This window comes from Rhinichthys klamathensis, unplaced genomic scaffold, assembly GCF_029890125.1.
Source record: "Rhinichthys klamathensis goyatoka isolate OS25496 unplaced genomic scaffold, OSU_Roscu_1.1 h1tg000011l_1, whole genome shotgun sequence".
NCBI classification, from domain to species: Eukaryota; Metazoa; Chordata; class Actinopteri; order Cypriniformes; family Leuciscidae; genus Rhinichthys; species Rhinichthys klamathensis.
Genome location: NW_026606564.1, coordinates 2,721,640 through 2,851,601, shown reverse-complemented (window position 1 = coordinate 2,851,601; position 129,962 = coordinate 2,721,640). Strand labels below are relative to the sequence as shown.

At 38.5% G+C, this 129,962-nt stretch overlaps 7 protein-coding genes across 7 annotated transcripts; 2 read left to right on the top strand and 5 right to left on the bottom strand.

The window, feature by feature from the left end:
- Positions 1–21,042: 21,042 nt before the first annotated feature.
- On the bottom strand, positions 21,043–23,556 carry LOC130097245 (serine/threonine-protein kinase pim-1-like). Its single transcript, XM_056264045.1, has 6 exons — positions 23,223–23,556; positions 22,806–23,024; positions 22,308–22,453; positions 21,776–22,154; positions 21,401–21,577; positions 21,043–21,282 (listed from the first exon to the last, which is right to left on the bottom strand). Exons 1-6 carry the CDS (start codon positions 23,554–23,556, stop codon positions 21,110–21,112), a joined length of 1,428 nt encoding a protein of 475 aa, XP_056120020.1. The 3' UTR covers positions 21,043–21,109.
- An 8,894-nt stretch (positions 23,557–32,450) lies between these two features.
- On the bottom strand, positions 32,451–34,924 carry LOC130097236 (serine/threonine-protein kinase pim-1-like). Its single transcript, XM_056264032.1, has 6 exons — positions 34,558–34,924; positions 34,141–34,359; positions 33,716–33,861; positions 33,184–33,562; positions 32,809–32,985; positions 32,451–32,690 (listed from the first exon to the last, which is right to left on the bottom strand). Exons 1-6 carry the CDS (start codon positions 34,922–34,924, stop codon positions 32,518–32,520), a joined length of 1,461 nt encoding a protein of 486 aa, XP_056120007.1. The 3' UTR covers positions 32,451–32,517.
- A 1,217-nt stretch (positions 34,925–36,141) lies between these two features.
- Positions 36,142–52,907, top strand: ccdc39 (coiled-coil domain containing 39). Its single transcript, XM_056264019.1, has 20 exons — positions 36,142–36,303; positions 36,406–36,525; positions 36,633–36,779; positions 37,805–37,963; positions 40,150–40,242; positions 40,367–40,495; positions 40,654–40,845; positions 41,736–41,839; positions 41,947–42,079; positions 43,091–43,285; positions 43,372–43,536; positions 44,891–45,028; positions 45,334–45,542; positions 45,727–45,850; positions 46,703–46,862; positions 47,192–47,298; positions 50,505–50,645; positions 51,727–51,906; positions 52,427–52,515; positions 52,687–52,907. Exons 1-20 carry the CDS (start codon positions 36,211–36,213, stop codon positions 52,850–52,852), a joined length of 2,844 nt encoding a protein of 947 aa, XP_056119994.1. The 5' UTR covers positions 36,142–36,210; the 3' UTR covers positions 52,853–52,907.
- Positions 52,908–58,728: 5,821 nt separating this feature from the next.
- Positions 58,729–63,668, bottom strand: wu:fc46h12 (uncharacterized protein LOC568958 homolog). Its single transcript, XM_056266748.1, has 5 exons — positions 63,509–63,668; positions 60,801–60,909; positions 60,450–60,566; positions 59,096–59,174; positions 58,729–59,009 (listed from the first exon to the last, which is right to left on the bottom strand). The coding sequence occupies exons 1-5, from the start codon at positions 63,604–63,606 to the stop codon at positions 58,918–58,920; spliced, it is 495 nt and encodes a 164-aa protein (XP_056122723.1). The 5' UTR covers positions 63,607–63,668; the 3' UTR covers positions 58,729–58,917.
- A 4,080-nt stretch (positions 63,669–67,748) lies between these two features.
- LOC130097224 (Y+L amino acid transporter 2) lies at positions 67,749–85,663 on the bottom strand. The gene is made up of 10 exons (XM_056264010.1): positions 85,283–85,663; positions 83,986–84,494; positions 78,565–78,690; positions 78,001–78,145; positions 72,608–72,731; positions 72,395–72,498; positions 72,213–72,309; positions 71,320–71,469; positions 71,027–71,210; positions 67,749–68,394 (listed from the first exon to the last, which is right to left on the bottom strand). The coding sequence occupies exons 2-10, from the start codon at positions 84,491–84,493 to the stop codon at positions 68,300–68,302; spliced, it is 1,533 nt and encodes a 510-aa protein (XP_056119985.1). The 5' UTR covers position 84,494; positions 85,283–85,663; the 3' UTR covers positions 67,749–68,299.
- A 5,343-nt stretch (positions 85,664–91,006) lies between these two features.
- ripk2 (receptor-interacting serine-threonine kinase 2) lies at positions 91,007–121,305 on the bottom strand. The gene is made up of 11 exons (XM_056263998.1): positions 120,684–121,305; positions 113,866–114,019; positions 113,555–113,710; positions 112,378–112,535; positions 105,499–105,548; positions 102,672–102,833; positions 99,306–99,391; positions 99,060–99,152; positions 97,199–97,292; positions 93,063–93,287; positions 91,007–91,513 (listed from the first exon to the last, which is right to left on the bottom strand). The coding sequence occupies exons 1-11, from the start codon at positions 120,872–120,874 to the stop codon at positions 91,137–91,139; spliced, it is 1,746 nt and encodes a 581-aa protein (XP_056119973.1). The 5' UTR covers positions 120,875–121,305; the 3' UTR covers positions 91,007–91,136.
- Positions 121,306–125,951: 4,646 nt separating this feature from the next.
- LOC130101146 (sorting nexin-16-like) lies at positions 125,952–129,502 on the top strand. Its single transcript, XM_056266737.1, has 7 exons — positions 125,952–126,115; positions 126,738–126,824; positions 126,943–127,088; positions 127,638–127,707; positions 127,821–127,957; positions 129,027–129,128; positions 129,290–129,502. The coding sequence occupies exons 1-7, from the start codon at positions 125,963–125,965 to the stop codon at positions 129,393–129,395; spliced, it is 801 nt and encodes a 266-aa protein (XP_056122712.1). The 5' UTR covers positions 125,952–125,962; the 3' UTR covers positions 129,396–129,502.
- Positions 129,503–129,962: the final 460 nt, after the last annotated feature.

Here is a 129,962-nt window from a genome sequence, read left to right as displayed (position 1 = left end):
GCTGCTTGGCAATTTCCCCGTAGCCCTTTCCAGCCTTGTGGAGGTGTACAATTTTGTCTCTAGTGTCTTTGGACAGCTCTTTGGTCTTGGCCATGTTAGTAGTTGGATTCTTACTGATTGTATGGGGTGGACAGGTGTCTTTATGCAGCTAACGACCTCAAACAGGCGCATCTAATTTAGAATAATAAATGGAGTGGAGGTGGACATTTTAAAGGCAGACTAACAGGTCTTTGAGGGTCAGAATTAGCTGATAGACAGGTGTTCAAATACTTATTTGCAGCTGTATCATACAAATAAATAGTTAAAAAATCATATTGTGATTTCTGGATATTTTTTTTTTAGATTATGTCTCTCACAGTGGACATGCACCTATGATGACAATTTCAGACCCCTCCATGATTTCTAAGTGGGAGAACTTGCAAAATAGGGTGTTAAAATACTTATTTTCCTCACTGTATATAAAAAAAATTAACTGTTAATCATACTTTTTTCAGTAAGAAAGCATGTTTCATTTTTGTGATCTACTACAAATGCAAACACTGTAGCACATCTGTTTGATCTTGACTTTATACATTCACTGGTTAAAAGTAATTGCAAGAATGGCTCAGACCTAGTTCTGAAAGAGCTCTAGTGTCATTTGTTTGCAGATGCCACTTGGTTGAATAATTTATCCAGTGAAATGACATACATTTTAAGTGTGGGCAAAGAGTATAGAAGAACAAGAGGCGAAACTCTGATGCTTTTTTGGTAACAGCCACTAGGTGGCGCTTCGGTAGCGCGACCGCCATTTTGGGGTGAAAATTCCAACTGGAGTTACTGGACAACAGCACAGATAACAGTTTTTTGAGGTAGTTTTTTCTTGCATTAGTGAGTATTTCCATTTTATGCAACTTTACACCTTTACTACTATTATTAGTTACCAACTCCACTAGGCCTGAATATATATTTTGTACGTTTTAATCCCCTGGATCATGCTACAAACATGATGATCTTATAGAACATGATGCATTGCTGTGTCCGTTATCCTATAACTTGAATTGCCACTTTGGACAGTGGCTGTGTTTTTTTGTTTACATAGCCTTGCTTTAATGGTCATTAATATAAGATAGTACTGCAAAAAAAACAGTTTACTGTAAAGCTATGCTGTTATATATTTATTGTCCAACATTTACATTTTAGTACAATTAGCTACATTTATTTGCTGAATTCGTTTATTTCATTGATAACTTATTTTTGTATGTAACGTTATGTGTACCTCCTGGAAACGGTCTAATGTTATTATAACTTTATGAACTGATATCACTTTATTCTTACCTGTCACACTTAATGTGGAGAGTAATATTAATTAAATCCTTGAACTTCCCTGTCTCAAGTTATGTGGGGGGGAAAGCCTGGTTAAATAGTAACTTCTTTTTAACTGCTATAACGTTGTCGTTAACTGTTGTGAGTTAAAATAATCACCTAATTATGTCAACCTAAAAATGACCTCTGCACTGGACTAAATATATGTATAATATATGACTGCCGAGCCGCTTTCACCCCAAATTGGCGGACGTGTAGCCAAGGGGGTAATCCATCGACCGGAAGTTGAAGTCGGCCGGGTGCCGCCATCTTGTAGCAGAACTTCACTTGCGTTAGCATTTCCATTGACTCCCATTCATTTTGGCGTCACTTTGACAGCGAATAACTTTACATCTGAGGCGTTTAAAGACTCCATTTGTCCATTATTTATTTCTAAAGAAACACGACAATGTATAAAAGGCTCCATTACCTTCTATGTTACGTTATGGCCCCGTAGAAACAGATTTAGTAAAAATAGGCTAACGATTGCGTCATAACCACTCGACTCTCTGTCGCGCTGTACAGAAATTACCGTATAGACAGAAGTAGAAACTCGCGCGCAATCGGGGGGACGTCGAGGCATAAAGTCAAGGGAGAAGCCCATAGAGAGTTGTAAAGCTGCTCCTGCTGCGAGCTCATGGACAGCTAATACTCACGATCTCCGGCTCTGCAAGTTTCGGAAGGGAATGATTCAGATTCCTCTTGGCACAGCTACTAGAAGATTAACGTCTGTCAGACAGGTTGGTCACGTCATCAAGCTTAGTTTGAGTCGGTTTGAGTCTGCGCGTCAGGAACGGAAGTGCTCAAAAATCGCTAAAAATGGGCTTCAACTGTCTCAACTGAGTTCCAATGAGATCGCTCTGTCCATTTCTTTTACTGTCTATGCGTGTAGCGCTGCTGCTGGGCGCTGGTGTTGCAAACGTTCTATTGGCTTTCACTTCTTGTCAATACGTTCTTTGGTGTGGGTGAACTGTCCAAATACTTTTTAAGGGCCACACAGGACAAGTCGCCTCTTATATGAATGTATTCCAGAATGTATTTATCCAACAGCTAGTCCTATTACAAAAATATGATATTTGGGATTTCAGTTTTCAGTTTGGGATTTTGACAACTGCACAAATATGAATTGGACTCTATGGGCTAATTCAGATTTAATGTTTCTAATCTTCAGATGTGATCATATTTCAGGTTTGAATTTCCCTATTGCTCATTCTCTTCCTTTTTTGACTCATTGAAACTTTGGTCACCAGTCATTTGATGATTTTTTCATTCACCTGAAGTGGGAAGTAGTTGTGCTTTTTCTCACTCACATGAGGGTGGCAGACATCACTTTCATCATGAGAATCAGTGTGCGTCCTAATACAGCCTAAACGGTTCAGAAATCATATAGGCTACTTTACAGAATAGATTTGTTCTTTGGACCAACACTGGAAAAAATCAGAGCCATCATGAGTGCTGTGCAACTGGTGCGTCTGCACCGCCCGGGCGCCGGACTTAATGTATTCTTTTTGCCTTTGCATCTGAAAAGTTCTGTTTAAAATGATTATTGATAGGCCTACAAATATTTATTGTGACTTTTTTTTAATTATTATTATAATGTATAGAGAATGCAGTCTTTAGCGTCATTTTTAGAGTTCTCGCATGCCGGCGATCGAGCTTCGAGAATAACTCAGAGCAGGGCAGTTAGGATTGGAGGGTGAGTTTTGGAGGCGGAGCAATGAAGAGAGGGGTGTATTTGTTTGGGTTGATTTCAAATATCAACAATGTCCAACAGCGTTTTTGAAATATCGCTTACCCCACCAGGTATTTTGAGATCATAGGGAGACTGACTTGATTACATCATTCATAGTGCTTCATGGGAGTGAGCAGAGCTAAAGAGCTCTTTTGGCGTATTTTGCTTGTCGCGGCTCTCTGATTGGTGGAATTTTCTGAACAGAAATCACCCTGAAATTATGGGTAAAGTAGTTTTTCCAACACAAAATCCGCTGTTAAACACGATTATTTTAGAAATAATTATTTTAGATACCGGTTGCAATATTGCAGGATGATGGCTTCAACAGAAGCAATTACCATCGATTAACAATGTTGTTGCTCACAGTAGGGCTGTTTTTAAAGATTTCGCTAAAGTTCGTAATAGTTTAAGTTATCGCCAAAAATCAATTTCCCTATGGACAGTTTTTACTTCCAGAACCTGACTGTTGCACTCTATTGCAAAGACTCTGGAGATCACTCAAATGAACAATTGATAAAGTTTGGCTTGCTGAATATTAGATCCCTTTCTACTAAAGCACTTATTAATTGTTAATGATATGATCACAGATCACAACCTAGATGTGCTCAGTTTGACAGCTGATGTGTACCGTACCCGAGTGCTGCCTAATTTACTGCTCCACCCATATATGTATCTCTCTGCACCTCCTGCTACCTTACACTAGCAGGCGCCCTACTGTCCTCACTCGAGGCACGCAGGCGTAGACACCCATTAATGTAGACATGCCAATTACTATATGTAGACAGTCACAGACCCTGACCCATCAACATTGTACATACCAGAATGAGTTTTATGCGTATGGGACGCCCTTATGACACAGCAGTTTTGACTCTCCAGACCTTTATACTTCCTCATGAAGGTCCATCTACTTCAACATGCCCATTTTATTCTTCCTCTTAATCAAAAGATTCCTCAAGGAAATGAATTATAAAGAAACAAGCAACCACTGTATTCCTAAGGCATATTGTTATTCTTTATTATACAGCGAGTATTTGTTGTAAATAAGTTGTGTAAAGATGGTAGCTTGAAGGTTGGAGACAGGCTACTTCTGTCGTTTAGAGATTTTTCTATTGTATGTGTAATAAATTCAGACTCAGATTATGTAAAAAATACATTTTATTTGAAATTACAGCAAAATATTAACCCAAATGAGTTGTGTAAAACTGGAATTAGCAAATTGAAAAAAATGGTCTAAAAAATGGTCGAAAGGCTGATAAAGAGGTTAACAAGACTTTGTTCTGACTTAATTCATTTTTCATTTTCACAAGATCAATTTTACATAAAGGCAACAGAGTTAAAATAATATTTTTATTAAAACTCCATTAAAAACAAAGATCCCCTCTGGACCAAATATTTAACTGTTAATTATACCTTTTTTTTTCAGCAAGAAAGCATGTTTCATTTTTGTGATCTACTTCAAATGCAAACACTGTAGCACATCTGTTTGATCTTGACTTTATACATTCACTGGTTAAAAGTAATTGCAAGAATGGCTCAGACCTAGTTCTGAAAGAGCTCTAGTGTCATTTGTTTGCAGATGCCACTTGGTTGAATAATTTATCCAGTGAAATACATTTTAAGTGTGGGCAAAGAGTATAGAAGAACAAGAGGCGAAACTCTGATGCTTTTTTGGTAACAGCCACTAGGTGGCGCTTCGGTAGCGCGACCGCCATTTTGGGGTGAAAATTCCAACTGGAGTTACTGGACAACTGAGCACAGATAACAGTTTTTTGAGGTAGTTTTTTTCTTGCATTAGTGAGTATTTCAATTTTATGCACCTTTACACCGTTACTACTATTATACTCCACTAGGCCTGAAATATATTTTGTACGTTTTAATACCCTGGATGGATCATGCTACAAACATGATGATCTTACATGATGCATTGCTGTGTCCGTTATCCTAGAACTTTAATTGCCACTTTGGACAGTGGCTGTGTTTTTTTGTTTACATACTCTTGCTTTAACGGTCATTAATATAAGATAGTACTGCAAAAAAAACAGTTTACTGTAAAGCTATTCTATTGCTGTTATTTATTGTCCAACATTTACATTTTAGTACAATTTATTTGCTGAATTCATTTATTTAATTGATAACTTATTTTTGTATGTAACTTTATGTGTAGCCTACCTCCTGGGAAACGGTCTAACGTTATTATAACTTTATGAAGATCACTTTATTCTTACCTGTCACACTTAATATGGAGAGTAATATAACGTTAATTAATTAAATCCTTGAACTTCCCTGTCTCAAGTTATGTGGGGGAAAAAGCCTGGTTAAGATTTCCATTACACGAGAGTAGATGTTAAAACTTCATGCTGATTTGTACTCGGCTTTCGCCAAGATAAGCAAAACTAAGACGTAGCTTTACAGTAAACTATGCTTCTCCATCCATTTATGCTTCTTTCCATAAGGTGGTGTGACTCCCCTTCTGTCCGGCGTTAACGGCTGCAGTGTACTTGGCGCGTCAGCGCACGCGACGGCTGCAACTACAGGACCAGCACGACAACCGTCTGGATTGAACCGAGTAGGGGACATCTCTAGGGTCTTCAAGTGGGCACCTTCCGTCCTCAGTGTTTCGTCGACTAGCCCATACGACACCTCAAGAGGGCTCGACAGTGACTCTGGCGTCCCAGAGTCACCCCCCTCCGTCCCCCACTCAACACAGCCCAGCTTACTGACCTCTACATCCCTCCTGCTGCTGAGACCTAACCACAATCTCACAATCTCTCCGCGACCCAACCATACGCGCCAACCCGTTTGACTAAGGCTGTCGAGCCCCACTGGTCCGTTAATATGCAGTTTCAGTGGACAACGGTTCCGTATGGCATACCACCTACCGCAAAACACAATATCTGCCCAACCACCCGTCATTCACGCAATATCCACAGGAACGTATACAAATAAACCAACAGACTCTTCAAGTTTTCAAGAATTCTACGAAACCGTAGCGTGGCGGCCTGTACACAGCCAGCTAGAATCTTTCCGTCTCAACCACAGCCAGTTGCTGCTCCCTTCTGCTGCTTCAGATAAGTTATTTTACTGTGCGACGCAACTCTTGGCCACTGAATCCGATGTCTCTGAGGAACCGGGTTGTAGAGTGTGCCACAAAACCTCGACAACCCACTTCCACTGGATAAACCTGGACTCTCCATCCTCGCTGTTCTGCTTCAGTGGCCAGATGAGCATACCGCAGTTTCTTCCTCTCATATGCCTCATCTACCGCATCCTCCCATGGCACTGTTAACTCTATCAGTTGAACAATGCGTGCTGATCTAGACCACTAAACAATATCTGAGGTTAGTGGTGGCAATCTCAGGTGGAAAAATAAGCCGTTGATCAAGATCAGCCAGCATCTTCCAGTCCCTAGCAGCTTCCAGTTGTCCTGGGCGAGAATTGGTGTTAACACCTTTTCTTGGTGGTTGCTCGCCTGGGCGGAGGAATATTGTCTTCTGCGTGTAATGTTTTGCTAGAACAGGTGGCAACTTACTGGTCATGTTACGCTTGCCTTCTAATGCTAAAGCCAAACATCGCAGTACTTGGTCATGGCGCCAAGTAAACCGACCTTGGCTAAGAGCCACCTTACATCCTGTCAAAATGTGCCTTAATGTGGCAGGTGATGAACACAAAGGACAAGAGGGATCCTCTCTTACCCAGAGGTTTAGGTTCTGCGGTGATGGGAGAACATCATATGTTGACCTAATAAGGAAACTGATCCTACTCTCTTCCATTGACCAAAGGTCTTGCCAGCCCATCTTACGTTGTTCCACACTCTCCCATCTCATCCACTCTCCCAGCTTGGCCTGGGAAATGGCCTTTATACACCTCATCCTCTCCTCCTGCTTTCGCACCTCGTTGACTACCAGCTTCCTCCTTTGAGCTGGGCCTGCCTTGTGCCATTTAGGAGGAGCTAAACTGAGCCCAAAACCCCTCTTCCATGCTGTACCTGTCCCACGATATCCCTAATTTGAAGGGCAGCCTTTGCCTCTACTACAGATTTCTTTGCTGACGACTTTCTACCGTCCCACGATATCCCTAATTTGAAGGGCAGCCTTTGCCTCTACTACAGATTTCTTTGCTGACCACTTTCTACCAGTTTTTAACACAGGGGCTGCCTCCCTTACACATTTGTCGCGTGACTCTACTAAGGTCATTTCCAGTCTGACCTTGGCACACTTGAACTCCTCGGTTAAAGCAGAGACTGGCAGCTGCAATATTCCTTTACTATAAAGTCCCACTCTGCTGAGGCAGCGTGGAACTCCCAACCATTTCCTGATGTATGAACTTATCAACGCTTCCAGCTTATCCACTGTTGTCAAAGAAACGTCGTACACGGTCAGTTAAATAGCAACTACTTTTTAAAGGGGTCATATAATGGTACATGCACTTTTACAAGTTGATTGTACTGAAATGTGTGTTGGCAGTGCCTGTACACAAACATCATATAATGATAAAAATCCATCCAGTGGTTTTGTTTTAATCTCCTTATATGTTTTCCCCTGCCTCAAATCGAGCCGTTCGTTTTTGTGACGTCAATAAAACGGACGCCCCTCCCACGATTGTTGATTGACGGGAGCGTTTCAACACAGACCCGCCCTCGCACATGAGGTAGCTGTCAATCATAGTCTGCGCGGCGCGGACCGGACCGGCGCGGTCATTGTTGATGTGCCGGAGCACTGTCTATGAGAGGAATGGCGTCTAAGCGATTGTGGTGTTCTGTTCTTGGGTGTAATAACGAACACAGTCATTTTAATGTTCCTGAATCCGAACCGCTGAAGACGCAGTGGCTGAGTTTTGTTTTCGAAGGGAATATTCCACACGAGCAACGTCAATGCTTTCATGTTTGCGCGAATCATTTCACACACCAGACTGCTTTATAAACGAGCGTCAGTATAAAGCTGGATTTGCTAAGAAGCTTTGCTAAAAAGGATCGGTACCAGATATTCGTGTTCCTGCTGAACCTCCAGAAGAACGGAAGTGAGTGAAACGTTTTATTAAACTTTATATTAATATATTAATGTTTGCAAATCGCTAGCTGCACGCTTCACAATGAGTGCGTCTAAGGTTTACACTCAGTCAGGGTACATTACGGCATGTTTTCTATGTATGACGTTCTCAATATAATTCATAATTCCACGTTTATACTGAACAATGCGTTATGGTTATTGTGTTACAAACGGTGTATGCACAGAACAGAGGGGCGGAGTGAGCGCAGCTCATGATCATTTAAAGGCATATGCACTGAAACGGCGTGCTGAAAACAGAGCTGTTTTTGACCAGGTAAAATAAGTGTTTTCTTACAATACTAATGAGAATTTTTAATTAAAGTATATTACAAACTTTAAATTTAGACCCTAAAGAATCATATTAGCTTTTTTTAAAGCCTTTTTAGTTTTTAAGAAGAGTAAGGAGCAGGATGACTTAGATAATTATAAGAAGCTAAGAAATATAGTGCAAAAGATGATTAAAACGTGTAAAAGGAATTTTTTTCAGGACAATTTAACTGAGCATAAAAGTAACCCAAAGAAACTCTGGCAGTCATTGAAACAAATTGGGTACAGTAATAGACTTAAGACAAAGACAAATAATATTTGCCTTAACATCAATGGGGAGGTATCTTCTGATAAATTAAAGGTTGCAGATACGTTTAATTCCTTTTTTACTTCCATAGCAGGGCAGTTAGTTGAAAAACTGCCTAGAAAACCTGGGTTATATGATGGTGAGGTCATGTTTCAGTATTACTCTAAGCTTGGAGTGGTAGCAGACTCTTTTGGCCTTTCTATTGTTTCACAGGATAAGGTACTAAAGTTATTAAATGAACTTAAGTGTTCGAAGGCAATTGGTCTAGATGAAATACCTGCCAGATTTTTAAAAGATGCTGCAGAACATATTTCTCCTTATCTCACTCATATTTTTAATCTTTCAATTTCGTCAGGTAGAGTTCCAAAAAGATCTGAAACTTGCTAGGGTTGTTCCGTTATATAAAAAAGGGAGTAAATTAGAAGAGGGCAATTATAGACCAGTTTCGATTTTGGGAGTTGTATCAAAAATATTGGAGAGAATAATACAAGAGCAAATAAATGATTATATTATTAAGTATAATTTGCTTTATGAATTGCAATCTGGCTTCAGAACATCTTATTCTACGGATACGTGTTTATTGTATTTGACAGACTGTTTAAGAAGAGAGATCGACTTGGGTAAACTCTGTGGCATGGTATTGTTAGACCTCCAGAAAGCATTTGACACCGTTGACCACCGGATTTTGCTGATTAAACTAAAAGCTCTAGGGTTTAACAGTATGGCATGTGAATGGATTGGATCATACTTGACTGAGAGGTATCAAAGAGTTGATATTAACAGCACTCTGTCTGAGGCTAGAGAAATAACATGTGGGGTGCCACAGGGTAGTGTCCTGGGTCCATTGTTGTTTCTTTTGTATATAAATGATATGAAATCTGTCTGTAATTGTAATCTCTTTCTCTATGCGGATGATTCAGCCTTGGTGTTCTCTCATAAGGATATAAAAGTTATTGAGAACCATTTAAGTGATGAGTTAAATAATATAAGTGAATGGCTGATTGAGAATAAACTGTCTTTGCATTTAGGGAAAACTGAATCTATCTTATTTGGTTCAAAAATAAGGTTGAGTAGGACTCCTGAGCTTAGCATTTCTGTGGGTGGTACCCAGATTGAAGTTAAAAATTGTGTTAAATATTTAGGATGTGACTTAGATAGTTCCTTGAGTGGCGAAAGTATGGGTCAAAGAGTTATTATAAAAGTAAACCAAAGAATTAAATTTCTGACACGTAAGGCTCATTTTTTAAATAAAGAAACTTTACTAATGTTAGCAAATGCTCTAATTCAGCCACTCTTCGATTATGCCTGTACTACATGGTACAGTAGTACCCCCAAGAGGATAAAAGTACAACTCCAAACAGCACAAAATAAATTAGTTAGGTTGATTTTAAACATTAATAATAGGAAACATGTTGGTTCTTTTGAACTTAAGAATTTAAAGTGGTTGTCAGTCGAAAATAGGGTGAGACAGCTGAAACTGAGATTAACAAGAAAGATTTTGCATAGGAATGAGCCAAGGTATTTTAAAGATTATTTTAAGTTTATTAGGAACTCTCATAGCTACTCAACTAGAAGCAGTGCCACAGACATAGTACCTTGTAGATTTAAGAGTTTTTCTGGGCAAAACACCTTTTTGTACATGGCAGCAATTGAATGGAACAAACTCCCAGTTGAGATTAAGTTAAGCCAGTCAGATCGCTGCTTTAAGCAAGCATGTGGTGAATGGTTGCAAAAAGCTAATCAGATTTAGTTTTTATGTAGTCTTAAGGAATATTTATTACTGATGTGTATGTATTTGTGTGTTTGAGTGTACAAGGTGCTCTATTGTTATCTGTGGCTTGCTTGCCATCTTTATCGGACTACAACGAGGACCACAATGGAAATAAGTTTTGTAACTTTCTTGTGCTATCCTTGACAGCTCTGATAAATGTGTAGTGTCATTGTAATGGCATCTTGTTATGCATTTATTGTAATTTTTTTACTGTCGAATAAATCAAATCAAAAAAATCAAAAAAGCTTGTACAAAAATGGCATTATATGACCCCTTTAAGGCGAGACACTACAGGTGAATAGGGTAATTTTTTTAACTAGCAGATATCACCATGAAACTTTCCCAGTTGATTACCTACATTAAGATGAGAAAAAAATGTATTACAAGTTTTCTGTAATTTAATGTTTAAATATGCAAATTAGGCATTATCTAATTAAATATGCGCTAATTTGCATATATTTAAAAATAAATTAAATCTGAGTATTGGATAAAGCCAGGTTCAAAATTATTTTTTCATTGTGTTCACATATTAGATGGGAACAAAATTATAGAGGGATTTATGGATATCTACTTTTGTTATCCTATAAATCAGAATCAATAGCCTTAAAAAAAAATATTTTTGCAATGTTTTTTGGAATAAAATGTTATATAAATCGGGCTAGGAATAATATATTTACAAATCCCTCTGTAAATGTCTTCATAATATAACTAGGTACAAGACTGTAAAGTTTGGTGTATATGCTACCGAAGTGGAGATTTCGGACTTTGAGTATGAGAGAAAAGTAATTTTGAGAAAACTGGCTTTAAAGATTTAGCATCAGCCAATGAGATTGCGCATTTGCGCCCTTTTACTTTCACGATTGGTTGCTGATAAAAAGGAAATGACCATATTTGGATCCAACAACATTGTACAAGAGAGAGAGAGAGCTTCAGCTTTCTAACGGTGTGTGTGATGACCAAGGGGGTAATCCATCGACCGGAAGTTGAAGCCGGCCGGGTGCCGCCATCTTGTAGCAGAACTTCACTTGCGTTAGCATTTCCATTGACTCCCATTCATTTTGGCGTCACTTTGACAGCGAATAACTTTACATCTGAGGCGTTTAAAGACTCCATTTGTCCATTATTTATTTCTAAAGAAACACGACAATGTATAAATGGCTCCATTACCTTCTATGTTACATTATGGCCCCGTAGAAACAGTTTTAGTAAAAATAGGCTAACGATTGCGTCATAACCACTCGACTCTCTGTCGCGCTGTACAGAAATTACCGTACAGACAGCAGGAGAAGCTCGCAGGCAATCGGGGGGACGTCCCATCAAGAGAGAAGCCCATAGATAATGAGTCCATAAAAGCAACGGAATACTTACTCCTGCTCACTCACGATAAAGACCTCTTTGCTCAAGTTCCCCGTCTCTGCAAGATTAACGTTGGCAATTTTCACGCACAGCTATAGAAGATTAACGTCTGTCAGACAGGTTGCTCACGTCATCAAGCTTAGTTTGAGTCGGTCTGAGTCTGCGCGTCAGGAACGGAAGTTCTCAAAAATCGCTAAAAGTGGGCTTCAACTGTCTCAACTGAGTTCCAATGAGATCGCTCTGTCCATTTCTTTTACTGTCTATGGTGATGACAGGGTGCAGATGCAGATCGCGATCGCGGAGCAACGGATGATTTACAACGCCAAGTTTTGATGAATTTATGAGAAATCTACAGACGCAAACAGACAAAGTGTAGTAAAATAAAGACCTAAATGTGTATTTCGGACTTTTTTTCACCACAAGTCTGAAAGAAGACATGTTTTTGAAGACAAATATCCCGAAATCTCAAAATTGACCAGTGAAAAAAAAAACTTATGTTTTTGCCTGCCGTGTCTCGCCTTAACTGCTATAACGTTAGCTGTTGTGAGTTAAAATAATCACCTAATTTTTTCAACCTAAAAATGACCTCTGCACTGGACTAAATATATGTATAATATATGACTGCCGAGCCGCTGCCGAGTCGCTTTCACCCCAAAATGGCGGACGTGTAGCGCTGCTGCTGGGCGCTGGTGTTGCAATGGAACGTTCTATTGGCTTTCACTTCTTGTCAATACGTTCTTTGGTGTGGGTGAACTGTCCAAATACTTTTTAAGGGACACACAGGACAAGTCGACTCTTATGAATGTATTCCAGAATGTATTTATCCAACAGCTAGTCCTATTACAAAAATATGATATTTGGGATTTCAGTTTTCAGTTTGGGATTTTGACAACTGCACAAATATGAATACAACTAGGCCTATACTCATTTGGACTATATGGGCTAATTCAGATTTAATGTTTCTAATCTTCAGATGCACTCTAAAAACTCCTGGGTTATTTCTTCAACCCATTTTCTGGGTTATTTGTGTTGGGTTAAAATTATGGGTTATTTTTTCAGAGAGTACCCATTTTCTGGGTTATAGGGCTAATATTTTGACCCAATTCCTGGGTTGTTTGAGTTTCTGGGTTATTTTTCAAAGAGTAACCCATGTTCTGGGTCCCCCCTCCCCCCTGCAGTTGTTCTGGAATTTTCTCACAACAGTCATTTGAAATAACCGACACTTCGCGCTCGATCCGTTTTGGCCTGTGCTTCCTCGGTGCAACTTCGTCGTGTATTCAAGGTAAGCGAGTATTTTCAGTGTTGGTATAATGTAATATTTTCTGTGTCCATGTCCCCGTTGCTAGTTTAGCACCATTTGCTGAAAAAGTTACCATGGCTTATAGTTGCTACGTTGAGACTAGTGTTAGCTGTGGCAATTGTGGTTGTCATGTACGTTAGCTACACTATCGCGAAAACATCTAACTTGTAAAGTCAAAATAAATATGTGTTTTGAGTTTGTCAGACTAAAGAAGAAAGTGTTATTAACCACCCAGACAGTTTGAAATGATTAAAAATAACGATAGGTTCATGAAATTAGGTGTCAAAATGGTTGAAATGCTTTTTACACATTGTTGAGAAATACATTATGACCTATTTAATGTGTTTAGAAGAAAATGACTGAATTCACTTTACACGGTCTTTAAATTCTATTTTTCATAACATGTGCTGTACTTATCTCATTGTTATAATAACGGCAATAATACGGTAACGTAGCTACAGTGCAGCTAACTTAGTGGCGACGTCGTGCCGCTTTAGCCGCGGCTGGAGCGACAACACAATCGTTGAGTTATTTTTACCAGCTGCGCCATGCTTATCATATTATACAGTGCTCTACTGGCTGAAGTAGTGAGAGTTAAAACCTGTTAAACTTTGCAAGTGTGCCGGCGCACTGAAGCGTTTTTTGGTTAAATAGTTCAAAGTTACTATCAGATTTAATGTTATACCGTGACAAACTATACATAATATGACTCAAGTTTCAGTATTTGACCACTATTGTATTCTGATAAACTTATATTGACAGTTATGTCTTAATTTGTGTCAGAAGTTATGAAAGATATAGTCGATAACTTTAATATGAATTATGATCGTCAGCCGCTCTCATTGAAAAAAAAAAATCCTGTGCTGTCGTCATGACAGCGCTTGACAAAACAACGTGCCTCAGGGCTTTTAGCTAAACAATTTGCAGATTTGGAGAAATATTGATAGATTCTCATAGGTTTACATCAGAGTTCTATAGACAGGAATAATATTTATTGAATTTATACCCAAATGTGTCGATGTAATAATTATGAGCACTGGATACTCTGATGCTGTGTTTTCAATCCATAAGAGCAGCCTGAGGGCGCCCTATGCACATGTAGTCCATATATGTTACACACAAAGAAGTCATGTGACATTCCAGGACGTCCCTGACATTAACAAAGCTAACAGAGATCGCTGTAACATGCATATAAAGATGTTGCGAAGACAATAAACAATTGCAATGATATTTGATTGACCTGTGTTCTTCGAGCCATGCCAGGTATTTTCATAATAATAGATTATATTTATAATGTAATGCTAATGGATATAGACTTTATCATCGTGCAGAATACTATAAAATAATATATTGTTTGTCTGATTTTTTTATCTGAAGCCAAATCAGATCACAGAAGGTTATTTAAAACAGCCAGTCGTTAGTAATTATAATGCAGACAAAAGAAAAGCATATTTTATGCTTTTAGTACAAAGGGTTCATGAACTGTGTCTGTTTCAGTTTGGGTATGCCATTTCTGGGGATTTTTCAAAAGTGGGGTTTGCAGCCTAACAGATTAAAGAAGCGGGTCAAGTCTTCGAATTGTTGCTAACCTCTATATTACTATGTTTTCTCCAGGTCATTTTAAATGGACAGCTTTGTCGCTGATATGCTAACTGAGTGGCGGCTGTCTGAGCTGATAGAGAATTTTAGAGGTGAGCATTTTACTCTTACTGCCCTTATATCATCTCTCTATATCTAAAAAAATGACTTTAATTGGGCTTAAATGTGTCGGTGCAAGATTCTGTGAAAGTCACAACTTCTTTGACAGTGGAGTATGCATATCTATATAACCCTTATAGTTTAAAAAAAATACTTGTGCCTTGTCTTTAAGCTGTTATGCATAAGAATAGGCCAGATATTCACCATTAAAGTCATTACACTTGTTAATGAAAGAAAAGATGGACAGTAGTATAGACTGTCATTCACACTAAATGGGTAATGCTGCAAAATAACCACATTAGTTAACTAGGAAATTGGGCCACGTTAAAAAACAACAACACAACATTCCCTTAAAAGTGATTATTTTTTAGCTTTATAATCAAAGAGTGTCTGGTGAGTGGTTCACAATTGTCTCGACTTATTAATAATAATACTCATGTTGTCTTGTTTTCTGTCTTTCAGATGAAGACATCTCCATAGATGAGGAGGCATTTCTTCTCTTAGATGAGGACACTATTAAAAATCGTGTCCCCAAAGTTTGTCCCAGGCTTAAATTCCTGAAGCTCTCCAGAGACACAACCAATGTTTGAAGACTTTAAAGGAGAATTACGGCGAAAAATTAACCTAGAGGTAATTAACACATGGTTACCGAGTCGACCATTCTTTGGGATTTGTTTTCATGATAATCGAATGTAAAGAGTATTATCTCTAAAAACTGATTAGCTTATAACGCTAGTATATGGGGCATTGAATACAAGTAAAAAGAAATCGTTAGTTAATACCACTAACAAGGCTCAAAATAGCCTCACACTAACATGGTAGCATAATGAGGGTCCCTACATGCAAACCGAAGCATTGAGAACTGTGTAAGTGTACAGACAGTTTAAAAAGAAGATACTTTATAAAGACAGTACATTACGCGTACAGGCAGGAGCCATCTTTGGAAAACAGTCTTGACCAGTCGAGCCAAGAACGCCGTGCTAAGACAGCTGAACTGTGACTTAAACCTATAGACCAGCTCACGTAGCACGGCGTTCGTGGCTCGACTGGTCAAGACTGTTTTCCAAAGATGGCTCCTGCCTGTACGCGTAATGTACTGTCTTTATAAAGTATCTTCTTTTTAAACTGTCTGTACACTTACACAGTTCTCAATGCTTCGGTTTGCATGTAGGGACCCTCATTATGCTACCATGTTAGTGTGGGGCTATTTTTGCTACATGTATGTCCTGTGTTTCCCCCTGTTTAGTATTTTTGGTTCAGTCCAGTGTCCCAGTTTTCCCGCTCCTCGTTTGTGTTCAGTTCATTCACCTGTTTCTAGTTAATTTGCCCCAGCTGTGTCTTGTTCCCATGATCCGTTCTCTGTGTATGTAAACCCTGTGTTCTCCCTCACTCCTTGTCGGTTCTCGTTTGTATATGGTGCGTTTATGTAAAGTGTGTGTTTATGCTCCTGAGATTTAGTTCATTAAATCCTATTTTCCTGGTATCCTCGTCTCCTCGTGCTTCCAGCCATACATTACCTGTAACAATTTTGAGCCTTGTTAGTGGTATTAACTAACGATTTCTTTTTACTTGTATTCGATGCCCCATATACTAGCGTTATAAGCTAATCAGTTTTTAGAGATAAAACTCTTTACATTCGATTATCATGAAAACAAATCCCAGAGAACGGTCGACTCGGTAACCATGTGTTATTAACCCCTAGGTTAATTTTTTCGCCGGAATTGTCCTTTAAAGGACAAGTTCGGTATTTTACACTTAAAGCCCTGTTTTCAGATCTTTTCTGATGAAATAGAACGGTTAAGATTGAAATTTGGACACATGCTGCTGTCCCGAGAATTTTTGGTTTCTGTGGTAGCACCCCCCCACCTCCACAATGGCTGCATAGGTGCACTGGAACAGTCCTACGATTAACTACGATAAAACCTGTTGGAAAGCATCTTTTGCAGCGATTTTTGTGTGCGCATATCAGTGAACACCCCGGACCACTCGGTGAGTTTCACGTCTTTGTAAACGAAAGTTTAATGTGTTTTAGGAAGGATTGTTCCAGTGCACCTATGCAGCCATTGTGGAGGTGGGGGGGGAGCTACCACAGAAACCGGAAATTCTCGGGCCAGCAGCATGTGTCCAACTTTCAATCTTAACCGTTTTATTTCATCAGAAACTCTGACAACAGGGCTTTAAGTGTAAAATACCGAACTTGTCCTTTAAGCCTTAGGTTCAATCAAGTTATTGAATGTTGTCAAATGTTTTGAGAGTTGTTTATTTTTCTATTTTTTCTTTCTAATATTGTTATTCCAGTCTGACCTAAAATAAATAGGAAAATAAAGATGTCCAAGTGTGTGTGTGTTTTTATTTATATATATATATAGTTTAATTTAATGCAATAAAAATGTAAAAGTGCTTGAAGTGTGTAATATAATTTAAAACAAAGTTTTATTTTCTGAAATAAGGCATACTGGCATAGTAACCCAAGTTAGGTTATTTCTGACCCAACTCCTGGGTTAAAAAGGGACCAACTAATTTCTGGGTTATTTAAACCCAGATATTGGGGTTGTTCTTTTGACCCAGAAGTTGGGTTATATTAACTACAGTGTTGGGTTTTTTTAACCCAAAATTTTGGGTCAGGTATTTAACCCAGAAGTTGGGTCAAAAAGAATAACCCAATTTTCTGGGTTGAAATAACCCAGAAATTAGTTGGTCCCTTTTTAACCCAGGAGTTGGGTCAAAAATAACCCATTATGGGTTATTTTTGACCCAGGAGTTTTTAGTGTGTGTGATCATATTTCAGGTTTGAATTTCCCTATTGCTCATTCTCTTCCTTTTTTGACTCATTGAAACTTTGGTCACCAGTCCAAGATGATTTTTTCATTCACCTGAAGTGGGAAGTAGTTGTGCTTTTTCTCACACTCACATGAGGGTGGCAGACATCGCTTTCATCATGAGAATCAGTGTGCGTCCTAATACAGCCTAAACGTTTCAGAAATCATATAGGCTACTTTACAGAATAGATTTGTTCTTTGGACCAACACTGGAAAAAATCAGAGCCATCATGAGTGCTGTGCAACTGGTGCGTCTGCACCGCCCGGGCGCCGGACTTAATGTATTCTTTTTGCCTTTCTTTGCATCTGAAAAGTTCTGTTTAAAATGATTATTGATAGGCCTACAAATATTTATTGTGACTTTTTTTTAATTATTATTATAATGTATAGAGAATGCAGTCTTTAGCGTCATTTTTAGAGTTCTCGCATGCCGGCGATCGAGCTTCGAGAATAACTCAGAGCAGGGCAGTTAGGATTGGAGGGTGAGTTTTGGAGGCGGAGCAATGAAGAGAGGGGTGTATTTGTTTGGGTTGATTTCAAATATCAACAATGTCCAACAGCGTTTTTGAAATATCGCTTACCCCACCAGGTATTTTGAGATCATAGGGAGACTGACTTGATTGCATCATTCACAGTGCCTCATGGGAGTGAGCAGAGCTAAAGAGCTCTTTTGGCGTATTTTGCTTGTCGCGGCTCTCTGATTGGTGGAATTTTCTGAACAGAAATCCCCCTGAAATTATGGGTAAAGTAGTTTTTCCACCACAAAATCCGCTGTTAAACACGATTATTTTAGAAATAATTATTTTAGATACCGGTTGCAAAATTGCAGGATGATGGCTTCAACAGAAGCAATTACCATCGATTAACAATGTTGTTGCTCACAGTAGGGCTGTTTTTAAAGATTTCGCTAAAGTTCGTAATAGTTTAAGTTATCGCCAAAAATCAATTTCCCTATGGACAGTTTTTACTTCCAGAACCTGACTGTTGCACTCTATTGCAAAGACTCTGGAGATCACTCAAATGAACAATTGATAAAGTTTGGCTTGCTGAATATTAAAACCCTTTCTACTAAAGCACTTATTAATTGTTAATGATATGATCAAAGATCACAACCTAGATGTGCTCAGTTTGACAGCTGATGTGCACCGTACCCGAGTGCTGCCTAATTTACTGCTCCACCCATATATGTATCTCTCTGCACCTCCTGCTACCTTACACTAGCAGGCGCCCTACTGTCCTCACTCGAGGCACGCAGGCGTAGACACCCATTAATGTAGACATGCCAATTACTATATGTAGACAGTCGCAGACCCTGACCCATCAACATTGTACATACCGGAATGAGTTTTATGCGTATGGGACGCCCTTATGACACAGCAGTTTTGACTCTCCAGACCTTTATACTTCCTCATGAAGGTCCATCTACTTCAACATGCCCATTTTATTCTTCCTCTTAATCAAAAGATTCCTCAAGGAAATGAATTATAAAGAAACAAGCAACCACTGTATTCCTAAGGCATATTGTTATGCTCTATTATACAGCGAGTATTTGTTGTAAATAAGTTGTGTAAAGATGGTAGCTTGAAGGTTGGAGACAGGCTACTTCTGTCGTTTAGAGATTTTTCTATTGTATGTGTAATAAATTCAGACTCAGATTATGTAAAAAATAAATTTTATTTGAAATTACAGCAAAATATTAACCCAAATGAGTTGTGTAAAAGTGGAATTAGCAAATTGAAAAAAATGGTCTAAAAAAATGGTCGAAAGGCTGATAAAGAGGTTAACAAGACTTTGTTCTGACTTAATTCATTCTTCATTTTCAGAAGATCAATTTTACATAAAGGCAACAGAGTTAAAATAATATTTTTATATATATAGTTTCCTATAAAGGTATCTGCCACGATCAGGTAACCCAGCTTTATTTCCTCCCCAAAGTCAAATTTGGCGTTTGGACCTTGTCTGGAGGTGAATCACATGCAGATACTTTGGGCTTCAAATATTAAATGGAGGGCCTTATAGTGTAACTCTACTTTGAGAAGTCACTTACCTCCCAGCTAACAATTTTATGTTCTGGGAACGTTCTGGGAACGTTAGTTTTTGGTTCCCAGAACGTTCTGGGAACGTTCCCAGAATGTTCCCTATTGGTTCTCCAGGAAAGTTTTCTTAACGTAAATAGAACGTCCCCTTAAGGTTAGGGGAACGTTCCGGGAACCTATTCGGAAAATGAAACCTAAAAAAACCTACAGGGAACGTTCTAGGAACGTTCCCTTTAGGTTATAAAATAGAACCTAAAAAGAACCTACAGGGAACGTTCCTAGAACGTTCTCGTTTGGTTCCCAAAAAATAACCAAATGGGAACCATACGGGAACGTTAGGGGAACGTTCTGTGTTTGCTGGGCTGGTATTACTTACCTGGTGAAACTGGTAAAATGAGAGGCTTAATGTCTAGAACTGAAGCATAAAAGCATTAATGTTTCCAAATGATCAAGTTTCCCTGATAAAACAACACATTGTGTTTATTTTCAGAAACATTTTTTTTTTAATGTGGCACACAGGTGTATATATAAATTGGCTGGAACTTCTTTGGCAACTGTGGCATGAACCTCTGCACCATAAGGAGGAAACTTTGTAGTCATGTCAGGAACCTCTGGGAAGCTTAGCAACCTGAACTTCTTGGACACGGAGCTCTAGAACCGTAGCAGGGACTGGAGTTGCAGCAGAATGAACCTTCACAGTGATTCTGTGGAGCCTCAGCAGGTTTTGGAGCAGCAGTGACAGGAAACTTTATGGCTGTCTTCACTGGGAATTCTGGAGCATCCCTGACAGGATCTCTGGGCCCAAGGCAGCTGAGAAAGAGAGCTATGTGAAACCCCCTCTCTGGGACCCGGATGCCAGTGGCAGAAACTTCTAGGGCGTCAGTGCGAGGAACTTGTGGGACGGGCTGGTGACTCCATTGTTAAAAATATGATTGGATGGTGCAGTACTTAACTACAACTAAGTGAACTATTTACAATATACATCCCTAGGCAAGTAGTTCCGCAAGACGCTAAAACTACCGCCTCAAGCCAAGGCGCCAGACGCAACCGAGGCCTTCCAGCCCCGCAAGACGCTGAGGCTGGAGAGATGGAGGGGCTAACTTAACTAAGTAAAACTAAACTAACTATTTACAATATGCACACATCCCTAGGCAAGTAGTTCCGCAAGACGCTAAAACTACTGCCTCAAGCCAAGGCGCCAGACGCAACCGAGGCCTGCCAGCCCCGCAAGACGCTGAGGCTGGAGAGATGGAGGGGTCTTCTGTGTCAGCCCGCCAGACGCAAGGCTAAACCCTCTCCATGACCTGAAACACAATTAGAAAGCATTTTTCATAAGGTATAAAAAATACATCTGTGCCATGTATAGGATTGAGTATATGACAGTTAGAGCAGGTACTGAATGGGAATGTAAAGAAGCTGATGTCCATATTCAGATAATCAAGCCAAATTAACAAAAAGCCCCAAAATAGGCAAATATAAATATATCTTCAAAATCATTTTAGCTTGTCTTAGACTCTGTACCTTGAACCAGTCATGGGAGAGCATCTCATCCAGATGGAGTCTCCGCTTTGGGTCGCTCTTCAGGCAACCTCGAATAAACCGACAGCATTCTGTGCAGAAAGATTGAGAGTTGTCTAATTATTTCCTTCAACTTTACACTTGCTCTCTAAGCTGTAAAAATGGGAAAGATTCCTGCATTATCCATAAGAACATCTTTTTTGTTCTAACCATCTGAGAAGCCCGGCTGGAACCAGACATCAGGGTCCATCAAAGCTATATCTCTGCTGTCTGGGAAACGGCAGCCGATCATGGCAAACAGCAGCACCCCCAGCGACCACACCGTTGCCTGCTTCCCATAGTACTCGCCCTTCTCAAAGTACTCAGGAGGGCAATACCTTGCTGTGCCTGGAGATAAGAGTTTGTCACAAGTGTAAGCAGGCTTTTTTAATTTTAGTCAACAAAAATAATATTAATATTGACTATTCTTTGAGAGTTTTGTTAGTGTATTGTTAATATCTCACTGTGTGATGTCTGATTAAGACATGGTGTAACTGGTCACTAGAGTTTAAATCCTAAAATATATGTTTTAAAGATAACACATACCAGAGTAGTTTTTGTAGGATGAGCTTTTCATGAGGTCCCCGCAGCCGAAATCGATCAATTTGACCTCCAGGGTCTCTGTGTTGACCAGGAGGTTCGGCATTTTGATGTCTCGATGTAGAACACCCCTAGAACAGCACAGGGCAGCAGCCTCGATCACCTGCCACATGAAGTGACGGGCCAATCTCTCACTGAAGCGGCCTCTGGAATGCTGCCAAAAGCTGTGCATGTCCATGCAGGGTGAGGGCCGTTCTAAGACCATGATGTACTGGTCGAGATGGTCCTGCCAGTCCAGCACCTTTATAATATGGCGACAGCGTGGGCCTTGATTGGCCATTACTGTCAGGGCCACCTCAAGTGGAACTGGTCTGGGATGGTCAGGCTAGAAGAATGACAGTTTTTATTATTGTTAGATGTAGGATTGGTTTCTAAAATAAGGATTTAGCCCAGTCTGTCTATCTATTGAAATATTTTCACTCTGTGATTTACATTAAAATGTTATAAATTGCAAACATAGAGAGTACAGTCTACGTACAAGGTTGATGTATGGCTCGTTCTCTGTCTTCACTGTGAATTTCACAGCTACCATGAGGCCGTCCTTGCAACGGGTCCCCTCAAAGACAGAGCCAAATGCTCCTTCCCCCAATTTCTTGCCAATGGCATATTTCCAGCAAATGTGATCTATTAAAACAGAATTATTTTTATTTGTTTACTGTTTAATAAAGCAGTGTCCCACAGTGAGGCCATACTTTTTGATGAAATGTTAATCGGGAAATATATTTGTAATATTTGTACTTTTAAAAATTCATTAGTCGCATGACTATTTAAGTGAAATGCAAAAAAAAAAAAAAAGCCAAATGGTGATTTAAAATTATGGAGGAAAAAAAACCTAAAAGAAACCTACAACGGAAACGGTGGCATTATTTAAAACATATGCTTTCCTTTATACATATTCACTTTCAGAAAGAGTATGTGTGTGTGTGTGTGTGTGTGTCATATTTTATGTCAGACCGTAAACTGGCAGTAAACTCACCCTCGACCCTCACGATCTTGTCACAGTCCAGCTGTCTCAGCAGATGTGATCCAGTGTCACCTGATGATGATCTGGCTGGACTGTCCCGATCTTGAGGCTTGACGTCCTCCACTTGCTGGTTTTCGGCAGTGGGGGGGACTTCAGGACTACTGGAAGGAGGAGGTTCCTGATGATCATTATCCTCTACAGTAAAGATGATGTCCTGTAAAGAAGTCTGATCTAAAGAGAGGAATATCAACCACAAGCTTGTTTTAAATCATATCATCCGTCACATCTTCAAACTATATTTCATCTATATTCAAACATTCATCACATCGTGGAATAAAGTCATTTATCTGCCTTTTCATAATGTGTGATGTGGGTTTTTTATATTGTGTGTAAATGATTAAGAGAGTTTGTGTTGTTCAGAGCTCATACCATCAGTACACCTCCTGGATGGGGCTTCATCAGTGTCCTGGTCCACCTCACACTGCTCCACCTGCTCATCCTGAGCTTTGGTGGATTTGGGGCGAGATGAACAAAAGAAAATAGAGGCAAAGCTCCGAAATGTCCTCTTTTTCTGCCTCTTATTATTTGTTTTCTCTTTCCCTCTCTGCTTTCTCTCCTGCCCGCCTCCCTCAACGATGCCCACAGGCCGAGGATGGAGCTCCACCCTGTGGTCGGTGGGTGTCAGTGTTGTTCGGGGATTTATCCCGTGCACACACTCACCTCCTCCCTCAACTCCCACTCTACGAAACTGTCGCTGTCCCATAATCAACTCGATAAAACGCTATCAACAACTGCAAACACACCGCAAAAACTGCAAAAACACTGTTGATATCTGAACTCCTTACTCGCTACAAAGTGAGAAAGTGAGTTTCAAGCTTTATATTGTCCCGCCATCAACGTTCTATTTCCTCTATGATGTTATAAGGGCTCATACAGGCTGAGAGCAGCAGATTCTCGCGAACATTAAAGTAATGTCTAGTGGTGCCATTGATATGTGCATGGGTTTGTAAAGTATTTAGGTATTAAGATCGCATAAAAACACATATATATATATATATAACACATAGGCCTACAGCAGTGGTCAGTGATGACAGGCCTAGTAAAATGTAGGGTCATTAAAAACAAAGATCCCCTCTGGACCAAATATTTAACTGTTAATTATACCTTTTTTTCAGCAAGAAATGTTTCATTTTTGTGATCTACTACAAATGCAAACACTGTAGCACATCTGTTTGATCTTGACTTTATACATTCACTGGTTAAAAGTAATTGCAAGAATGGCTCAGACCTAGTTCTGAAAGAGCTCTAGTGTCATTTGTTTGCAGATGCCACTTGGTTGAATAATTTATCCAGTGAAATACATTTTAAGTGTGGGCAAAGAGTATAGAAGAACAAGAGGCGAAACTCTGATGCTTTTTTGGTAACAGCCACTAGGTGGCGCTTCGGTAGCGCGACCGCCATTTTGGGGTGAACATTCCAACTGGAGTTACTGGACAACAGCACAGATAACAGTTTTTTGAGGTAGTTTTTTCTTGCATTAGTGAGTATTTCAATTTTATGCACCTTTACACCGTTACTACTATTATACTCCACTAGGCCTGAAATATATTTTGTACGTTTTAATACCCTGGATCCAGTGTTGTGTGTAACGTAACTACTTTTTCGGGTAAAAAGTAGTGTAACGCGCTACTACTGAAAATTTGGTAACGAAACGTAGTTCCTTTTTCAATTCGGCGCAACGTAACTTTCCCCAGCCTGGGATTTGACAGCGATCTCCGTCATTTGATAGATTTGACAGCGATCGCCATCTCCGTAGTGAACGCCCCAGAGAGAGATGCACATAATGGATTACATAATCAGAGAGTATTTCTTTTTGTTTTGAATTGTTTCGTTTAAAGACATTTCAAGCTTAAATTCTATAAGTTGAGTTTCGGTTAATTTATGATGAGATGCTCCAGTTCACGTGCAATGCAAGTGACCACGCCGGCGCTTGATTATAATGTCTCCTATATTTGCTTCTTACTTGCAGGCATTTGGTTGATAAAAAAATTGATTAAAATAAAGATACAATTTATACAAAACGAAATTCGCTTTAAAGAAAGGCTTTCTTCAAAACTTAATGAAGTGGTCAAAATCATGTCTGATTGACTCAATGTCTCCTGATATATTGCGCATCCATCTTACTCGCGCTGTTCACTTTTCATAATCAGCATAGATGGAAAAAAATAACATTATAATATCTTAACAAATATGAAACTAATGCGCTTATTTAATGGCTACAACACGTAGGCTATAGTAGGCCTACAGACTCTCGTATATTGCTGCACATTCATTTAATTCTGAATTTTGCACACATAAGTTGAAAGGCATTTGTTTACGTGCATAGTAAAACATATCTGCAATTATCAAGTTCACGGATAATTGTGCGTGCATTTATTAATCATTATGATACTAAAATCATAATAAAGTAGGCTATACTATGTACAAAAAAATCAGATGAGCCCAGAATATGAACGCAACGTGTTCAATTACACGTTAAGCATTTTCCTCCCATAGAAAACCATTATAAGAACGCTTAATTTGGCTTAATGCAGATTAGAATGTCCCCTTATTATGTCTAAATATCAAGATAAGTTTTCTTTTTTTTTCTTCACCATGCGGTTCAGGACTTCCATAGAATACAGCCTGAATATAATTACTTCCAGAAATGATTTTTGGGGGTGCTAACGGGGTGCTTTGGTCTTTCTTGGGGGCTTTCTTTCTAGCCCCTCCCTAGCGCCGCCCATGCATATGCCTATCCATTAACCGGCATTTCTTCATAAATATTAAAATTTTTGATAAATGCATTATGCATTTATGGCATTATATATGGCATTATGCATAGTAGAACTTTATGTAGGCCTACACATTTAGGAACAGATATTGGGTTCTGCCCAAAGTCAAGCAACATAAAAGTAACGTAAAAGTAACGAGTAACGGAAAAAGTTACTTTCTATATGGGGTAACTAAGTAAAGTAACGGATTACTTTTTTAAAGAAGTAACGAGTAACGAGTTACACTACTTTTTAAAAGTAACTTCCCCAACACTGCCTGGATCATGCTACAAACATGATGATCTTACATGATGCATTGCTGTGTCCGTTATCCTAGAACTTTAATTGTCACTTTGGACAGTGGCTGTGTTTTTTTGTTTACATACTCTTGCTTTAACGGTCATTAATATAAGATAGTACTGCAAAAAAACAGTTTACTGTAAAGCTATTCTATTGCTGTTATTTATTGTCCAACATTTACATTTTAGTACAATTTATTTGCTGAATTCATTTATTTAATTGATAACTTATTTTTGTATGTAACTTTATGTGTAGCCTACCTCCTGGGAAACGGTCTAACGTTATTATAACTTTATGAAGATCACTTTATTCTTACCTGTCACACTTAATATGGAGAGTAATATAACGTTAATTAATTAAATCCTTGAACTTCCCTGTCTTAAGTTATGTGGGGGAAAAAGCCTGGTTAAGATTTCCATTACACGAGAGTAGATGTTAAAACTTCATGCTGATTTGTACTCGGCTTTCGCCAAGATAAGCAAAACTAAGACGTAGCTTTACAGTAAACTATGCTTCTCCATCCATTTATGCTTCTTTCCATAAGGTGGTGTGACTCCCCTTCTGTCCGGCGTTAACGGCTGCAGTGTACTTGGCGCGTCAGCGCACGCGACGGCTGCAACTACAGGACCAGCACGACAACCGTCTGGATTGAACCGAGTAGGGGACATCTCTAGGGTCTTCAAGTGGGCACCTTCCGTCCTCAGTGTTTCGTCGACTAGCCCACGGCACCTCAAGAGGGCTCGACAGTGACTCTGGCGTCCCAGAGTCACCCCCCTCCGTCCCCCACTCAACTCAGCCCAGCTTACTGACCTCTACATCCCTCCTGCTGCTGAGACCTAACCACAATCTCACAATCTCTCCGCAACCCGACCATACGCGCCAACCCGTTTGACTAAGGCTGTCGAGCCCCACTGGTGCGTTAATATGCAGTTTCAGTGGACAACGGTTCAGTATGGCATACCACCTACCGCAAAACACAATATCTGCCCAACCACCCGTCATTCACGCAATATCCACAGGAACGTATACAAATAAACCAACAGACTCTTTAAGTTTTCAAGAATTCTACGAAACCGTAGCGTGGCGGCCTGTACACAGCCAGCTAGAATCTTTCCGTCTCAACCACAGCCAGTTGCTGCTCCCTTCTGCTGCTTCAGATAAGCTCTTTACTGTGCGACGCAACTCTTGGCCGCTGAATCCGATGTCTCTGAGGAACCGGGTTGTAGAGTGTGCCACAAAACCTCGACAACCCACTTCCACTGGATAAACCTGGACTCTCCATCCTCGCTGTTCTGCTTCAGTGGCCAGATGAGCATACCGCAGTTTCTTCCTCTCATATGCCTCATCTACCGCATCCTCCCATGGCACTGTTAACTCTATCAGTTGAACAATGCGTGCTGATCCAGACCACAAAACAATATCTGGTCGTAGGTTAGTGGTGGCAATCTCAGGTGGAAAAATGAGCAGTTGATCAAGATCAGCCAGCATCTTCCAGTCCCTAGCAGCTTCCAGTTGTCCTGGGCGAGAATTGGTGTTAACACCTTTTCTTGGTGGTTGCTCGCCTGGGCGGAGGAATAATGTCTTCTGCGTGTAATGTTTTGCTAGAACAGGTGGCAACTTACTGGTCATGTTACGCTTGCCTTCTAATGCTAAAGCCAAACATCGCAGTACTTGGTCATGGCGCCAAGTAAACCGACCTTGGCTAAGAGCCACCTTACATCCTGTCAAAATGTGCCTTAATGTGGCAGGTGATGAACACAAAGGACAAGAGGGATCCTCTCCTACCCAGAGGTGTAGGTTCTGCGGTGATGGGAGAACATCATATGTTGACCTAATAAGGAAACTGATCCTACTCTCTTCCATTGACCAAAGGTCTTGCCAGCCCATCTTACGTTGTTCCACACTCTCCCATCTCATCCACTCTCCCAGCTTGGCCTGGGAAATGGCCTTTATACACCTCATCCTCTCCTCCTGCTTTCTCACCTCGTTGACTACCAGCTTCCTCCTTTGAGCTGGGCCTGCCTTGTGCCATTTAGGAGGAGCTAAACTGAGCCCAAAACCCCCTCTTCCATGCTGTACCTGTCCCACGATATCCCTAATTTGAAGGGCAGCCTTTGCCTCTACTACAGATTTCTTTGCTGACCAATTTCTACCAGTTTTTAACACAGGGGCTGCCTCCCTTACACATTTGTCGCGTGACTCTACTAAGGTCATTTCCAGTCTGACCTTGGCACACTTGAACTCCTCGGTTAAAGCAGAGACTGGCAGCTGCAATATTCCTTTACTATAAAGTCCTACTCTGCTGAGGCAGCGTGGAACTCCCAACCATTTCCTGATGTATGAACTTATCAACGCTTCCAGCTTATCCACTGTTGTCAAAGAAACGTCGTACACGGTCAGTTAAATAGCAACTTCTTTTTAAGGCGAGACACTACAGGTGAATAGGGTAATTTTTTTAACTAGCAGATATCACCATGAAACTTTCCCAGTTGATTACCTACATTAAGATGAGAAAAAAATGTATTACAAGTTTCCTGTAATTGAATGTTTAAATATGCAAATTAGGCATTATCTAATTAAATATGTGCTAATTTGCAAATATTTAAAAAAATTAAATCTGAGTATTGGATAAAGCCAGGTTCAAAATTATTTTTTCATTGTGTTCACATATTAGATGGGAACAAAATGATAGAGGGATTTATGGATATCTACTTTTGTTATCCTATAAATCAGAATCAATAGCCTTAAAAAAATTATTTTTGCCATGTTTTTTGGAATAAAATGTTATATAAATCGGGCTAGGAATAATATATTTACAAATCACTCTGTAAATGTCTTCATAATATAAGTACAAGACTGTAAAGTTTGGTGTATGCTACCAAAGTGGAGATTTCGGACTTTGAGTATGAGAGAAAAGTCATTTTGAGAAAACGGGCTTTAAAGATTTAGCATCAGCCAATGAGATTGCGCATTTGCGCCCTTTTACTTTCACGATTGGTTGCTGATAAAAACGAAATGACCATATTTGGATCCAACAACATTGTACAAGAGAGAGAGAGAGAGCGTCAGCTTTCTAACGGTGTGTGTGATGACAGGGTGCAGATGCAGATTGCAATGGTGTCGCTGGTGTTGCAAACGTTCTATTGGCTTTCACTTCTTGTCAATACGTTCTTTGGTGTGGGTGAACTGTCCAAATACTTTTTAAGGGACACACAGGACAAGTCGACTCTTATATGAATGTATTCCAGAATGTATTTATCCAACGTTAGTCCTATTACAAAAATATGATATTTGGGATTTCAGTTTTCAGTTTGGGATTTTGACAACTGCACAAATATGAATACAACTAGGCCTATACTCATTTGGACTATATGGGCTAATTCAGATTTAATGTTTCTAATCTTCAGATGTGATCATATTTCAGGTTTGAATTTCCCTATTGCTCATTCTCTTCCTTTTTTGACTCATTGAAACTTTGGTCACCAGTCCAATTAGATGATTTTTTCATTCACCTGAAGTGGGAAGTAGTTGTGCTTTTTCTCACACTCACATGAGGGTGGCAGACATCGCTTTCATCATGAGAATCAGTGTGCGTCCTAATACAGCCTAAACGGTTCAGAAATCATATAGGCTACTTTACAGAATAGATTTGTTCTTTGGACCAACACTGAAAAAAATCAGAGCCATCATGAGTGCTGTGCAACTGGTGCGTCTGCACCGCCCGGGCACCGGACAGCCCACAGTGCCAATTTAATGTATTCTTTTTGCCTTTCTTTGCATCTGAAAAGTTCTGTTTAAAATGATTATTGATAGGCCTACAAATATTTATTGTGACTTTTTAAAATTATTATTATAATGTGTAGAGAATGCAGTCTTTAGCGTAATTTTTAGAGTTCTCGCATGCCAGCGATCGAGCTTCGAGAATAACTCAGAGCAGGGCAGTTAGGATTGGAGGGTGAGTTTTGGAGGCGGAGCAATGAAGAGAGGGGTGTATTTGTTTGGGTTGATTTCAAATATCACCAATGTCCAACAGCGTTTTTGAATCGCTTACCCCACCAGGTATTTTGAGATCATAGGGAGACTGACTTGATTGCATCATTCACAGTGCCTCATGGGAGTGAGCAGAGCTAAAGAGCTCTTTTGGCGTATTTTGCTTGTCGCGGCTCTCTGATTGGTGGAATTTTCTGAACAGAAATCCCCCTGAAATTATGGGTAAAGTAGTTTTTCCACCACAAAATCCGCTGTTAAACACGATTATTTTAGAAATAATTATTTTAGATACCGGTTGCAATATTGCAGGATGATGGCTTCAACAGAAGCAATTACCATCGATTAACAATGTTGTTGCTCACAGTAGGGCTGTTTTCTAAAGATTTCGCCAAAGTTCGTAATAGTTTAAGTTATCGCCAAAAATCAATTTCCCTATGGACAGTTTTTACTTCCAGAACCTGACTTTTGCACTCTATTGCAAGGACTCTGGAGATCACTCAAATGAACAATTGATAAAGTTTGGCTTGCTGAATATTAGATCCCTTTCTACTAAAGCACTTATTAATTGTTAATGATATGATCACAGATCACAACCTAGATGTGCTCAGTTTGACAGCTGATGTGCACCGTACCCGAGTGCTGCCTAATTTACTGCTCCACCCATATATGTATCTCTCTGCACCTCCTGCTACCTTACACTAGCAGGCGCCCTACTGTCCTCACTCGAGGCACGCAGGCGTAGACACCCATTAATGTAGACATGCCAATTACTATATGTAGACAGTCGCAGACCCTGACCCATCAACATTGTACATACCAGAATGAGTTTTATGCGTATGGGACGCCCTTATGACACAGCAGTTTTGACTCTCCAGACCTTTATACTTCCTCACGAAGGTCCATCTACTTCAACATGCCCATTTTATTCTTCCTCTTAATCAAAAGATTCCTCAAGGAAATGAATTATAAAGAAACAAGCAACCACTGTATTCCTAAGGCATATTGTTATGCTCTATTATACAGCGAGTATTTGTTGTAAATAAGTTGTGTAAAGATGGTAGCTTGAAGGTTGGAGACAGGCTATTTCTGTCATTTAGACATTTTTCTATTGTATGTGTAATAAATTCAGACTCAGATTATGTAAAAAATAAATTTTATTTGAAATTACAGCAAAATATTAACCCAAATGAGTTGTGTAAAACTGGAACAATTAGCAAATTAAAAAAAATGGTTGAAAAAAATGGTCGAAAGGCTGATAAAGAGGTTAACAAGACTTTGTTCTGACTTAATTCATTCTTCATTTTCACAAGACCAATTTTACATAAAGGCAACAGAGTTAAAATAATATTTTTATATATATAGTTTCCTATAAAGGTATCTGCCACGATCAGGTAACCCAGCTTTATTTCCTCCCCAAAGTCAAATTTGGCGTTTGGACCTTGTCTGCAGGTGAATCACATGCAGATACTTTGGGCTTCAAATATTAAATGGAGGGCCTTATAGTGTAACTCTACTTTGAGAAGTCACTTACCTGGTATTACTTACCTGGTGAAACTGGTAAAACGAGAGGCTTAATGTCTAGAACTGAAGCATAAAAGCATTAATGTTTCCAAATGATCAAGTTTCCCTGATAAAACAACACATTGTGTTTATTTTCAGAAACATTTTGTTTTTAATGTGGCACACAGGTGTATATATAAATTGGCTGGAACTTCTTTGGCAACTGTGGGATGAACCTCTGCACCATAAGGAGGAAAGTTTGTAGTCATGTCAGGAACCTCTGGGAAGCTTAGCAACCTGAGCTTCTTTGACACGGAGCTCTAGAACCGTAGCAGGGACTGGAGTTGCAGCAGAATGAACCTTCACAGTGATTCTGTGGATCCTCAGCAGGTTTTGGAGCAGCAGTGACAGGAAACTTTATGGCTGTCTTCACTGGGAATTCTGGAGCATCCCTGACAGGATCTCTGGGCCCAAGGCAGCTGAGAAAGAGAGCTATGTGAAACCCCCTCTCTGGGACCCGGATGCCAGTGGCAGAAACTTCTAGGGCGTCAGTGCGAGGAACTTGTGGGACGGGCTGAACAGAGAGCTCTGGGTGACTCCATTGTTAAAAATATGATTGGATGGTGCAGTACTTAACTACAACTAAGTGAACTATTTACAATATACATCCCTAGGCAAGTAGTTCCGCAAGACGCTAAAACTACCACCTCAAGCCAAGGCGCCAGACGCAACCGAGGCCTTCCAGCCCCGCAAGACGCTGAGGCTGGAGAGATGGAGGGGCTAACTTAACTAAGTAAAACTAAACTAACTATTTACAATATGCACACATCCCTAGGCAAGTAGTTCCGCAAGACGCTAAAACTACTGCCTCAAGCCAAGGCGCCAGACGCAACCGAGGCCTGCCAGCCCCGCAAGACGCTGAGGCTGGAGAGATGGAGGGGTCTTCTGTGTCAGCCCGCCAGACGCAAGGCTAAACCCTCTCCATGACCTGAAACACAATTAGAAAGCATTTTTCATAAGGTATAAAAAATACATCTGTGCCATGTATAGGATTGAGTATATGACAGTTAGAGCAGGTACTGAATGGGAATGTAAAGAAGCTGATGTCCATATTCAGATAATCAAGCCAAATTAACAAAAAGCCCCAAAATAGGCAAATATAAATATATCTTCAAAATCATTTTAGCTTGTCTTAGACTCTGTACCTTGAACCAGTCATGGGAGAGCATCTCATCCAGATGGAGTCTCCGCTTTGGGTCGCTCTTCAGGCAACCTCGAATAAACCGACAGCATTCTGTGCAGAAAGATTGAGAGTTGTCTAATTATTTCCTTCAACTTTACACTTGCTCTCTAAGCTGTAAAAATGGGAAAGATTCCTGCATTATCCATAAGAACATCTTTTTTGTTCTAACCATCTGAGAAGCCCGGCTGGAACCAGACATCAGGGTCCATCAAAGCTATATCTCTGCTGTCTGGGAAACGGCAGCCGATCATGGCAAACAGCAGCACCCCCAGCGACCACACCGTTGCCTGCTTCCCATAGTACTCGCCCTTCTCAAAGTACTCAGGAGGGCAATACCTTGCTGTGCCTGGAGATAAGAGTTTGTCACAAGTGTAAGCAGGCTTTTTTAATTTTAGCCAACAAAAATAATATTAATATTGACTATTCTTTGAGAGTTTTGTTAGTGTATTGTTAATATCTCACTGTGTGATGTCTGATTAAGACATGGTGTAACTGGTCACTAGAGTTTAAATCCTAAAATATATGTTTTAAAGATAACACATACCAGAGTAGTTTTTGTAGGATGAGCTTTTCATGAGGTCCCCGCAGCCGAAATCGATCAATTTGACCTCCAGGGTCTCTGTGTTGACCAGGAGGTTCGGCATTTTGATGTCTCTATGTAGAACACCCCTAGAACAGCACAGGGCAGCAGCCTCGATCACCTGCCACATGAAGTGACGGGCCAATCTCTCACTGAAGCGGCCTCTGGAATGCTGCCAAAAGCTGTGCATGTCCATGCAGGGTGAGGGCCGTTCTAAGACCATGATGTACAGGTCGAGATGGTCCTGCCAGTCCAGCACCTTTATAATATGGCGACAGCGTGGGCCTTGATTGGCCATTACTGTCAGGGCCACCTCAAGTGGAACTGGTCTGGGATGGTCAGGCTAGAAGAATGACAGTTTTTATTATTGTTAGATATAGGATTGGTTTCTAAAATAAGGATTTAGCCCAGTCTGTCTATCTATTGAAATATTTTCACTCTGTGATTTACATTAAAATGTTATAAATTGCAAACATAGAGAGTACAGTCTACGTACAAGGTTGATGTATGGCTCGTTCTCTGTCTTCACTGTGAATTTCACAGCTACCATGAGGCCGTCCTTGCAACGGGTCCCCTCAAAGACAGAGCCAAATGCTCCTTCCCCCAATTTCTTGCCAATGGCATATTTCCAGCAAATGTGATCTATTAAAACAGAATTCTTTTTATTTGTTTACTGTTTAATAAAGCAGTGTCCCACAGTGAGGCCATACTTTCTAATGAAATGTTAATCGGTAATATTTTTACTTTTAAAAATTCATTAGTCGCATGACTATTTAAGTGAACTGCAAAAAACGCCAAATGGTGATTTAAAATTATGGAGGAAAAAAAACCTAAACGAAACCTTACAGCGGAAACGGCGGCATTAGAGAGAGTGTGTGTGTGTGTGTGTGTGTCATATTTTATGTCAGACAGTAAACTCACCCTCGGCCCTCACGATCTTGTCACAGTCCAGCTGTCTCAGCAGATGTGATCCAGTGTCACCTGATGATGATCTGGCTGGACTGTCCCGATCTTGAGGCTTGACGTCCTCCACTTGCTGGTTTTCGGCAGTGGGGGGGACTTCAGGACTACTGGAAGGAGGAGGTTCCTGATGATCATTATCCTCTACAGTAAAGATGATGTCCTGTAAAGAAGTCTGATCTAAAGAGAGGAATATCAACCACAAGCTTGTTTTAAATCATATCATCCGTCACATCTTCAAACTATATTTCATCTATATTCAAACATTCATCACATCGTGGAATAAAGTCATTTATCTGCCTTTTCATAATGTGTGATGTGGGTTTTTTATATTGTGTGTAAATGATTAAGAGAGTTTGTGTTGTTCAGAGCTCATACCATCAGTACACCTCCTGGATGGGGCTTCATCAGTGTCCTGGTCCACCTCACACTGCTCCACCTGCTCATCCTGAGCTTTGGTGGATTTGGGACGAGACGAACAAAAGAAAAAAGAGGCAAAGCTCCGAAATGTCCTCTTTTTCTGCCTCTTATTCTTTGTTTTCTCTTTCCCTCTCTGCTTTCTCTCCTGCCCTCTCTGCTTTCTCTCCTGCCCGCCTCCCTCACCGATGCCCACAGGCGTCTCGTCAGGCCGAGGATGGAGCTCCGCCTTGTGGTCGGTGGGTGTCAGTGTTGTTCGGGGATTTATCCCGTGCACACACTCACCTCCTCCCTCAACTCCCACTCTACGAAACTGTCGCTGTCCCATAATCAACTCGGTAAAACGCTATCAACAACTGCAAACACACCGCAAAAACACTGTTGATATCTGAACTCCTTACTCGCTACAAAGTGAGAAAGTGAGTTTCAAGCTTTATATTGTCCCGCCATCAACGTTCTATTTCCTCTATGATGTTATAAGGGCTCATACAGGCTGAGAGCAGCAGATTCTCGCGAACATTATGTCTAGTGATGCCATTGATATATTATAAAGGGCTTATAATATATTTTGATTACTTTTTACATTATTCTACTAGATACTCTAGTAAATTTTCATTGTCACTGAATTATTTGCTGACTTGAAATTGAAATTGAATGAAATTATTGATTGTTAAACTGATAACAGAGTGGTTAAAATAATAACAGGTGGACAAGTGGTATAAAGGATGGAATGGATATGATGGTTTCCAATCTTTTGCATACAACCAGTTACAATTTTACCTTATTTTGAACTGGATTTAGATGGGAAACAATATGTAAAACATTGCCAACAAACTTTAAATGCACTACTTGAACTTTAAACAAATTACTTTCACAATCACGTACTCTCTCAGTGTCCACTGTGTTAGCTCTTCAGGTGTAACAGTGAACATTCTGACATAAAATCAGCCACTGCACCATGTCTGAGCAAAAAGAAGCTAATTTCTAATAAAGAAGTGCATGGTCAAACTGTAATTTTAAAAATAGGATTTTTCTACTAACCTTTTCATATTTATATTAAAAGGGTGGACGTACTAAGGTTGACCACATCAAATTTGAAAGATAAAATTGCTTTAAAAAATAGACAGTTAATATAATCAAGGATCTCACTAACTTGCCCAAGTTGTTTTACCTCCAAATAAGTGACTTTCATTTCATTTTTTACAACTTTCATTTAAAGGGAAGGTAGTCAGAAAGTGGATTGGAGTTGTCAATAAATTGAAGGGCAATCTAAAAACCTAAATTATATATCTCTCAATTCTGAGAAAACAAAGTGAGAATTGTGAGATAAAAATGTACAATTATCTTTTCTTTTTTTTATTCCGTGGCGGAAACAAGCTTCCAAAACTTAATAAAAAACAAATTCAGAATTAAAATATTAATTCTGCTGTGTTAGTTCTCGATAGAGGAGCGTTTGGCGTCACCTGTAGGTTGAATGCGGCACATCTTTAGTTAGCGTCGTTGCTATGGAACGACTCTTGTAAACACAACGATAAGCCACGGCGTTCGTAAACGTCTGGTAATCTCATCGAGCCGTTTGTGTTTTGTTACTGAACGTCTCTGAAACAGAGCAAAATGTCTAACGCTCTGTTGTTAGCAGAAGTTGGTTGGGACGCGGGTTTCGCCCTCCCTGTAGCAAATGCAGAGAATAAAGCATTACAGGAGGAGGTGAGTAAGAAGTCTATCTGCTAAATGACATGTCTGAATAACTGATTTTAAGAGGTGTGTGTACCTAGATTTCATTTTCTTAATTTCTTCTTCTCTCTACAGCTTCAAATGAAACAAAAGGAGCAATTAAATCTTGAGAACAAACTGAATAAATACAAAGATGTTATAAATGCTTTGACTGAACATCTCAAAAATCTAAACCAAGAGCTTTCTCACACTCAGGTATGAGATAATGGCAGTAGTGGAAGTTGATTCTTCCTGTATTTTCTGGTTTTGAACAGTAAGGCTAAATGTGTAATGCTTGAACGGGATTGTCCGCATGTGTTCAGGCTTTGTGCAAAGCCAGAGAGAAGGAGACTGAATCTGAGGAGCATTTCAGAGCGCTGGCGGAGAGAGAGACAGGCCGCTTGAAGCAGGAGATCACTGAGCTGGAGAATCAACTGAAAACACTGAATGAGAAGAAGAACGCACAAGAGGTTACAGCCGATCCACACCTCATCCATATTACATGACCTATGCTTACGCATAAACAAAGCAAAACAACCATAAAGTCTCAAAGCAACCATATATAAAGAAACTATCATTCATCGGTGTCTCACAAACTACAAATGTATAAACACGTTTACACACACTGCAGTTCAAAAGTCTGGGGTCATTAAGATTTTTAAAAAAGAGAGTAATACTGATATCCAGCAAGCACCCCTTAAATTCATCAAAAGTGACACATTTATAATCTTACAAAAGATTTCTATTTCAAATAAATTATGTTCTTTTGAGCTTTCTGTTCATCAAAGATCCAGAAAAAAGTATCACTTTTTCCACTAAAATATTAAAGGTAGGGTTGGCAATTTTCAAAGAGGCTAGCAATAGTGAGCTAGCTTTGAAGCTAGCATAAGATCCCACCCTCCCTTCAGAGCGTCTCCAAAAGCCATGCCTCCTTCAAAACGCATGAGGCAGGGAGCAAACAAAAGCGGTGTGAGAGACGGCGGTAAACTACATCATGTCTCAAAGCACATATCATTGCAATAATAATTAACAGAACTTAAAGAGCACTGACCTGTACCACCTGACTGCTGCGGATTCCTTTCGGCGTTGATAGTGTCGGACCGAATGCAATGATTGGAGGAACATTTTATGGCCTTACGCCTTCCACAAACGATATACAGTATATCCAAATAAAAATACATTTAGACCACTTAATTTAGTGATTGCAGTCAGGATGTGACAACACTTTCAACCAGCATAACAAAAAATGTGTCTGGAACAAATCTCCTAACTGTTTTCTAAGCACAACTGTTTTCAACATTGCTGATGATCAGAAATGTTTCCTGAGCAGCTAATCAGCCAATGAAAATGATTTCTGAAGGACAAGGAAGACTGGAGTTATGATGCTGGAAATTCATAAATGCAGCAATCAGAAACTGAACTTTTTAAATACTTGTATTTTATTAGAAAGGAACATAATCCTAATCCTAATATAATTCTGTCAATATTTGCACAGAACAGCATCTTTAAAGCCACTCAGAAGCTTGAGGAACTGAAGAGTCAGCTGAACTGGGACCAGCAGACCCTGGAGGCCTGGCTGCAGGAATCAGCACACAAGGATGAAGACACCATGGCCATCATCAAGTACGCCAAGCAAGATGAGAGCAGGATTCGAGTGAGTTTGTAGTTCCAGCTGTTTGAGTTGGGTCACTTTGAAAGCCAACACTGAGCTGTCAGTCATAAGGAAAATGTAAAAGGTTGGCTTGTACAAAGTGTCACTGCTTTATTCACTTCAAGCAGATACACTCACCTAAAGGATTATTAGGAACACCTGTTCAATTTCTCATTAATGCAATTATCTAATCAACCAGTCACATGGCAGTTGCTTCAATGCATTTAGTGGTGTGGTCCTGGTCAAGACAATCTCCTGAACTCCAAACTGAATGTCAGAATGGGAAAGAAAGGTGATTTAAGCAATTTTGAGCGTGGCATGGTTGTTGGTGCCAGACGGGCCGGTCTGAGTATTTCACAATCTGCTCAGTTACTGGGATTTTCACGCACAACCATTTCTAGGGTTTACAAAGAATGCTGTGAAAAGGGAAAAACATCCAGTATGCGGCAGTCCTGTGAGCGAAAATGCCTTATTGATGCTAGAGGTCAGAGGAGAATGGGCCGACTGATTCAAGCTGATAGAAGAGCAACTTTGACTGAAATAACCACTCGTTACAACCGAGGTATGCAGCAAAGCATTTGTGAAGCCACAACACGCACAACCTTGAGGCGGATGGGCTACAACAGCAGAAGACCCCACCGGGTACCACTCATCTCCACTACAAATAGGAAAAAGAGGCTACAATTTCCAAGAGCTCACCAAAATTGGACAGTTGAAGACTGGAAAAATGTTGCCTGGTCTGATGAGTCTCGATTTCTGTTGAGACATTCAGATGGTAGAGTCAGAATTTGGCGTAAACAGAATGAGAACATGGATCCATCATGCCTTGTTACCACTGTGCAGGCTGGTGGTGGTGGTGTAATGGTGTGGGGGATGTTTTCTTGGCACACTTTAGGCCCCTTAGTGCCAATTGGTCATCGGTTAAATGCCACGGCCTACCTGAGCATTGTCTCTGACCATGTCCATCCCTTTATGGCCACCATGTACCCATCCTCTGATGGCTACTTCCAGCAGGATAATGAACCATGTCACAAAGCTTGAATCATTTCAAATTGGTTTCTTGAACATGACAATGAGTTCACTGTACTAAAATGGCCCCCACAGTCACCAGATCTCAACCCAATAGAGCATCTTTGGGATGTGGTGGAACGGGAGCTTCGTGCCCTGGATGTGCATCCCACAAATCTCCATCAACTGCAAGATGCTATCCTATCAATATGGGCCAACATCTATAAAGAATGCTTTCAGCACCTTGTTGAATCAATGCCACGTAGAATTAAGGCAGTTCTGAAGGCGAAAGGGGGTCAAACACAGTATTAGTATGGTGTTCCTAATAATCCTTTAGGTGAGTGTATATCATAATGCTTTAAAGGGTTGAATGCATATTGCAGCACTCAACTGTTAAACCAAAAGTGTGAGCCAAGTAACACAAAGTACCTGGGTGAATCTCACAAGTCCTGCCAAGAATATGTTTGTATCATATCTCACCCTAAACGAACAAGTGAGCACAGTTGATTGACTATTGCCAAGGACCAGATGATCTTTAATTTGTACATTATGATAATTATAATTTAGGGGACAAATGTGCTTAATTAAAAGGTAATATGGTCACAATAAGCTTTAGTTATAAGATATTTAATATCAAATATTGAATAAAAAATAAATAAAAAAATTGATAACATTAATTGTATACAATGTATAAGCATTATTTTAGTATCATTGATATATTATTATAGCTTTTGATAATATTTTGAATTACATTTTATGTTTATATTTTAGGTTAAAAAAGTTGTGTTGTATTCTGTTGTTTTTTAAATATGTCTATATAGTTTTTATTAAGTTGTATTTTTGAATTTTTGTTCATTTAGTTATATTGGTTATTTTAGTACTTCAACTTAAAATAAATGAAAATGATAAATGTTGCCTTGGCAACTAGCTGAAATAAAATAATTTTTTACAATATATTTATTTTATTTCAGTTCATTTTAATGTTTATAGTTTAAGTTAATGACGCTAATATCATATTTTAATTTAAATACTATCACAATGTGACATTTTTCATGAGATTCACTCACTTGTATGGCAAGTATTTTAGAAATTCTTGAAAAGCAGAATGCTAAGCTATAGTTTGAATTACAAAATAACTGCCAAGTCTGGGCTGATATAATATCTGCTGTCTTTTGAATCAGGAGCTGACACTGACTATTGAGAAGTTGACTCTTGAAGCCAACCAGAAGAGAAAGACCTTGAACAGTGAAATCACTGAGTCGGTTACAGCACAGGTGATGGATATTATTCTGTGCTCCCTCACATTTCTCAGTCGTCAGAGGACATTTTTATGCTTTGAGCATGCCATCATTCTTATAGGCTTTGGTCTTTGCAAATGCATTGTATTTTGGGATCCAGATCGCTTTGGACAAGACAGCCGAGAGCTTTCGCCAGGCTCACGCTGAGAGGCAAGAGATGATCGACCAGTGGGAGAACACCATTGAACAAATGAGGAAAAGAGACCAGGAGATACAGCAGTGTGCCATGGTAACCTGAAGATGGCGCTCTTTTAATACTAAGACATCATTGAATGCACAGTGTTTCTGTAGATGTAAACATATACATTGCAATTTTCTTAATAAAATAACTATATCTACCATTTAATTCTGAAAATGGTTTCAAATGTAAATCACTCGATCTTCTAGTTGCAAGCGGAGGTGAACCAAACGATAAGAGAGAAGAATGATTTGGTCAAGGAGAGGAAGGACTTCATGGAGCGTGAGATAGAGAACAATAAAGAGCTGGAGAGGAATATAGGCACGGCTGAACGTCAGGCGCTTCGACTCAGACAGCATCTCCAGGAAGAGGAGAGGAACGATAGACGTCTGCAGGATGAGGTGAGTCCATGACAGCTTACCAACATTGGGATGCTTCTCGTTTCTTCACTCCTCTGTCTTCAAACCTGTGAGGCCGATCAAAGTCCACCATGATGAAAGGCGCATCAATTGTTAGAATCCACCATGAGGTGGAAAGGATCTAGTACTGTGGATCTCAACATGGGGGCCGGGCCCACTAGAGGGCCTCAGAAAACTTTCAAGGGGGCTTCAATTACTTAAAATGATTTAAAACAAGGAAAAAACAAGCATTAAAATAAGCTCAAACAAGAAGAAAAAAAAGTCAAGATATTTCATAATACTTGGTATTTTTATACCAAAGTTCCCCCCAAAATAAAAATCCATCATTTACTCACCCTCAAGTTGTTCTAAACCTGTATGAGTTTCTTTCTTCTGTTGAACACAAAAGAAGAAAGTTGGTAACCAGACATTTTCTGGTCCCCATTGACTTTCAAACTATGGAAGTCAATGGGGTCCAGCAGCTTTTGGTTACCCATATTCTTCAAAATATCTTCTTTTGTGTACAGAAGAAAGAATCCCATACAGGTTTAGAACAACCTAAGGCTAAGGGTGAGAAATGACGACAGAATTTTCAACTATCATTTTAAAGTCAAAAAGGTTGAGATCCACTGATCTAGTCCCATCATACCAAGGCTGTTTTGGTACCTTACCAAAATATTTATTTTTGTTCTTCAAAAACATTGGGTTCTACGTTTATACCACAGTAGATTAATATGGTTATCATGGACATTATACCATGGTATTATACCATTACTGTACTATGGTACAGCCGCAGTACATCTTTGTAAGGGTAGGGATTTTTTCATGTTAATCAAATGCAAATAAAGATATGAATTTGGTGAAACTAATCAAATGTGGTGTTTTGCTCTCAGGTGGAGGTTCTGAAGGGAACTTTAGAACGAACGGCCACAGATGTGGAGACCACCAGATCTCAGCTAACCAGCATGAAAAAGAACATTCAGAACAAAACAGCAAAGTAATGCTTTTTCTTTTCTCAGACGACTGCTCAGTCTTATAGTTCACAGCAAATTCATAGCAAATATCCAATTCATTGTAGTAATACATATAGTTCTTTTGTTATAGGGTTGAAGAGGTAAAGCTGCATATTGCTGCTCTGAAGGAGAAGCTGCTGGTGGTGATGGAGGCAGTGCTGGATGGTGAAGAGCAAGCAGCACAGATGGAGCAACTGCACAAAGAACAGGAACAGAATATTAAAGTGAGTTTGACTCCTCTGACTCTTTTTGACTTCACAGCAATGCACTGGCAATCTGGGCGTCAGGCATCTTCTGTTTTGCAAATCAGATGGGGCTGGATGCCATTCTCTCTCTCTCTTTCTCTCTCTCTCTCTCTCTCTCTCTCTCTCTCTCTCTCTCTCTCTCTCTCTCTCTCTCTCTCTCTCTCTCTCTCTCTCTCTCTCTCTCTCTCTGTATACATATATATATATATATATATACTCTATTTAGTATTAGTATAATTTCAGAAATGTTCAGAAATGTTAATACATGTATTGACCACTCAGTGTCCAGGAGGAGAATTATCTTATTGGACAGTCCACAGAAGTATTATTTTAGTATTATTTATATACTATTGTAGTTTTATTAATTTTGAGTTAGCTTTCATTTTTAATTTTCATTTTATTTGTAGTTATTTATTTTGTCATTTTTATTATTTTTTAAATATTCATTTTTATGTAGGTTTAATTTATTTTTAGTTCAGTTTTGTTTAGTGAGCGTTTCAGCGCATATTTATATTTTATTTTATTTTACCTTTATTTCAATTAATAAAACTGTTTTTAATAGTTTCATTTGACAATGGTAACCCTGGTCCACAGTTTTGGAAAAATAAGACGAGTTACAGTATTATGGCCAATAACTCATAAATACCACATATTAAAATTCTATGCTATTTTGTCAGTAAGTTAATAAAACACTGAAATGAATTTACAGCATTATAATGCACAGTATGGAAAATGGATATTCATTTAGAGATTTACTAAAGATTACATTTAACCACTAGTGCTAATAAATTATTAGCGTTATTCAAATATCAACAAAGTGAGCGTTAAATGTAAAAATAGGGGAAATGAGAATCACAATTGATTAATGCACAATTCAATTTCCAATATCAACCCATACGATTATTTTGTTAAGCCTGTCTGTGATTGACTTGTTAATGAAAGTTATTATAATGTGCCTGTACTTGGATTAATAAAGCATTAATTGTGTAGGAGATCGATGCTCAGCTGCTCCGGCAGAGGGAGCTCATGTTCAGGAAGAGTCAGGAGTTGCAAGGGCTGCGTGAAAAAGAGAAGAACATCACAGCTGAGATCTGCGCCACCCGGGCCGCTCTCTCCAGCCTGGAGAGCAGACTCAGCAAACTGGACCAGAGCTTTCTCAAACAGCAGATGATCATCTCCAACCAGGCAAGAGAACAAATAGTTATCATCGAATTAAATTGTTTTCTAGAAGCTGACAGATGACTCGAGTGTCGTTCTTTTGTTTGGTCTAGGACTTTCAGATCCAGATGCTGGAGAGGAAGACTTTACACTTGCAGGGGAAGGTGAACACAAAGGAGAAGGAAGCTCTGGAGAAGAGGGCTTCTGATCTGGCTGAAGCTCTAGAGGGGAAGAAGAGGACGGCCGCCACACTCAACACACAGCTGAAGAAACTCCAGGTGAGAGTGTGTGTCTCTGCTGTTATATTGATTTCTCAGAGCTCTCCTCAGCTTTGGAGAACAGCTGTTTTCAATAGGCACACAGGTCCGATTCACAGGTGATAAATGTGTTTATTGATTGATTACTGATTTCTGTTTTTTGGTATTCTGCCCTTGAGTTGTTGCAATTAAAAACAGTGCGCCTTATTTCTCTCAATCTTACATTTCTCTCAATCTTACATTTCCTGCTGTCCTTTATGAAATATAAATATCTGTTTCAGTCATGAAACTCTAGAGAGCGCAGGCTGATGGGTCCTTTGCTTACAATCTGCAAGCAATCACATCATTACCGCATGGCACAAGCTGATTGGCCTCTGCTGATCCTGCAGCCAATGAGATTGCTTGCTCAACATTTAAATAGTCTGGTTCAGTGTTTGCTGTAGGCTAGTCCTGTATTGTGCTGTCAGAGTTCCTCTGAAACCCTCCACCTCCCCCAGCTCCACCTGTCGGGATCTGTTACAGGATTTATGTCCATGTCTGTTCATGCAGCAGCTGCAGCAGATCTTACATTCTCACAGCAGCGTGTCTGTGTATCTATTATCAGTAGCAAGTCCATACTTGCTCTGCAGCAGCAGCAACATAGCAGATCTAGTCTGCCAAGATAAAATATGTTAATATTGCCATATTTAATAGCATGCTAAAACTATTCAGAGTTGTCATGATTGAAATATAAAGTTGCATATAAATAAGCATAGTGAACTAACAGATTTAAAACTATTTGGCAGGTGTTATTTGAGATATTTCGAGACAAAATAAAAAAATAAGAAATTATATATTATTTAAAGCTGATTAAACCTATTTTAGGAACATTAAAACAATTTTTGCATTGCACCTTTATTTAACAATTAAGCACATTTTCTAAATTCTTCACAATTTCTAATATTTTTATTTAAATTATATGAATTAATTCCTTCATAATAATTAATTATTACTGATTATATATATATATATATAAGTTTGGGGTCAGTACGTTTTTTTTTCAGTGACAGTAAAGACATTTATAATGTTACAAAAGATTTATATTTCAAATAAATGCTGTTCCTTTGAACTGTAAGAAATTGCATTTAAAATATATTCAAATAGAAAACAGATATTATACAGACAACAATTTCACAATATTACAGTCTTTACAGCATTTTTCATGAAAGAAAATGCATCCTTGTTGAGACTTATTCCAAAAACATTAAAAAAAATCGTACCAACCCCAAACTTTTGAACGGTAGCATATACTGTATATTCTTTTGATTTGGGGGGTGGAACATGACCTCTTTTTGGACCTGTGTCTGGATGTTTTTAATGGTGCATATCTTCTCAGGATGATATCCGCTGCATTAGGAAAGACGCAGAGAAGAGCGAAGCAGAGAAGAGAGATCTGACCTCCAAGATCCAGGAGCTGGAACTCTTCATCGACATCTCTGAGAAAGACCAGAAAAAACTCAGGCTCAATAAACAGGTCAATAACTTGATTGTCCATCACTGAACACTCAACCATTATGAATTTCTCTACTTCCCAGTTTGCATGCATTAAATATTTCTCATTTAACACATTTAATGGAATTTCCATCCAACAATTTCTCCCCTACCATCAGCACTTGCTATCAGCACAACTTATCAAATTTGAAATACATTATTTTTCTATTGTGGATAACTTAGCCTAATCTATCAAAGCATTTGATAAAATATCAGCAGTAAACCATGTTAGAGAACAAAGCACATTTGCTCTGTTGCACATGTGTGAACGTGTTCTTCTTCCATCAGGACAGTATGGTGGAGAAAGGTCTCCTGAAGATGGAGGTTCAGCGGCTGAGAGACCTGCTGTATGACAGAGCAGATGGAGTGCTGACTCTGGAGAAGAGACGTCTACAGCTGCAAACGGCCATGAAAGAGAGAGAGGAGGAGATCCGTGTGTACCGAGAGATGCTGGTTAAACAGGTCAAGCTCACCGAACAGGAGAGACAAGGGCTCAGGTAAAAACACACTAGCCACTGAAAATGAAAATGATTTTATTATTTAGTGTGGCTTAGAAGATACATTTAAACTACGTTACATATATAAATAAATGAATAACATGAGTTGATCTGCACTGATGTCATATGCAGTATTTGACTCAGCATTTTTCTGCACTCTGTTGCTTGTGACAAATGGCCTCAGTAATGCGGTGAACGAGAGAATGTTCAAAATTGACAAGATGAGGAAGAGGTATGAGATCCTGACTGTTTCCATGGCTGCACCAGAGGGAGAGGAGGATAAATCCCAGGCCTACTTCATCATAAAGGTATCATATACCACTATTTTTAATAACATTGATTATTTCTCCAGTTAGATGCACTGAGCACAAGGTAGAATCGCAGTAAAATAAGTAATATTGTTTCATGCATCAGATTCCTAGAATGAAAAAGCTTAATCAGAAGCATGTGATGGTATGCTTAATGAAGGATATCCCTTTGTTTTGAATAATAAAGAACATTCTTTAATGCTTTATTTAAAAAACAAAAACAAAAAAAAACAGTATACACTACCATTAAAAAGTTAGGGGTCAATAAGATTTTTTAAAGAAATGTATACTTTTATTCAGCAAGGAAGCATTAAATATATCAGAAGTGACAAAAAGACATTTATAATGTTATAAAATATTTCTATTTCAAATAGCCTATATGTTGTTCTTTTGAAATCTCTACTCATCAAAAGAATCCTGAAAGAAAATGTATTGTGGTTTCCACAAAAGTATTAGGCAGAACAACTGTTTTCAACATTGATAATAATAAGATATATTCCTTGAGCACTAAATTATTCATCATATTACAAAGATTTCTGAAGGATCATGTGACACCGAAGACTGGAGTAATGATGCTGAAAATTCAGCCTTACCATCACAGGAATAAATTTTAAAGTATTATACTATTTCACAATATTACTGTGTTTACTGTAGCTTTGGTGAACACAAGATACTTCTTTCAAAAGCATTCAAATTAAATACGGTTTCATCAAAAACAAAGAAGTGCGGCTTGGGTTTTTGCATTCAAAGCATTCCCAACTCCTGACTACTCCATATTTTTCTCTATATCTGATGAACATTACAACTCCATATATGCCACAATATCGAATAAACTCTGGACTTTTTCCGAAGGCAGCTCAAGAGAAAGAAGAACTCCAGCGACAGGGGGATGTTTTGGACGCCCAAATCCGCAAGGCAGAGAAAGAGATCCACGCTTTGGAGAACACCCTGCAAGTTGTCAGCAACTGCAATACAACCTACCGCAAAACCCTGACCAAAGTCACTGAGTCCAGTAAGCATTTCTTTATTAAACTCATAGATTACTCCAAAACATAGTCATACTCAAACACTTTAACTCATTGCCAACTTTTTAAAACATTCTTCACCGCTAATGTCACCATGTGATTCTAATTTTAAAGTGGTCTGTTAAGTTTCTTTGGTTACCTGTAATATGAGGAAAATAACAGCTGTAGCTATGCACGAGCAACACTGATATTAATGTACTTGTTATCAAATAAAATATTTTCAGCTTAAGCCGTACCAACTAGTTATGTAAATTTGCAGTGTACATAATCAAACACAATTTAGTTGTGAGCTGAGCAGTGCACCATCTCGCTGTAGGTCCCACACACCAGGAGAAACTCAAGCTGGAGGAGCAGAGACGAGCAGCCGAGGACAAATACAAATTTAAGAAACGGCAAATCCGAGAACTGCAGGAGGATGTTGAAGTAAATATGTGTTGACGTAAACATTCTTCAAGACAGACAATGCGGACAAAACTAAATTTATATAAATATGTGAAGCATAATCTCTCATGATACAGAAATGTATTTCTTAACAGTAGTTAACTGATCTATTATGTAACTAAACAATTTTTATTTAATAATTATATTTAAAAAGATTTGTTGTTGTTTTGTTTTAATTATAATTGGGTCATTCCTTCAGTTAGTTTGGTGGATTTTGATCTGAGCAGGTTTGTTGTAGAAGTTCAAATTCAATGATCTTTTCAGAAGGAGAAAATGCCTGTTCATCAGAAAACACACTGGTCAAGCTCAGGCTTCAAGCTCAAGTAAAACCTAATAATCCTGACCAAATATTTCACATGTGGTATAGGAAAATTGTCTGCACTGTTACATGACATTTGCAATGCATTGAGTAACAGCCAGGGTGGACATTTTAAGCTAATAAAGCCCATTACTAACTGGGAAAGAACAGCATGCTAGCAGAAGATATATTACATGTCCATTTATAGATAAAGAAACATTTTCATGTTCAGTATAAATGGACACATCAGGGTGACCATGTTGTGTTTGATGCAATTAGATAAATATTCTAAAAATTAGGAAACTAGAAAACTTTATGACTTGCACTTTGTTCTTGAAGTTGCTTTCCCTCCAAGGAAATTATGTCACTTCTAGCAAGTCATGTGATTTAGGGCATATACTGTATGGACTAGGGTTTGAGAGACAAACTAATTTAATGGTTTACACCTTAAAAAAATCGCAATACATATTATATAAATATTTTATGTCAAGGAAAATAAGTAAATGTATATATTAAAGGTATTGTAGGTAGGAATTTTATAAAAAACTTTTTTCCAAATTTGTTTAAACTTTCTGTATATATCAATGCATAATTAAAATGTAAGTACTCGGGAAAAGAAAGTATAAAAATCAAGTGTCTGTAGACCTCTCACGACTGTTTTAAAGACAGCTCATTATTTCCATTCACTCCACCCCCTCCCTTCTGGGCTCCTTCCAAAGCCACGCCCCAAAAACACATGAACGCGCGACTCCGACCGCTGAGCTGAAGACGCATTATTTACCTGAGACGAGCGGAGAGGAAGGAGCGCAGTGCATGTAGTGACATCATGTCAGAATCACATGTAATAAAAAATCTAACTTTATCATTATGAAGATAAACAAATAAGATGTATTTTAGTACTCACTATCAAGCTAGCATATTGATATTGGTAAAGTTTAAAATATATATTGATTCGCTAACGAGCTAGTTATCTATAAGGCAAAGCTAAAAACAGGTTGCATGATACACGTTTTTCCATTGCCATCATTTACACTGTGATGAAGATGAATTTCGTGTAACATTCATAACATACCGTATATGGTGTTCTGCATGTAAGAGTTTCCATGACGAAAGCATTGTTGACTCTGATGATGAGGACTACACAGAGACAAGTGCCGCATCGTCAGCTCGAGGACAGATCCGGGGTCGAGGGCGAAGCAGAGGAGGTCGTCACAAGGCGTCACTTTTCAGCCCCTTGAGGTCTCTCAGTTCTCGCCATCGCTGGAAAGCCACGCCGATATTGACACGCGTTTTATTTCGTTGTTTATCCAAAGACTTTTTGTTCATTACCTTTTCTAATAACGTTACTTTCTTCCTTTTTTTGCCTGGTTAAGGTTTGCCTTCGCGAACTGCATATGTGAATTTTGATTGGTCTTTCTCTGCCATTGTTTTGCTATTCCTAGGTTCCGTGCCTCTTGAATTTCTCAAATCAAACGGGTACGCGCAAGTGGGCAGGTCCTGTGTGGCAAAAGGGTGGTTGCCATGGTTGCGAGAGAGTGACAGTCGCCTAAGCCAATCCTTTGTTTCGTCCCGGAAGGAAATAATGAGCTGTGTTTAGTGCAGATTAAACGGTCTAGAGTCACTCGATTTTTATACTCTTTTTATCAGAGTACTTACATTTTAATTATGCATTGATATATACAGAAAGTTTAAACAAATTTGGAAAAAAGTTTTTTTTATAAAATTCCTACCTACAATACCTTTAATACAAAAAAAATAACTTTTATTTCAAAGTGATATTCCTGGGTACTAATCATGATTTTTGTGTGTGTGTGAACAATTGTTTTTATTAAACAATCAGTTAGTTAATATTAAATACACAAGGAGGCTAATCAACAGAACTAGAGACAGGTGCGCAACATAATCAGTAACCATAGAAACAAACAAGGATCAGGAACAACACCATCAAACAGAATAGAACCAAACCAAAAGACAATATAACTTACATACTTGTGACAGGGGACAGGCAAAACCTATGCAATCATTTCCAATGAATGGATCATCTGATGATTTGTGATTTTTGGGGATAATGTAATTGTCTCCCAAACTTGATCAGAAAAAAATAACTTTTATATCACCAGTGATGTCCTTAGACCAAGTAGTTGCTATGGAAAGTAGTTTGTATGAGTTTTTTTTATGAGAGAGCAGTAAATAAACGAAGCAGAGGTAATAGAGTTTTCAGATGGAAGGATTAGCTTTCGTAAAGGATGCACGGACAATTGTGGATTTCAGGGAACTCCGTATGCGCGAAGAGCAGACCATATGTGGAGATACATGAAAAAGGAAGAGCATGGTAAATTAAAAAGGTCCTAAATATCCTGACATTTTCAGGCCTTTGTCAATTTGTGCCTAAACAATTTACATTACATGTTACCCATTAAAGGGTTAGTCCACCCAAAAATGAAATTCCCTTAAGGACGACCCAGCATACTAGTGACCAGCAATGTTAGATTTTCCAGCTGGGTGGTGTGTCATTATTTACTGAAGCTGTTTATAGTTTCACATTGTTCTTGCTATTAGTATAGTAATTAATTACAGGGATGTGTAATAATATGTGTAACACAAACACTGGAAAAGGTGTTTCTGTGAAGAGTTATCAGAACTGTAAAGTGTTACGAGTTGTTACCAGCATATGGAAATACACAGTATTCAAAGTGTGTACTTTCACTTTAATAGTTATGTTGCTAGGTAACACAAAAGTTGTTTGAAAAACCTCATTCACATTGGGTCTAACAAGTTTCTGTAAACCTGTTCTGTAAAAGTAAAAACATGTTAATTAGCTAGGTCAGCTTGATTCAGTAATGTTAAATAAAATAAAATCATTGTTGATGGCACGTTTTTCACATTTCAGAGCATGTCCAGGACATTGGAGGGTCTTCTTCAAGAGGAAGCCGATCAGAACGAGAGCATTGAGAGGAACCAAGCACATGTTCTCTCTCTCAACAAAGACATCCTCTCTCAGGAGGAGAAACTCAATAGAGCCGCCAAACAGGTCTGACTTACGCCCTCACATACCCTACAATTATCCAGCTGTATCTTTTCAGACTCATACAGAATCTCAAATGACTTTTCTTTAGTAATTAAGTTTATAATAGTCAAGTCACCTTTAGCACTCGCAAACCCGATTGTTTCAAAGCAGCTTCGCAGTAATAAACAGGAAAATAATAAAGAGAATACAATAGGCTATTAAATGGCAGGTTTCATTGTGACAACTTACTCTATACAGTTTGACAACATGCCCTGCTAAGTAAATACAATATCCAATACAAGGTTCTTTCACCGACAATCTCTGCTAGCAATCACAGCGCTCATTTATACATTTTATTTCATTTATATTATCAGCAGCCAATGAGCTCGCTGCTCAACCTTCAAATACTTGGTCAGCATTTGTTATAGCAGTTGCAGCAGTCTTTCAGAAACCCTCCACCTTCCCCAGCTCCACCTGTGTAGATCTGCTATGGATAATTCATGTATGTTATATTGTACAGCAGCAGAATGTCTTGCTCACAGCAGCGTGTTGTGTGTGTATTTGCAGTAGCAAGTCCTGTACTTGCTCTGCAGCAGCAGGAGCATAGCAGATCTATTAACGTGATATGACCAAACATATTTGTCACGGGTGGTGTAGGGCAGAAAGCACGAGGAGACGAGGAATTCCAATAAACAAACTTTACTATAAATCAAAACAACAAACAGGTACAGGCAGACAGAGCGGATGCAAACACCAGTTAACATTGACGAGAACCGACAAAGACAGACTGAACAGAGAGAACTAAATACAGATACAAACGACCACTAACGAGGTGAGGACAGGTGACACAGATGATTAAGACGATGAACAGGTGGATGATTGAGGGAGTGAATTCAAGTGTGGAGACAAGAGGATGCTGGGAAGTGTAGTGAAGATGACGAAGACAGAATGGTGCAGACGATGACTGTGACAATATTAACATTATCATATCCATTACCACGTCAAACACCTTTTTTTTTTTTTTTTTGAGTTGTCATGACTAGAATATATTTATATGTAATATTGCCAGTAATGACTGATTATACCCATATTCGTGTCTCAACAGTGTGCCAAATATACCAGGGAAATTCGGTCTGCTAAGAAGACCAAAGAGAAGACGTTTGAGGAACGCGACATAGAGCTACGAGAACTCAGAGACTTCAATAAAAGCCTAAATAAGATGCTCCTAGAAGCCATAGAGGAGAATTCTGACCTGGCAGCTACAGTGCAGATACGTTTTATGCAGGTACAGCTTGACTGGAAAAATTACCCATCATGATACCTAAGCAACATGTAGTCATTGTAAATGTTCCATCTACACTACTGTTCAAAAGTTTGGGGTTGATTGGTCATTGAACATTTGGGGTTGAACATTGATAATAAAAAGAAATGTTTCTTGAGCAGCAAATCAGCATATTAGAATGATTTCTGAAGGATCATTTGACACTGAAAACTGAAAATTCAGCTTTGACGTAGCAGCAATAAATGACCTTTTACCATACATTAAGAAATAAAACTGTTATTTTGAATTTGAATAATATGTCACAATATTACAGTTTTTTCAGTATTTTTGATCAAATAAATCCAGTGAGCATAAGAGACTTCTTTCAGATCTTACCGACCCGAATCGTTTGAACAGTAGTGCATTTTTACAGTGGGGTCAATTATCAGAAGGAATTCTTCTGAGATTATTTTACTCATTACTTGCTTTGTTGCATCTGAATGAAGCTACTAATGAACTGTAATGGCTGCGTTCCTCATTGCAGGCTGGTCTGACTCTGCCCTCTCCTGCTTCCACTCCATCCAGCCGTCTGAGCTCAAAGATCAACTCAGCGCGCAGTTCTGCTTCACATCGGTAAATCATGCTTTCAACCGCAAACAATTGCGATTTATATTCCACGCGTACAGTACGTCTGCTGCTATGACAGGATATTTATCCAGTCAAGTGTGACCGTTTATACCAGAAAAATATGCATGACGTGGAAAGTCATGATTGTTGTCTTATGTTGCCCCACATGCGTATCAGATCCTCAAATCTATCGGCCTGCAGTAGTGCCAGAAGCCATTCTGTCCCGTCCACCCCAGTGAAGACCGTGGATCTGGGATTGGGCCTCTCCGTCACGTCCCCGCAAGGATCTCTGCCGTCCAGCGCTGCCAGCAGCAGCAGGAGCAGCAAGTGCAAGAGCCCTTAGACAGATCCACTGGGAGGAACACTGTGTGTCTGTCAACCAGGAAGTGATTGTTTTTAATCGTTATTCCAGTTTAACCTCAATGTTTAATTTATTCCACCCAATGTTATCTTTAAAATTACTTAGGCTATTTAAAATTCACTTTTATCTGTGTGTGTGTGTGTTTTAATTTTTTTGAAATGTGTTATTACTTCAGACTTTACTGTTGATTATACACTACCGGTCAAAAGTTTGAAATAATTAAGACTTTTATGTTTTTCAAAGAAGTCTCTTATGCTCACCAAGGATGCATTTATTTGATACTTATTATCAGTTTGATATCAGTAAAAACAGCATTATTGTGAAATATAATTACAATTTTAAAGAGCTGAATTTTCAGCATCTTTACTCCAGTTTTCAGTGTCACATGATCCTTCAGAAGTCATTCTAATATGAGGATTCGCTGCTCTGTTGTTGTTGTTGTTATTATTATTATTATTATTACTTTTGTACAATGATAAATAATCAGCATATTAGAATGATTTCTGAAGGATCATGTGACACTGAAGACTGGAGTAATGATGCTGAAAATTCAGCTTTGATCACAGCAATACATTTCATACAAAACATGTATTTTTTTTAACTGTAAATATATTTCACATTATTACTATTTTTACTGTAATTTTGACCGAATAAATGCAGCCAAGTAAACTTCTTTCTAAAACATTAAAAAGTCTTAATCATTCCAAACTTTTGACCTGTAGTGTAGACTTTTTTGTTCATGGCATGTAGAAAATGCAAGTCTTGTTTCATTTCAGTACTTATGATTGTGTTATGTGGCAGCAACAAAGAAAGAAACAATAAAACCCTACATTCATTAAATGTTTTGGCCCACTATGAATCGAAAGAAAAGAGCGAATAACTTCCTTCTACGAGCCCATTGTGTTTGTGTCGGCAACACTGGGGTGTGTCCAGTCTCTCTATTGATAGAAACCCATGAGACCGACACTTCAATCAACGTCCTCATACAGCCTAAAAACCTGAAGAGTCACTGACCGTATCCATACACGTTCCACCAAAAGGATCATTTGCAGAATCAAGGAGAAAATGTTCCACTTCATCTTGTTTGTTGGATTTCTGTGTTTTTCTGTGGGAGAGTCGAGCACTACTGGTAAGTGACTGATCAAACTTTTACTCTTACTCTTCTCAAAATTACAAAAATAGTGGAGAATTACTCAGACATTCAGGTCATTTTGCTGGCAAAGTCTTTACCCTTTCAAAGGGCTTACTGATTCAGTTCACGAAAGAATGTTTTATGATAAATATGAAATATTGCCCCTTTCATTTATATATTCACTCAAAAAACCTGTTCTGTTTGATTAATGTTGGTAATTGTGTGTTTAATGGAACTCACAGATACTCCTACAACCACGGAATTGACAACAGAAACATCAGAAAGCTGGACAATGACTTCTGCGCCATCAACACAGCAGCCTGGTACAATGCCATATTTTGCTAGCCTTGTTTGTTTAATATAACAAATAATCAGACTACATTGTGTCAGTTGACTCAGCTGTGGATTTCACATAAACTTGTTAATAGTGAACTTTAGTTTAAAGGGATAGTTCAACCAGAAAAAAAAGTGTCATTTACTCACTGTGGGACACTAAAGAAATGATGATAAATGATTAACTGTTTAATAAAAGTCTATGAGGTCCAAAACAACAGTAGACTGACTTTGAAACAAAGTCATACCGATTTGGAAGGACATTAAGGTGATTAAATTATGATAGAACTTTCTTTTTTTTTTGGGTGAAACATTGCTTTATTGCAGTTTGGAGATTAGTTACATTTGTAATATAAGACGTTGTCAATTTTCTCGTTTATAGGCCCTTCAATAATTACTGGTTTGAGGATAGCTGTCAAATCTGTGGTTGATCTGGCCAGTAACCCTTATTCACCTGAGATGGAGCTCCTTGTTCGTCAGGTAATTATTTAGTCTCTTTACCTTTATAAAAGTATATCCTAAAGAATAAAGCAATCCTTTTACCTTTATAAAAGTATATCCTATAGAATAAAGCAAGGGAATAAAGTCCCTTGAAGCCGTGTTTTACAGTGAATTTAGAACAGTTGTTCTAAATTCACTGTAAAACACGGCTTCAAGGGGTTGGTATTGTTTGGTATGCAGTTGGTATTCTTATTTTTGTTTCCACCACACTTTGTTAATTTGCCAAATGGAAACGGATCAAATCCAAAATGGATTTAACAGTTTGAATATTCGATCTCTACATAGGCGGGAATGAAACGCCCCTTTCCGCTGATTGGTCAACAGGGGCGGCTGGCCAATAGAGGGCGCTATAGGGCGCCGCCCCCAGTTGAGCCAGCCCAAAGTTTAAGAGCCATAAGCGATCAATAAAGAATTAAATGCATACATAAATGATGTATACAAATTGGCAATATGTGTGTTTGAGATATTAAATGCACCCAATATATGTGAAAAATATGATATAAATTCCAAATGTCGGCTTTTTCTGCACGTCTCATCAGCTCTGGGGCGCTGGAGAAATGCCCCAGGGAGGCAAGTCTGTGGAGCAGCTTAGCCATTTGCTGAATAAATAAATCAATGTTTGACATAAATATGGAGTTAATATTGTGCCATAATTAAACAAACAAATCCATGTAACCTTGCATGTAACCTTTGAACAAATACCAAATCTAGTGCATACAAATGCATATCTGTCTGTTATGATTGTGAGACACATGGCTTTTTATGCGATCTCTCGGCTCGATTTTCTCACAAATGTGTCCAGGCAGATTTTCTCACAAATGCAGTTGAGCAACTTCCTCTTCTAAAACAGTAGATGGATGGCGCTAAGATAGAGGATTAATAGACCCCTTTTGCGCCGACGTCACAGTTACGTCACGGCGCTAGCTGGAGGCAAAACAAAAGGACAACTGGAGGCGGCCAATACAAACCAGCACAGATTCGGCTACATAATAAGGAGCTTAAATTATTATTATTATTAAATGTCATCTTGTTGTGTTGTTGGGTCCAAGAATCAATGAAAAATGAATATGCTGTATCTGGAATTTTTATTTCTAGAAAATATTCACATCATTAAAATTGCACCGCAATGTCACTCTTTACATTGTCGTCTTCTCGGCGCTGGCTAGGCAGAACTGCGGATCGTACACACAAGTCTTGTACATGACCATTCAGCACATAGTTATAGGCATCTAAAGATTTATATGCCCTCAGTTTCTCTTTACGCTCGGTTTCTCTATCGGATAGGTGTAGAAGTCAGGCCACTCAACCGGAGGTAGTGTTAACGTTAATCCTGTCAGATCGTCCATGCATTGAGTGAGTGTGTAGAGTACAGGTCAGCCAATCTGGTTCCGTCCGTTAAAATTAACTTTTGCAAATAACAATCGCGGTCCTGGACACTGAGTGACCTTGGACATAAGATAAAATCGGATTTTCTCCAGTCATTGTTAAAAAACAAGCCAACAAAACTTGCAAACTAACGTTAGTGAAGCGGCCAGAGGGAATCGTTCTGCCTCCACCTAAGCCCCGCCCACAAAAACGTCACCATGTTTACAAACTGAAAAGGGGTCTATTCAGCGCTAGTCTCCCGGGAGAAGCACTGATTTGAAACGCGTGCTGGCCTTTGACTACAGCTGTGGAAAATGACTGGTGAACAAGTGTGTTTCTCTCTCACTTTATCTATAATGAACCTTTTTGAGGTTTTCTTTTGCAAAAGGTTTATTACATATCTAGTAGAAATCAACATTAGCACTTAGTAGCACTTCACTATCTCTAGAATAGGGGAATCTATAAGCTGAAAGCTCTGCCATCATATGTTGCTTTTTACATTTTCTCTACATCGGACGCATGCGAAATGACTAAATTAGTGAATATGTCTACACCGAATGGGCCTATTTCTTTCGTTTTTAGATTTTAAAGTTTTCCTTTGCAAAGCAGATCGAGTTTGTTTGCAAAATGCTGGATTTGTTTGTTTAATTATGGCATAATATTAACTCCATACCATAAACTGTAGCTAATCAGCGAGCTCAAATCTAGTCTGCTATGGGCGATTCTTTTAGCGGCCCAAGTGCGCGCCCACGCCTATGCACACCAATCTCTATCAGACAGTCACAGCGGGCTAGCGATAAAGGGAACCGAAGCAGTGCGCGCGAGGCTTCTCTCGGAGCTGGTACAGGCCTGGCTAGCTGGATGCGGTCATGCTAATGCCTTATTTTGCTTTCCATTCTTGAGTGAGATTTTAAATAATTACTGACTTTTTCACAGAGCACTGGTATCCTGCAGTTTGTATTGTGTTTGGGTGGTTATTAATAATAATAATAATGATGATGATTTTTATTTATATAGGCCTAGCGCCTTTCCAACCCCCAAGGTCGCTTTACAAAGATAGGTTAAGGCAGTGGTTCTCAAACTGGGGTACGTGAAGAGTAATATTCCATAGAAGAGTAATATTCAGAGAAAAAAAATAGTTTTGAAGAGGTTTTGAATGAGAGAAGGGTGGATGCTTGACGGATATCTTGAGGGAGAGCCACAACGCTAAAAGACCTGATGGCTCCTATGGTTACCAGACTATTAAAACTGACTGAATATGGCACAGCCCCACCTAAGATATTTTTCACCAGCCGCCACTGTTGGTCAACCAAACATCAAACCGTGAAAGAAAGATGGCACATTTTAAAACAAAACATTTCACAAAAAGACATTAATTAGGCACATCTCCTGGGCATTTAGAAGAGAACGGACTTTATAGCCTTCATCAGCTAAAAATCACAAATACACCGGTTATTAATATTTACTTTTGAATGGCTCATTATATTAAATAGAATATTTCTTATTTGTACTGTATAACTTTTCATTGTTTTAAGTGTTTGCACTGATATGAATAGGCTATTACATCAAATTAGGCCTCAATAAAGTTCTAATGCTCTCTATCCTTTCAGATCGAAGGTTTCATTCCTTCTCAACACAGAGCAACGACGTCCATCACAGTGAGAAAAATCCAGAGAGGCTTCTAGAAATCCTATTAATATTGTCAGCTATTCAAATTGTTAGTAAGGTCAAGTTATAACTATGGTTTTGTTCTTTGTGTATATGTCTTTTCAGAGCATTTAATCGTGTGTCATTTTATATACAGTAAGATATGCTGTTGTGAATCAAATGCCATTCAGCCCTGGACAGCAAATAAACAGTTTTGTTCCAGATAACAGATTTGATTTTTGTTTTATTTTATATATTTTTGTTTGTGTATTAGATCTGTCTTATTCTGTCTCATAATTTGGTTTCTATGTATTTCTCAGATCACATTTACATTACATTTACTGAGAAAAGAAACTTGCCACCATGATGCTAAAGTGTTCTTTGTGGTTGCCAGGGTGTTGCTCTGTGGGTTGCTAAGCAAATTTAAGTTGCTAGGGTATTGTGGGTGGTAACTAGGGGGTTGCTAAGTGGTTGTTTACAGGTCACAGGTTTACAGGTCACAGGTTTACAGGTTGCAAGTCCCTTATAAACCTTCCTCCTACTCTGGAAGTATGGTATTGGATATTTTAATGGAGAGACATTTCCTGAACCCGATGCACCTTACGATCATGTTGTAAAATATCAAATAAAATTACTATGACAATGGAGAAATTTGGAACAAAAACAATACTTTAAAAAGGGTGCAATTCAACAACTCTTTTTATTGTTTATTTGCCGTTTTGTGTGCACATCCCACACACCCTAATCGGGCTCAGGTGCAAGACAACAAAAGTAACAATAATAAAAAAAGAAGTGTGATGTCGGCACACTGAATTGACAACTCAAAAAAACAACTTTTATTGAAAGCGCAACGTTTTCGGCCGTCAGGTATCATCACAAATATTTGCCTTTAAAACAATAATGCATTTTGCTGATCCTGTCAAGCATTAGTCACAACAAATAGCTATAGAACTGTATAAGAGAGATTGCAGAAATATTAAAAGCTTCACTTGGAGAATAAAGAGCAATTCATAAATGTTCCGTGGTCTTTGTCAGTGTATTAAATCATCTCAAAGACCGACAGATCTCATCAGTAGATGGTGCAGTTGGCGGTCGAGTACTCCAGACAGATCCATTCATTGGTGTACATCTTATAGCCCTCAGCATCCACCAGCCCGCTGCCTGCAAATGCACACAAAACACTGCATGACTGCACAAGAAAAAGATATGTTCATCAAAGCCATCATAGCATGAAGTCTCAGTCTCACCCTCCACGAGGTTGTAGAGGGTGCAGTAGGTTGTGCCGTTGTCTTCCAGCCTGGCCCACGCTTTTGAGATGGCATATGCCTGTGGCAGTGATAAAAAGGAAGGGAAGCCAAAAGTATGAAAATCCTTGAGAAGGTATAGTTAGCTACTTTGTGCTTCAGCAGTTTTCAAAAGGGAGAAAAGAGCTGACATCAACATAATAATATAGAATATACAGATTCAGTGGCAAGAAACCCAAACTCCATCAGGTGACAGAATTGAGAAAAGAAATTCTTGGGAGAAACCAGGCTCAGTCGGCGGGCCAGTTCTCCTCTGGCCAATGAACGATCACGGTGTCATTGGGATTCAGGCTGCATCCGTTCAGGGATCGGGAGCATTCAAATATTCATTGGAGGTAGCAAAATCTGAGCGGGTTGCAAAATCGTCAGAACATCTGTACGGAGCTGGAGACGGTAATTACGACATACTGCCTAAATCAGGGTTCCTCAAATACGGTCCTGGAGGATTTGAGGAGCCAATTCAGGATCCGGTCAAAACCCTGCCCTCCAGAGTTTAGCTCAAGCCCTGATCAAACTCCTCAACCTGTGATTTTCGAATGATCCCAGAGACCTTGATTAGCTTGTTCACGTGTTTGATCAGGGTTGAAGCTAAACTCTGGAATATTTGAGGGAACTCTGGCCTAAATATAATGATATTTTACAATATTATGGGTTTTATAGTGTTATCAAAGTAACGACTTCGGTACCAAGTCTGTACTGAAAAAAAAAAAAAGTGAAGATACCAGAATTTCCCTCTAACATTTTGAGCACTGTTGAACAGATTCTTAAACACCTCTGATTGGCCATTGTGTTCACGCGCTTAACATGTCTGTGATTGGCCATTGTGTTGAAACGCTCAGACATACTGTATATGTTGAGCGCGTGAACACAATGGCCAACCAGATGTGTTTAAGAATCTGTAGGGGAAATTCTGGTATCGTCACATTTGAAACGTTTCAGTACCGACTTGGTACCGAAGTCTGTACTTTTGACAACACTAGGGTTTTACTGTTTTTTGTTCAAATAAATTCCACATTGAGAATAAGACTTCTTTCAAAAAAGAAAAAGCTAATGATTTTTTACACACACAAAAAAAGTGTTTTTGCTGGCTAAAGTACTTTTAATCTAGCAACAACTGGATAGATGTCTTTGTGCCAAAGAAAATTTGTTCTGGCACAAAATGACATGTCATTGGGAATGTTGAGTTCTTGCGTGACAAGACAAGTCCAGCAATACATATTTCTTGTTATAAACCCCACTATCTCCCATTTGTTCTTGATGTTCTGAAATGAAACATTGGCAGCAATGAGCATTTTACCGTCACTCTACAGACAGACTCTTCGGTTGCCACCAGGTGAAAGGTCAGGTCCTGCTTGCTGGTCCACTGTCTGGAGGTGTGTTTGGCTACGATGTGGAAAGGAGTGGCAGAAACCAGCTGAAGAAGACAACAGTTCACTAGATTTGTATATAGTTCTTGGTAAATATACTGTCAGACTCCTTGTGCTACACAAATCTCACTGGATTATTACAATAAATGGCAAAAAAATCAAAAACAATTGGATGTTTTTGTGAAAACACTTTGCATGCCTAAAACTTTTCCATACTCAACCTGTACATGTCAATACAGGTTTAATACTTAGGGTTAAATATAGCAAACAGATGCTCTTACTTCATACAGGCATCTCTGTCCAACAGTCATACAGCCAGACATGCCCCTCCACTCCTTGATCTGGTTCACCAGACTCACAAAAACGTCCTGGCACGGGATCCCGAAGAGCCTGACGAATAATCAGAGAGCTTTCAATGCAATGTCATGTGGTTCTATGTGGCGTGAAGTTGTAAATTGGATTGTGGATCTGGTGCGTGACTAAAAGGACAGAATTCAGACATACTATACTTGCATCATGCATATTAAATAATCTTTATGGAAGTGTAGTATGTGGAGGGTCAGCCACTGTGAAAAATGTGCATGGATGATAGAGATAAAAGATCAAAGCCTTGTGATGCTAGTCATAAGTTTACGATTTGTCTTGGTTTTTATGCAGCTCAATCATCATAAGATTGTTGATTTGTCTAAGTAAGAGTGTAATTAAACATTTTTTTTAATTCCAAATATCATCAACAATGTAAAATTAACTGAAATCTGCAGAAAAACTATGGTGTAACTTTCTCTGACTTTTACTCAACTTCATTTTAAACAACATCTATTCTTTTATCATTTAACCCCCCCCCCCCCCCCCCCCCCTTTTTCTTGTGAAATATTTTGCTTGAAAAATGTGCTTGTGCATAAAAAAAAGGTATTGTAGATATTTTGTTATATGGTCCAATGACGTTCATTCATTCTGAAGCATAAGTGTCCAAATGCTTTTTTGTGGTCACTGTATAAAATATATACTCTATATATGCTATTGTTAGTCAGTATTTAGCTAAAAACAACATTCTCAGATGAAGTACTTTAGACTCCAAAGTAACATTTTACAATACAGAACAACATGATTGAAATACAACAGTAGTGTAAAATTCGCCTCATAATAACAGCCTCTGTATACTTAACATTGAAGTTTTTTCCCCTACAAAATTCTTACTTCTGCGTCAAACTCACGCCGTAGGCTGTGTGTAGCACCGTACCCTATGGCGTACCCTGACGTGCACCTCTCCAAAATTTCTACACGGACGCAAGCGCTGTGATTGGTCTGCTAGAACCCCGCCCTCGGGTTTGCAATTACTATAATAAGTACATAGTATGCATGGGGAACAGTGCTACCCAGTATAGTCTAACACTTAATAAATGTAACACCATAACTTAATGTACAATACTATCACAATAGGCATATCTATTGTTAACTAAAAATATTTTTGGTTACTGAAATAAAAATAAAATATAAATATTACACTGTAAAAAATATTTTAGCAATTTAGTTATTTCAAATTATTTTTTTGTGTAGAGATAACTAGATTGTCCAGACAACAAGAAATTTTAAGTTTTCTTGTCCTCAACTTATCGAAATAAGTTAGTTAAACTAAAAAAAAACCATGCAAAAAGATAACACAAAATAATGAGTTAAGTTTTTTTACAGTGTAGATGAAAATCAAAGTTTAATATGAAGCACTTAAATGTCTTAAATGTCTTTTTTTTAAATGATAACACTACTTCAGTCCTTCTTACACTTTACATATACTTAGTATAGTAATAACACGAAATTATGCAGAATTACAACTAACCCTAAACCAAAGGACATTCTTAACTCTTTTAGTACACGCTTTTGATTAATATTACTCAATACTTAATTTTATAATTAATTAATATTACTCAGTACTTAATTGTATAATTACACTGTAACAAGGACAAAAAACTAATAAAAATGACAAAAAAATTACTAAAACAAAATAAAATATAAAAATAAAAGCTCATTAAAAAATATTATTCTACATATTATGTAAATAATACTAAAATATCACTGGATATTTTGTCCTTTCTAACTTTAAGTTTTAGGGCTGTGGTTCACATCTTATATCATTTTATGATGTTTTCAGTCAACAGTATAAATTGGGCTTGATACTGATAACCACACATACAAATCTTAAAGCCCGGTCACACCACGGACGATAATGATAAAGATACAGTTCTAAAAATCGTTCTACGTTAAAGAATAGCAGAGTCCACACTACAACTATAACGAAGATAGCACAGAGAAACGATATCGTTGGAATCACTCTCAGAGCGATATTCCCAGACATTGGATCAATAAAACATATTCACCAGACTTGAAAGAGCTCGAGCATTTAAAGTGACAGACGACAAAACTGCTCGCACACTTAGAATAAACAGAACGTTTTGTCTGCAGGTGTGCTAATGCTAATGCTAACATAGATGCTAATATAGACCTTTTTCAGAGCAGCGCCGTGACATGAAAGCGAGGCTGTGAGGGATAGATAGACTTACCGTGTTTTCAATGGCATCAGCTGTAAAAAGCTGTATAAAGCTCCTAGATTACTCATTTTCCACAGCTCATATTATCTCTGAGGGGGGGTTGTCTACTGAAATTCCTATGAAAGATATTTTGTAGTGTTTCGTCAGCAGAACAATTCAACCTCCACATTAAATAACAGTACAACCCACTGAAGATGTCTATCCCTCACATGCAGCCTCGCCTTCATTCCCGGTAAAAATCAAAGATGGCGCTGCTGTGAATAAGGTCTAGTTATTGTTAAAGTCATCACTCTTGGTGTGAACGGGCCTTTACCATGTGACTGACAAGGAATGACCCACTTACTTTTTATTACACCTCTAGACAGCAGCTGAAACAACCTTTCCAATATATGTGCACAAAGACAAATTTCAATAAAATAAAATTCTCCAGTCAAGCGGCATCTTACCATATGATTCTGCACTGAGCGTGCAGCGGTTCTCCAGTTGCCATCAGACTGAACCCCAGGGTCAGGGTGAGAGCCAGAAGCAACGTTCTTGTTTGCATGGTGAAGATTTCTCCGAGGTCTGTGCGTCCTGGCGATGAACAGACAGAGACGTGCTTGAGTTTTATAGTGGGGTCTGATCAGAACTGTCATGTGGGCTCAGATGGGAAGTGGAGCCACAGCATTGATTAGCAACGGCCATGTCACGTGAGCTCCAGAAACTGAAGCGTTTGGCCATTAAATGTGGGTCCTTCTGTCTAATTAGAGATGCCATACATGTGTTAGTCTGTTGTAAGTCAGCTGATCTGTGTTTGACACAGATTTGTGCTCTGATCGAGTGTGTTTAAGGCTGTTTAGTAATATGTGTAACTTCTGAGGGATGATATGCCTTTTATTTATGCTGTACACACACAAAGACAGACACAAACAGCCTTTTATATCTATAACTATTTGAAACAGTAAGATATTCATATAGTAATTTCAAAAAGATTCACAAGCTTGGTGTAGACAGCAACATCAAATGTCTTTGAATACATTTACAGCTCATATTTTATACAGTGTACTGTTCAAAAGTGTGGTCGAAATTAATACTTGTATTCATCAAGGATGCATTAATTTATCTAAAGTGACATTAAAGGCATTTATAATGTTACAAAAGATTTCTATTTTAAGTTAATTCTGTTTTTTTTTTTTTTTTTTTTTACTTTCTGTTCATCAAAGAATCCTGGAAAAAAATTATCATGGTATCCACAAACATCTTAAGTGGCACAATTGATTTCAACATGGATGATAATAATAATAAATGTTTCTTTAGCAGCAAATCATCATATTAGAATGATTTCTGAATGATCATGTGACACTAAAGACTGGAGTAATGATGTTGAAAATTTAATGATTACATTATTCAATATATTAAACTGAAAAGTTTTTTGTAAAATGTTGAAAGAATTAGTTATATATCACAATATTACTGTCAAATGCAGCCTTAGTGAGCATAAGAGACAAACAGTGAACAATCTTACCAACCCCAAACTTTTGAACGGTAGTCTATGAATACAAATGTATAGGCCTATATGCATTTTTTACATGCAGTATCATAAAAGGTGCATATTACAAGGGTACATTGCCGAGAAAGGCAGTAATGTAGCACGAGGCAGCAGACTGCACGCAATGCTGCTTTGATTGGATGTCATGTATTTGACCTTTTACGGCATTACCATTTTCCTGTTTTTACACTAGACTAGAGGATGAATTCTGCCTGTTAGGAATGCATGCTCAGTTTTAATGCTATTTTAAGGTGGAGTAGAAGTAAATGAACAGTAAAACTCAGCATTTTGTTCGTGCACACCCCCAGGGATACAGGTACCCTTACAAGAAAATGTGATTCATCAGACCAGGCAACCTTCTTCTATTGCTCTATGATCCAGTTCTGATGCTCACATGCCCATTGTGGAGGTCAGGGGGCACTGACCAGTCTGTGGCTACACATCCACATATGCAGCAAACTGTGACGTGCTGTGTGTGTTCTGACACCTTTCTATAATGGGCGGCATTACGTTTTTCAGCAATCTGAACTCTTCCGTGTGATCGGACCAGGTGAGCTAACCTTTGCTCCTCATGTGCATCAGTGAGCTCTGGGCGCAAATGACCCTGTTCAACGATGCCGGTCCAATGGTTGTTCTTCCTTGCACCGGCACTAACCACTACATACACTAAAAAATGCTTGGTTGTTTCAACCCATGTTTGGGTCAAACCCCAAACCCAATTGTTGGTTACAATTTTTTTTAGTAGGCTACATTTTTAAACCCAACAGTGGGGTTTGTCCATATCTGACCCAAGTCCCCCAGTCGTCTAGCTCAGTCCTTTCAAGTCCTTGTCCTGGGGATCCACCGCTCTGCACATTTTGTATGTCTCTCTTAAGGCAAGCTCACAACACACGACTTTTGGCTAGATTTTGCTGTTTGAGACAGAAGGTCTGCGACAAAAAACCCAAATTGTGGCCAAATCGGTGCTCGTTGTGGTTGCTGATGCTCGTCAAAAATGTCTCGAACAGTCACAGACACTGCAATATTTTCAAACCGGTTTGCTATCATCGCCACGTGATCTAGTCGAGTGAGCGATTAAACAACATGGTAAACTGCTCTAATGATATCATGCACCTTAATGTACATTAATGACAATTTGATCATACTTGTTAATAGTAATATACTAACAAGAAATATCTTTTTAAAATGTAAATAAGTGGTCTTTGCACTATACTTAACATTATGATTTATTTACTATCAGTTTTTGCTGAACAGACATGGACAGCTTTTTTCTGCACATATGACTTGGACAGCAAGCGTGAGCAGTTCTCTAATGTCCTGCGTGAATTCATGTAAGAAAACGTTTTTCCATTGTTGGTTTGGCCACTAGGCCAAAGATCTTGTAGTTTGTGCACCTTATCGGCATTGTATATTATGAGCGCTGCTAATGCCCGGTGCACATTGTATGATTTTGGGCTGTCCCAGACGAAAGATGGCCAATAGTGGAGATTTATGTGGATGTGGCTCCTAAACGTTGGTCCTGCTGCGTCATACAGTTAGAAAGGTTCAAAGACGGCCAGTCTTGCAACCAAAGATAGCCTGCGATCACGCTTAAAACTAGATTAAAGACGCATCTCTTTAGCCAAGCATTCACATAATGCTTACCTTTTATACTACTGTTGAATCAGATTGAATGCATTAATATTATGAACAGCAGCTATGCTAATTATTTCCCATCTGCTTTTCTGCTGTTATCTCGGGACGCTAGTCCCGAGGTAAATAGCGTTTGTCAGCTCCAGTTTGTATCCAGCCTCTCACGGAGACTTCAGATGCCCCAACACCTGCGATGAGACGACTAAACGCCTGTGAAGAGATGACTCAACGCCGGCGATATGTTATGCCCTAAATTAAAACATGATTAACTGACTGTATTTTTTTCTATGTACATTTCTGAAATATGTATGGTACATTTCATACAATATGTATGGTGAAAAGCGCTATACAAATAAATTTGAATTGAATCAAATTTTCTGACAGTGTCAGAAATGTATTATCTTCATCTCAAGTGTGTTTGCTGCTACGACCTACGTCTACTGACTAGCAAATTAAAATGCAACATAAAATGGCGCTAAAACTTAAAGCTACTTACCTCAAGCTCCATTTGCAAAATTCACATGCCAAGTTGGCCTCTTTTCCCTAACCATGACCACATCCATATTCTGCTCTTTCGCTTCCTCCTTTTTTTTAAAGTGTGATTCATCGCTCTATTTGTTAACCATGCTGATGATGTTTTATTCTTATTAACTTGCATTGTAGCCAGAATTCAATAGGTCTCATCATCGTACAGCCTTCATACATATCGTACCCAAGTTTATTAGATCCATGTCGTACAGTGTGATTTGTAATGATTTTAAAGGATTGGTGAAGTGTGTAGGCATAAGACAAGATGACGACAAACGACAAAATTTGTTGTGTAGTTTGAGCACCACTGCGATTCATGTAGTCTTATAGCTCTGTAGTGTGAACTGACTTGCTGCCTATATCCCACACCTTGACAGGTGCCAATGTAACATAACCAATATCATTCACTTAGTCTGTAAGTAATTTGAATATTCTGGCTAATCAGTGCAAATTCCTACTGAATTCAGCAGTATAAAACAGTCACAGTGAGGGGGATTTTTCACATTATTACATCTGTGATTAAAATGACAAAACTGTTTGAAATTATCTTGAGGTGAAATTCTGAAGGCATAGAAGGGAAAATTGAAAAGCATGGATAATCTAAATGGATGAAAGTCGAACATACACTGACAGAGGTGTGAGACAGGTGGAAATGAGACAATTTCTTAAAAGGTTTGGATTGTCTCATGTTGTTCTGCATTGTGCGTCAGAGGCTAAACTCATCTCTCACAATCACCACCCTGACATCTGACACTGGAGCACCCATGCTGCCATAGTTTTCTCTATTTTTAGCTTTAGCCATCTGGAAAAATCACAAAGTCATGGCGTGCCGAGCACAACGTTTTCAAAATCATCCTGACATTACAACCTTTAAGGTTTCAAATAAAACCTGTAAGGCAGAATTACGCGATTCCTCGGGACATGTTCAGTCATGTCTAAGTGATATTTCTTCTTTCAATTTCAAATGAACAAGGGACATCAAATACACACAGTGTAGTTATCACACAGAAAAAAGCACACTGAAATCAAATGGACAAAATCATTTGAAAATTCTTCCGTTTTGTACGCAAAGAAATGTGCATTTTTATTACATGATAGTCCCACCAGTCTGACGTCTCAAAAGTTTAGGTGAGTTAACTATCCAGTTGTCCAGTTTGTCTGCATATTCCAGCTCTTTCTCCTATTTTTTCTGTTCAAGACTCAAATCAAAAGCAGTTCCAATGTCTCCCAGTATCAGGCACAATCCTCTTCAGTCAGCGGCGTACAAGGAGCTTCACTGAGACCTTGACAGAATGGCAGACATAATTCATTTTGATTCGCAGTTATTAGTGATCCTTGAAGAAACACTGAAATAGAATAAATCACACAGTATTGTGCTTTTCAGTAACACCGAGCAAAAGAGATATCTCTGAGATATCGATGGAATTTGATCTCTATGAGTACTAGAAGTTTTATAAATCCATGAGGTATTTGCTTTTGACAAATAGTTTTTTCTCCCTGTGATGCAGAGATGGAATCCATGCTCCAGGCACATCCTCTTGAGATACAGTTATTGAGTCTTCGGTTCTGCCAACTTCTCTGGCTCCATATCCAAGTCGGTTAAGCAGCAGTAGCACATGATCTGAGCATACTTGGTGAAAGAATCTGTCACAGAGGAAAGAGAGAGAAACACGTTAGTGGGGATAAAGAAGCTATAGAATCACACGAAGAAATATATATTCACATAATGACAGCAAACATGATATGTCAGTCACATAGCCTTCCTTCTTTCAGACTAGAACATTATGTGATGGTACAATCTCATAAAACATTTCTGAGTCTGTATTTCAGGTCCGTCTTCAGACCAAAAGAAAACATCCATAACCTCTCTTTGGTTTTCATTTAAATAATAGATTCACACAAAAATGTATATCAGTTAAGCAGAACAATGAACTTGCATGAACAATAGTCACATGTTTGTTGTGGTGAAGCGGTGGCTGCTATGGTTGTAAATCTTTTACCACATGACTATATGAAAAAAAAAAACAGTACAAGAGCTAGCATGTTTGCTTTTACCGCTTCTTTATATTCCAGTTACCTAAACTAAACTAAACAATTTAAGATATTAGCAGAAAAGTATTTGTCTTTCTCTGATCTGTGCCTTTATCACAGTAAAAAAAGAGAGAAGAATTTACACCACTGTGCTGCACTTATTGTAGGCTTGTTGTCATGTTAAAGTCAAACTATTAAGGTCATTTTAAAACAATCAAGGAATTTAGTTTTCAAACACATATTCGAACACATAGGAATAATTGTTTTTTGGCACCAACATGTGATGAATGTCTGCACTTCCTAAGACTTACCCACGTAGTTTTCCTGCTTTAAAACAGTGCTTATTGATAGCATTTCGAAATTTGTGATGACAATGAATACAACTACATGTACTCTTGACCCTATCCCAACATTTATTCTTAAGGGGTGTCTGTAATCAAGTAGTCCCTTCATTTTGATTATTGTGAACCCCACCCTTACTACTGATATTGTTCCAAAAGCCCTTAAGGTTGCAGATATCACACCAGTCCTTAAAAAGCCTGGAAGTGATAAGTCTGACCTATCAAATTACAAGCCTCTTTTAAATCTCCCCTTTCTCGCTAAGGTTTTGAAACGTGTCGTTGTGGCACAACTCCATTCACACTTGTCATTCAACGAGCTTTTTGAACCTTTTCAATCTGGGTTTAGAAAGGGACAGTACAGAGACCGCCTTGGTTTGAGTTATGAATGACCTGCTTGTCTCAGCTGCTCTGCAGCCTCGATCTTGGTGTTGTTAGACTGAGTTCAGCATGTGACACATTGTGTGCCACTCCATTCTGCTCAATAAGCTTGAGAATTGGTTTGGTATCTCTGGTACTGTGCTTAAATGGTTAAAATCCTACCTTACTAATCGTTCGCGGTTTGTTCTCTTGGGAAGCAACAAATCTTACATTGTACAGGTCTGTCATGGTGTTCCTCAGGGATCTGTCTTGGGTCCTATAATTTTAGTATTTATATGCTTCCTCTGGGGCAAATCATTAGGAAATAATACTTAGGGTATCACTTCTATGCTGATATTTCCCCCCAATGTTTTTTTTTAATCTAATTGTTCCAAGACAGAGGTTATTCTTGGCATACCAGCAGCTAATCATAAAGGTAGCAATTTTAATTTGATCATGGATGATAGTGTCGTATTGCAATCTACTCAAGCTCGTAACCGTTGTGTGATCTTTGGCGCTCATTTGACATTAGATTCACATATTAAGAGTATCACAAAATCAACATTGCAAGAATTAGGCCTTTCCCCACATTGCTTGACGCTGAAAAGCTTATTCACGAATTTGTAACTTCCAGGATTGATTATTGTAATGACTATTTGTTGGTCTACCTAATAAATCTACCAAACGACTGCAGTACATCCATTATTCAGAAGCACGTGTTTTCACTTATACTCCATTACATAAGCACATCACAGGCATTATTTATAATCTGCATTGGCCTCCTGTGCAGTCGCGCGAGTATTGATTTTAAAACTCTTACTCTAACATACAAATATACAAATACATGGAATGGCTCCGTCTTATATCTGTGACTTAGTTACCCCATTCACACCCTCTTGTTCTCTTCGCTCTGCTGATTCTTTTACTCTTCAGCTGCCTCTTTGTAGATTAAAATCTATAGGGGAGAAAGCTTTTTCTGTCGTTGTTGCACCCAGGCTGTGGAATGCACTTCCTCTTACTGTTAGAAATTCTCCCACATTAGCCAGTTTTTTATTTGTATTATTGTTTTGATTAGTGCCCCAGTCTGACATTAGGAATTTTGTAGCTTAGTTTTAATAAATGTTTTGGTAACACTTTATTTTACAGTCCTTGTTACATGTGTTAACAGTAATTTATGCATAATTACATGCAACCCTAAACCAAATCTGGTAACGCTTCCTTTACAGTCCTGTTACCCATGTACATACTACTTATTATAGTAATTACAATTACTGGGTAATAACTAGGTACTAACCCTGAACCTACCCCTAACCCATGTACTTACCTTATTTTAGCCAGTACTTTCTAGGTAAGTACACTGTAAGTACACGTAAGTACTGTACTGTAAAAGGAAGTGTTACCCCAAATCCTAACCCTAACTCTTTAGTAAGTACATGTAGTTAAATACTATTCCACAGTACTTAACTGTGTAAATACACTGTAACAAGGACATCTTATTACTTTTTTATCCCCTCATGTGAATCAATGTGTAATGTGATTATCCTCACCATTGAGTTTACTGATCCATTTTGGCCTTTTCTCTCTGGGCAAGTAGATACACAGGTAATAAACAGGCACTCCAGACAGTGCGATGGAAACTCCTATGAGGGAGTTAATGGTGTCGCTGTACAGAGGCACGATCACGAGGAACACACTGCACAGGCAGTAGACGAAGGGAAAGAACAATGAGAGCTAATGAAGAAAACAAAACAAAGTCAACAAACACACAGAATAAGACATTGGGTTTTATTCAGACAAATAAGCAGATGTGAATGCTGGAGCGCTGTATGGATCTAGTTACCTTGACAGGTCTGTGTCTATCAGGCTGAGTGAAGCGCAGGTAAATGAGTCCGGCCACGGACAGACCCACATACAGCCAGTAACTGAAGCTGAAGTAGTTGATGAGTTGAAACACATCCTCCACACACAGGAAGATCAGACCCATCACGCCCTACAAACACCCACGAATCCAATGCTTATCATTGCCTATTTAGCAAGATGACTGCCACATTGGTCAGCGCAACATAAAAAAAATGCACTTTTAAACATTTAACAGCAGAAAAATGATTGTTTAATTATAAAGGCATTAGAAAGACATCACTAGGGGTGTCGACTCGTGTTGTTTCCGGGTGCAAGCGGTGAACCTTTGAAAATATTCGAAAACAAAGTTTGCAACGTTTTCGAGGTCACTAAGGTTAAATCACTAGACCCTCTTATTCTTGAACCCTTCCCTTCGAATCAAAGCACTTTCCAATAGATAAAGACCTTCCATATATTTCTCCCCCATATAAACATCCAATTACACAAGTTCAATGGGTCGTGAACACCATTTCATGTGGACTTTACCAACTGATTATACAACACATTCTCATCCTTTGGCGTCATATAGGTGACGCCATATGACATTTCGTCGAAATCTTACGCACATGGCATCCTTTAGCGTCAATATAACACGCACTGTTATGGGTAGGTTTAGGTCTGGGGTAGGGTTACGGTTATGACGCCTTGGGATCTGCGTCTCATATTGACGCAAAAGGATGCCATGTGCGTAAGATTTCGGCGAAATGTCAAAAGCGTCACATGTATGACGCCTTGGGATGAGAATGGGCTGGATTATAATGTAGTATCATATTATCATGGATAATCTGGTCCAGATAATGTACTGCTACTTGGAGAAAAAGGCAAGGGACTCACATTAAAGAGGAGTGCAGGTACGGGAGTGTAGCGCTCAGCGTGGATCAGACTTAAGCTGATGGGAAGGTGGCCTTCTCTCGCCCCCACAAAAAACAATCTAACACAAAGGAACGCAACATCTACTATATGCACATATTATTACTTGAAAGTCATTGTTGTTTTAACTGGAACCAGAGTTTTACCTGGAGGCGGCAATGATGGAGGCATTGAGTCCTCCATAGCAAGACATGGCCACAGCAATGGGAACGATCCAGCTAACGGGACCTAGCACCTGATTCCCAAATGTCTACAGATGGGGACACAAACTAGATGGTTTATTCAAATGATGGTGTAATTAATACAATAAACCCATAAAGACTAAAGATCACATATATGATACTCTGAAAGATCCTTACTACAGCCACTGCATCACTACCCATGAAAGAAGGTATGTCCAGAACTACGTAGTAGGCCACGTTGGTCAGTAGGTAGATGATTGTCACTATTGGCATGGAGACGGCTATAGCGATGGGAAGGTTCCTGTGAACGATCAAGGAGAAAGATTAAACACTTAAGGCCCCGAAATACTTCAAACGAAATCGAAGAACGAACTGATGTGACGTCATTTCGAACAAAATCAGGCCGAAACGAAGTTCGTTTTGGGATTTCGAAACAGATTGCCAAAGGGAATTTTCCCGAAATGTTCGCTCCGGCTGCTAAACACCTTCGAACTCCCATTGGTCCATGGCGATAACGTAATAGATAGGTATGCGAAGAAGCTCCGCCTTCTTTCATGTGAAAATCTTTTCTGGTTCATTTGGCCTGTTCAGTCGGTCGAGGTCAGATGTGACCCGCGAGTGAAAACATGAACACACTGGAGGAGCTGCTTTATAGTAGAAAATGAAGTTGTACTTCTGATGAAATGAGACACTGACACTGTTTTTCATGTTTAATTCATTAAAGCTGTTTGATTTTAAGCCATCTATTGTATAAATAAACATGACGTGACTTTACTGGAGTGCTGTAGAGCTCGTGCAAACATAGCCACGTTGCTGTGATCATATGATTTTCTAATTCTTTATTAAAATGCTTGCTGTTTTCTCAATTTTGTTGTGTGTTTATTTTGTCATTGAGAGAAAGGCGCACAGCACATATTTACATATTTATCTAACCGTTGCTCTCAGCAGTGTAAAGCGGCGTCAGATTTTGACTGCCGTACCATGAGAGCAGCAGGCGCAGGCACTTAGTCCCGGTCACGTTGGAAGTTACTGAGCTGGGGACTATTTTCAGGCGCTGCGTCATATCATTACGCCTGCTGCTCTCATGGTACGGCAGTAAAGTTTCTTGATTATTACGCAGGAATGAGAATATAGTTCCTAGCCATATCGAAAATCGCAACTTTACATTTTCCGTCGGTCTTAGTGCATTTTTTTTAAATGCTAATGGTCTTGTCCACTTCAATGATGTATGCTAAGCTATGCTAAAAGTGGTACCGCCAGAACCGGAGATCGGCTGAATGGATTCAAAAACGGTAAAACTCAACAGTTTAACTCTGGGGGAGTTGTAAAATGAGCCTATTTCCCAAAAAAGTGGAGTATCCCTTTAAAATAGCTTGAATTTAACTCTACACCCTTGCCTCATTTAGCACACACGGTTTTATGAATATATGCAAATTAGCCCCGCCTCCACTCACTCAAACCAGCTCAAAGATCCACTCAGTGACGTGATTGGTTACAAGGTAGTTTGAGACATCAGAAACGCCAGCGATTTCAAACCGTGTTTTTGAGACTGTCTTTGGTTCACTGAAGTTTTAAAGTGAAAATACTCAGCAATGGTGTTGACATGGATTTGCACATGGTTTGTCTCAAAGCATATTAAAAACACCACTTAGACATATAAACAACATTACAAACTTGATTTTCACCACAGGGGGACTATAACATGTTGGCCTTGGATAGTTGTTAAGCTTTGCGACTGATTGGCTGCTTAAATACTGTGTCCCAATTCAGAGGCTGCATCCTTCGTAGGCCTTGAAGGTCGGACCAAGCTGTAACGTGGCTGCTGCAGACAAGAGGCATTGGATCCAAGTGCAGTAAACATTTATTAAAACAGGACAACTGAATTAACTCTAGACAAGGAACAAGTCAAATCCAGACACATGATCAAGAAGCTTGCACACTATACAACCATATATTGGCAACGCTAGACAAGGAACAAGAGAAACACTGGGAAAACAAGTTTAACAAGGGGGAGTGGCTAATAGTCATGGGAACACATGAGGGTAACCAAGGGAACTAACAAGACACACCCGGGGAGACTAATCAACATGAAAAACTACAAATCATGAGACCAGACAAGAACTAACTAAAGTCCTCAGAAAAGACAGGGGAACACAGGCTGGAATCATGACACAAGCGTTGTTAAATGGGACGGTCTTGCCTACGAAGGATTGTTCTTGTCGCCTAGCAACTGTGACAGCTGAGTTGCAGCAACGTTTAAAAAGTTATATTAAACTGTCTGAAAACAAAACAGGGTGCCAGACCTGTCTAAATATGTTCACCTTGTTTTACTTCTGCACATAATAAAGAGTATAAACTATATAGACGGGTTTCTGTGCAACGTCATCACAGATGCGCGCGCAACTAGAGGGCAGAAATCAGCACTCTTTACGGCATATCTAGCAGAAACAGAGGTGACACAGAGCTGTTGTGCTGTAAACTGCACTAACCTCCAAAAAGATGGATTTAAAATGTAAGAAATCAATACTTTTATACATCAAGGATGAATTAAATTGATCAAAAGTTACAGTAAAGACATTTATAATGTTACAAACGATTATATTTCAAATAAATGCTGTTCTTCTGAACTGAACTTTCTAGTAATCAAAGAATCCTGTCAAAAATGTACACAACTGTTTTCAACACTGATAATAATAATGAATGTTTTATCAAATTACCATATTAGAATGATTTCTGAAGGATCATGTGACACTGAAGTAATGATGCTGAAAATTCAGCTTTGATCACAGGAATAAATTACATTTAAAAAAATATTAAAATAGAAAACAGTCAATTTAAATAAGTGTATATAGGCCTATCGGGCCATATAATTACTGGCCACTTGGACATATCTGTGATCCAATCGTGGTCTGAAATAGCATCTATCTGGTATATCTGATAATGTCTTACCATTACTGAGAGTTAGTTTCTAAATATAATTGGCGGAGTCCGCGCTCCCGGGAGCTTCATGCAGAACTGGGCATAACACTTGTTAGTGGTTTTGCCCCCTGAATGAGCGCGCATCCAGTATTGTTTGTATACGAGAAACCCGTCTATAAAATCGCATTTTAGTAAGACATACGAGTCAACATTTGAACAGCTTTATATACATTTATTTTTTACATTTGTATCATTAGATATTTGAGTAAGTTGAAACCCAATACTTGCATTTACCTAAAAGTTTAATTCGGCAATTTCTCAAAAAAATAAATAAATAAATAAATAAATTGGCCAGAAATGAATTCTGGGGTAGGCTATCTGTTGTATCCTTTATTGCCTGGTAAACGAAAGACGCATTTCGAGGCTGCGTTTGCAGGAGCCTTTGAATTGGGACAGAATTTGTTGCGTCGCTGTGACGCAATCTGCCTTCGAATGAGCCCTCGAAGGATGCGGCTTCTGAATTAGGACGCAGCTTATAAGAGGTTATTGTAGGAAAGTTTTGAACCCTTCCATGAAAGTCTATGGGAATTTGGGAATGTTCTGAAGACCGATACAGGAATTCCGTGAGTCGGATCATTTCAAAATTCAAAGATATTGCAACCCGAGTCAGAAGGTCTGACCTGAGTTTGGTGGTTCTTTAAATCTCTAGGAGAAGATACTGTTTAAATGCAGCCTCAGAAATGTCGGGACGGGTGAACGGAGGACTCAAAAGCAGAGGGTTCATGAAACAGAGATTTGAACACTTCAGGGAACAAAGTGTAGTAACACATGTGGACAAAAGGGAGCTCCAGAGCCGTCCATACAGACACCTGCGGACACACAGGCTGTGCAAACCAGCGTCCAACGGGACGGGGAGCGAGACGAGACAGAGAACAGCAAGCGCACGGCCATCTGTATCACTCCTCATCTAAGCGTCCTGGGTACAGCAGCAAACAGAGGTAAAAGACACAGCACAGATCCAAAAGCAACAAGGGCCAGACATAGCGGAGAATATACAGTAAGGGAAAAGGGAACAAGCCACAGGTGAGGGCAATGAGCTGCAGAAAATGACAGGACAACAGGGAAAGCCGATGATGCACCCTGAACCGTAACAAGGAGGAAGAAGAAGAGCAGATCAGTACTTTGTTTTTGTCAAGCCAACATAATTAAAGGGGTTTCTAATTCTGTGGCATCCCCTGTATAGAACTGTATAGAACAGCTAACATTTGATTTGGTCCCAATATAAACTAAATATAACCAGTTACAAAATAATTATTTAAATATTATATATATAATATATATAAGATGCAAAGTTATCACTAGATTCATGACAGGTGCACTCGCACACGCATTTTTTCTTACCCTCATGAATCCGAATTATTCTAAATGAGGAAGCACATGCCCACTGCTGTAATTTGCATAAAACACACCCAAACCAAGTCCATATAAGAACTCGTGCACTCTCGCCTAAGAACATGTGCAGCACGATCTTTTGGAGTAAAGTGTGCCATTCTCAAAACCAGCTAAAACACAATAAATAACGTATACACTCACTGGCCACTTTATTAGGTACACCTGTTCAACTGATAGTTAGCGTAAATATCTAATCAGCCAATCACATAGCAGTAACTCAATGCGTTTAGGCATGTAGACATGGTCAGGATGATCTGCTGAAGTTCAAACTGAGCATCAGAATGGGGAAGAAAGGTGATTTAAGTGACTTTGAATGTGGCATGGTTGTTGGTGCCAGAAGGGCTGGTCCGAGTATTTCAGAAACTGCTGATCTACTGGGATTTTCACGCACAACCATCTCTAGGGTTTACAGAGAACTGTCAGAAAAAGAGAAAATATCCAGTGAGCTGCAGTTCTGTGGGAATAAATGCCTTGTTGATGCCAGAGGTCAGAGGAGAATGACCAGATTGGTTTGAGCTGATAGAAAGACAACAGGTTGTCCCAATTTTTGATGCTTTTTAAATGAGAACTATTCAGTAATTCAAATAACCACTCGTTACAATCGAGGTCTGCCGAAGAGCATCTCTGAACATGTCGAACCTTGAATCAGATGGCCTTCGAATCATCTCAAACTGGTTTCTTGAACATGACAGTGAGTCACTAAACTCAAATGGCCTCCGCAGTCACCAGATCTCTGGGATGTGAAGGAACGGGAGATTCTCATCATGGATGTGCAGTCGATAAATCTGCAGCAACTGCATGATGCTATCATGTTAATATGGATCTAAATCTCTGAGGAAAGTTTCCAGCATCTTGTTAAATCTATGCTAGGAAGAACTACGGCAGTTGTGGAGGGCAAAAGGGGCTCCAACCAGGTACTACACTGTTAAAAGTGATCATTTGACTTAACGTAAAAAAGGGAGGAAACCTTAAAATTAAGTAAATAAACTTAATGCGTAATTGAAAAAAGTGGTATTGTTAAATTCACTTAATTTTTCAAGTTAAGTCAACTGATCCCTTTTTACAGTGTACCTAATAAAGTGGCCGTTGAGTGTATATAGGCCTAGATGTACAGTTAATGGATAAGAGCCAATTTTACTGTAACAACATCCAGATAAATGCATTGAATACGGAAAACATGAAAAGGGAAATGCTGACACCTCTCAGGGTTCTTGATCTCCTCAGTAACAAAGTTGAGCGTGTCCCAGCCAGAGTAGGAGAACAGAGCCGAATAAAGAGCGAGGGCGATGCTGCCCGCCTCCGTGGAGGAACCCTCAAATGGATTATCAAAGTTCTTTGTCTCTCCTGTGGCGCACATGAAGCGTGAGGAACAGAAAATGAAAATAATTAAGACAGTACATGAAACACCCTAAGTCTTTTAAAACAACAAAACCTGACGTCACTGCCATTATATGATAGGCTGAGGTGCCTCACGTGATCCAAGTTAGCCGTTATACTTTTTCCAATCGTAAGAGCCACATACACTCTTATTATCTCCCCAATAATAAGACAATCTCTGATTAAGAGCTACTTCCTTGTTCATCTAATCCCAGACAGCATCATAGTGTCGGCCCAGATCCGGGCCACATCTGGTACATACACACGTACCAGAGGTGGGCCGGATCTGGGCCGACACTATTTTGCTCTCTGGGATCTCAATTTATCTTATTTACCGCAACAAATCCACCTAAAAACATCAGTATCCCCTCAAAACATATTTTTACCGTTAATTATCTTGATGATGCCCATTGTGATGACGAGGAGCAGAGACATGATCTTGGTGTAGGTGAAAACATCTTGAACCAAAGTGCCCCACTTTACATAAGCGCAGTTTATGAAGATCAAAATACCTGAGGAAAGAGGAGGAACACAGTAAATACATTTTGAAATCAGTTGATTGAGGATCAGAACAGTTCATATTAATGTTTTAATCAGAAGATGACTCCCAAGATATTACGCAATAGGCCTGTTCTTTGTTTTAGTCTATATTTGTCAGAAAACACGGCAGGCACTTTCCATGAATACAGTACAGTTTGGTGTCCCAATTTGTAATGCTTTTTAAATGAGAACTACTCAGTAGGTTAGAGAAACTATTATACAACATAAGATTAAGCATGAAAGTAAGTCGTCCAAAACAAATCAAAACAATTGTTGATTTTGACCTGTCCCACCTCAGGGTCTTGACATAATTTCATAATTTTGAAAATCATATGATTGATTATTCAATCTTTATTTTATTGTGATAAAAAAAAAAAATATATCAAAAACGTTGTTTAGCTTTGTCACACATTTTACGTGTAACCCTGTTACACAGTAGTATGCTTTTATTATAGTTTTATTAATATTTAGAATTAGCTTATAGTTTTTATATTTTTACTTTCATGTTTCATTTTTAGTAAGTTCACTATGTTCTTTTTTCATTTTATTCGTATTTTCATTTAACATTTCTAATTAGGTTTAATAAATTTTTATATCAGTTTTATTTATGTATTTATTTATTTCCAGTTAATAATTTTAGTTCTTCAACTAAACTGAACTTAATTGAATTGAACTATTAAATTATTGCCAAAGCAGCATTTACAATTTTTGTTCATTTGAAGTTTTCAATTGTACAGGTCCTTCTCAAAAAATTAGCATATTGTGATAAAGTTCATTATTTTCCATAATGTAATGATAAAAATTAAACTTTCATATATTTTAGATTCATTGCACACCAACTGAAATATTTCAGGGTTTTTATTGTTTTAATACTGATGATTTTGGCATACAGCTCATGAAAACCCAAAATTCCTGTCTCAAAAAATTAGCATATCATGAAAAGGGTCTCTAAACGAGCTATTAACCTAATCATCTGAATCAACTAATTAACTCTAAACACCTGCAAAAGATCCCTGAGGCTTTTAAAAACTCCCAGCCTGTTTCATTACTCAAAACCGCAATCATGGGTAAGACTGCCGACCTGACTGCTGTCCAGAAGGCCATCATTGACACCCTCAAGCAAGAGGGTAAGACAGAAAGAAATTTCTGAACAAATAGGCTGTTCCCAGAGTGCTGTATCAAGGCACCTCAGTGGGAAGTCTGTGGGAAGGAAAAAGTGTGGCAAAAAACGCTGCACAACGAGAAGAGGTGACCGGACCCTGAGGAAGATTGTGGAGAAGGACCGATTCCAGACCTTGGGGGACCTGCGGAAGCAGTGGACTGAGTCTGGAGTAGAAACATCCAGAGCCACCGTGCACAGGCGTGTGCAGGAAATGGGCTACAGGTGCCGCATTCCCCAGGTCAAGCCACTTTTGAACCAGAAACAGCGGCATAAGCGCCTGACCTGGGCTACAGAGAAGCAGCACTGGACTGTTGCTCAGTTTTGCATGTCATTCGGAAATCAAGGTCCCAGAGTCTGGAGGAAGACTGGGGAGAAGGAAATGCCAAAATGCCTGAAGTCCAGTGTCAAGTACCCACAGTCAGTGATGGTCTGGGGTGCCATGTCAGCTGCTGGTGTTGGTGCACTGTGTTTTATCAAGGGCAGGGTCAATGCAGCTAGCTATCAGGAGATTTTGGAGCACTTCATGCTTCCATCTGCTGAAAAGCTTTATGGAGATGAAGATTTCATTTTTCAGTACGACCTGGCACCTGCTCACAGTGCCAAAACCACTGGTAAATGGTTTACTGACCATGGTATTACTGTGCTCAATTGGCCTGCCAACTCTCCTGACCTGAACCCCATAGAGAATCTGTGGGATATTGTGAAGAGAAAGTTGAGAGACGCAAGACCCAACACTCTGGATGAGCTTAAGGCCGCTATCGAAGCATCCTGGGCCTCCATAACACCTCAGCAGTGCCACAGGCTGATTGCCTCCATGCCACGCCGCATTGAAGCAGTCATTTCTGCAAAAGGATTCCCGACCAAGTATTGACTATTGAGTGCATAACTGAACATAATTATTTGAAGGTTGACTTTTTTTTTTGTTTTAAAAACACTTCTTTTATTAGTCGGGTGAAATATGCTAATTTTTTGAGACAGGAATTTGGGGTTTTCATGAGCTGTATGCCAAAATCATCAGTATTAAAACAATAAAAGACCTGAAATATTTCAGTTGGTGTGCAATGAATCTAAAATATATGAAAGTTTAATTTTTATCATTACATTATGGAAAATAATGAACTATCACAATATGCTAATTTTTTGAGAAGGACCTGCATACTGTATATATATGATTAATAAGTTATGACAACATATATTTGTACATTGCTTTAACTAATAATAAATACTTTTTTTTATAAGTTATACAAGATTTAACTCATTTTCTTTTTCAGTTTAATGTAATTTAGGTTGAAATGACTTAAACATCCAAGTTGATTGTACTTAATTTAAGTTAGCAACTTTTTGTATATAAAGTCATTTAAAATCAGCTCCTTCCTTTTATATTGTATTCTGCAGGTTCAGTAATAATCAAACATTTGCCAAAAACAAACCAATGGCTTTGTGTGTGTAGATTTTTTTCTTTTTTTTTTCTGTACCCTGTTCTTGGAAAGTGCCAGGTCTGATCTCAGCTATAGTGTGTGATGTTACAGTCTGTCCTCATGCACGGAGTGGATCATGTCCCTGCTTTCTGAGAACATATTTAGCTCTGACTGGAAACTGTGTGAAGGCAACAGCTGCTAAGAAGGAAAAAGAAAGAAAAACATTTCTTGTGTGTCGTGTATTAGAGCAGCGAACATTGTGCAAAACCGAGATGAGTGCCATTCATCCCTGCTTCGGCCTTCACTTTGCTCGAACTCAAGAACCAAAATGATGGCTGTTATATATTACGCAACACCTTATGTGTTGTTGCAGATCATCTTATATGCTTTCTGCCAATAATATGTTTCTCATAGTACAGGTCATACATTCTCTTTTTCAATTCATCATGCAGGTAACTATTACATATGTTAGTTTTGTGTAATAAACTTACTTCTCAATGGTGTTCATAATCTTTCATTTACTTCAATAGCTTGACTCACTTCTGAAACAACCTTTTCGGCTGAAGTCATCTAGGCTATGGGTTAATACAGGCTTGTTGGTTCATTCTGGCATGGAACGACTGGGATGTTTTTCACATCACATTAGGGAAGTGAATCCATAGGAAGCCATACAGTGGCTTACGAATGCTTTTTTATGTTGACTAACAAGGATACTAACAAGGACTAAGAAGGACATGCTGTATGTGTCTCAGGGAAATTTAGCGAAGTGAAGAAAGAAAGGGGTTCGTGAGTAGTGAAAGTGAAAGACAGCAGAAGGGAAAAATATTCTCATACACTGATAAAAACTCCTTCCTTAAAGGTGCAGTAAGTGATTTCTGAGAATCATTGTTGAACACCGTTGATATTTGAAATCAACCGAAACAAACACACCCCTCCCTTTATTGCTCCGCCCCCACAACACAATGCACGAACACGCAATGCAAGAGTGGGTCAGTGTTTCCAAGTCCGCGGTTTTCCCACGGAATTAGGCTACTTTTACACTGTTGCCTCAGATTGTTTGTTTTTTTAGCAATTGGGCTGGTTTTGTTATGCAAACCTGGCAACCCTGGAGTGGATGTCTCTTTATCATAGCAGAAGCGAAGTAAAATAAAGCTAAGATCATGAACGAATGAATGACAAGGAAGAACCAAAAATGAACATGCAGTACATGAGTGTATACAAGCAAGAGTTTGTTGTTAGTCGCCAGCAGCACACACTCAAAATCAATGTTTCTCATGTATGGGCAGAAACAACGCAAACTCTGCGTCCGTTTTCAGGCCTTCCCGCTAAGGTCTCAACAGCGACTGAAAAGCTTTTCTAATATTAATGCAGGTCCTAAATCAAAACCTGATCATAACCCTTCTTTTTCCAGTGATATTCCTATGACCTTTTCTCTTTTGTAATGTCTCTCAGCCATCTCTCTTTCTACAGTCTCTCTTCAAATCTCCCTCGTTCACTCTCTCTCCTCCCCCATCATAAGTGGACACACCCCCTACTGCTGATTGGCTACAAGTGTGTTGTGGTACTTGGTCCGATCTACTTTCAACAGCGTTGGAAATTCTCAGAAATCGCTTAATGCACCTATAATGCCTGAACAAAAATATAGCGTGTTATTTTGATTTCATCAAGTGCAACATATTCCTGGATCAACATGTTTGTTGATCCTGGAACAACATTCCAATCAACAAATCAGATTTGAGGGACAAATTTACAGTTAATGTCAAGTTTAGACTAACAACCAGGGCTTCTACATCAGTATTATTCACCTACCATTTCCCTCCGATTTTAGGGATAAGTTAGGGGTAGGGTTAGGTTTAGGGGTAGGGATTGGGTTAGGACTACATTTTCGGACAGGCATGTTGTTCCCGGATCAACAAAATATGTCGATCCAGGAACATGTCTTACTTGGCAAAATCACAGTGACCCAAAAACATAGATAGCATGTTATTGTGATTTCTTGTTTCAACTAAACTGTCATCATTTACTCATCATCATGTCAGTCTAAACCTAAATGATATATTTTCTTTTGAAGAAAGCTAGGAACCAAAACAACATTGGAGCCCATTGACTTCCTTGTATGGACAAAACAACACAGCGACATTTCTCAAATATCTTCTTTTGTGTTTCACAGAAGATATAAGTCACCCAATTTTGGAACGACATGAGGATGAGTAAATGATGACAGATTTGGGTGAACTATCGCTTATTCAAAAGAGCTTTTCTTTTTTTTTATGAGTTAACGCTATGCTAAGCAAAAACACAAAGAAAGAGAAGTTTCAATTGAAAATGGTTAATTCAATTGAAAATAATTGACATTTAAAAGACAAATTAAGGTTTCATGCCTTTCAAAAATACACCATAAAGGGATTTTATGTCAATTCTAATCAGGAACTGAATCGGGTACACATAAAGAGGTCTCAGCCAATGGGATACTTTTGGATGGAAAGGTCATAGGATCTCTCTCAACAAGAGGCTAACTGAATCAACGAAAAGAAATGCCGTTTCAGAGGTGACGCAAGCCATTACATTGCAATTACAGATTACAAAAACAATATATTTCTTTGTAACAACTTAAATGATAAGACCAGGAATGTTTAAGTAAGCAAACAAGACTTGACACGCTGAGAGCAATGGCAATGAAGACTCACAGAGACAAGCCGCTGCAATGAGTCTCACAGCGTCGTACGGAGGCTGACAGGTGGGGTAGAACGCTTCCACCAGGTAGTTGGCGAACGTCAGCGAGATGATAGCCTGACTGGCTGGCTCCACCAGCAGGATGGACGTCCACAGGCGGATGAAAGCAAGGAAACCCCCAAAGGCCTCCAGGATGTACGCGTAACTAGCGCCAGACTTCGTAATAGTGGTTCCAAGTTCTGCGTAACACAGCGCGCCAAACACGGAAAATACGCCACCGAGAGTCCAGATGACCAGCGAAAGGCCGTAGGAAGCGCTGTACATCAACACGCCCTTGGGCGACACGAAAATGCCTGAGCCAATCATGTTGCCCACAATTAAGCAGATGCCATTAGTGAGAGAGATCTCCCTCCTCATGATCATCTTGTCCTCCTGTAGGTCTGGACCATTGCTGGCTCCAGCTGGTTTCTTCTGGTCCAGGTCTCCCCGAGACCCCGGACACAGTTCCATCAGTTTCTTCATGCTGGAGGAAACAAAGGTCAACTGGTATCACAGCTGTAATCACTAGTAAAACACAATGATGATGGTTTTATTTGGATTTGACATCCCAGTCTTGTTTTTGACTAATGACTAGCAATTGGACTTGGAAATGAGCAAACTACAGTTCGTCTACATATCTGTATATCTATATAAAGTGTCAGCAAATTTTTTAACATGTCATTTGTGATTGGCATAACATATTAAATAATACAACATGCAAAATATTCAGGTGACACTTCACAGAAAGGTCCTATTAGTTGACGTTAGCATTAGCAATTAGCAATACATTTGTCATGGTATTTATTTATCTTTGTTAATGCTAGTTACTAAAAATACCGGTGACACTTTACAATAAGGTTCACTACCTTATTTTATTTTTTTAATAATGCATTAGTAAATGTTGAAATTAGCAAACTAAGATTAATAAATGTTTTAGAAGTATTTTTCACTAAGTAATCTCATTAACTTATGTTAACAAAGATAAAAGAAATATTGTATCCCGCTGTATTTAATGTTGTCTTGAGCATTCAGCATTAGAAATTAGTTTGTAAGACAGTTCAGTCAAAAACAGCTTCAAGTTAATTCCATTTTGTAAATAGTTTGTTCAAATGAGCCAATACTACTACTAAATAAATGACGTCAGACTTAAATATTTCACAGGCAATCCCCTTACTAACCCTTGGTTAACAAAACAGCCACTTTGGGGCCAATATTTCAGGGCCCTATGTAACATTTTAAATGTAGTGCCAAAAATAAACTGGAGTACTTTACCTTTAATCATGTTCGAAGGAATGCTGTGGGGGGGAAAACAATCATACAATTGTATTGTGAAGAGGAAGACGTACAGATGAGTTATGCAAGTTTCCAGAGTGGTGGTGATCCTGGTCAAAATGAAGAAAACTAGACTATCAGGGTCAACAGGATGAGTGCTGTCGCAATCCCAGACCGCAGAGAGACCCTGATGTGTTTTTCCACCGGAGGCAAGATGGGTTCTTGAGTTGCCCTGGCTATTTTAGGAGGTTTGTACTGAGAGAGAGAGAGAGAGCGAGAGAGAGAGAATGCCTGTCCCCTCCTGTTGATTGTAAAAGTAGCTCAGCAAAACCCAGTTGAACTAAACAAAGTCTTTGTTATCGGATCTGTTTCAGCTCTGCCTCTAGAATTCAGTTTAAAGACAGACGGCTTCTCCTTTACGAGAGGTGTTTGATAAGGCAAGCAGCACTATTACTATTGCACATTACAAACCCCCTGACTGCAAGTATTAATCTTGCGCAACTCGTTCTTCAGTTCATGCGACGACACCTCAACTTGTGGATCTTGTTGAAGACATAGCCTACTCATTTAACAAACCCAAAAGGAGCATTTTTCCCTGACCGATGATAAAACTGGTAAAAAAAAAATCCCATAGATTTACGATACATGAGACATATTTAGTGACCAGGGCCTGTATTCAGAAGGATTTATCACCTCATGATTAGGAGTTCTCAGAAGAGGACTTCTTCAAACCGGACAAAGCTGCTAAGAAATGTTTTACTTAGGAAAACGGGGACATCGTAAGGTAAGAAGTGGAGGCAGAGCTCCAGTTGACCACAAATTCAGTGAACACACTTTTTGGATGCCTATTCCACTCTACAGATAAAGCGTTGTGGAAATTAGGGTTCACGTACCAACCCGAAGTGATGAAATAAAATAAAATTCTGTATCAAAATTTATAGGCAAGACAAGTAGTTTGTTTAGGCATGGTTTGTAGGGAATTACAAACCTGCGCACATATATTCAAACGCACATAACTATAGAATCAATTGTTAATGCGCATGTGAACGCCATCAGCGTTTATCACAGGTTTGCGTTTAAAGTCTGTTTAGAGAGAACGGTGTCGTTTTAGCAGCCCCTAATTTAAGTGAATCGATCAAAACTAACTTTAGCTGGAAAATAACATTATTCAAGAACCGCTATTAAACCAAATCTCTTTTACCTTAAATTATATTAAGTTTATCTCTGTAAAGCTGCTTTGAAACAATCTACAATGTTAAAAGCGCTATATAAATGAGGATTTGTCCCCGCAAAAACTGATTGGTTGACAAAGAACCACTATTTGTCACCAGATTCACACACAACGAGAAGTGCAGGCCTAGTAGACACACTGTTTGGGTCATTTTTTTAAAGAAGTTAATTTTATTCAGTAAGGATGCATTAATTCGATCAAAAAGACTGTAAATATAGAAATTGATAGACACTTCAAATAGAAATCATGGTTTCCGTTAAAATATTAAGCAGCACAACTGTTTCCAACATTGATACTAAGAAACGTTTCTTGAGCATCAAATGATTTCCGAAGGATCATGTGACACTGAAGCTGAGGCTGAAAATTCAGCTTTTAAAGCATTTTAAAATATATTAAAATATATACACTACAAATTTTAGTTTGAGCAATCCATTACATTACACATTTTAGGTAATATAATCATACCACTTTTTGAGTGCATTAGCCTACATTATGTCAGGGTTTCCCAAACCGGGGTTCTGTGAGTTTAATAACAAGTGAATTAAATAAATCATAATTAAAACATTTTTTTAAATTAGTTATTAAAATTAAATCTTTTAAAATTAAAGTTATAAAAATAAAATGTTTGAAAGTATTGTTTCCACCCCAAAAAAAGACAGCAATACAGGGTTAATTGACTCACTAAGCCATAATTCGAATAATAAATGTGTTAGTCAGGAGTTTTTCCCAATATGCAGTTGCTAAAATACTAAACAGGTTGCATGTTAAAAAACATGAAAAAGAATTAGGGAGTGTAATCAGGGATCATGTAATCTGCTTATTAGCAACAGTAATCGGATTACGAGCATTTTAAAATGTAATATAATCTAATTACAAGTATATAAATGTATATCGTACACAAGCAGTTCTCTCATTGGGCTCGTACCTGCATCTGCATTATTTAATCTTTATCGAGTGTTTTCTAGGTTGTTATGGTGGTAGGTACACAGCACAACTGGTTTCTATGATATCTGGGGTTATATTCACAAATTAGAAATATAAATTGTGAACCTGTGAAATTTAGGAGCCGCCTAACTCTTCAAAACTCCTTATTTTAGGACTCTTACATAGTATTTGTTTAAGAGGAGTTCATGGAGCATTTCAAAGCTAAAAGTAAATCCTAAACCAGTGGCTTAGTAATCATCCTGAGAACTCCTAAAGCCTTTAAGTGGGAATATTACCTTTCATGCGGTGTGTAATATAGCGGTCTGTAAACGGTCTCCCTATTGTTAAGAGAGGTCAGATTAGTACCAGCTATTGTGTTCACACAGTTCTAGCACAGAGGGGTTTCAGAAACACAAACAAGAAAACCCAAACATTCAGGAAATTCAACACATTTTTTAATAACACTTTAAAATTTCCCATTTTTATGGAAGTTCCTCATATAGTACTAGAGAACAGATGTATGCTACATGTACACTGCTACATACACCTATACATTATTGTCATTTTATATTTGATGACAAGACATTTAGGTTAAGTCTCCGAGGCAAAAATTAACATTGAGATATCAGTAATATTCATTTCAAATAAATCCCTAGCCTGTGTGGTTTAAATAACAATTGTAAATGTAATATGAATGAAATTGCAACATTTTCTATATCCAAAACAGGCCATTAGGCAATACAGTATTTGGCTGATATATTGCTAAGATGTGTGCTAAAGGATATTAAGCATAATCTAAAGATGCATTCAGCCTCATAGCATCACTGGATTGGCACAGCACTTAGAAGAAAGTCATATTTTCAAAACTATATAAAAAGAACACAACAACCCATTACAAACGACATGTAAAATATCACTAAGGATTAGTGATGGCTATAAATAAATACAAACCAATAGCAGGACATACATACTCTTTATACAGTAAATGGTCCCGAACCCTGGAAGAGTCAACACAAAAAAAATCAAACGATAACTAAAAAACTGATTCTTGCATTGAAAAGGACACCAAAATAACATCAAACACCAACTTCTCAAGACTGGTTTCGCACTTTGACTCAATTTCTAATCAGCGAGGTCTTTATCCGACACCCACCGAAATCAAAACTAGTCCAAAACTAAAAAGCAAGACGATTTAGAGAAGGAAACACGAACAAACAACCAATTTCAGGACATTTCCAGGGACAAACGATGTAATCAATCTAGGGAAAATACATCACCTCTGCGACGACAAGGCCTCCAAAACAATGTGTATTTGCACAGAGGGGAAGTTACAACGCAGACATGCAAAACCCAACAGCTCAGGAATTCAAAGACTTAAAACAAAACTAAAAAAAGAGAGAACAGTGGAATAGCAAAACATTTATAAAATGCTTCATGTATCAAGCTCATGGGTCACAAAAAAAAAAAAAAGAAAAGTGAATGATCAAAGCATTGCCACACATTTAATTCAGTATCAAGAATTTCTCTTTGTGTTCTGCTTGAAGAGCCCATATTTACTCTTGGCATTCCCTTTGGTTTAGTTTCTAAATAACTTCAAACTTATAACACTGCATCTGAAGCATATTCATTTTGGAAATCAAATTTTCAAAAGACAAAAAGAAACTGCTGATCTAAACTGGCAATGTTTGTATAAACAGTCACTCGATATCATTTGTTTCTTGATAAAAGCATCTTGCCAGTAGCTTCTCTCGAAATCTATCCAGCTATGATGTAAGCATCAGTATATTTAATACAGTTACTTCATACTTAAGCCTTTTTTATCTACTGAAAGTGCTGTAAAATGTCCTATGTTTGCTGCTACATCTGGTGTCAATGGTAACCAGTGCAAACTAGGCTACATACTGTAGATGGCACAATATTTACTGAGAAGTAACTAATCCAAGACACTTTGAGCCGCATATGGTTCGATAAGCAGGTGAGGCCAACAATTGACTGTTAATGTTGAGTTAATGTTCTTGACTGACATGCCATTTGAGAACAAGAAAAACGTAACGGAGAAGACGTTGACTTCGGCAAGTTTGTATGAACTATTATAGACTCTCGCCTTATTCTGCCTGGGTTGCTTTGTCTTCATCGTATGTGCGGTCTAATATTGCTTGTGAACAGGATGCTACAGGACTCACTATACAAGAGTAAAGGCAATAAAAGAACGACACCTGATTGGCTTAATAAAAAAATAAAAAAATAAAAAAAGAGTCTGGTAAGGGTCTGTTATTGGCATCTGCGCAAAAAAACTAAATCAATTCTACAAATTCTTCAAAAGACCACAAAAATCTTGATTTTTTTTTTTAAAAATAAATCAAAGCTAACTTGTTGGCACCCTGTATTATTTCAAAAGGCATAGTTCACTCCAAAATGAAAATTCGGTTATCTATTACTTACCTCATTTAGTTCCAAACCGGTGTGACTTTTTTTTCTTCTAAAAGAAGATATTTTAAATAATCTCTCTGTTTTTTGTCCATAGAATGAATTTCAATGAGGCCCAATGTGGTTTGGTTTTGACCCATTTGACTTTCATTGCAAAGACAAAAATTACTCAAACATTACTCAAAAAAGAAAGTCAGTCATACATGTTTGGAATGACATGAGGGTGAGTAAAGGATAACAGATCTTTCATTTTTGGCTGAACTATCCCTTTAAGGCCAAACCATTAAACCATTGGTGAGCAAATTGATTTTAGTTTGTGTAGACTTCTCATTTAATGCGATGCAAAAAAAAAAAAAAAAAGCCATAATATGACCAACATACCTGATCAAACTCAACTTAATCGGATGAAAAAAGTTGTTTTGTGGCAAGGTTCAAGGTCATGTCGAATTCTTAAGACTCGTTTGATTTTTTCTTTTACAATATATAACCCATTGAACACACAGTACCATCCTTTCCTCGCAGCCTCAACCCTGTTATATTGCATCTACCCCGACTAAAGTCTAGATCTGCAAAACAGCCACCACATGGGAGACTAACCCTGACACAGCATTAAACGCATGGCGAAACAGCAATCAGACCTGACTTTAAGAGCCACCGTGGGAAGAACAAGCACTGGTTTACCAAACGGAAGACCGAAACTGCTGATTCACACAATTTTTTTGATCATCAAGTCCGGACGTGTAACTGTGCAGTAATGTGGACGAAACATCACATAACAGGAGGGCGTGTCTTTCTCTACAACTTCATTCAAGTCTTCTATTTTGCACCTTCCACGCCAGCAAATTGAGTAAATGACAACATATGATCGATTGCTTGGATGTTTCACTGCCTTCTCTTTTGATGGTTGGAATACAAGTTTAAATGTGACATTTTGAAACCACTGTACTGCTTAGGTTCACGTCCCTTTCATCAATAACTTAGGCATTGAGTCAGTGATTCAACAACCACTATGTAAGAAGTCAATATGAGCCAAATAATTATTTGACCAATCGGTCAAGTCGGTCTTGTACGATGCGTGTAAAGCAACTGTTCAAGCTGATACCAAACAAAGTGCGTCATAGGTACCAACACCTTATCACTTGTCCAGGCACACAAAGTATCGGCCAAGCAGCACAAACAAATGCAAGAGCGTGTGAACAGGAACCATCCTTAACTGAAAGGAGGACTCACAGAGCTCCGGTTCAAGAGCAGTGATTGGGAGCTGGGAGACGGTCAGAAGTTTTGTGTGTTGTTGAAGGAGTTTGTGATGAAGGGGGCGGTATACGGTGGAGGTGGAGGAGGGCTGGTGGTGCTGAGTTCAGGGAAGGGCTTCAGTCCCATCTGTTTATTGTCCTGGAGCTTCCTCACCACCACACGGCAGAACTCCTCGCTGTGCCGCTCGCACGTGTCCAGAAGCTTCCGCACTTTGGCGGTACGTGTGGCTTGGTTCACGACCAGTTCGTAGTCCTCGCGCATCAGCAGCTCACGAGACAACAGAGCGTCTAAACTCTGATTGAGACACGCCTCCGTCATCTGCCGCACAACCTCCTCCCTTCGAGCAGCGATCCAGCGAGCCGCCGGTCCTTGAAAGTCCAATGCTGTGACAAAATCTGCAAAGACAAGTCAGGAGCAGGACATTAAGATGAGCCTGAATCAAGGGATGTCAAAAGTACTGGTACTCTGCACTAGGGCTGGGCGAGAAGTACAAAATATTCTTTCAATAATCGCCTTTAAAAATGTTGCAATATCTGATATATATCAGGGATTAAAAGTGAAGTGGTTTGTTCTGAGCAAAAAACAGTAAGCTATTTTTCATTTCGGCTCCAGAGGTCTCCTTTCAAAAGGTTACTGGTTAGAACGAAATAACACTTCTGCTTTATTCATTCAGAAAAAGAAGAAATTTAAACAATTTATTAGTCTAGTACAACGCTCCCAACAGGCTACTTAATGGAGCTGCCAACACTGGAAACTCTGATGGCGCTTAAATCAATAAATATTCAGAAACAGGACCAGTTAGGAATATGGTACTATTTAATTAACTTTATTAAACTGTAGATCTAAATAAACAGCTTTATAATGGGAGTGAATGGTACCCGAGAGTTTGAAGCTCAAAAAAAGTGCATCCATCCATCATAAAAGTACTCCATACGGCTCCAGGGGGGTAATAAAGGCCTTCTAAAGCGAAGTGAAAAAATATCCATACTTATAACTTTATAAACTATAATCACTAGCTTCCGGTAAAGGCCATACGCAAGTCAAGTTCCGGCGGAAGAGTGACCTCTGACCCGACGCATGACGTAGGACGTAGGAGCAGCGTAAGTTGACGCCTCTTTCGGTTCAAACAAAAAGGGCTGGGCAACAAATTTAAACTCCTCCGTCATTTCTCTTTAAAAATTCTCATTTCAGACTTGTAATTCGTGACCAGCGTCTTGTTTTCCTCTGTGCCTCCGCGTTCATCAATACATCATGCGTCGGGTCAGAGGTCACTCTTCCACCAGAACTAGACTCGCGTACGACCGTTACCGGAAGCCAGTGATTATAGTTTATAAAGTAATAAATATGGATATTTTTCTTACAAAAACGCATCGCTTCGCTTCAGAAGGCCTTTATTACCCCCCTGGAGTCGAATGGAGTACTTTTATGATGGATGAATTCACTTTTTTTGGGCTTCAAAGTCTCGTGTTACTATTCACTCCCATTATAAAGCTTGGAAGAGCCAGGGTATTTTTTAATATAACCCCGACTGTGCTTGGCTAAAAGAAGAAAGTCATATACACCTAGGATGACTTGAGGGTGAGTAAATTATGGGATAATTAAAAAAATTTGGTGAACTAACCCTTTAACTGACTAACTAACCTTGTCATATCGCCCAGCCCTACTCGGAAACAAGTTGATACACTCTCAGAAAAAAAGGGTACAAGAGCTCTCACTGGTACAGTAGTACCCTTTAAAAAGGTTCTGATATGTACTATTTAGGTACTTTGTACACTTCAGTACCAATACGTACCTTTAAGGTACTAATATGAACTCTTTAGGTAAAAAGGTGTACCATTTGGGGTGGCCGCTTTTGTACATTTTTGTCACAGAGTGCAGCAACCTTAAAAAAGAAACTGCAGATGCCTCAGACCTGTTTAGGGTGTGGCTAACATGTGTAGATACCTTGTGGGTATGTCTGCAGAGTGAGGGGTTGTATGACAAGAGCCAGATCACTTTCACTTTGAGGCGCATGTGGTTTAAAAGGTATGTTGAGGTCGGACACGGCCTGTGCCGTCGGGTTTTCAGCACTGAGGTTGTTTCGAGAGCAGTGGTCCATAAGAGGTTTTGGAGGATCAAGTGGAAGGGACATTAAAGATGACTGCGGACCAGCCTGAGCACCTGACACACCTGATGATGATATAATACAGCTACAATAAACAAACCAATAAAAAAAATACAAAAAGCAGAATATAAAGAGCATCAACCCCAATGTTTTGTCACCATTTACTCGTTAGGGGTTTTCACACTGTGCTTAACCCTGGGTTATTGTCATTCTAAACACCACTTGTAATTAAGAAGCAGGGTTAGCACTTTTACCCGGGGTTATAGCACCACTTTTGCGTTGTTTGAATGTTGAGGCTAGATGCTTAGCAACCAATAGCCAATCGCGTGCTTCATATTCATGTGCTAGTACGTGTCACAAGAAAACAGCCTCAGTCACAGAAATACCCCGCATTGTCGTTTCTTTCAGCGTGGACAACTTAAAAAAAATAAAAAAAAACCTTGAATTGAAGTGAAGAATAGACAATTTAATTCTTCATTCTTAACTTTATAGTCCGAAAAGTCTATTCAGGAGAAAATTAATGATATATAATATGAGGATGTGCAACACTATGTAAACAGGTCGCATTGCTGAATTTTTCCAATCAATGACACTGACAAAGGAAACAGGCAAATAATAATGTTAACCAAGGATTTAGGAATGTAGGGAAATGAGAGCTTTTAGGGGATTAGTTCACCCAAAAATTTTAATTCTGTCATTAATTACGCACCCTCATGTCGTTTCAAACCCATAAGACTTTCGTTCATCTTCAGAACACAAATGAAGATCTTTTTAATGAAATCTGAGAGCTTTCTGTCTCTCCACTGACAACTATGCAACTGCCACTTTGACGCTTCAAATCCTTTATAAAGAAGTATGGTAAATACTAGGGGTGTAACGATACACAAAATTGACGGTTCGGTTTTCCCACGGTTTTGACGTCTCGGTTCGGTTCGGTTTAGAAAGCTAAAATTGCTTTTTTTTTTTTTTTTTTAAAACAGTGGTTTAACGAAAAAATTATCTTTGTCTTTAAATTAATTCAATTACAATTAAACGTTTCACAAGGATTAAAAAAAAATCTGCTAATTACTATAACATTAAAGCAGGGGTCTCAAACTCAACTTAACTGGGGGCCGCTGGAGGTAGAGTCTGGGTCAGGCTGGGCCGCATCAAGTATTCCACAAAAAATAGTATTCAAGTATTCCAAAAAAGGAGCACAACTGATCCAATCTTCTCAATATTTATTATTAACGTTTCTTCTGAACTGTTCCTCTGAATTTGAACATTCCTTTCTGTACATGATTGGTTCTTCATGAGCTGTCCTTCTGACAGTTGAAGTTCATTTTACAAACTTTCTTTGTCTATAACACATATTTGTGATATTTATATTTGCTTATGTCCTTTTTATTTTCTTTATACAACACATTAATGATATTGAATGTTTTTTTGGAAGGCACATTTCCTTTTATTATACTTAGAAAAACAATTATTGCTTTTGAAATACAAATATTTGCAGTCATGTCTGCCCGTCTTATTGAATTCTTTCTACACATGTATAGTGTCTCAAATTACTGACTGCACAAATCAAAGCAAACCTTCTTATCAACCCGTTGGACACATATAACAAGCTCAAAATGATTATTCTCACATTGTTTTAGAGCAGGGTCTCTCTCCAACACGTCGCTCGCGAGCTTGGCCTGATTGGTGGCAGCTCGCCAAGCTCGTTCACATATCGCGCTCACATATTTTGCGCGCTCAAGTTCGTTATTTCAAATGTAGGCGCGCGGCAAGCGCGCTCAAAATTGAAGCGACGCGCTCATTTTTTCCAGACGCAGTATGTTTGTACTTCGCGGTTGTCTATGACAACTATTGACAACAAACCCACCGTAAACTGTCACGAGACTATCTATGGTAGCCCATAAGGGATAATTTTTTTTTTTTTTAAACGCGGCACACGCAACGACGGGCCGCACTAACATTAAACTTTAATGTCAAGTAGGGGGCCACAAAATATCGCGGGCCGCGAGTTTGAGACCCCTGCATTAAAGGTTGTAGCCTAGAGTTTTAACCTAAATTCAGATGCTATTTATTTTTTAGATATAATAATCAACACACTGTATGAAAACATGTAAACTGAACATAAGGCAGTTTTTGCATTAACTTGTGTTTTTACTCTAATTTGTTATTGAAATATAATACTTTACACAGTTGTCATTTTCATGAAAGATATTTTAAACATACATTAAATAATCAAGATATCATTAACAGGTTAAGTAAAATATAATATATAGGCTAACATGGTGCATTTATTTAGTGCAAGAGTTCATTTATAGGAACCAAAGTTGTGGACACTGAATCACTTGCCTGTTGAGGTAAATATAATGCTAGTGACAAGCTATGCTGTTTTATTGACGTCTTTCCGCTGCTGAAACACTGATTGAGCGATTACACGAGTTATGATGCCTTTCAGTAAGTATACTGCATCTTTCAACATACCTTCAGGCAGTGGCGGTTCTACATTGAATTACACCCTGGGCGAGTCCCCCTTCGAGCCGAATTCGGTCCGATTTTCCAATGGCTGTCGTTGCTATACAACCATGCCCTGCGCTCTACACAACGACAAAGAAGTTTTAGTAGCTAATGGATTTCCACCACAGAAAAACGCTTGCTGTAGCTCTGCTAAAAGATTTATTTACGGAGAAGAGAAAAACACCCACGTGTTTGGGTGCACCCCCATTCTGAAATGTTTAAAAATGTTCATCTCGCTGCTCCTGGAAAAAATGAGCGCGTCACTTCAATTATGAGCGCGCTTCACGTGCACCTACATTTGAAATAACGACCTCGAGCGCGCAAAAGACGCGATATGTGAACGGCCCCTTGGTGAGTTACCTCCAACCAGGAGACTCCCTTGACATCGCTTCTGTGCACGGCACCTTCTCAGCAAGCAGGGGCGCCATTGCCAATAATTGAATTGAAATTATAGAAAATAGAAAACCTTCGCGGCGCAGAGGATTTTTTTTAACTGCTCGTGCCGCCCCCCATGTGACATGAAAAAATGCCGCCCCGGGCAACTGCCCGGTTCGCCCGTGCCTAAAACCGCTACTGCCTTCAGGTGTCCATTCTGTAACTGAGGAAGAGATGATCGCGTTTACCCGCGCGCCGCGCTGCCGCTTGAAATGAGGAGCTTAGTAGCCCTACAGCAATCTGTCACGCCACATCAAAGAGCGCCAAAACGCCATTTATTGTTTGAATTTCGTGATCAAATAGACAGAATTTGAAAGATTACACCTTGCTTATTATCGAAAGTAACAAAACACGGAGCTTGTTATTTGGTGTTAATGGTGGTTAGGCTACAAAACTGAATTCGTTGTGTAATCCGGGCTGGGCTGGGCGGGGCCGGGATTAGCAGGGGGCGGGGCGGGGCGGGGCGTGTTCGGTTTGCAATGAGAGTATCGCGATTCGAATCGTGTGTTCTGTATCGCAGTTTTTCGGTTCGGTTCGAATATCGTTACACCCCTAGTAAATACTAATCCATATGCATCCAAGTATACTATGTATCCATGTATACTAATCAATAAGTATCCATATCCGTATCGTAAAACTAATCCATATGAATTGATGGGTCAATTCAATCTGTTCATCATATAAAGTGATTGAGTCTCTTCAGACAGTAATTAGTGACAGAATTTTCCTTTTTGGGTGATCTATCCTTTTAAGAATAATCAGGAACAATTGTTAACCCAGGTTAAGTATATGAGCAATATGAAACGTGAAGCAAGATAACCCAGGATTCCATTTACCCGGAGTTTAAAATGATCCAGGGTTAACCATTTCAAGTGTGAAAAGCCCTATTGTGACTTTTTTATTCAACAATTCCAGCAATTTTGTATTCCATGGAAGAAATTAAGTCATCCAAGTGGGGAACAGCATGAAGGTGAGTAAATGATGGCAGACTATCACTTCTATCACTATCCCTTTTAGAAGAAATAAGTCCTGCCTTGAGAGGGATTTGATATGGTAAGAAAGCCCGGATGGGAGAATTCTGCTTCCTGGGAAGAGCAAGAGCCTGATCCAGATGTGGAACTGTTGTCCTGTCATTTAACATGAAGAAGAAAATTAAGACACTCTTTAGACTGTTCTCATCTCTGGTTAAATTCTGAATCAACAACAACATAGGATATATATATATACACATACACACAGACAGAACAAAATTATACACGCAACACTTTTCTTTTTGCCCCCATTTTTCATGAGCTGAACTCAAAGATCTAAGACTTTTTATATGTACATAAAATCCCTATTTCTCTCAAATATTGTTCACAAATCTGTCTAAATCTGTGTTAGTGAGCACTTCTCCTTTGCCGAGTTAATCCATCCACCTCAGGTGTGGCATATCAAGATGCTGATTAGACAGCATGACTATTGCACAGGTGTGCCTTAGGCTGGCCACAATAAAAGGCTGCACTAAAATGTGCAGTTTTATCACACAGCACAATGCCACAGATGTCGCAAGTTTTGAGGGAGCGTGCAGTTGGCATGCTGACTGCAGGAATGTCCACCAGAGCTGTTGCCCGTGAATTGAATGTTCATTTCTCTACCATAAGCCGTCTCCAAAGGCGTTTCAGAGAATTTAGCAGTACATCCAACCGGCCTCACAACCGCAGACCACGTGTAACCACACCAGCCCAGGACCTCCACATCCAGCATCTTCACCTCCAAGATCGTCTGAGACCAGCCACCCGGACAGCTGCTGCAACAATCGGTTTGCATAACCAAAGAATTTCTGCACAAACTGTCAGAAACCGTCTCAGGGAAGCTCATCTGCATGCTCATCGTCCTCATCGGGTTCTCGACCTGACTGCAGTTCGTCATCGTAACCGACTTGAGTGGGCAAATGCTCACATTCGATGGCGTCTGGCACTTTGGAGAGGTGTTCTCTTCTCAGATGAAGCCCGGTTTTCACTGTACAGGGCAGATGGCAGACAGCGTGTATGTATGTATGTAATGGACAACGAACACAGGTGCATTTTATTGATGGCATTTTGAATGCAGAGAGATACCGTGACAAGATCCTGAGGCCCATTGTTGTGCCATTCATCCACGACCATCACCTTATGTTGCAGCATGATAATGCACGGCCCCATGTTGCAAGGATTTGTACACAATTCCTGGAAGCTGAAAACATCCCAGTTCTTGCATGGCCAGCATATTCACCGGACATGTCACCCATTTAGTCACGTTTGGGATGCTCTGGATCGGCGTATACGACAGCGTGTTCCAGGTCCTGCCAATATCCAGCAACTTCGCACAGCCATTGAAGAGGCGTGACATTTACATTAGATTTATGCATTTGGCAGACACATTTATCCAAAGCGACTTACATTGCATTTCAAGGTACACATTTACATTCTTATCAGTTCTTGCTTTCGAACCCATGACCTTGGCGTTGCAAGCGCCAACGCTCTACTGTTTGAGCTACAGGAAAGCTACAGGAAGGAGTGAACCAACATTCCACAGGCCACAACATATATATATATATATATATGTTGCACTGCGTGAGGCAAATGGTGGTCACACCAGATACTTACTGGTTTTCAGACCCCCCCCCCAATACAGTAAAACTGCACATTTTAGAGTGGCCTTTTATTGTGGCCAGCCTAAGGCACACCTCTGCAATATATCATGCTGTCTAGCATCTTAATATGCCACACCTGTGAGGTGGATGGATTATCTCAGCAAAGGAGAAGTGCTCACTAACAACTAATATATATATATATATATATATATATATATATATATATATATATATATATATATATATATATATATATATATATATATATATAGGAACTTACTGGCCAAGGGACGTTTTGTTCCTTCACACTCTTTTCCTCAACTCTTTTCCCATTTGTTTGAGTTGTTGAGCAACCACTTGATGGCCTCATATACTGATGGAAGGAAGGAAAGAAATTACAATAAATTCAATAGTTTTCGACCTCACAACCTGAAGATCATACAGGCATGAGAAAAAAAAAGTCCTCCTTAAAAAGTCCTACATAATACAACCATGTATGGTCAGTCTAAACCCCTTAAAGACTCACCTTTGTTCGTTTGACTTCCAACACCGCTTCCAAGACATCAATCTCATCAAATCTTCTCAACATGGGCTCCAGTTCAATAAGACAACCTGTAAGGTACAGACAAAGCAGCTATTGAGCTACAGTTAATAAACAAAACTGCATGAGTCTTGCGGAAGAACATTGAATCTGGAGTTGTTACAGCTCTCTTTAGTTCTGTCAGTTCATTGTGTTTTAGTGTGGGTTTCCTGTGCCCGTGGTTTGTTAATTAGCTCTACACCTGTTCTGTTTTCCGTTGATTGCTCCTTTGTGTATTTAAGCCTTTAGGTCAGTCTGTTCCATGTTCGGTATGGTTTATGTGAATGTGTTATTGATGATGATGATGATGACGAATTTTATTTATAATGCACTATACATTTGACATCTAATCTCAAAGTGCTTACAAAATCAAGTAAGCTATTATTTCAAAATTTCAAAATCAATTATTGCTATATCTATCTCCTATTTTGTTCTCTTTGGTTTAATAAAGAAGTATTTTTTATTCATCTTTGTTTGTTTGTCTAATGCTTGAATGCTGCAACCAAATTTCCCTTGGGAAATTAATAAAGATGACCTGAACTGAACTACTCTGCAGCGGTTGGCGTCCCGCCTGGTCTAAAATAGTCTGAATATAAACACTTAATTATAGGCAAACCACAGTGATTCAAAACATTGTTTTAAAGATGCCTTCATGATGTATTTGCTTATTATATAAAAAAAGAAAGAAAAGTAAAAGTTCAAACCAGCTCGAGTACCACCATTAGTACTAGCAGCGTTTTATTTGTCCCTTTGGCTGCTGTCAATTCATTTCAAAAGATGTGAAGAATTTGAGCTGTTCTCTGAAAGCAATTTAATGGGAGCAAGTCTCATTACACTTTAATAAGTGTAAATTTATACACCAAGCATTCCTTAAATTTTTTGTCAGCTGAACCGCCCTTGACCTAAAATATTCACCACCTGAGTTAAGTTCATTTTCAATACTTTAACTGTGTTCATGTTTCTCTGACTATCAACAGTGGTTCACTTCCAGTTGCATTCACACCGAGTTGTGCATGGGTGACGTAATTTTGTAGGCCAAAACCAAGAAACAACTTCGCATTTGATCACTTCCGGTTCAGTCATCTTGAAGTCAATGGGTTTTCAAGATTTTTCACATTTTATTCACCAACATAAAGTGTGTTTAAGCTTTTACTTGACTTAAAAAAAAGGCAGTTGTTAAAGTCCCCCTGTTGTCAATAATTGTAGTCCTTAAAACTTAAATCTTTGATCGCCAAAACAACACATTTAAACGTTTTTTTTTCTGTGAAAATGTTTTATTCATGCCTTAAAATGGCTTGAAATGTAACTCTACACCCTTCCTTCATTTAGTCTACGCAGACCCATGAATATGCAAATTAGCTCCGCCTCCACTCACTCACTCCAGCTCAGAGAGCCAATCGCTCGGCCAACTTACTGAGGTTAACGCTAAACAATAGTATAGCTCTTTACAACGTCCGACAAAGTTAATTAATATGATTTGCATTTTGCTTAACTATGTTATCAAACAGCTAATAATGTGTTGCTGATCTTATCCAAACCATGTTCCCGTTCGCCATCTCAGCGACAAAGTCAGAGAGCTGCTTTCTTACAATCATCAGAAACGCTTTGAACAACTCAGAATATCAGTGGAGAAAGGGATATAGTTCATCGTAATATGCATCATACACCTGTTATATTGCTAAATCTACCAGACTTTTCATATCAACAAAAACTATACCGGGATAACCTGGCTTCTCAGACTCCCCTGCTTTGCAGCTGTTAATGACATGCTAAAGCCCGCCACCCTCGTGATTGGTTACAAGGTAGTTTGTGACGTAAGAAACACCGCTGATTTCCAACATTAAACGTCATGCCGAACAGGAAAATCATCTACTCACTAGTCTGCTTTCACAGCCTCGTTGCGTTTATAATCGCGCTCTTGCAAACTTTTCTTCCTAACTTTCAGGGAAATATTTTTAAGTCTTGCGTTGAAGTCTTGCGACTGTGTAGTTAATTTATATCCCACGTTTAGCTTTTTACTTCTGCCGATTGTATTTAGACTTCAAATTTCATAAATGTTGTGTTCAATTGTGAAGATTGTCATGATAAACATAAGTGTAGGAAGAGTGTAGGAATCATAAACCTTTATTGATCACAGAGCTTATTTTCTGCAATAATCCAATAGCAAATGGAAAATTGTGTTTTTGTCAAGGGAAACAGGGTGATGCTAACTTCTCGGTTGGCCTACAAAAATATGTTGTCACTTCAGCGCTCTATTGTGAACCCATATCAGAACTCACACGTAGGGCGATATGATGTCATAAAAACAGAATTCTTTATAACGAGCAATTTCACAGAATTTGTCAAATTTGATGAATAAATAAAAAGCAGGTCAGTACTCTTAAATCAAATCGCGATATAGACCAGTGTCTGTGAATATTCAAACGCAAAAAGACTCTTTAAATATGAATCCTGGATGTTCTGCGTCTCTGTGTACCATCAAAATGGAATCTAGAAAACTTAAAACAGAAAACACTGAATTTGGTACAAAATAAAACGGATTTGGAGGAAAAAAACAACGCATTTCATAGGGTCCTAAACATGTAATTTTTGTTCAACTATTAATAAATTGTTAAATTGTATAAGTTTTATGATTTCAGTTAATTAGACATGCTTTTGATTACTAAAAGAGTAAAAAAAAAAATTAACTAAAAAAAACTGAATTTGGGAAAAAAACAAAAAGGATTTCATAGGGACCTACACGTTTAAAAGTTTGTAAAACCACTTTCACACCAAACATATTGAACTCAAACGAACTCAGGTCAGCGTCAAAAGCTCTTACTCAACATTGCCTAGAGTTTACCAGGAAGTAAAATGTCTATTGTTAATGGGGCATGTTGAGAAATAAAACATCAATGCCTAAATCTAGATATTAGACCTTCACATTGTTTGATTTAATAACCATTTTATTAAACCATATCTGGTTAAATGATAATTCTATTTGAAAAAAATGACATGAAGATGACCCCACTGCTCTCTCTCTCTGTCCGTCAGTCATTTCATCATACTCCTGATCTGTAGCAGTGTTTGCAAAAGAGAATTCGTCAGAAGAAAACTGAACTGTAATGACTCAACATTTTACCTGACTAACTCCAAATTTGATCATGAGCTGACAAAATTGCCAGTAAAGACCAATGACAGAATTGTGGTTAGATGTTTAAAGTATTTTACAAACCACAACACCAGGTCACCCTACTGGATTGTGACAGGATGGGTTAAACAGGGATTGTGAAAAGCAGAGGAAAGGTCAAAGGTTGATAGGCTGACACTCACTGAGAAAGGAGGGGCGTTCGTCTGGGTTGGCGGTCCAGCCGCAGGTCATGAGGTTAATGAGGGTCTCTCGACTGGGAATGTCCGCCGGCAGACTGTCCAGGCCTGTGTCGGGCCGAGATCCTCGGAGGACGCTGAACATGATCTGCATGGGATTGGTGGCGTCTGCTCACAGAGTGAACAAAAGGACAACGTCAGAATGTTGAATATTGTCTGGATAGATGACTGCTGCAGTTTATGAAATGGAGAAGGAAGTGATCATGAGGGGAACTCTGTGTCAGGATTTTGCATCAAAAACATGACAGCATAACCTGCTTAGTACTGAGTAGGGCTGCACAACGAATCTGAATTTGAAACTATTATACACTGTCCGGCACCAAAAAAAAGTCGCCGTTTGGATTTGAATAGGCAAATGCTTAAGAGTCTATGATTGAATCTTGACATTGTGATCCTGCAATATGGCCATGATGTGTCTTCCTACAAGGTTGTTTAAGAAATTAAAAAGCTACACACTCCATCAATTAGGGTTAGAAGAACTGTTGCCAGACACGTAACATTCACACAGCACGTGTTTACCAAGAATGCAGTTGCAGTACTGAAAAGTTCACGGGTGTGAGTTTGTTAATAGAATGAGGTTGTCACTCCCGTAAATAACTGAACTATGGGTGAACGTACCCATATTAAAGACTCAAATACAGAACTGACAACCGTATTCTGCTGCTGTGTGAACACGGCCTTACAACAGATCACAGAAAAGTCTATTTTATGCATGAATTCAATGGTGAATGAGGAGTTTAAATTACTCTATAAGCCCACTAGCAATGACAGTTATTAGTCTGACAGGTTAAGCAGTCTGATTGACATATTCATTATTAGAGGCAGTACAGAGAGTCGTTAAGTGTGGCATAACACAGCCTTTCAAACGATCTAATAAAAACATATGTAGACACATGGTGCTGTTTATTATGCCCTTTTATAAAGTTAATTAGGGTGGTTATTACAGTCTCATGTGCTCCAGTTCTAATTGGTTTGTTGTTCCACTCTAATTGAGATTAGCGTTCATGGTATACTAGTGTATAAATATATATTAGTGTTCTGTACCAAAACCACACACACAGTGATCCGCAAATGATGTAATGTATAGCGCTTTTCCACCGTCGGACCAAATCGCTCTTTTTGCATAACCGTTCCATTCCGTGGCGATTTGGTACGGATATGGTTTAACTTTCCAATGTGGAATATACTTTTTTTTTTTTTGGGGGGGGTAAACACACATTTGTGCAACAGAAAAGTTATCGATCTTCGCGCATTCTACCAGCACGGTTAGACTGCCGTGCCGAGAATTACGGCCGAGAACGGGTTGTAACCGTGCCGTACCAGGCTCAAGTGGACACATAACTGGAACCATTCTTTGATCCTTTTGCCCAGACGGTGGAAAAGTGGCTTATGTTTTGTTGTCTTAAACACACAAAGAAAAGAAACTACTCTTAAAACCAACAGATTCAGCTCAAAATAACATTGTCATGTCAAACTCAAATATTATTTGCATTAAAGGGATAGTTCACTTTGAAATTAATTTTTGATATGTTTTAGCTTACCTCAAGGGCATCCAAGATGAAGGTGTCTTGTTTCCGCAGTAGTTTCAATTTTGATATTTTTAGGTCAAACCGTTCTTGTCTGTCAGTCATATAATGCAGGTCTATGGTCACCACCTCAAAGGGCATACACAGAGAAGTCCAAATTAAACATGATTTAATGACTCGTAAATGTAAGTACACATTGATGGCCTAAGACACGAAATGAGCGGTTTGTGTGAGAAAACGAACAGTATCTGGAAGTGATCTCTCGCGCGTGTACGTCACTCGTGAAAAAAATTCAACGTTGTCTGTTGATATATCGAAATCGTCTTCCATTGCGATTTCCTGTATATTTAAATATGTTTAGATTTTCAAAGTGAAAGGTAACACTTCCGAAATCTCTGTGTAAACAATGAGTGACGTACACGCGCGAGAGATCACTTCCGGCGCTTGCGCAGACCGAAGCGCCCGCGCCCTCAGATCACTTGGACGTGGCTGTGTTTACAAGAGGTAAAAACTATATAAATACTGTTTGTTTTCTCACACAAACCGCGCGTTTCATGTCTTAGGCCATCAATGTGTACTTACATTTACGAGTCATTAAATCATGTTTAATTTGGACTTCTCGGTGCATGCTCCTTGAGGTGGTGACCATAGACCTGCATTATATGACTGACAGACAAGAACGGTTTGACCTTAAAATATCAAAATTGAAACTACTGCGGAAACAAAGACACCTACATCTTGGATGCCCTTGAGGTAAGCTAAAACATACCAAAAATTAATTTCAAAGTGAACTATCCCTTTAATAAACAAATCAAAAATGTGCTTACATCTCTAGGCTGAAGTTAATAAATTATTGTTATTAAAATTAACAATAATATTCATGTGACTGTTGATAAAACACATGAACTTTTTCATGTGACTGTTGATAAAAATATCATACGATCAAGTTTCCAGTGTGCTTTATTAAGAAACACTTGGGTGTTTCTTAATAAAGCACTCCTTGTTATGATGAACTCGTTGACTCCTTGTTAACCCAAGAACCGCTAAAACCAATTCAATCAGAATTGTGAATGGTTTTGAAAACTAGATTAATTTAAAAGATCTGATCAAAAAGAATGATTCCTTCATTATTTTGGTGATGTTTAAAAAAAAAAAAAAAGAAGGCCACATTTAAGTGTGGGCAATTTAGCCTAACAAAACCTGTGATGTAATTCACGGGTCCACTTCTCTCTATCACCCAACTCTACCTTCAAATGGTATCCGTCTCGAAAGCACTTCCCACATGATGATGGCGTAACTGAAAGAGGAAGCATAGAACAGATGAGTGAATGGTTTCACTGTTGCCAGTCTCTAAACCACATCTGGCAATCCCCTTTGGAGATAAAACACTGTCCAATCAGCCCAGGGATTTCAACATGCCCTATGACTAATCACAAAACCTCAGGCCTGTTGGCAGGTTGACATTTAGCTCCTAAATCACTTCCTTTTTTTGACCAGCACAGTAGATGAATAAAATAAAGGCCTCTTTTGCAAGTCGTTTTGGTGAACTATGAGTGAATCCAAAAACTGGTTTATGATTAATTTCCAAGTTTCCCCTTATCTTTCTTTGTTTTGGAAAACTGGTGAAATTCTATAATAATCCACCTAAAATTTCCAATATCCTACACTGGCTGCTACATTCCTCTCTCCCACTCAATATCTGATGCATATCTGATGACCAATAGATTTTCTTTTTTTTTTTCATTCATTTGTGGCTTGGATTATTTTATAGATTTCTAACCAATAAAATATTTTAGAGATAACTAGAAAAAGTGTCATGAAACCCCCCTGTTTCAACACTGACTGTTCATGCCTCAGATTTAAAGAAGACTCAAGAAATGGGAGTGTAAAACTGGGAGAGTAAAGGGGAGAAAACAACCTGTGTGGAATGAATGTTAAAATGTGACTGGAGAAAAAAAACCCTGACAAATAACAGATTTTGGGGCACTTTGATGAATTTTAAAAAAAAGAAAATGTAACCATAAAAAAAAAAAAAAAAAAAAAAAGAAGAATCTTATCATTTGAGACTACTAACAACTTATGAACAAACTAAATACGTTTTGATCATCCTTAGAAATAAACAGAGGGACAGAAACAGAATCTTTCCAGAGCTATGAAAAACAAAGAATTGAATAATATTTTCAATACCTTTACAAGCACTACATTCTCCAAACAAATGACACACATCAGTTTAACACAGAAAGAATAAAAGGCAGTTACTTTTTTTTTCATTCTTCTTTGAATTTCTGATTTCCATAATTGTCTTCTATATCTGAATAATCAAACGTGTCATTGCATTCATGATCAGACATACCACTGTATCAGTGGCATAAGGAGACACGATTGAGTGTGTGTGCATACACAGTGATGGTTCATGTTTGGGGCTTATTAAATATGTCTATGAAAAAAACAACACTCATTTTAAATACAGCACACAGCTAAAATGGCCTGCCTTGAATATGACAATAGTGGGCAACTGAATAGTGCAGCATTAGTGAAGCCGAACTCTCCTCCTGTCAGCACTTACAATTTACACAGACCGACCTTACACACAGAGTAACACGCGTTCATGCAGGCTGCAAATACTTTAGAAGATCTCACGAGATGGATTTGACAACATCTGAAAGGGAATTGCAACTTTTTCTCTCACAATTCTGACTTTTTTTTTTTTCAGAACTTTGACTAATGACAAATTATTGACTACAGGAGGATCTACACTCACCTAAAGGATTATTAGGAACACCTGTTCAATTTCTAATTAATGCAATTATCTAATCAACCAATCACATGGCAGTTGCTTCAATGCATTTAGGGGTGTGGTCCTGGTCAAGACAATCTCCTGAACTCCAAACTGAATGTCAGAATGGGAAAGAAAGGTGATTTAAGCAATTTTGAGCGTGGCATGGTTGTTGGTGCCAGACGGGCCGGTCTGAGTATTTCACAATCTGCTCAGTTACTGGGATTTTCACGCACAACCATTTCTAGAGTTTACAAAGAATGGTGTGAAAAGGGAAAAACATCCAGTATGCGGCAGTCCTGTGGGCGAAAATGCCTTGTTGATGCTAGAGGTCAGAGGAGAATGGGCCGACTGATTCAAGCTGGTAGAAGAGCAACTTTGACTGAAATAACCACTCGTTACAACCGAGGTATGCAGCAAAGCATTTGTGAAGCCACAACACGCACAACCTTGAGGCGGATGGGCTACAACAGCAGAAGACCCCACCGGGTACCACTCATCTCCACTACAAATAGGAAAAAGAGGCTACAATTTGCAAGTGCTCACCAAAATTGGACAGTTGAAGACTGGAAAAATGTTGCCTGGTCTGATGAGTCTCGATTTCTGTTGAGACATTCAGATGGTAGAGTCAGAATTTGGCGTAAACAGAATGAGAACATGGATCCATCATGCCTTGTTACCACTGTGCAGGCTGGTGGTGGTGGTGTAATGGTGTGGGGGAGGTTTTCTTGGCACACTTTAGGCCCCTTAGTGCCAATTGGGCATCGTTTAAATGCCACGGCCTACCTGAGCATTGTTTCTGGCCATGTCCATCCCTTTATGGCCACCATGTACCCATCCTCTGATGGCTACTTCCAGCAGGATAATGCACCATGTCACAAAGCTCGAATCATTTCAAATTGGTTTCTTGAACATGACAATGAGTTCACTGTACTAAAATGGCCCCCACAGTCACCAGATCTCAACCCAATAGAGCATCTTTGGGATGTGGTGGAACGGGAGCTTCGTGCCCTGGATGTGCATCCCACAAATCTCCATCAACTGCAAGATGCTATCCTATCAATATGGGCCAACATTTCTAAAGAATGCTTTCAGCACCTTGTTGAATCAATGCCACGTAGAATTAAGGCAGTTCTGAAGGCGAAAGGGGGTCAAACACAGTATTAGTATGGTGCTCCTAATAATCCTTTAGGTGAGTGTATGTAATAATGCGTTAAGCCTGTTTTATGCTTCTGTGTCGAATTGACGGCGTACCCCCGCAGACCCCTCTGCGTCGCCGCGAACCCCTCTCCGACCCCTCCGCCGTAGCTCGACGTGCACCTCCAAAAAATTTTAACTACGCGTCGAGGCGATGCAGACCGCAAGGGCTGTGATTGGTCAGATTATACATCATTTCGGGAGTGTGGCTTTTCCGGTTTCCCCCTCCCGCTATACCGCCATTATTAAAGTGACCACTGCACTGTTTGTTTCAACGATGTATCAAGTTGAGGAACGTTTGATTCTTCTGCGATTAAACATTTGCAATAAAATCATTTGTTGTTCAACGTCGATTAGCTCCAGCTGCAACAACATTCACTCTTTCGCTCGCCATTAGGCACGTTTCCATTACAGATTTGCGCAAAACTTTTGCGTTTTTTTCTAAATGTCGATAAAAAACTATTGCGAAATGACACAATAGTCCGTTAACCGATGTTATGCGACTAAAACGTCTTTTTCCGCTCTCGCGATAAGCCATTCCAAAAATCATGGCAACGGACGTTGGTAGGTTTAACGTTATAGCCTATCCACCGCACTAGACATTATTATTAATAATGGAATATACGTGGTGTGTTATCCAAGCATTAATGGCAGGGAAAGACACGGAGTTCTCCCTCATTTCTGCTCCGAGGTATTCCTGTTATTATTGTTTCTTTTATGAATTTAATAAAGAACTCTGTCTCGTATTATGTCCAAACGGTCAGTGTACTTTTGTGTCCATTCGTTTTCCCTTATTCGTAATTGCAAAACGAAAAATGAATGGTTGTTGTATTTTTAAGACGCAAAGTTGAACACCAAAATTTTATTTTGAACTGTACACCAAATGCAGCGAAAAAAAGAAAAGAAAAGAATTTTCAGATATTTGTTTATGATTTTTTTGTTTTTTCTGGGCTTCTTCGTAAATGGGTTACACTTAGCTTCCTCCCGGTCAAAAACGGACGAAGCCTTAAAATGTAACTTTACCTTTTCCCAGGATAACCAATCAAATATTGTTTTGTTCTATAATATTTTCTGATTATTCTTTAGAATTTTTAGAATTTATGATACTTTGCATTAATTATTTAATTTTTATGAGCTATTTTTTCCATTAGAATTAATATATATTTTTTTATTTTATATATATATATTTTTTTTTAAATCAATAAATGCAACATTTCACATCAAAATAGAGTGCCAGCCTAAAAAAAAAAAAATGTTCAAGTAGAGCGCCATCTAGTGGCTTTAAAAAAATAGTTAAATGTGTGCAATGTCCTGTACCAGCCTGTAGGCTGCCTATAGCTTCCTATATAAATACATAGAAAGGCTTTTTGATTCCTTTTGTTGTTTTAGACATGATTTCTCTACCTTATTCGTTTTTTTTTTTAATTTAGATATACATTTAGATATTCTAAAAGACTACTTAATTTTTTTAACAAATTTTTTTAGATAAGTATCAGGTTTCGCATTATGATTAAAATCAAACTAGCATTTGGTTAGAAAGGGAACACAATGCAAACATTTTTGTTACTCAGTATTTGATCATTCAAATAATTAAACAAAATAAGGGATGGTTAGTAAAATTGGTATATTTTATTTTTTTATTTTTGCATATTCTCAAAATTTGCTGTTGCAGTCTTACCAGTATATCTGTGTATGTGTGTGTGTGTGTTTGTGGGTGTGTGTGTGTGTGTGTGTGTGTGGGGGGGGGGGGGGGGTCTTATTTGCACTCTTGATGTTTTAGAGTGTCACCCCTTCATTGCTGTACACTTTTTTTCTGCACAGTGGCTGATCTGTAGCTTGTACCACCAAAAGTTTCTCTGAGTTTTCCTATTTTTTTCTATTTCCCATTCATTTCCTATGTCGCCCGTTTTTGACCAGGAGGAAGCTAAGTGTGACTATTTTTTTTACGACCCTTTAACATATCAGAATCATCTCCTTGATTTATTTGTGTGTTCATATAGGTAATACAACAAAAGTCACCAAGTTTCACCCCCATCCGATGAAGCAAAAAAATTAAACAATTCAAAATGTAAACGTTTTCGGTCATTTTCGGACGAAGAAGCCCAGAGGGTTAAACACTTAAAATATTCACAAATGAATATGGAAAAAAAGTGTAGATTTTACTGGTTTTCTAAGGCCAAATTAGAACCTGGAAATTATATTTTTCCCGCAGTGCTGAATGAGAAGTGCCATAACCACAGCCTACAGAAAGGTGATTTATTGGTGAGTTATAGGTTATAATAAATGTGTCTGAAAAAATAACTAGGCATTTTAATTGTTTATTAATAAACTATTGTTTTCCTAAATCAGTGTCGGCTAAAAACATCTCTCCATCTCCGGATACACCTTAGAGAGAAATGCGCCTTCATACGGATTACATAATCAGAAGGTATTAGCTTTCGATTAGAATTTGTTCGTTTTAAAGTGGACATTTCAAGCTTTAGCCTACATAGGCGATATTTTGTTTCAGTTCTCGATCAGTTCACGGAGACCATGAAAGCGCGCCTGATTGTTTTATTTTATTTGACAAAAGCACGACGTTTTCTTGTTATTTTGAGTTTACGCAAATAAAAGTAGTTGCGAATAATGTATTATTTTCTGTATGACCAGAAATAGAGTATTTTAAGTTGTTTCCACTGTTGATAGGAAAATGTAAGTGTTCGCGCCTGCGCCTCCCTGCCATGCAGTGCGCGCTCCACACTTCGCACAAAAACTTGGATATGCGTCAAAATCTTGTGTTTATTTGTGATAATCTTAGCCCTGTATTTTTATTGTCCAACCTGTATTATGAATGAGATGTGACGAATTGATTTGTTCCTTTTTTGGATAAAAGTGTCTTCTACATATGTAGCCTAATAAATGTTATAATAATGATGATAATAATAATTATTATTATTTGCGGACACGGACCCCAAACACACCGCGTTCAGGTCTATGTTCAGCTTCTATGTCAGGTGACTGTAAATGCGCAAAACCTGTTTCCATTGCAGTTTTGCGAAATATTCCTTATGGACGTGTTTCCATTGTGCGTATCTTCAATTCGCAATTTCAATTTTGCACAATTTGAAGGGTAATGGAAACGAAAGTGGAACCGGCGCACAAAACCAAAACAAACTAGCAAAGAGATTCGCAAAGCACACCCCCCCTAGCGTTCTGGCGGTGAAATGCACCGCGATGCAACGCAACCTGATGCAGAACCATAAAACGGCCACGACGCCGTAGGAGTGACGGCGTAGCTATGCCGTGGAGTTGACGCAGAAGCATAATGAGGCCTTTAGACAGAACTGTTAAACAGAGACCGTAAACTAATGAAGACGCTGTGCGCTCAATGCTGGTGTTCTCAGTCGTCAAAATAAAAATCCTGCGTCCAAACAAACAGATAAACTTATAAGCCAAAATCGAGATTTAAAATTCTGGCCGATATATTGGTCGACCACTAGCATCACTTAATTCTGCTCGTGTAGCACGGCAAAAATATAAACTTGGTGTGGAAACAATCGATGCACTGCTGCACCTCATCCGTGTGCAGTGTGAGTGCTCTAACCTGTTAACATGGACACTGAAAAAAATATGGCCCACACACAGACTGCATACGTACTACAAATGGATCATATTTGAAATGGGCGTAATACAACGCAGTGATTGGACAAAAGCTCATATCTTATACGCATATACTCTTGATGTTGGTACAACTTTTCTTTTAAAGCAGAAAAAAAAAACACTTCCCCCTTAATAATAAACAATGAGTGCATTGTTTTCAGTACATATCTGTTAACATCTCAAAAAATGTGTTTTAGGGTTTCATGACGCTTTCAGATGTTTTATTGACTTTTCCAGGCCTGGAAATCACCATTTTTTTTAATTCCCGGACATTTCCAGGCTCACCACAGAGACTGAGAGTGAGACATGTCCCTAATCTGACAGGAATTTTGCTGAGTCAGCAACAGACTGGTGCCATGGTGCAACAGATGAACGTCTAAAAGGGCTGCCCCAAAAATTTGGGAACTGAGAGAGCAGTAGTTCAAAATCCTGTAGTAGAAATCATTTGAAACTCAGGAGGAGGTTCACTCATCCAGGCAAAACTGGAAGCTTTATAGAATCTACAGAAACTGACCTGTACATGTCATATTTGACATCTGTTCTGCGGTTCTTGGAAGGTTCGTACTCCTCAGGTGGCATATAGATGACCGTGCCTCCCATTTCGGCAGGTTTGGAGCCGGACCCTTTAGTGATTGAGAGCTGACGCCATTTAGACAAGCCAAAATCTGCTATCTATCCACAAACACATACATACAAGACACACTTCAGATCAGAAAGTTCACTGTGAAGTTACAACTAAATATATTCAAAATTTATACTGACTAATGTTTGACTTAAATTAACCGATATGGGTTTTTCAGTGGCCACTCTAGATATCGAAAGACCAGGGTAGGAGTTGTGTCGGTCAAGCTCCAAAATTACAACAACAAAAAGCACCATTGTGCTACATTCACCTTTTTTTTTTTTTTACAAACTTACTGGCATTTCTTTTCCATTTTACAGTTACAATGAAAAGAAACTAGGACTTTTAACAGCTGGAAGTGAATAATGACTACATTTTTTTGAATGAAAAGCTATTTTATGCCTTTAGAAGTCTTATGATAGTACACAAAACATACAGAGCACTTTCATGATATTTTTACGGTGTTTTGGTGCAATTTTTGACGTGTCGGCGTCAAGTAAAAGAGTGACCAGCACATTATTCAAAATATTTCCTTCCATGTTCCACTGAAGAAAGTCACACAAGTTTGAAATGATATGAGCGCGAGTAAATTATGACAACATTTTTGGTTGTACTATCACTTAAAATGAGTATAAAAGTTACAGATTCCCCAAAGCACAAATATAAGGAATTAAGGCATTTTTCAAATCTACATAAAATACATGTTAATAGGTCATAGCTGATTTCCAAGGTACAAGTATTTGCTTATTGCGTTCAAAAGGGTAGTAGTAAGACTAAAGCTGGGTAAGAAATATGAAACTTTCACAAAAAAATATGTAAATGAGAAGGTTAAACAAGATAGACACTGATAACATTCAGACAAATATGGATTTCAGCACATTTTAACAATGACTCGCATTTCAATAAGGGTTACGTGCAAAAAGATCAACGGTTGATCACCTTGACGTTAAAATATCTCAAGCAGGACAAAAATGTACACATGCATCTGAATGCACATGCGGGAAAAAAAAAAAACAGGTGTGGAAACATCTTGAACAAATCTCGAATCCAATTGTCTGAACGCACAAACCTTTGCATGGTACTCCCCATCCATCAGGATGTTCTGAGTTTTGAGATCATGGTGCAGAAGGGGTGGTGTCATATTGTGGAGGAAGTTGACCCCTAGAGCGATCTCATAAAGAAACCGAAGCCTCAATGGCCAGGCCACCATTGGGTACATATCTTTCTGTAACGCAATAAGAAAACAGAAAGGAACATTCAAGAACCTGTTTGCCAAAAAGGATAAAGTGAAACTGTGCATTACTCAAACGCATTACGCTAATGCGACAAGACTAAACAGAAAGCGTGTCATGTAAAGGAATGCTGTTTGTACAGTTGTACCTCATGTAGGATCTCATCCAGTGAACCGTTGGTCATGTACTCAGTCACAATGCAGAAGAACTCAGGCTCGTTACACACCCCAAAGATCTGGATGATGTAGTTAAATCGAGCTTTGTGAAGCACCTCAGCTTCCTTCAATAAACAATTCCTTTCCCTGAAGAAAAAAAAAAAAAGCTTAATGATTTATACAAGGGCTGGTAGGGTTTCTCTACCACCAGACAATATTATGCATTTCAAGAGTGTCAGGGTTTCCACAACATTTAACCATTATTCATGATTTGTTCTTGGTATAACTTTCATTGTTCCATGGATTATTCAATGAAAACCTTGACAATCTTGTCTTTTTTGGTACAGGTCCAACCTAAATTTTAGCTGAAATTCAGGCGATACTGATAAGCTTATAATTATTTTCATATTATGGATGAATGATATTAAAATTCTGTTCCGAGTTGGTCTAAACAAATGAAAAATAAAACATTAAAAACTAAAATCAATCGTTTAAAAAACTACAAGTAGTTGAGGCCTTCCAACATTATAATATACAAAAAGAAAAATGATATTATTCCTGGAATCTGCTAAAGATTACAATGTTGTGTTCGGGTCATTTTGACAGGGAGAGGATTTTCTTTTTCACAAAAATGTTAATGTTATCGAATTGGACTAAAACTCGCACAGGGAAAACTACTCCCCAAATATATACAGTGGGGAGAACAAGTATTTGATTCACTGCCGATTTTGCAGGTTTTCCCACTTACAAAGCATGTAGAAGTCTGTCATTTTTATCATAGGTACTCTTCAACGGTGAGTGACGGAATCTAAAACAAAAATCCAGAAAGTCACATTGTATGATTTTTAAGTAATTCATTTGCATTTTATTGCATGACATACGTATTTGATCACCTACCAACCAGTAAGAATTCCGGCTCTCACAGACCTGTTATGGCGCTTTTCCATTACCAGTACCGACTCGACTCGCTTTTCGCTCCATTTTCCATTGCAGAAAGTACCGCCACAAATAGTACCCGGTCGTCATAGCGACGCCTTTCGTTCCTCGTTGCCCCATCAAGCTCTCGCTGGATCCTCTCTTCGGCAACCAAACAAAGGAATGTCTGCACCTCCTCGTTTGACCACGGCGTATTCTTCCGAGTTGCCATAATAATAGTAGTAAGTTTAGTAACTATCTCTGGCCAAACTATTTAAAAATGGCAGGGTTATTCTGGATACTCCATCTGGCGCGTGCAATGATGACGCAGTGAATAGTGACAATTCTCTCTGACCAATCAGCAGTCGGCATTGTTTTCACGTCACATTTTAGTATCGCCTTAGCTCGCCTCAGCTCGCTTAGAACCTTGCCGGAGGTGGTACGAAAAAAAGTACCCGAAAGCAGGTACAGGTACAACTTTTACACAGTGGAAAACCAAACAAAGGCGAGTCGAGTCGAGCCGAGGCGAGCTGGTACTGTGTGGTGGAAAAGCGCCATTAGTTTCTCTTTAAGAAGCCCTCCTGTTCTCCACTCATTACCTGTATTAACTGCGCCTGTTTGAACCCATTACCTGTATAAAAGACACCTGTTCACACACTCAATCAAACAGACTCCAACCTCCCCACAATGGCCAAGGCCAGAGAGCTGTGCAAGGACATCAGAGATAAAATTGTAGACCTGCACAAGGCAGGGATGGGCTACAGGACAATAGGCAAGCAGCTTGGTGAGAAGGCAACAACAGTTGGCGCAATCATTACAAAATGGAAGAAGTTCAAGATGACGGTCAATCTCCCTCAGTCTGGGTCTCCATGCAAGATCATGAGGAAGGTGAGGGATCAGCCCAGAACTACATGGCAAGACCTGGTCAATGACCTGAAGAGAGCTGGGACCACAGTCTCAAAGAAAACCATTAGTAACACACTACGCCGTCAAGGATTAAAATCCTGCTGCGCACGCAAGGTCCCCCTGCTCAAGGCAGCGCATGTCCAGGCCCGTCTGAAGTTTGCCAATGACCATTTGGATGATCCAGAGGAGGAATGGGAGAAGGTCATGTGGTCTGATGAGACAAAAATAGAGCTTTTTGGTCTAAACACTCGCCGTGTTTGGAGGAAGAAGAAGGATGAGTACAACCCCCAAAACACCATCCCAACCGTGAAGCATGGAGGTGGAAACATCATTCTTTGGGGATGCTTTTCTGCAAAGGGGACAGGACGACTGCACCATATTGAGGGGAGGATGGATAGGGCCATGTATCACGAGATCTTGGCCAACAACCTCCTTCCCTCAGTAAGAGCATTGAAGATGGGTCGTGGCCGGGTCTTCCAGCATGACAACGACCCGAAACACACAGCCAGGGCAACTAAGGAGTGGCTCCGTAAGAAGCATCTCAAGGTCCTGGACTGGCCTAGCCAGTCTTCAGACCTGAACCCAATCGAAAATCTTTGGAGGGAGCTGAAAGTCCCTATTGCCCAGTGATAGCCCCGAAACCTGAAGGATCTGGAGAAGGTCTGTATGGTGTGTGCAAACCTGGTCAAGAACTACAAGAAACGTATGATCTCTGTAATTGCAAACAAAGGTTTCTGTACCAAATATTAAGGTCTGCTTTTCTGATGTATCAAGTCATGCAATAAAATGCAAATGACTTACTTAAAAGTCATACAATGCAATTTTCTGGATTTTTGTTTTAGACTCCGTCACTCACAGTTGAAGAGTACCTATGATAAAAATTACAGACTTCTACATGCTTTGTAAGTGGGAAAACCTGCTAAATCGGCAGTGTATCAAATACTTGTTCTCCCCACTGTGTATTAGGGGTTGAACCGACTAGTCGATTAGTCGACCTTAATGAAACACCGCGACGCTTTAAGCTTGACGTCGACTAGTCGCGATGATCATGTGACACTATGATTGCGCTACTTTTGATACTAACATGTTGCAGACGACAACAGATGAAGAGCCCAGAGGGTCATTGCAGCAAGAAAGCAGCATTGGTACATCAAATGTGTGTAAATACTTTACTAACCTAACACTAGATATTGTTGAAAACGAAAGTAAAAGCATGACGCACGCTCACTACCGGAAATGAGAGTTCAGTATCTTTATTAAAATCATTAAAACATTTTTTTTCATTTATTTATTTAAACATATTAATGATGTAGCTAATTCACCCGCAGTTAATTGGAATATTATTTTGTATTACTTGGATCTGCGCATCACTAAGGCACTGATGTGAATTTATAGCTTTTTTTCCTTTTCTTTTCATCCTAAATGATGATGTAACTGCGGGCTGTGTACACCAGGGCACTTCAAGTGTTTCTGTGATCTGATAGCTATATCCGATCGTGAAAAGACCAGGTGTAAATGCCCTCCGAAACGCACTCGAGACGGATTTAAATCCGATCGCTCAAACCGCCTCAGGAGGAGGTCTGGGCCGCTTAACAGACGAAACTGGACAAGTGTAAATCAATGCATCTGGTTGTTGAAACTGGACTTCTCCCAACAATGCTAAAAATAAACGTGTGAGAGCGTATTATAGCGATGAAGCTATGGCAACACGCATCGCCGCATATGAGCAGCTCGAGCATCTATTCATCAAGCCAACGTGCAAACTATCGCAAATCAAAGTGAAAGTAAGTCGCAGACGCTTAACACACAATCATCTTCATTAAAAGTAAAGAAACAGAAATGATCTTACCAGTGCTGTCTCTCTTATTGCGGTCTTTGATTTTGAAATTAGCTGATGATCAATAAAATGCAGCTCATTATTGTTGCTTTCGGTGACGTGAACTCCGTTAAATCTGCATAGCGCGTTGTTTGAAGATCGGATTTATATCTGTTTTGCGAAAACATATTTATGTGACCAGGTGTAGGCTAAATGGCATCGTTTTGATAAATCAGATCAGTAAAAAAACATGAAGTGACCAGGTGTAAACGGCCCCATTATGAGCTGTCTGTCAGCATTTGTATAATTTTCTGTTAATTAATTGCAAATTGTGGCATGTTGCAAAGCAGTCCCATCTCTTGTGTTTTTATGAATGACGTCATCGACTAGTCGACGTCGACTCGACTTTGATGTCATAACAGTCGACTTAAAAAAATCTGAAGTCGTTCAACCCCTACTGTGTATATATATATATATATATATATATATATATATATATATATATATATATATATATATATATATATATATATATATATATATATATATTTTTTTTTTTTTACTTTTTGGGGGATTTCTTTCACCTTGTTTCACTTGGTGACTGGCCTACAAAAAACAGTTTATAAATCTCTTGTTATGCTATATTAAATCACCAAATATTGGATTCAACCTTTTTGTCAACTTGTTTTCTTTCAATTAGAAAATTGCTTTTGATCTAAGCAATATTTGGTGAAAATATAACATAACGAGTGATTTACAAGCCATTTTTAAAAGGTTGGTCATTTTTGACCAGTGCAGCACAAGGTTTAATAGTGTTGTTGAATTATTCATGTTTTTAAAGATGAACTTAAAAAGTTTGTTCTTTCACCAATTACTCACCATGATGTAGATCCAAATCCATAAGACTTTTGTTCATCTTCAATCTTCAAGGTCGTAAAAGAAATCCATATGAATCAAGCTGTTAAATCCAAGTGTTCTGAAGAGACATGATCGCTTTGATGAACATGAACATGCTTGTGTAGATCAATATTTATAGAAGCTAAATTAAATCTGTTAATCGTATAAAGCGATCGAGTCCCTTCAAAATATAGGATTTAATATAGAAAAATCCATATAGATTACTTTTACAATCTCTTTATTAGCTTTTTGAAGTGTCAAAGTTTTGGTGGAATTGACTTTTCAGATTTTTGTCATAAAAAATGCCTTCATTAGTGTTTTGAAGGTTAACTAAACGTCTTATGGGTTTGAAACGACATGAGGGTGAGTAAATTATCACTTCTGTGTGAACTAGATGACAGTAGAAGTAATCTAAACATGCATGCTCATTTCCCCTATTTTTACATTGAATTATCAATATTAATACAAATGTTGGCTGACACTGATTAAAAACAAAACAAAATCTAGAATCAGTTGATAAACAATATGAAATATGTCTTGCATCCCAAGAACAGACCAGCACATTATTCTGAATATTGATAACAAATCTACAGGTTTGAAACATGAGGGTGAGTGAATGGCAGAACTTTATTGAACTATTGCTTTAATTGAACACGCTAAATATTTCCATTTCTTTCAGACTTAAGTTTTCAGAATTTAATTTCTTTAAACAACTTATCCAGACCAGGAAATCACATTCCATGATAAATGATCGTATAAACTCAGAACTGTGGACAAAAACATTCAAGCTGTAACTCAGTGCTTATTAGCCCAAAACAATTAGTTGGTTTTTGTCCCAAAAGACCTTCTAGTTTGGTCAAAGAACCAAAAATAAATACTATGTGTACACAGTACCGGTCAAAAGTTTGGAAACATTACTATTTTTAATGTTTTTGAAAGAAGTCTCTTATGCTCATCAAGCCTGACTTTATTGATAAAAGAAATACAGAAAAAAACAGTGAAATTTTATTAATTTAAAATAACGGTTATATATTTTAATATACTTTAAAATAAAATTTATTTCTGTGATGCGATGCTGAATTTTCATTAGCCATTACAGTCTTCAGTGTCACATGATCCTTCAGAAATCATTCTAATATGCTGATTTATTATCAATGTTGGAAAACTGTTGATGCTTAATATTTGTTTTAATATGATACTTTTTTCAGGATTCATTGATGAATAAAAAGTTCAAAAGAACAGCATTTATTCAAAATAGAAATCTTTTCTAACAATATAAATCTTTACAATTACTTTTTTTTTTAAATATCAAATTAACACATCCTTGCTGAACAAAAGAAAGAAAAAAAGTACTGACCCCAAACATTTGAATGGCAGAGTATATTATTACAAAATATTTCTATTTGAATAAACGCTGTTCTTTTTATTCATCAAAGAATCTAGAAAAAAATATGAAGCAGCACAACTGTTACCAACATTGATAATAAATCAGCATATTAGAATGATTTCTGAAGGATCATGTGACACTGAAGACAGGAGTAATGATGCTACTGAAAGTACAGCTTCAGAAATAAATTATATTTTAAAGTAAAGACCATTATTTTTCAATTGTAATAATATTTCACATATTAGTGTATTGTTGATCAAATAAATGAAGGCTTGATGAGCATAAGCGACTTTTCAAAAACACTAAAAGTAGTCATTTCCAAACTTTTGACCAGTAATAAACTCATTATATATATATATATATATATATATATATAAAACACACACAGGGAGAGTTGGAGGGTTAGGCTACTTTAAAAATGTATTCCATTAGTTACAAATTGCTTAATTAAAAAGTATACAGTAACTTAACCCAAGCATAATGTAATCTGGTTACTGTTTTTTTTACGTAACTTAACTGTAACGAATTAGAGTTAACAGATTTTAGTATCCTGATTAAGTAACGCCGTTACATGTATTCCGTTACCTTACTTCCTCCCCAACCCTGTAAAAACTCACAGTCCTGTAGAACAATGGTCTGACAGCATACTTAACCCATGTACGTAAATTCTGTATTATAGTTTTTAGATCAGTGACCAGATTTGCACAGCATTTCTTTCCTAAACACCTGCAACGACCAGCATTTATGTTCCTATAGCAGACTGAAGCCATCTAGGCACACAGAACAAGACCCAACAATCCGATCAGTACAAATCAGATTTCGACAGTGTTTTAGGGACAGTGCGTTTAAGGTAAAGCAGATCACAACACAAGTGTACTGACTGAACTCACCTCTCACCAACCGGAGAATCCAGTTTCAAGCACTTGATGGCCACGGTGGTGCGCCAGTCGCTGTGCAGCGCCCTGAACACCGTCCCGAAGCCTCCTTTACTGATGAAGTGCAGGTCCGTTAGTTTCCGATACGGGATCACCGGTAAGGTGCTGGTGAGACTGCAGATGTTGACGCAGCCGGCGTGCTCCATGTTTCAGGTTATTGTGAGATGAAACGGGCCCGTTCAGCTTCAACAGAAAGGGGAACCGAGAACACGCTGCTACTGCTGAAACCCCTCACAGAGAAAGAAAAGAGCGCGCATGTTCTGACAGTCTGCGTACTAGACCACCGAGATCGGTGCATCTGCTTGACTAAATTATTATAGATCCTTGTTAAAAGTGTCACTGAGTAAGAATATAAGATGGGAAGAAATGAGTCCTACAGCTCACGCTTGGAGACACGCCCCCAGTCCGAACAACGCAATTCACAGCACGCCATAAAACAAACTGGAAATTAACCACAAAAATCACTTTAAATCAGTGGTGTTTGAGATTAAACGGTGACGAAACGAGGTTAGAGTGTGGGAATGCGCTCGTCAAATGTTTCGCAGGTGTGTGAATTATGAGTGGGTCGGACTAAACCGCGACGCATTGTTTTTTGTTTTTAACCACCCGTCTAGTCCCGCCCTTGACCTGAATGACAGATCAACTGTCCAATTGCAGATGTCGTATGAAACGCTTACAGCCAATCCTGTCGCCGAGGGCGGGGCTTCTCGAAATACAGGTGGGGAAAAAATCAACGCCGATCACACGACTGTGACTTCAGCTTCCGGGGGTCAGAGGGTTCGCATTTAATCGGATTTGATTATTATAAATTATTATTATTTTGCCACATTCATTAGACCTGAACAGTGTGTGCCGTGAAGCAATCAGTTTTTTTTGTCTATTTTAAGCGTAGGCTATATTAAAGGAATAGTTCATCCAAAAATAAAAATGTTGTCAATGTCAACTCAACCTCACCCTTGTTCCAAACCAATATGAGTTTCTTTCTTTTGCTGAACTTGAGGATTAGTAAATTCTGACAAAATGTCCATGTTTGGATGAACTATCCCTTTTTAAACATTTCTGACTCACAATTGTGATTGTGTTTTTATAATTCAGAAATCATGAAATATAATAATAAATAATGGTTTGGGCCTGGCGACCACGTTTTTAAAACGTAGGCTATTTGAACCTGACCCAACGACGTCATTTTGAAGTTTGTGTTCATGTTTTGACCCACGAACGTTTAATGGCTGATTCCATTATTATGTAAGTAGGGAATTCCCAAGAGTTTTCCTCATAAACAATACGTACGGCCTTGAATTCAGTCTATAAAAAGAGAGAGAGAGAGAGAGAGAGAGAGAGAGAGAGAGAGAGAGAGAGAGAGAGAGAGAGAGAGAGAGAGAGAGAGAGAGAGAGAGAGAGAGAGAGAGAGAGAGAGAGAGAGAGAGAGAGAGAGAGAGAGAGAGAGAGAGAGAGAGAGAGAGAGAGAGAGAGAGAGAGAGAGAGAGTGTGACTTTAAAGAAATGTATGCTGACATGCAACACAAATTCACTCCTGAGATACATCATTGCCTGGTTCTGGGTTTCAGTGATGATAACAACAAACCGTCATGCAGAGAATGGAGCTGATTGTCTTGGTAACTTAAAGCAAGCGTTTTGGTCTTGGCACTAGGGGATTATTCCTTATTCTGATAAAATCACCATGAAATCAAAATGTAAGAATTTTTTTAATGGAATTTTGCAGTATTTATTATAAAAATTTTATCCGTGCATCATCTTTCTTTTTTTTTAAAATCATGTTCCTCTGTAATCTTTAATCAAAAAAACTTCTCCCTCTTGCAGCTCATCTCTTCTCTTATCTGATGATGTGTTTACTGGCGCGAGGGCGGGACAACCTGTCAATCACATGACATGACATCACAGCAAAAGCAAACCACAACCATCCAATCAGCATGGACAAAATCAAGTCCCGCCCCATATTTGTTCTCTGGGAAGCCGTTTTACATCACAGCAGAAGAACACATCGCAATTTCTCTTTCATGCCCTTTCTGGATATCATTTAGCAATATCATTCATTATTGCCTAAATCATTATTTCCTTTTAAAAAAAACAGACTCACCAAGAGGCAAGCATATTCTATGATATTTAATGCAATGCATCACACATTATTTTGTTTTCTTTCATTAAAAAGTAACTGGAAAAACTGATTATGAAATCAGCAAAAGCTAATGTCATTTTCCTCAGTTCATATTTCAATATTTCAGGGTCAACTTCCTGTTTGATGCCTGCCCCGCCCACCTACAGGATGTCACACCAATAAGGACATCCAATTTTGATTATGCGGTCTCACAGCTAGGCTCAGCGAAAAAAGTTTTTATTTTCACTCATTAGGTGAGAAAATAAACTCTGTATAGTTATACTGTCCCATTCGACCTTATGACCCAATCACCCTTAATTCACCCTACATAATGCTAACTAATGTAATTATGTAAAGGATTATATATATTGTTATTACTACATCAGTTGTATACATATCACACATACACTGACTTTCAATGGTCAAAATATCATAGGATAAAAAAAAATCTAAATGAATTAACTTCATAACTTCTCTTTTTCTTCTCAAGCAAAAGGGCATGACCATTTAATTTCTCGTTTGTTTAGGCTACATTTTGACTTAATAGATAGAAATACATTTATATATAAAACACGAATAGGAAATATATATTTTTTAAAAACTCACTGCCATCTGCTGGTGAATTTAATTACCAGACTTGAATTTGAAGTCTTGATTGCGCCATCTAGTGCCGCAGTGGGATTACTCGTATGTCCTGATGGATTACAGCAGCCTTAGAGAATGCGTGTCTGTTTTTGTTTTTTTCCCACAACTAACGTTTCCACTTTCCATCAGCAAAACGCAAAACAAAGACACACAGCCATTTGTGAAAGTAGTAGTGTTGTGAAATTAGTGCTACAGGCATTACATTGCAAGGGAGGAAAAATATGGTTGACCTATTTATTTCCATATTAATAAAAGGCCTATGCCACTAAGTGTTCTTTTGATACTTTATTATTGTTTTTTAACATGTCATTAGCTGCACTGTGTAACTTTTGGCCCTCTAGCAGCTAAAAAACAAAACTGCATGCATTTTGTGGAAGAACATTGTTTTGGTTGCGCTTCGGCTCTCAGTGACTGCGGATTAATATGGCCCTTAGATAATGATTTACACACTAAAAAACAATGGCTTAAAAATAACTAAATAACTAAAATGATTAAATTTTAATCCAAGGGCTGGGTAAATAGGACAGAACACACGTTGGGTTAATTTTACCCAGTAAATTATTTAACCCATCATTATGGGTTTCATGATTCATTTTTACTATAATACTAGCTTATTTTTTTTACTTCACATGAATTAATGTTTTATATATATATATATATATATATATATATATACATATATATATATATAAAACATTAATTCATGTGTAATTCATATATATATATATATATATATATACTCTGCAACCACTGGTTTGCATGATAACATGATAATTCCTTTATTTATTTATTTGATCATATTTTACAGTGTAGCATATTTTATATCATGTTAATGTATATTGCCTCGATTTAAGCTTGTTTAACAAATATAAGAATTAAAAATGAAACATTTAGAAGTATAATTAAGAAAATAAATTTGTTGCAATACGACTTCTATTTTGACTTTATTCTTAAAATATTACGAATTTTATCTCGTATTGATACGACTTTATTCTCGTAATCTTAGTTTTTTTTTCTTCTGTAAAATATGGCAATTTATCTGTTCAATAAAATGCCTTACTCACCGGTTGAGTAACAAATGCCATCTCCATGTCGCTTAACATTTCCAATCCTTCAGTTCTCGATCTCCCTGAAAAGCCAAGCCAATGTTGATTCTTGTTTTATTACAAGCTCTGTCACGTTCTCCTTTTGCCAGCAGACTCTCCAGGCGAGGGACGCATGTACGCAATTTCCCACAAAAACTACTCCAACAGGTTATAATAGGCTTAACATAATGAATCAGGGTAAGTCAAAACACATTTTGGAAGAAGGATTGGTGATGTATTGACTCATTTAAATTTTGATAATTTTGAATAAAAAAGTGTATCTTTAAATAAATGCATGATTGGAAGTGAAAAGTAGCAAGTAGCAAACATTATTTTGATAAGTTCATAATAATGTTGATGCTTTATAATCATGCTTTGCATAGGACTGGATGAGGAGAATAAATGTTGAAATTAAGTGAATAAATTAAATTAATTACTTACATTTAATTGTATGTTTTAGTAAAGGGAAAAGCTTAGCGTTTAATGCTGTTTGACATTTAAAAAAGTTTCTGCCATGCATGTTGTGATGATAAGTTTTTGTGGTTACCACTTTGCTGAAGAGAAGTGCTCGTGGTTTGTGGATGGTTTGTGGGAACAACTTTTTGAGAAATCAATGTAAAAAAAAAAGGGAAAAAGAAAAGAAAGAAAAACCCATGTTACAGTGTTTATGCTTCAAATGATTAAGTTCCTGTAACTCAGTTAAATTGGTTGGTTTAACATATTCCATTACAAGTTGTCATTTTATGGGGTGTAAATGAAAGAGAACACATCTGTAAAATGGCAGTTCAATCAAACAAAAGTTCATGAAAAAAAGCATTTTTATAGGTTTATGTGTTCTGCATTCATACAAAGGTCATTTAATCAGATTTTTTTATGGTGTGTTTGGGTAGACCTGCCACACCATAAATAGGAATAACTTGAAATTTGATCAAAGAAGAAGAAGGTGTGGTTTGGTCGGTTGTGTCTCATTTGTGACTGGCATACTGATTCACTTCTCTTAATAGTGAGGAATGCAGAAGATGACAATCAGTCAACTTCTGCTAACATTAGATTTAGGATTCTTTCTTTTCACCAGCTCCCAAACCAGACAAAACACCCAAACAGATTATCAAGCTACTTTAGGTAAGAGAGAAAATAAATCGTATTTATCATACCATGATTAGATGCTTGTGAGCATACTTGAAATAACTCTAATGCTGTATGAATGAATCTTTTGAAGATTGGTAAAATTTAATCTGTGATGCTTCTTATAACCATTGATTTAAACAATCTCTTGAGAAATGAATGTGCTTTAAAAAAAAAAAAAAAAAAAAAATTTATTATCTGCATCCTTTATTTCAGCTCGTTCTTTTCTGAGAGCATTGGATTTAACATTGCAGAAGATCTAGCATGTTTTACCAAAACCACAGTCCAGAGGTTGTAAGAAGAGGGAATGGGATGGAGTATTACAGTGATGGATTTTGTAGAGGTAGCAATGAAGAGAAGACGCTCAAGGTCACCCTGCTTGGCTATAAGGTTATGGAGGAAAAGACAAAGTTCACAGTAAGGAGTTATGCATGCTCTTTTCACTCCTTAGTGATCAATGTACTGTATATTAGTCTGTTGTTGCTATTTTAATTGTTTAATTCTTACTTTTTAAGGGATATTCTTCACCCCAAAATGAACATTCTGTCATACTCACCACCATGTTGTTCCAAACGTTAATGACTTTGTTTCTTTCGTGGAACACAAAAGGAGAAATTCTCAATAATGTGCTATTTTTTTGGCACGCAATCATTTACTCACCCTCAAGACAAGTTGTTACAAACCCATAAGACTTTTGTTTATCTTTGAAACACGATTAAACATATTTCTTTTATGAAATAACTAGAGATTTCCATACCTCCATTGAAACCCCATTGAGTAACCAAAACCAGTCCAAAAAGTTCTTAAAAACATTGTAAACATAATCCATATGAATTGAGCCGTTGCTTGGCAAACATGAGTGTGAGTAAATGATGAGAGAATTTTCGGGTTTGGGTGAAATATCCCTTTGATTAGAGACACATAAGGATGAATAAGATACATTGAATCTTATAAACAGATGGAAAAGTACACTGTATCTGTTAAAGGCAAAGTTTTAAGTGATAAAGAGGACATGATGTTCTCTTTCTGCACATTTTAGGTCTACAAGATCTTAGTGAGGCGAGCGCCTGACGAGAGCTGGCACATTTTTAGACGATACACAGACTTCTCTCGACTACATGACAAGGTCAGGCACAGGTGACTCATGTCAGCTGACCAGGCAATGTTGGAGATTTGCTCATTTTTTCCTCAGTATTTCCTTCTTTTAGATATGAGTGACTTTATGTCTTTATGTGTATCTTCAGCTGAAGGAGATTTTTCCTGTGTTTGACTTTGTCCTACCACCCAAGCGTTGGTTCAATAACTTCAATGCTGAATTTCTAGAAGAGAGACAATTGGGCCTACAAGACTTTCTACAGCACCTGGTTGCTCAAAAAGACATGAGAAATAGGTACATTGTGCTTTGTTTAGAAACAGCATTCAAAACAATTGTCATCATTTACTCGCCCTCATGTCCTTCCAAACCTGTCTGCAGAACAGAATATATTTTGAAAAATGTGAACATGAAAGTCAGAGGGGTCCATTGTTGTTTTGGAGCCTATAGGCTTTCATTGTATGGACAAAAATATCTTATTTTCTGATCATACAGGTTTGGAATAAAGTTCCACAGTATATATATATATATATATATATCACTGAATTTTTTTCCCCTCCCATGTCATTTTTTTTTTTACATACACATGTTCGCCTATTGCTCCATAATCTGTATTTAGAAAAATGGCCCTGAATTTAAAATCTGCATATGGGTACAAAAGATAAATTAAATAAAACAAAAAATAAATACATAAAATAAAAATAAATAAATAAATAAGATGAAAATGCAAAAATCTTGATAAATACAGTCAACACTACAATAAAACTGTTATTGAGAATCACAACACTGAATCACACACAGAAAATCATGTGATAACAGAGTAACATTGCTTTCTCTCTACTGAAGTGAAGCGGTCAGACAATTCTTATGTCTGGATGACCCACCTACTGCTTTTGGCGATATTAGAGAGAGATGGGTAAGCTCACTCAGTTACTGTATACTGTAATACTTTTCCATTCAGCCAAGTGTGATGCATCCAGACACCAGTTATCTCGAACTTATCCATTTATCCCTCTGTTCCGACTAAAGGCCTTCTGTGAGACGCTGGAAGGGACCAACTGTTGCCTTCAGAGAGATTTAATGGACGACAGGAGAGAGACTGAGTCCCTGAGAAATGTTCTGCTGCACAAAGAGCTCCAAATTAGCCAGCCTGAAAGAACAAAAAAGTAATGTAGCAACATGATCTATTTGTGGGTTGCTTAGGAAACAGGGACAGAGAGGTGGGTTTCGTCTTCTGGCTGAAACGAATGGCTCCAAAATGATTATTCTGCTCAAGGAAATTAAATCTAATTGGATTAAGTGCCACACTAAATGCTCTCAGCCCACAGCCTGTCAGCAACGCTAATTGCTTTTAGCAGTACAGAAGTGTCATGCGCGTGATTTCACCAAGTACAACATGTTCTTGGATCAACATCTTTGTTGATCCTGGAACAACATTCCAGTCAACCAATCAGATTTCAGGGACTTCAGGGATTTCAGTTTACAGTTTATGTCAAGTTTAGGTTTACAACCAGGGTTAAGTGCTTCTATATCAGTGTAATTCACCATCATTTTCCTCTGTTTTAGGGATAACTTATGGTCGAGATATGGTTTAGAGGTAGGGATAGGGTTAGGACTACATTTTTTTAGACATAAATATTGTTTCAGGCTCAAAAAAAAAAAAAAATCTCGATCCAGGAACATATTTTACTTGGCAAAATCACGGTGACTAGAAGTGTCATGATTATTACATTTTTAAATGCATTTTTTATTTGCATTAGATTTTTAAAGCCTCATTCAGAATTGTAACTTTTTACCCTGTAAAGCCTGACATATGAAATAATAGTCAAATTAAGTTGAGTTAATAAGTTGCATGATTATTGTATGTTTTTTTATAGTGCTGGGAAACGATTAATCGCAATTAATCGCATCCAAAATAAAAGTTAGTGTTTACATAATATATGTGTGAGTACTGTGTATAATTATTTTGTATAAATACACACAAATGCATGTACATATTTAGGAATATTTGCATGTAATATACTGTATATTATACATAATTTATATTATATATAAATACAAATATTTCTTAAATATATACATGCATATATGTGTATTTATATACAAAATAATTATAGACAGTATACACACATATATTATGTAAACACTAACTTTATTTCAGATGCGATTAATCACGATTAATTGTTGCCGAACACTAGTTGTTGTTTTTTACTTTTCCTGTTTAACCCCATATAGTGGCATGTATAGAATCCAAGAGGAGTTGAACAAAGAGCCGGGAGACTCTTTAACAGAGCAGGAATATAAAGAAGTGGAGAGAGACAAACTCAGGAAACCAAGGTATATAATTGATGTATTTTCCATTTACTCCTTTTGGAATGAATCCTAGTTTAGCATTATTATTTATATAAACATTCCGTAATATTACAGAGGAAAAACACGTGTTTTGGGAGAATGGGGAGAACATTTTGTCTTATTAAACTGCTTGTATCTCGCTTCAGTTCTGAATTGCAGTTCATAAGGAGTCATGGAGCGTGTTGGTGTGGATCAGCAACTGACAGTCCCGAAAAGTACAGTTCTGGAGGACCATTCCAAGAACTCCATTAAATAAATTAAAATAAAGGAAAACAACATCACATACAAAGCACTTTCTTCAAAACGTCTGTTTGTTCTTAGTCCATAATACGAACCGAATACCTGGATTTTGAATGAATCAAAACCTCCTGGTTTTGAACACTTTTAATGTCTAAACTGAAAGATGTTGTTAAAAAAAGGTTTAATGATGCGTGAGAGTCCATGTGTGATTCTATCAGTTTGTTTAATGGAGATTTTATAGGACATCTGTGTCAAACTCACTCTAGACTAGCAGCCAATGACGCAACAACGTCACCATCTTGTGCACATTCTCTGTTCTAGAAACGTTACCCAGATTTTTTACTTCTGTTTTGGATTACTCTCATTATGATTTGGATACTGTCTTTGTGATTTGGATTGCGGAGTAAATTGATACACCCAGATCCTTCTGATTCATCCAAGAGACATGATCACAGATGGGTCATCAAGCCAGAAACTGAAAAACTTCTTAGAAAAAGAAAAGGGGGGAATACTTCCATGTAAGAATTATCTGGATGTTTTATTCATAATGTATCGTTTGTGGTAGAGATTTTTTTTCTT

Bases quoted from the DNA above. Each gene is read 5' to 3' on its own strand.
- LOC130097236 (XM_056264032.1), bottom strand. From the start codon at position 34,924: ATGGGACAGCGACAGTTTCGTAGAGTGGGAGTTGAGGGAGGAGGTGAG. The intron at 33,862-34,140 runs GTGAGTTTACTG...CTGTTTTAATAG, and splicing joins CAAGATCGTGAGGGCCGAGG to ATCACATTTGCTGGAAATAT. The intron at 32,986-33,183 runs GTATGTGTTATC...TCTTATCTCCAG, and splicing joins ATCCTACAAAAACTACTCTG to GCACAGCAAGGTATTGCCCT.
- ripk2 (XM_056263998.1), bottom strand. From the start codon at position 120,874: ATGGAGCACGCCGGCTGCGTCAACATCTGCAGTCTCACCAGCACCTTA. The intron at 113,711-113,865 runs GTACAACTGTAC...ATTGCGTTACAG, and splicing joins TGGATGAGATCCTACATGAG to AAAGATATGTACCCAATGGT. The intron at 99,392-102,671 runs GTGAGTGTCAGC...TGTACCTTACAG, and splicing joins CGAACGCCCCTCCTTTCTCA to GTTGTCTTATTGAACTGGAG.
- LOC130101146 (XM_056266737.1), top strand. From the start codon at position 125,963: ATGTTTTACCAAAACCACAGTCCAGAGGTTGTAAGAAGAGGGAATGGG. The intron at 127,089-127,637 runs GTACATTGTGCT...TCTCTACTGAAG, and splicing joins CAAAAAGACATGAGAAATAG to TGAAGCGGTCAGACAATTCT. The intron at 127,708-127,820 runs GTAAGCTCACTC...TTCCGACTAAAG, and splicing joins GCGATATTAGAGAGAGATGG to GCCTTCTGTGAGACGCTGGA.
- wu:fc46h12 (XM_056266748.1), bottom strand. From the start codon at position 63,606: ATGCAAACAAGAACGTTGCTTCTGGCTCTCACCCTGACCCTGGGGTTC. The intron at 60,910-63,508 runs GTAAGATGCCGC...ATTATTCGTCAG, and splicing joins GCTCAGTGCAGAATCATATG to GCTCTTCGGGATCCCGTGCC. The intron at 60,567-60,800 runs GTAAGAGCATCT...TGTCTTCTTCAG, and splicing joins GACAGAGATGCCTGTATGAA to CTGGTTTCTGCCACTCCTTT.
- LOC130097224 (XM_056264010.1), bottom strand. From the start codon at position 84,493: ATGAAGAAACTGATGGAACTGTGTCCGGGGTCTCGGGGAGACCTGGAC. The intron at 78,691-83,985 runs GTGAGTCTTCAT...CTCTTTCCTCAG, and splicing joins CATTGCAGCGGCTTGTCTCT to GTATTTTGATCTTCATAAAC. The intron at 71,211-71,319 runs GTAACTAGATCC...TTTCTTCATTAG, and splicing joins ATAGACACAGACCTGTCAAG to CTCTCATTGTTCTTTCCCTT.
- LOC130097245 (XM_056264045.1), bottom strand. From the start codon at position 23,556: ATGGGACAGCGACAGTTTCGTAGAGTGGGAGTTGAGGGAGGAGGTGAG. The intron at 23,025-23,222 runs GTATGAGCTCTG...TCCTCTCTTTAG, and splicing joins ATCCAGGAGGTGTACTGATG to ATCAGACTTCTTTACAGGAC. The intron at 21,578-21,775 runs GTATGTGTTATC...TCTTATCTCCAG, and splicing joins ATCCTACAAAAACTACTCTG to GCACAGCAAGGTATTGCCCT.
- ccdc39 (XM_056264019.1), top strand. From the start codon at position 36,211: ATGTCTAACGCTCTGTTGTTAGCAGAAGTTGGTTGGGACGCGGGTTTC. The intron at 43,286-43,371 runs GCAAGAGAACAA...TGTTTGGTCTAG, and splicing joins AGATGATCATCTCCAACCAG to GACTTTCAGATCCAGATGCT. The intron at 45,851-46,702 runs GTATCATATACC...CTTTTTCCGAAG, and splicing joins AGGCCTACTTCATCATAAAG to GCAGCTCAAGAGAAAGAAGA.